General features: G+C 32.7%; 5 protein-coding genes across 5 annotated transcripts; 2 read left to right on the top strand and 3 right to left on the bottom strand.

The window, feature by feature from the left end:
• Positions 1-24856: 24856 nt before the first annotated feature.
• On the bottom strand, positions 24857-48364 carry LOC129221581 (minor histocompatibility antigen H13-like). The gene is made up of 11 exons (XM_054856088.1): positions 48191-48364; positions 45414-45512; positions 40635-40717; positions 38545-38630; positions 35591-35676; positions 33895-34020; positions 32385-32442; positions 30260-30380; positions 27243-27345; positions 26587-26672; positions 24857-25395 (listed from the first exon to the last, which is right to left on the bottom strand). Exons 1-11 carry the CDS (start codon positions 48359-48361, stop codon positions 25299-25301), a joined length of 1116 nt encoding a protein of 371 aa, XP_054712063.1. The 5' UTR covers positions 48362-48364; the 3' UTR covers positions 24857-25298.
• A 24306-nt stretch (positions 48365-72670) lies between these two features.
• LOC129220799 (DIS3-like exonuclease 2) lies at positions 72671-77508 on the bottom strand. The gene has a single exon (XM_054855230.1). The coding sequence runs from the start codon at positions 77506-77508 to the stop codon at positions 73582-73584; it is 3927 nt and encodes a 1308-aa protein (XP_054711205.1). The 3' UTR covers positions 72671-73581.
• A 2187-nt stretch (positions 77509-79695) lies between these two features.
• LOC129221353 (uncharacterized) lies at positions 79696-90669 on the top strand. The gene is made up of 3 exons (XM_054855824.1): positions 79696-79798; positions 84861-85074; positions 90386-90669. Exons 2-3 carry the CDS (start codon positions 84865-84867, stop codon positions 90521-90523), a joined length of 348 nt encoding a protein of 115 aa, XP_054711799.1. The 5' UTR covers positions 79696-79798; positions 84861-84864; the 3' UTR covers positions 90524-90669.
• A 2400-nt stretch (positions 90670-93069) lies between these two features.
• On the bottom strand, positions 93070-120363 carry LOC129220335 (neuroguidin-A-like). Its single transcript, XM_054854738.1, has 13 exons — positions 120256-120363; positions 120016-120150; positions 116353-116490; positions 115794-115878; positions 109439-109491; positions 106990-107068; positions 105876-106000; positions 103952-104007; positions 103823-103871; positions 103567-103647; positions 99049-99084; positions 94380-94410; positions 93070-93145 (listed from the first exon to the last, which is right to left on the bottom strand). Exons 1-13 carry the CDS (start codon positions 120262-120264, stop codon positions 93123-93125), a joined length of 900 nt encoding a protein of 299 aa, XP_054710713.1. The 5' UTR covers positions 120265-120363; the 3' UTR covers positions 93070-93122.
• Positions 120364-120753: 390 nt separating this feature from the next.
• Positions 120754-136737, top strand: LOC129220215 (ER membrane protein complex subunit 4-like). Its single transcript, XM_054854580.1, has 5 exons — positions 120754-120860; positions 120948-121059; positions 123061-123214; positions 131701-131858; positions 136553-136737. The coding sequence occupies exons 1-5, from the start codon at positions 120793-120795 to the stop codon at positions 136586-136588; spliced, it is 528 nt and encodes a 175-aa protein (XP_054710555.1). The 5' UTR covers positions 120754-120792; the 3' UTR covers positions 136589-136737.
• Positions 136738-144179: the final 7442 nt, after the last annotated feature.

The following is a 144179-nucleotide window of genomic DNA, read 5'->3' as shown; positions in this document are numbered from 1 at the left end:
TGAAACGAACGAAAGATCAATAAAAAGTATTACATTACATTGCACAAGTATTGCTTACAAATACAATAAACCTTTCCGTTCCTTTGCTTTTTCTGATTCTGATAACGAGGGAAAATGCATCTGTAATGAAACTGATTTCACGCAATTCATTGATACACATCATAAGCACATTATCACTGGCAATTTGAACATTATTAAAATTGAAAATGTAAGACATCTGATGTCCTGACTAAATTTTGACTCAACAAGCATAAGAAGTATAGGATGACTTTAGATACGTTTTCTCATGACTTAAATAACTTCATTTTAAACACTGCATACAGATAGAGCATTCCTGTTCAAGCAATTCCATGTTATAATGGGATTCCAAAAATTTTCTAGGGATTTTCTCAATGATAAGGCGTATGAATACTTCAATTTAAATAAAGATGATATCACTTACATAAAAAAAAATGCAACAGAGTTTTATCTTTGTGCCTGTTAATAAGGCGGCTAGTAATTACGCTATCATTTGTAAAAAGTTCTACATGAGTAAAATCTTTTCTGAACTAAGTGATTCAAAATATTATGAGAAACATAAGTTAAATAAACGAACTATTCACAAAAAGTTCAATGCTTTTGTCGAACAATGCAAAAACCTTTTTTCCAAACTTTTTCTATATCCCATAACAAAAAAATGCTTTTCCTTTTTTTAACGCTTAAATTTCATAAAAATCCCGTTAAATTCATATTTATTTGCTGCACTGTTGGCAGTATCAACAAATGTTTCAACGCTAAATTACAGGGATATTTGAAATCCATTTATAACTTTCTCAAATCAAAATACAAAAACACTAGCTATTTTTGGTCCATTGATAACACTTACGAAGTTAGTGACAAACTTAAATCTGATTCACATCTGTTTCTGTTCAGACGTTTGATTTTGAGAATCTCTTCAACAATATTCCTATTGACCTGCTATATAATAACATCAAAGATATTTTCAATTTATTTTCTTTCGAAGATGAACTTGACATTAACAGAGATCATTTTTCTTTTTAAATCTCTGGGGGGAATTTTTGTTTCGATAATAATTTTATTCATTTTCAGAACACAATTTACAGACAAACCCATGGCATTGGTATGGGTACAAACCAGTGGTTGGAAAAACTACATATTTTTTGTAGCGAACTACAACTACAACTACTTTGTTACAAATGTAGTTAACTACAACTACAACTACTTTTTTCAAAATGTAGCGACTACAAACTACTTTTGAAATGTAGTCGCTACTTCGCTACTTTTCAAAAAATAAGTAAATAAAGAGTATACACATTAGGGTGTCTCACAAAAAATGAAATTCAATTTTTCAAGTCGCATACCTACTTATATTTTAGCTCTTTTTTTCAAAACAACTCTAAAAAAATTTCATGTAATTTGAATAATGACGACCCGTGTCGACTTCCGTCAGAATGCAAGCACTTGCATTAGGGTGGTTCAAAAAAAACTTTTTTCAGCTAGAGTCCAGGACACCTCCTACTTTTCTTTAGACTTACTAATAGTATTATGCAGTAAAAGTTTTAGCTTCTTACTCAAATTTTAAGACGGTGCTCAATAACCCCTCAGTTTAATATTAGGCGTAGCATAGAAAATGTCACAAAGTTAGAAACATTTAATTTACCCAGCTGTTTTTTTTTTTCGTAAATAATTATTTTATTGCAATGTATATGCATATTACTCGTGTATATTATAATATGTAGCATTGTTTTTTCAGCTCAATGCATTTTTAATCCCCCCTCCCCATACTGATGAAGTTTGGGGGAGGGGGCTGAGCATCCTTTTTCAGTTGAATAATCAGTTCAGCTAAAATTCTTCCAACATATTGTTATCCACAAGTCTAAAAATATTGAGGGGTGTCCTGGCATCTAGGAGAAACTTTTTTATTTTACATGTATTTTTGAACCACTCACCTTATATGCTAGACCAAATCAAAAAAAAAAAAAAACTCGAAATTTCAATTGAAAAAACGTTGCCCCTATACCCCACATGTACCACAAAAAAATTTATTAAAATTAAAAAACATTGAGATATCACACACTTGGCCTAAAATTTATAATGTTCTTTAAAAAATTGATTTTTTTTCTATTTATCTTTTTAAAAAATACATATAAATTTAAATCAAATATCAAGTTCAGAAATTATTAACGAACACATTTTCAGATCAACATTTGCAAATGAATAATCGAAAAGTAATATGTTAAAATGAAAAATTTAACTTGACGTTGAAAAAATCCGTATCTTTCAGTAGCGGCAGGCTTACATATTGCAGGAGAGCAAACATTTTTATTTAACGCTAATTACCTACTCTACTGTTGATATTTTTCTGCTTGATAATTTTATAAAAGTTACCAGACAATTTTAAAAATATATGTATCGAAAAAAATGATTTTATAAATTTTATGTCTAGTGTGGGATACCTAAAACTTTTTTAATTTGAATTAATATTTTTGTTGTGCATGTGGGCAACATTTTATCAACAGAACTTTAGAGTTTCTAAAAAAAAAAAAAAGTTTTCTTTTTCTTTATTTATTTAGTTTAGCATTACAAAAGTTCTGGTTCACACTTTCAGACGGAAGTCGGCACTGGTTGCCGTTGTTCAAATTATGTGAAATTTTTTTTTATACAGTTGTTTTGGCGTAAAAGGAAAAATATAATAGGGTGTGCGACTTCGAAAATCAACTTTCGATTTTTTTTTTTTGGGGGGGGGGCACCCTAATAAAGACACACACCGTAAGAGGATTGAACGAAAAAAAGGTTTACATTAAAAAATTAACTCATCTGAACATGGAATATTGCTAAGATTTAAGAAGTAGCATTAAGATATTACTAATTTTCGATTTTTTTTCTTTCTTTTCCAAAATGGTCCGTTATCATATTCTTACTCGATTATAGCACTGCAATCTCGTATTTATTGTAAGCCGGCCAGGGCAATTCAATATCATCCCCTTCTATAACATTTAGAGTAGCTTCTTTATTTGGTAAATACTGTAAAAGCACTTAGTTTCGCGAGACTTTTAATTTTCGCATGCCCGTCGTTATCACAAAAATTAAAGCCCCGCGAAATATTTTTTGTTTTTTAAACTTTCGGTCTGTTCATACAAAATTCACGAAATTTTGAACTTGCGAAATCACCGATATCTTCATTTAGAATAAGGAATTCATCGAAAATAAGGAATTGCTAAATTGGTGGTTATCACTAATTTATATACTTTTCTTTTTAAGTCAAGCTCTACTCAATACAAATATTGGCGAAACATAAGAATTGCAATGGCAAACAAATTAATAACGTCAAACAGAACGTATGGCGTCAAAATTATATGCCTGAGTCAGCTCGTTTCTTTATGAGTCTTATTTCTCATTGCATCCGCTACCATTTACGCCCGTCAAGTTCGTTCGACCCTTGATTTTTTTTTCTTTAAAGTTTATTTAAAAGTAGTTTCCAGAAATCGCTACAAACTACTATTTTTTTGTATCGAACTACTCACTACACTACTTTTTTTTAAAAAGTAGTGCGCTACACTACAAACTACTAAAAAATGTAGCTACTACAGTAGCGTCGCTACTTGTAGCGCGCTACTTCCCACCACTGGTACAAACTATTCTAATACAGCTGCAAACCTTTTTCTTTTTCTTTTTTTTTTTTTTTTTAGGAATATAATTATGTTATCAGCTCTAATAAGAGTCTGAAAATTTGTCGATATATCGATGACATTTTAGTTCTGAATTCTGACTTTACTGAAGAACATAAAAAAGGTTTATCCGGTTTGTTTAAACCTAAATTATGCAAATGAAGATAACAGCAACACTAACGCATACTGAAGAATTATTAGTCTTAGCTCTTTTTGATGATGAGGTAGAAGAAGAAATAAAATCAAAAATGGTGACAAATTTACGTAGAGAAGGCCTCTCGACCCATTTGAAAAGATACATTCCATCGATGGTAAGTTTTACACATTGATTTCATCTGGTTGTTTAATTAATTATTCCTTTATATAGTGCATTTGTTACCGGTTATTTTATTATTTTGCAAAGAAAACAATTGATGATTTCATATCAGCCAAAAGCCAGTCATTGTTTACTAGACTTAAAATTGATGATAGTTTTTCTCAACGGAGTGTCTCTCTCTATGGGTCTCATAATATTTCATTCCTTGATGCGAAAAAGACAGTCTCAATACTTACTTAGAGCAGTAAACGATGTAGCTGAAAGAGCGGTAAAAATGATGCAGGATTTACATGGTTTGCTAACAGCTGATGAGGAAAAAGAACATTTTGTGTTACGTTGCGTTCAAGAGCACCGGAAGATCTATCCTAACTGCAAAACCAAACATTGAACGAAAATATGTGCAATAATGTTTCTCGTAGTGTAATATTATTGTAAATGTCTGCTTTAAATAAATCGCTTGTAGTAAGGAATTATACAGTTAGCAATCCTTCTACCGTAGTCGTTGTGCAGGATTTCATTTCCAACTTTGACCTCAAGTCGGCACGGGTTCCTGTTATTTTATTGCAATAAAAAAAAAAATTCTCGTGTTTCTGAGGTGAAATGAAAAAAATTTGGAGAGTATGCGTATTCGATTTCACAATTTTTTTTCGCCTTTAAAACTTGGGACACCCTAATATATATATATTGTTTATTTATATATATATCATAAGGCCGCATAAGGACATTTTTGGGAGGTCACTGTGACCTCCTATCGGGGTGCCCCTGATTTCACCTATAAGTTTTTTTACTTCTCTTTACAAAAAAGGAAGTATTGTATTCGTGAGAAAATTTTCACTCAAAAATCGACCTTAATTTCCATTTTATTCACCCCCAATGAATGTTGAGCTTTTTTTCGAATCGACTACACGTGCCTAAGAACGTATAGACACGCGAAATATCCATTTTGAGGATTCCGGAGTTAATTACGAGTTTTCTCTTGACGTCTGTATATACGTATGTATGTATGTGCGTATATATGTCGCGTAAATCAAGAACGGTATGTCCTAGAAAGTTGAAATTTGGTACGTAGACTCCTAGTGGAGTCTAGTTGTGCACCTCCCCTTTTGGTTGCATTCGGGTGTTTCTTAAGGGGTCTTTTGTCGTTTTTGGGGAGGGGAATCATTGTTAATTTCAATGTAAACTCAAGTGGTGTTATAAGTTGGCGGACACTTGACGATATATCGCCAGTATTTTGGTCGCCAAGTTTTATCGCCACTTGGCGACAAATTTAGCGTGTTTTTTTTTTTTTTTTTTTTTTTTTTTTTTTTTTTTTTTAAATCTGGTTTCAACTTGGCCACTGTTGGTGATATTTAGAGAGTAAACCATTGAATCACATTAAAAATGCCAATAATGGGAAATGACATTAAACTGGAGCAAATTGAAGTCATATGATGCACACATCAGCTCGTTTTCATTGAAAAAGGCCTGCCTTGTAACACTGAAACACATGTCTGCAATTCTTAATAAATAACTAGGAAAACCTTCTCAAATTGAACGAGCTCTCAAAAGTCGCTGTCAAAAACATAAGAACGATCTGAAGAGAAAAAGTTATTAAAGCTTGACCACGGAGAGCTGGCGGATGACCTTGAAGCGGAAACATAATTTGTAATTGGTTTTTGTTTTTATTTTGCAATAGATAGCATCAGCGAGAACGCGCCTCTTACTAATAGCGCTTTCTGGCTGATTCTACCTATAACAAGTCAAAGTGCCCGCTTCAGTTATATCCCCCATCTCTCCGTGGCCAAGTTTTTAACTTTGGATAATACTCATTGTTTGCTGGATTACCAATATGGTATTTAATGTTATTTCTAGCTCGCTGTGTAAACCAACTGGAATGTTTTCTGCAAACAGTGCTATCAGGAAATAGTAAACTACGCCAAACATTGAATATTTTCAAGAAATCAAGTTGATACGCATTTGATTCAAATTTAAAAGTAGGAAGTATTCTACTAAAAATAAAGGAGAATGGCATGATAGAATTAAATAGTTCGCAGATTCATTTTAATTCTTTTTTCAAAGAAGATTCTAAACAGTAACTAATTAAGTACTGTATTTATGCACATTAGATTAGCAAAAGCGTGGAGGCTCATATCAGTTGTCCTAAATTTATTCCATTTGTTGCCCTTGCAAAAATGTAAATAGACAGAACTCCAAGTTTCTTGGAAAAGTTAATTGTTTGGTCGATTATTTTATCATACTAAAAATCGAAAAAATTTTTACTTTTTAGTTAAAATTGCTATAACAGCCTGCTTTTAAAGTTTTTTTAAACTGTTATTATATTTCAATTATAACTCTAATGGGGCACTAAGACAACTGGTTTAAATATGTTGTGTTGAGTAAGAAATACCCACTATTTCCAAATCCAGACATGACAAACTCCCACGATTCTACAATGAGACAGGGGCAGAAACTGACGCCAGTCCATGAAAAAAAGTAACACCTTACAGAACTAAACGAGCCTACTTTGACGTTTACCAAATTCGATTTTCTTACATCAACTAAATATCTTCCTTTGTTGGATGACGCTGCATTCCCCCCTCCCCCCCCCCCCGGTATTTCATTCTGAGGAAAACTAGCTGGAAATAGATTGCACATCATTTACTAACACGTAGCTCTTTGCTTTCAAAATGAAATAAAATATAACGCTGGAATTTACTAAAGTTTAATTTGATAAATTATTTGGAGTTTAATAAGATATAACTGTGAATATTCCGAGATTTATATATATATATATATATATACTAACGTACTAACGTTTTTCTTTTACATAAAAGAGATAAGGTAACGGCCAGTGGCGGATCACCGAATAGGCGCATGAGGCGCTAGCTGGGGCCTCCAGCAAAGCAAGGGGCCTCGGAGCCGCGTCACTTCCTAAAAGATGGAAAGTCAAAATTTTGAGTGGAAAATGCTCAAAAGTCCTGTAAATTGACAGTTTGTCATGGATTTTAGGCGCGGGCTGGTTGTTCCCAATAGGGCCCCCTGCGTCTAAAGGGCCCCCAGACTTCAGTTGTCTTCGTTTGGATTTTTCTGGAAGAAAAAACTGGTTTTTTTTTTTTTTTTTTTTTTTTTTTTTTTGTGGATATGCCTTGGAAAATCATAATTTTGAGTAGAAAATGCTCAAAACTACTGGAAATTGACAATTAGTCATGGATTTTAGATGCTGGCTGATTGCTCCCAATAATTCCCCCTGCATCTAAAGGGGCCCCAGGCTTCTGGTGGCTTTGTTTAAATTTTTCCAGAAGATAAATTTTGGACATTTTTTTTTTTTCTTGTATGTGTATAAGGTTTAAAGTTTCAAAATATATATTTGTTTCTTTCGTCCGGAAAACTTCATCTAGCATATTTCGCACTGTACCGTAACTCAGCACTTTTTCTGAGGTAGGAGAATTCCAGCTTTTTTCTTCAAGGTCGTATTTTGTCCCTGAGAAAGTGGGGTGTTAGATAAGAAGTAACAAAGGGAAAGGCATTTTTATGGCACTAAGACAGGGGAGTTGGGTTGACCTTGGAAAATCGCCGCGAGAACTTTTCTGTCCGGTACATTTCAATCCAATTCAGTAGTTCAGTCAGTGAGTGTTGTCTTGTAAGTGTTCAGAATCTTGCTAGTTTAATGAAAGAAAAAAGCATTTACAAAAATAAAACAGCCCTGGGATTTAGGTGAGCAATCACACTTTTTTTTCTCCAATGCGTTTTCCTTTTTAGTCATAAGTTTAAAAACGAAATTGTTTCAAAAGAGTCGGGAAAAGTTCTTTTTGAGGCAATGCTCCTACGCAATATTCTTTTTACGATGCTGAATTTTTCCTGCTGCCGAGCAGGGCTGCGGAGTCGGAAGGAAAATGGTTGACTCCGACTCCAAGGTTTTGAAACATCCGACTCCGACTGCGGCTTTTTTATTTTTTTAAATTTTTTTTTTCAAATCCCCCTTATGGGAAGGGGGGGAAACTCCTAAATAGAGATTCAAATATTAATTCCTTTTTAATGAAATTTTCGCGTTGTATTTTATTGTAAACCTTAGATGCATACAACGTTAGAAATTCAATATGAAAATCAAATTATCCGATAGGTGCGATTTCTAAAGTAAGATTACTAAAAAGTCCCATTTTTTAAAAAAATGAAAAATATTAATTTGCTCCCCTTTAATGTTTAACAGATGCTGATCAAATCATGTGCTTTCAATTTTTGAAAGCACTGAGAAGAGTGAGAGAAAGAGTTTTGAAAGAAAAAAAAACTTTTTTGCTAAGTCAAAAACTTTTCTTGAGAGGTGGCGCCCCTCCCCCTCCCTCCCGGGTGGCCCTCATCTAGTGGGTGACACCTCAACTTAATTTCAGAGTTTATAAAAATTGAGATTCTTTAATTCTGAAAAAATTCCCCAATAATAAATCTTAAATTTCATCTTAAAAATTTCAACAAAAATATTGCACTATATTGCGGAGAGAGGTCGTGTACATGTACGTCTGGAGCATATTTTACACAAAATGCGGCGGTATACAGCTTTGTACGAATAGCTTTAACTAGATACCTACATTTCTTGGCTCAATTTTTAATTTTAATTTTTTAATTGACGGCTTCAGAATGAACCTTAATATGAAGATTTTAGGATTAATTATAATTATTGAGTGTTGTAAGCAATAAATCATATACTAATTTTATTTTGTACTTTTCAGTGTTAACCAAGCTTTCTTAGATAAAATTTTTAGAATTAAAAAAACATTTAGGGGGGGGGGAGTTTGTACCTTGGGGCACTGCTAATTTCTAAGAATCTATTTTTAGCAGCCATGTTTTTATAATCTCTAATAGTAACCTTTCACCCTAAATGGTGCCATAGTAAAAATCAGCATCAAATGAGTAAAATTGACGATTTTGTGAGAGAAAGCGAATTTCATGACTCAAAAGTAAATATTTTCTTCTTTTTCATTTCATTTTCCGTCTTTGTATGTATTTGTAAATTTAGTCAACTGAATTTTATTCTGTTATAAAAGAGAAGTACTTTCATTATTTTCTCATAAGCAAATTATTTATAGTGCTTCTAGATTGACCATCATTTTGGTTTTCATTAAATTGGTGATTGTACCTTAGGAAAGCCAAACATTTTGTACCTTAGGACACGTTCCAAGGTACAACATATGCATGATTCTTAATAATTAAGATATGTTTAGGAACACGGAACAATGTTCTAATCTTATATGTAGTCCTTTAAACAACTTTTTCTTTTCTGGTGCAAAATTGGTTCAAGTATAAAAAGGCTGTTTCCTGAATCATGAAGACTTTCCCATAGAACAACAGGATGTGTCCCAAGGTACAATAGGATGTTGAACCTTGGGGTAGCTTGGAAGTTATACTTTAAATGGCTGGCAACATTTTATTTTCAAATTGTCTGAATTAAAATATATATATTCTATAGAAGTATGTTGGGCTATTTTAATGCGACTTTTAGATTTTAAATTTGATTCAAATAATTGACGTTAAAAATTAAAATATGAAAAGTGTTCCAAGGTACAACATTATCCCCTATATTTTATCGGATCTTTTATATTTGTGTTTTCGTACCATGACTCTTTTGAATTTACCAAGCACCCTGAAAAGTTTCTCGACTTGCTCAAGCGATACATGCATTCCTTTTACTATTTTATAACAGAGATCGAGGTAAAAAATATATTATTTTTATTTCAAAGTAATTATTTAGAAAATGTTAGGCAACAAAATTGTTTGCTATCAGTTAAATTAAGTTAGAAAATAAGAAAACTAGGAGACGGCGTAGGTAGCTGTTACAGAAAATTCGATAAACAATCAAGCCAGCTGGTTGCCACAATGAGTTATTTTCTTATTAGTAGGTATTTATACATGTAATCAAATTAATTGGTAGTTAATTTTTCAAAAAATGCAAGGAGAGTCAGGAAAAATTAAAGAAAAAATGAAACCCGGAGTCGGAGTCGACATGTTTTCGAACGACGCCGACTCCTTTGCCCTAAAATGAGCCCGACTCCGACTCCACAGCCCTGCCGCCGAGTTATGATTATTCCACAGCTGTCTTTTTTTGTTTGCAAGTTTTCCGTAAAAAAAAATACTTTCTTGCGCACAAAAGTAAATTTTTATAGTTTGTTTTCAACTGTCGCGTAGGGTGTTTAAGTAGTTATATCATATTAAACCAAGATTTGTGTTCCTTGAATAGAAGACATGATTTTTCCTAACAGAAGTTTCTGATATTCGCTGATGTTTTTTTCCCACGTTTCTGAGTTAACGTAATGGTGTTGTTTCGGTCAAGTTGATACATTGCGTTTAGATCTAGTTGAAACCGAATTATACTTAGGCTCACAAATTTTAATGGTTATTTTCTTTTTCCAGAAAGGCTTAGAAATGACCCCCCCCCCCCCCCTATACACACACACACACACAAAAAAAGAGCATCCAGGATTCGCATTTGAATTTCGACTTCTTGAATTCAAATTACGCTTTTTACAATCATGAATTGCGATAAGTACCTACACGTTGGGTTTCTTGTTTCTACAAATGGAAGATAATGGAAATGGTCAAGAACGTTACACCAGTCATATTATGACTTTGGATTTTCTAGAAATGGTAATACGCATCAGCGGAGTACACGGGGCGGGGGGGGGGGAGAAAGGACACTTGTTGACCCGGGCCCGAGCCTGATGGGGGCCCAAATAGTAGGGGTAAATAATATGGAGGGGGCCCGTAAAAGTTTTATTTGTGATGGGTCCCAAAATTTCTGTACACCCTCCTGGTAATACAAGACATATCCACAAAAAAGAAATGGTGATTCGGATGCGGTAATACAGATGAAGAATTAATAGCCCATATCGACCAGTAGGTACACTTATAATCAAGATTATTTGCAGCGTATAACGTTATGTATTTTTATTTCTTGTCAATCTCAAAAGATGGGAATTAGTAATCTTTAAATTTTGTATTTAGATGAATTTTTGCTGTTTAATTTCATCTAGATAAGTTTTTTGTTCTGAAAAACTTAATTTTACGCAAAAAAAAGCCTTTTTTAAATGCCAAGTCTGCTTGAGCTAAGCCTCAGACAGGGGCGGTATTTTCAGCATTTCGTTTGGGGGGTCGATTTTCTTGAACAGGATTTTCCTCAGTATGGTATAAAATACATATTGGTTAACAGGAAGTGATAATAAAATGGTTTTAATGTTAAGAATAATAAGGCAATTTTGATGTTGAGAGCGAGACACAAAAGTCATCTTTCAAATGACTGACCTGATTGAAACAGTCAAAAAACAATGGAAGCAAGAAAGTTATGTTAAAAAACACATTTCCTTCAAATTCCTCTCTGTAAAATAACCAAGAAAACTTTTTAAATTGGGCTAGTATTTATTTTGCGTCATTAAAAAGTATAGTCGCACAATTCACAAAACAGTTCTTCTTCCCTCATGCTATAAATTTAACTTATAAGTGTAATATTTTCTTTTTTGTTTTCTGTAACCGATCTACGTAATATTGAACTTAAGACCAATGATAAATGTATCTAATCAAATCCTGTCTCAATTTCTTGAGAAACTGAATTGATCATTTTGTTCGAAAATTACTAAGTTTCAATTGGCAATCCATGAATTATGATTAACGGATTGAAAGTTTTGTGATAGAGTGTAGCATTGTTCAAAAAAACGCTCCACAATATAAGTACAGTAAACGAAAATTCAAACAAAGTCATACCTATCAAAATGACATAAGATTTCCTATCATTGAAAAAATCGCTTTCCAGTAATTCGTCCAGGGGACTTTTATAGATTTAACTCTTGAATACCATCGTGTGTCACTCAGAGATTGTCAAGTAAAGAGCATCAAGATATATTTGTAGACGTGAAAGTATTTTTTTATATAGGATGTTTTTCAAAAAGAGCATAGCTTTACAAAGAGTTTCTAAGAAAGCATATAATACATCGAGTTACTAAAATGTGTTTCTAGTACAAGGAGTCAATGAATACTTACTAGCTAAACATTAAAATAGAACATGAGCATTAAAATTTATGTAAAATGACATGGAATTTACGCGTAAAAAATGCGCAGTCTCAACACTGTACCGGCATCTCATACAAAATGCCCGATCATAACATAGACTACGCATTTTTGACATATTTAATCCATCTGAAGAGACCACTTCTTTAGTTAAGGAAAATAATTATTCTAAATCAGTTTTTTCTGTTCTGAAAATGCAGGCAAATGATTTTATAAGTTATCTTAAATGAATTGACCATTTTTTATTATTCTGAGTGAAAAATTTGGGAGTGCAACCGCCCCTCTCACCCCCCTCCCTATTTGAAGCCCCTGGCCTCAGACGATTTGTAACTATGACTACGAAAATTTTGCTCTCTAAATAAATAATAAAAACAGCCATCGCCATGGTAATCTGAAAAATCAGAGCAACATCAACTTTGGTCAAGTAAATAATCAATAAGCAATTCGTGATTGCCCAAAAAAAAAAAAAAAAAAATTGAATTTTTGGCATCTTGAATTCAAATTATGCTTTTCGCAATCACAAGCGTGTATGTTTGTGTAGGCGCATGTGTGTGGGTGCGTGTGTGTGTATGTATGCATGTGTGTGCGTGTTGTGTCTGCAGTGCTGTGTGTGTAGGCGTTCGTGTGTGTGTATGTAGACATATGTGTTTGTGTCTGTGTGCAGGCATGAGTGTGTGTATGTGTGTAGGAGTGTGTGTTTGTGTCTGTGCGCAGGCATGAGTGTGTAGGCGTGTGTGTGTGTGTAGGACATGGACGCAACCTGGAGACGGTTTTCGCAAGAGGAGCAGCATCGTGAGGCCGGCGGGAAAATAAAATCAGCGTAACGCCAAAAACAGTCAAATGAGAACAATAAGCAATCGTGATTGCTCAAAAAAAAAAAAACCCTCAAATGAATGAAATTACTCCAGAAATATTTAAAAGAGCGTAATTTGGAGAAGATAGCCATACTTTATTTACATTAACTAAATCAAATTTACTTTTAGCATCTCACTCGAACAAAATATTTTGTGAAAATCTTCTTTCAAAACAATTTCATCACATTTTAAATATCCCGTAAAGTTTGTCTACTGTTGTATTTTTGAAACTATACAGTTTCGAAAATTGGGAAGGGGGGGGAGGAGGAATTGATCTCTATCTATTGTTTTGAAAAAAAATCGATTAAAGGCAGTCCCTGAGCTCCATCCCTTACCCTAACGTCAATAAATATAACCTATAATCGTGTTTTTAGGACTTCAATTTCAACAACTTTCCGCTGAGACCCCTGCACCCAGGACCGGATCTATAAATTTCGGACCCCCTACAACAAAATTTGTAGGGCCTCGGAGGCCAGCAGTGTATATTTGTAATGTTAATCAGTCTTAGAGTGTTAGATTTTTTCAGTTTTTTCTTCAATTTCTTGGGCCGTAAAAAAACCAGGTGCACCCAGGGCCGTCGAGAAGGGCGGGCAAGCCTATGCATTGCATAGGGGCCCGTGAGAGATTTGGGGGCCCGCGGAGCGGGCCTTTGAAAAAGAAAAAATCCCTCCCACCACTTTTTCCTTTCTTTAAAAAAGAAAAAAAAAAGAAAAGAAAAAGCTTTTTAGTTTGAAGAAACTCTTTCTCCTAGAGATTACAAGTTTTCAAGCTTGCAAGTTCGAAGTGAGAATTTTTTTTTGTCCTTACCTTCAGAGCCCACTATCGACTCTATCAACCAAAAATAAATATGATTTTTTTTCTTTTGTGTAAATTACATGGCTAAAAAAAACAAAAAAAAACGCTTATTTCTGAAAGATTACCAGAATTGTAGGGAAATAGACAAGGGGTAAAAAATGAAAAAAAAAAGCGCTAGCATTTTTAGCGTTCGAGACTTAAAACATTGGCAAACAACTCAGTTTGATGAAATATTTTAAAATATGCATTGATTTGAGTTTTAAATTCAGTGATACAAAATGAAACTAATTCTAGCGTTGTTTCAAAAGTAAAAACGGTTGCCTAATTTGGGAAAACATTTTGGACGAAGCACTTCTCATCAAATGTCTAAAAAGGAAAGGGGCACTGTTATGTCACTCAAAGGGTGCCCACTTGGGGGGGGGGGAGCAGGGCCATTAAATTTCTTTTGGGGAGGGGGTGCGCTTTCTCTTGGGGGGGGGGGCTCCCCTGTGTCACTGTATTAATTAGAATCAGTGTTGAATTTACCAATAAGCTAAACAAGCTATAGCTTTAGGTGAACTTTCTGAATGGTAAGAGGGTGTTACTTTCTCATTAGTATCTATTTTTTAAATATTTCCACCATTTCTTTTAAAGAATTTTATGCATTGTTTAATCTAGATAATTTTTCAATTGATTCAGCGTTCTGTTTGTCGGTGGGTAAAAGGGATAATCAAAACTAACGGGGTCGAAAAACAAAATATGTAACCGAAAGTCGATGTGAGCAAGTGATAGACTTTGTGTCATATCGTTTCTTCTCTCTCGCTTTTCCTCTCTGTCAATAAATATCAACGATTTGTTGAACCAAGGGCAATTTTTCTTTTGTATTGCCTTAATTTTCAAAAGAGTGCATAAGTTTAAAACATTTCTGTATTTTGTTCTCCTATTTTTGCTGATGTTTTTGTTGTTCGAATTACCTCTTAAAAGACCTCAAAATGCGGAATTTTTTAATGCATTTTTCAAAAACATTTACGGGGGAGAAACGACCGGACCCCCTCAAATTTGAGGTATTCTACCTTCAACTCAAAGGAGGTCCCTGTATAACTGTCCTGAAAACCCTCCTCGTCCAAGGTAAAAAAATAAATAAATAAAAAGACAGTATAACAAAACATTTTTTAAAAACACATTCACGGCTATATCGCTATATGTGCCAGAGGAAAAGACACATAGTTGGGAAAAAAACTTAAAAAATAGCCTGTTTTGCTACTAATATAATGTTGTCCGAGCTACGAAAAAGGTCCCCCATACTTAAACTAGCCTAAGTCCCACTAAGTCAAAATCCAGCCCTGTATACAAGAATCTCTTTTTAATAACATTACAAAGTTTGATTAAGAAGAAGCACAGCAAAGCAATTTTAATTGAGAAAAAAAACTTTCAGTTAAACAAAAGAACAAAAAAACCTTTTTATTAGACCTAGACCCATTGACAATATTTAGGATATTTATGTAAAAGCAAAGCGAAGAAAGAGGAGATTCAAGTAAAAAGTTAGGGGCCCTGAAGAAAGTTGCATAGGGGCCCATAAATCCTGTCGACGGCCCTGGGTGCACCCCCGCACTACGGGGTCTGCGGGTGCGCAGATCCGGACCTGCCTGCAGCTGCACCTTTGTGCCCCCTAACATCATCAAAGAAAGTCTAAAACTGCGTTTTTAAAACTACGAGTTTAAAATTTTTCCCGGGGGAGAACTTTCCCCCAGACCCCCCTCTCTCCTTATTTTTCCTATCCAATTAAAGGTTCTCTTTCTCCTCTCTCTTTTTTTCTGGGCCAAATGAAAAAAACCTCCCGCCCCTAAGATTTTTTTTCTCTCTGGTTGCGCCACTGAATGATGCGCATTGAAAAACAGGGGAAAGCTGCGATTTTGCTAGATGGTCTGAAATTAAGGTTCGGATCTCACACCCTGCACTACCTAAATTACCAAAAAAACAAAGACAAAATTTTTCGCAATAAACTTTTTTTGTCAGAAATATCGTTGTTTTTCCTTTTTAAATAAGAATAATCCCCCCCCCCCCCCCAAAGCTTGTTGATTAAAAAAAATATGATTTTTTGCATTGTAAATATAGGAAACCATATCACTTTCGTTGTGTCAATTAAAGGGGGCCTCCGGATAGGTTGCGCCTGGGGCCCCAAAATCGCATGATCCGCCACTGGTAACGGCACCAGTAAGAGACAAGGGTCCAGTAACTACAGACAGTCATAAATTTGTATTTAACTAATAATAATTTTAAGCGGGTAAAACTGATGTTACTGTGACCCATGAATACGGTGTATCCATCCATGTAGTATTATCAGAGTGAATTTTGTGAGCCAGTTGGAATTTACAAGGCAATGGTGGAAGGTTATGTTGACTACTTCTTGAGATAAACACCACCATGAGGTCAGCTGGTGTTTCATGTTCATTTGAATTTAATAAGGCTTTACTTCTAAAAAAAAGAACTTTTGCATATTTTGAAGAGAAAAGGGGAATTTTGTCCATTACCCACCCATCCTTTACTCATCCTATCTGCTACTGGATGTCATCAGATTTTTCAAAAAGTTTTTTTCAGAAGTCTGTTACTATGGGGTCACACTTTTTTTTCGAAATGGAGCAAACAAAAATAGAATTAACTAACTTAGAGTATCCAGAAGCAGCCAAACGTTAGATGAAATGTAATTACATGAGAGAAAAATAGTTTAAAAAGTCATACATTAAAATGCTCAGAAAAGTGAGTTAACCTGAGAGCGATGTCTTAAGCATGTTTGTTACTGGTGCCGTTACCCTGTTGTGCTTTCAAAAAAAAAAGTTCAGTATTACGATAAGTATATCTACTTTTCTCAATCAAAGCAAACAGAAAAAACGGAGATAAATTTGTGTATTCTGGATTACTTAATAATACACTATTATTAAAACATTTTTAGCGAAAAAATAACTCAACTGCCTTTATTCGAATGTGCAAGCAGAAACATTTAAATTCGTTTTCCCATTTCTTGCAGTTGCACAGATTCAAAGCGAAAATGGGATGGAACTACTCATAATGGCATTTTAAAATATTCAATGGTGGAATCCTCCACAGTATAAAAATGAATTTTTATTCCATTTAAAAGGGAACATTAATGGCCAACAAAATTATCCTTTTCCATGCTATTAGGTGACTTAATGTTCGTTGTGGATTTCTCGCAGATATTCTCGACGAAGCAACACAGTTTAAATATTCATTAAAGCTGGAAAATGTGTTTGCACACAGCTCAGACAATATATTACTGCTTTTATTTCTATTTCTGAGGCCTTTTGTGGTTAAATTTTTTATAGCGTTTTAAATTTCTTTGTTATCATAAAACAATAACAAAGGTGACATAAATTAGATATTGAAATGTACTTTTTAAATCCTCCAAATACTAAGTTAAAATTTACCGTTTATTATTTACATAATTTCACAATTAAACAAACTTGTTCACTTGAAAGACCGAAAAGGAGATCTAAAAATAAATCACTTCTCTGGTCTATGAAGTAGGCTAAAAAGGAATTATAACTTCCATTCTACTTATTTTGAACTTTCAAACAAATTTCATCGTGTGCAAAAAAAAATTCGTTCTTTCGATTAGTAGCAATATTTTACACAAGCGAGTACTTTTCATCAAAAAAATTGCAGAAGAATACTAATTTGGTTTTTAATTGAAAAATATCTCCGTAAAGTCTTACAAAAATGAGAACGAGTTCAACGGGATCTTCGAAAAATTTTGGTAGTTTTCGGGGCAATTGCTCGTGAACTTAAATTTAATTCTCCCTTCGACTTAGTTATTTATTTCATTTAAGCCGATTATAATCCTTTTTGAAGCGATTGGTGAAAGCAACGAATCAGAGCCAGTTTTCGGGTAGGTTCACTTGTTTGCCATATTTTGTCTAATTCAAAAATTGCTGTAGCAGTCACAGATAACGAGAATGGACACTTGATTGCATCACTCTTTGAACCGATTGATGCGACATATGCATTTGAAATTTTTTTCTAGATCCTTGTATTACTTTTCAAGATATAGCATCCACAAGTAAGAAAAAGCGTTCGAAAGCCCCTTGCTTCCTAAGAGCTATAGTTCCACAATCAAATCAACAGCTTTACAGTCTGAGGTCTACCTAAGGACTACATTTTTGTTCGAGCCCCTGCAATACTTCTTGAAATAAAGCAGTCACACATACACCAGGTCAGTGGTCTAGGCCTGGGACCAGGGCCCGACTAACTAAAAGTGAGGCCCAAGGCCCACAATAACTTGGAGGCCCCCTGAAGGCTATTATTTAAAAAATGTGTGTATTTTTTGTATAGTTGTAATACTATGCATAATTCTTTAAGTAATTTGAGGCCCCTTAGGAAGAGGGGGCCCCAGGCCCAGGCCTAGTTGGCCTGTGCGGTAATCAGGCCCTGCCTGGGACTGGGGCCTCATCTTCCTAAGGGGCCCCAAATTACTAGAAAATCATGCATTGCATTACAACTATGCAAAAAATACGCGTATTTTTGAAATAATAATCAAATAATGACTTGTCAGTTGGAAATAAGCTTCCATAAAAGATTTTTTTTTTTCGTTTTGCCAGTAACAAAATGTACCATGTCATAATTATGAGGGGCCTTTAAAGGGGATTCATAATGTACGTGATAAATGATTTACATAGTTCTGGATAGACACAAATGACCCCAAAAATGTATTCCGACCGGCCATAAACCTGTAAATCAACCACTGTATCCCGCTATCGAGTCTTCAGGGGCCTCCAAATTATTGTGGGCCTAGGGATCCTTTGAGTTAGTCAGAGCCGAATTTATCTCCACACCGCCTCTAGGCAGATCTAAAATCTGCCGCCCAACCCCCTCAAAAAAAAAAAAAAAGAAAAGAAAAGAAAAAAAATTTCCTTGAGAAAAAAAAATACGCACGTGACCTCCCCAAAAATTACTTACTTGGAAAATTTAGAGACAAAATTGCAACATTGAGATTATTTTCTTTTTTTTTAATTTTTAAAACTGATTTTTTAATCATGCTTAACGTTCCATTCGATTAGGTGTTCTGAATGTATGATATTCCTGCATGCTCATATTTTATCATTCGGCAAATTGAGAATTGTTTTCATCTGTGAATCAACGATTTAAATAATTTCCTATGTGTTATTACGTTCACATCACTTAACGTTTCTAACCACTCCTCATTGCTCGATGGTATTTCACTTGTAAATTGCTACTGGATTACATTCCAAAAAGCTCAAAGATTCTGCTTTTGAAAACTGCCCTACCAAATATGTATCACTTTTTAAAAACATTTTAAAAACTCCTTTTTGTTCATCGGTTTTTAACTAAGAGCACGATTTCTTCATTTAAAATCATTCAGCCTTTTTCGCACATCACTCAAGTTCATTTGCCACCCTGACTTACTACTATTAAGCGAGAAGTTTCTTAATACTAATAATGTAGAAGAGAAAATACACGTCAATCACTGAAAAAACCATAATTGAATAAACTTTACTATAGCACTAAAAATCTTTGTCAAACTCCAATCTTGTTGGAGCTTCTGGTCAACGCAATGACACTTGCTTTTCTTCAATCAACACTGCTATTCGTCTTCACACTTATTGTTTTACACACATCTATTCCATGCTTGAAAAATATTGCATTTTCATAAGATGAGTGAAAGTAAACATTATTAAATTGCAAGAAAAGGATGTCACTATGGAAAAATTAAAGAATACTAGCTTCAAGAGTAATAATTTAAAAAAAAAAATGTGGTCAAAGCAAAATTTGCCGCCCTTGAAAATTTTGCCGCCCTAGGCAGCTGCCTATTGGGGAAATTGGGCCCTGGAGTTAGTCGGACCCTGCCCCCCTCCCGACGAATCGGAGCAAAAAACATATTTGCTCCAACTCACATGGCGGTACATATGTGTATCAAATTTCGCTTGATTTACTGCCGTTTTTGAGTTCAAGTAAAAGGAAAAATTGATCACGCACACCTATTCCACATAAAAGGTCCAAATGAATTCAGTGCATCTGTAACTGTGCACCAAGACGTATAAATCCGTCGAAACTCAAAAAGTTTCAAGAGAATCCATAACTTTTTTCTATATATCAGATATAAAAGAAAGTAAAAATGAAGGCGTTAGAAGCACAAAATAACAATACAAAGTTTGGATATATCGCTCACTCCTTTGAAAAATGTCATATCTCAAAAATTAGAGATTTTGAGTTATACTTTTTATGAACTGCTATGAATGAGTAGCATATATCTGCAAAACCTGCTTTTTTTACTTAATATTTCGACGCTAGACAGTAAAAGTGTTGTATTCGCATTTTCTGAACGTTCTTTTCAAAGATGTCACACCTTGGCTTGTGCTTGACCCGCATTACGCATGAAACATGTGTCGTTCAGTTAAAGAGATCTCTTATTCCGAAAACAGTATTGCATACAAAAAAAAAGTTTTCTTCTTTAGAACGCACAATTTGCATTCATGTCAGTATTGTAAGGAGAACAATTAATAACAATGATGACATATTTCGATATACTTCAAATAGTATCTTTGAAATTTAGTGCAAGAATGTCATAAATAAAACGCGACTTACTAAAATTTAAACTTTTTACAGTATTTCTTCAGGAAACATAGAAGGAACACCAGATTTTCTTGAAAATAGTTTTACACATATCTTGCTTTTAATTTTTAAAATCGCTCTCCCGAAAAATCTCGTTTTTGGAGACTTGACGTTGTTGAAAGGAATGAGCGATATGTTTCCAAGTTACAAGACCACTCTTTTCAATGCAAAAGGATGTGAGGTGTGGATGAAAAGACATTCTTTAGAACAAGAATAAAAATATCTTTCCATTGTGGATGTCTTTATCCAAAACATTACTTCTATTGCATGGAAAGGGGCCTAACATATAACTCCGAACCATGTGCATAAAATGTCCATTACTTACTTTGCATATTTTCTATACAGCTATCTTCTGAAAAATAAATTGCTGTCAAAATCATTAAAATACAGACTGTATAAAGCAATCATCCAACCGATTGTGACATATGGAAGTGAAACCTGGACTCTAAATAAAAACGATGAAGAAGACCTACTGATTTTTAAGCGAAAGGTCATACGTATAATCACTGGTTCGTTGAAGGTGGGTGATCAGTGGAGAGTAAGAACTAATATTGAAATTGAGAATATCCTTAAAGGAAAAAATATAGTTCGCTTTATAAAAGTCCACCGTCTTTCATGGCTTGGTCGCATTGAGCGAACAGACAATAATTTTAGACTGAAAAAGATCCTGAAATGGAAACCTTTGGGAACCAGGACCAGAAGACGACCTAGAAAGAGATGTTTGGATGATGTTCTTGCAAGCCTAGAAATAATGAAGATCCACAGATGAAGGTAGAAGGTCGGTCAGAGGGCGGTCTGGAGCAAAATTGTGGATCAGGCAAAGGCCCATAACAGGCTGTGGTGCCACTAGAAGAAGAAGACTTACTTTGTACTCCAAATGTTAATTTGTATTTTTTTAACTGATATCACACTGAGCTAAAGGTAGGCTTTTCGAAGGATATTAGAAAATGTCCTTACTTCTTGAACATATTTTGCCTTTTAGATCTACAACTCTAATTGTATCATTTAGTGTAACAAAAGATTTGATACTTAGTTTTTAATTTGTATTTGAACAATTGGAAAGTATCACACAATGCTTGAGTGTTCTTATCAATTTGCAATGATGTTTAAAAAGTTTTGTATCTTAAATTTATTTAGAAAAATTACTTATTTCTCTAACAGAATTCCACAGTTCAATTTGAAAAAATATTTTTGTTGCGCTTTATTTTCTCTTTTTTTAGTTTGATAATCTTAACTACAGAATAATTACACAATTACAGTAGAATCTTGTTAATTGAAAAATTTGTAGAGTTTTTAAGCTGTTTTATGTTTACAAATTATAATTTTAAATTATGGGGGGGGGGGGGGCCAAAGCGCTCCCACTGAGCCACTGGGCTTCCTTTACCTATCTTACTTCAAGTTTTGATATCTAGTTTTAATGGGGGGAAAACAGAAATAAGGTGAATTTGGTGCCACCTAGGGTAAGGGCCCCAGTTTACCCTCTCCTAGATCTGGACAGGACTACAGAATCAAAGGAAAAAATGAGCGACTCCTTGTCTGACTCCGGGAATTTAAGAAACTCTGGCTCCTTTACCCCAAAATCAGTCCAATTCTGACTCTGCAAGTAATTTTCTCCACTTTACCCCACCTTTAGCAGATAAGCCATAGGTTTTACCACACAAAGGTCCGCCTAGAGGGTCAACCGTATGGCTGAGGCTCTGTAAGTACAGGCAGATTTGTGGAGTTAGAGGGAAATTGATAGACTCCAACTCATGCATTTTAAACCTTTGACTTCAGACTGAATCCTCTACTCCAAAACAGCCTGACTCCGCAGCCCCGGATCTGGCGCTGATGCTTTCAAACATGGTTGTCATCTAAGAACACTTTTCTATACCCATTCAGAATGGTAAAAGTAGAAAATAGTAACAATCAAACTTAAAAGTCTGAAATCTGAAACTACAAGAACAAAAACTAAATGGAAAGCACAAAAGGAACAAAAAATACAATATGAAAGTAATTTGGGCAAGAAGAGCATTTTAAATAATTATTACTTTTGGATGGAAATGAAAATATAAACATAAATATAAGAAAGAGTCATTTTCGATCCTCAAAATTTGTCTTTTCCAACAAGGAAAACAATTTAATTCATTACATGAACATCAAATTTATGTTCAACTAGCCAACTGTGATAATCAGCCCCGGCTATTTTATGTTGTTAATTATACTTATTTAAATAATTTTAATGCCACGGTAAAAATTTTAAACGCGTTGCTTGTGACAACCAGCTTTTGTTTCAGCTAGCTTTAGTTTACACCATTTGCTTAAAGGGTTGTTTGTTTTGAATAAAACAATTGCAAGACAAGAGATAAAAATGTAATCTTTTATTAATTCTTTAGAAAATTTTCACAATTTTCTGCATTTTACGGACTATGGATGTATAAAATTTTAGAAATTTTTTATAGCTGATTAACTGTCTCAATTTTCAGCATATCACGATCAAAAATTTGAAAGAAACATTTCGAAAACAAATAAACAGTGAAATAAATCAAATTTTACCTCAAATAATCTTTAATACTATTTAAATTGTCATCGCAAATACATCAGCATTTGGTAAACACTAAACGCAGCACCATTTGCCACAAAACATTTGTAGAAAAAATATACATCAATGTACCAAAAACAATACTGTATAATATAAATTTAAAATATGTTATCACACTCTTAACACAAAGTTTTCTTATTAATAACTACCAGTCCAGCAAACTTTCATTCTTACAATTAAAGTTTTTCAACCAGAAATAGCATTAGATTTTAACTAATTTTCTGTAACACAGCTTAATATTTAAAATAAACCCTTTGTTTGGAAAAAATATATACTGTTGGCACTAATTACCAAAGAAAATATTTGCAATAATACTTTTGAAGATGAAAATAAGAAATTTAAACACATAAACAAAATATGCATTACAAATACTTAACTTTCTAAAAATAAACTAAGGAATGAAGATTTATTATCAGCCAATATTTAAAAAATGAATAAAACTACAAAATAGGTCAGATTCTCAACCATTGATCAGGCACCAATCATAAGGAAAATTTGACTGGTACTCAGGTCTCTTTATCAAATAGCATTTTAAAAAAAATCCTTATTTAAAAATATTATTTAAACTGAATTTTATTTAGTACTCCACATGAAATTTTCAGCATTTAATCTTAATTGTTAATAGTTTACATTTGTTACAAAACTATTACGAGTTACTGCATTCATTAACTCATATACCTCCAAAAAGACACCCTATTTATGGCACAAAATGTGCAGTCTCCTTAGTGTTCTTTAGAGATTCTCCTATGTATATCAAATAAAATATAAAAACTAGGGATGCACCGATTAATCTGCAGTGTAATTTAAATTCTACCATATTCGGCCACTATGACTATTATTTGTAATTAATCAATTTTCACCAATTAATTAGCCAAATGAGTTGTGGTAATTAAAATTACTTTAACAAGAAACTATGCAGAATGAAATCATTAACAAATGTAACTTTCTACAACAAAGGTAATACATCTAATTTTAAATCAATAATAACATATAAAATATTTTCAAATTTCTACCAACTGATGAATCAAGCAAAGTTGAGAAACTCTGCACTAGATAAAACTCTAATTACCACCAGGATGAATTTGGAATTGAGCCAGGTGGATGTGTGGAAATTTGGATGATGGGTTACTATCCAGAAATCAAGAGGTTTAGTACAGAAAAAACACCCTTCATTTTATAAAATTAAATGTGATGAACATAATTGTTTTTAAAAATATTTTTATGTTCTCTTAATAATTCGATTTGTATGATTGGAGTTGGGATAATTAGAATTTTACTTTATTTGTATCATGTTTTATATTTGAAAAAGCAATTCAATCATTTCAGTGATATCTCTAAGAGTCAATTCTCAATTGCATTGTAATGACAGATGCAGTTGCTGCTTTTATATCAGGAGACAATTTCATGCAGTCGAGAAATGTGCCAACAATATATGTAATTTATTATTAAAAAAATTTTAACAGTAAAAAAAAATTCAAGTCGGGAGACCTAAAAAATCATTTATTTTGATTCCCAACAGATAAGTAAATTAACAGAGAATAAATGCAAAGAGCCTCTTGCTCTCTTGAGAACTTCTGCTTTGTCCAAAAATATTGACACTGACAGGAAGATTTTAAAACTGCATAAAAATATGTGGAAGAATCAATGTGTGTAAGTACCATATTTTCTACATATTATATTTTCAGTTATATTCATTGTTTTCTGGACAAATGCAATACAAACATTTTACGCAATGAAAATACATTTTGAAACCTCCCCACTGTGGTATTATTATGCTTCATGAGATTATTATTTTGTTAACATTCCTTATTAATAACCTTTATAAAATTCTTTGAAATTTTCAAGTTGTTACTCCAAGAAATTGTATGCAAAATGATTTTTGAAAAAGAAATTAGAATAGAAACTATATATATGGGAAATATGGTACCTAAAAAGCATACAAAGTTCAACTTTTTATGAAACTTGTAACCAGATGCAAAAAACAGTACATGAATTTAAACTTTCTACAAATTTTTATTCTGAAACAAAGGAAAATACATAGAATGTTGATTATCAAATGGAGACTTCATTTTCAAAACATAAAGAACAAAATAGTAATTGCACATGTACAATCTGCAGCAATGTGAGGCAGTGTATATTGGATTGTTTAAGTATTGGAAATAAATAAAATTAAAAACTTTAAGCATTTTTAACTAAAAACTAAAATTGTTCAGATACCAAATTATGAAAGGATAAAAATTTAATAAGTCATTTTTTCAAACTTTTTTTTAAATTTTATTTAAAGATTTTGATTAAGTACAACTGCCAAAATGTAGAATTGATTAATAAAAGGAAGATCTTGATGTATGCAATACTTTGAATGGAAATGAATTTATATAAGTTTTTAATTTTATTGGGTAACGTTTTTGTGTCATAATATACTTTTCAAGTTCACATCATTTCACTTTCTTTTTTTCTTCACTCATTGTGCTTTCAACTTTCCTGTCAGGTGTACCTTCTTTTGATGCTTCCTCTTCAGGATGATCTTCATATCTAAAAGACAAGAGTTAAATTAGAGCCAAAACGTTCAACCAAACATTGACAGTTGCTACACAATATACATTCGAACCACGATTTAACGAATTCAATGTGACCAAAACTTTTATACTTTAAATTGGGGTTAATCGTAATATCCGGGTGGGAAAAAAAATTTAAAAACTGCACTTACCTCATCTAAAACCCCTAATAAGCAACTTTGCAAAAATATCCATACTTCGAAAGTGTACACTTTTTATTCTGCTTTCCACAACTTATTACACAATGTTATGTGAAATTTTAAACTATTGAGTGATAGATGTTTGAGAATTTTCTTGATACTTGACTCAAAATAGTTCTCTTTCGACTTTATGGAAATAAGAAAATACTGTGTCATTTTCAGCTTGCTGCATGAGATATGTTTTCAGTTTCCAGGTCATGAAAAGCATTTGAAAAAGTAAGCTTTAATGGGAGTGTCATTATTGCTTTCTGCATCAGAATCAATATTTGTTGGTTGCCCCATTGTCTGTCAAAAATTGCTAATTCAAAGAATAGTTTTTCTCTGCTTCGGACATCATGGATATAATATTTAGAAAATAATCCGAAATAGAAAACGATTTCCGAACTCAAATTTTAAAAAAAAAATTTGACTGTTAAAATAATTCATTAATTTGGGGTTTATTATTTGGTAAATAGGGAGTTTTGCCTTCATTTTAGTCAGGGAAAAAGAAAAATTCGCTAAATCGAGAAATTCGTTAAATAGAGGTTTGTTAAATCGGGATTCGACTGTATCTCTGTACCTGAGGACCAGACTGAGGTAAATCCAAAAATGACAACTTTCAGGTTAATGCTGCATTGCATGTTGAATCTTATTCTGCACTGAACCATAGAAAAAAAATCTTTATGATCATTTACCAGTGTTTTAAGAGCGTGAATCCCAAACCTCTGTATGCAGCAAACATTTATACACTCTCTTGCTAAGTAATGATAATTTGCTTCAGGGCCGTACTAAGAGATTGCCCCGCTGAGGGTAAATCTTTTTTGGTTTTAAAAGACAAGATTTTGTGAGAAATACAAAAAAAAAAACTTAGTTTATCTGGAAACTAGACTTTTGACATACTTTCAAATAATTTATTCTAATAGTCATACATTTAAATTTTAACCAAATTTTATAGTACTTTCAAGGCAAATAACATAAACTGTACATACGTAAGAAGTGCTTTAACATCTCCTTTGGCAATTGCTACAAGACCAGGTATTCCAATGCATGCTGGTACAAGATACAGTAATGCAGGCTAAAAAATGAATGGAATAAATGAACTATACACAGATGATGGGACTCAAAAGACAAAATTCACATATCAAAATTGATGAGATAAGAAATAACATTACATTAACCTAACAATTACTTAATTGCCAGGTATTCTACTAATTATTTGAAAAATAATAATGATACAAGAAGTTACTGACTGAAGCTATATTTATTCATTCATCAAAACTGCTTTGGACAACACTACAGTTTCCTGAGGTGTTGTCAAAGCTAAGTTGATGAAATTTTGGGTAATAACAGTAAACTTTCCAAATGATAATATAACACTATTCATTTTTATTTTGTTTTTCTCACCATTTTTTTTTTTTTTTTTTTTTTTTTTTACATGAATATAAATAATGGTGCAAGAATTTCAAAACAAAAATCCCAAGTTTCTCCAACTATGTTACACTGCCAACAATTTCAGAGGCAATTTCAAATAACTAAAATTGTTCCAATGTATAAAATCAATCTGATATTCTAAAAGAGTAAATTTTAGATCAAACGAAAATAAACTAATAATTGAACAGAACTGAAAACATTAAAATATCCATACCTGTGCGTGTTTGAAGTATGACATGATGAAAATGGTAAGTATTAAACCAAGGAAATATGCAATGAAGCTTGAATAGAAATACAGCTTTTGACCTCGTTTTAAACTGAAAAGAGACAATATATGAACACCTTCAACATTTATTATACTAAAAGGATTCATCGCAAGGCAACTAACCCTCTTACTTGGAGGCAGAGCATGTACTCCTCAATATTAAAAAACACAGCAGTATATCACAACTCATTTAGGCCTACTATTTGGTAATTAATCTCACAAAAAATTAATTAAAAATGAAAACAAAGTTTTGATTTTAAATGTTAAATTGTTATTTTTATTTATGTTTTTAGTTATTTATGTCCATCAGAGAGTTAGTAGTAATAATTCATAAAAATTTTTGGTAAAAAGCTATTTTGATGAAACTGTGTGGCAACATTAATCTTAATTGTGTGACATAGTGACTTTTGTGAGGCCATTTTCCCATAATCAGTCATGAACATGTCCAAACAGCTACAAGTGGCATCCAAATTGGAAATGTGTGCAGTAATTTGCTTTGTTAGGGGCAAAAATAGGTAACTGCACTTAATTCACTTCAAAATCAACTGATAGTCAACAGTCAAAGGCATTGTGCTCCCACTTGACAATGCAAGCCCAACTGAAAAAGTTTAGATGGGAAGTGAGGGATCACCCTTCTTATAGCCAAAATCTTTCTCTTCATGTCTTTTTTTTTTTTTTTTTGGTCCTATGAATGAACTTTTAAAGTTGCAATACCAAAATACCAATTAGATGATGACGTAAAAGCTGCAACACAAGAAGGCACTGCACATAATTTCTTCGCAGAAAGTATCGAAAAACTTGTACCTTTGCCTCAACAAATGCTTAAGTAACAGAGGTAATTATGTTAGAGGTAGATTTTGAATGTAACTTTGAAGCTATAAATAAAGTAATTGTAGGATTCCTTACCTGTTGTGTTTTTTTAAGCAATGCAACTAACTTTTTGACTGATCCTTGTATTTACAAAATGTTCAGCATCAAACAGTTAAACGCACTTTTTCAATATTTCAATTATTGTATCGATTCTCACCTGCTGACAAATAGTTGGTGTACTGCTGATAGAATTATCTTTGAGAACAACTTTTAAGTATCACAAGAACTATTGTTGGGATAATTTATTTTAACTGTCTCATTTAGTACTTTATATTTATTTATTCAATAACAAATCAAAAAAGTATTAAAGAATTCAAAATAAAAAAGTTTTCCACAAAAACATAAAGTAAATACACTGCATGCAACATCATTAAACAAATATCTAAGTCAACTTGAACAACTAAAATAGTTTACTCAAAATTAGTACTGTTTAGAATAGGATAAATTTCCACATTATGAACAACAATCACATTGCAAAAATATTTTTAAAAATTAATAATAAATGCATAAAATTAATGATGACATAGTTTAGTAATGTACGTAAAGAACTCACATTTCAATATTTCCAGCATCTCACTGCCAGTTACACAAAAACCTAATTTTTTACTTGATTAGTGCTTTGGTAACAGGTAGTGAAAATTATAGATCTGTAAAGAATGCTTACATTAACAATTCTAAAAAGTTTCTAAATAATGAGCATTTAAATTTTTTAAATGCTAGAAGTCTGAGATAATGAGTCAAATAAGATGAACTTGGTTGTAAGACTGTATCAATGGAAAAATGAAGAAGCAAAATATGTACAAGCAATGTAATAGTAACACTTTGTATTCTTTCTTTCTTTTAGTTCAACACATAACTATATAAGTGCTACTGCTTTAATTGAAAAAAAAAAGTTTTAGCTAAATGATTATATAAATCAGTTTTCTCACCACTAAACAAAGCAAGAATGCTTGTTAGACAGTATTTAAGAATCCAGTTATGCAGAAAGCGAAAATGACACACAAGGCTAAATTATCAACTTTACAGAGAAGAGGCAAGAAAACTTCTCGGTTGGGGGAAGTGCTCACATATAAAACATACATCTGTACGTAATTAACTGCACACTTTACTACATTCAGACTTAATATCCTAAAAATCTTTATACATGGGTTCTAAACTATCTAATTTTCCTTTGTTACGCCATTTTATATTGCTAATACAAATATATATATTGGACTTTCTCTCTGTCTCCCAAAACATTAAAGGTTTCTTTGAAAGAAACATTTTTTAAATTTCAAGCACAGAAGTAAAAATATTATATTGCAGAAGAAAAGTATCTTTCTTCATCAATTAACAAAACAGGGGAATTTTCTATTCATTAAATTTTCCGCATTTTAAGCAGCGAAAATTCATTTCCCCAAACATACATGCATGTATTTCTGTTGAACAGGGTTTGAGCAAAACCTGACATACTTTTTTTCATCGCTGTTAACAATAATATAAAAGTTTAGTTTTGTTTTACTATTGATATTGAGAAAGTCGTCTTAGTATAAGAAAAAAATAGTAAGTGCAGAAACCATTTGCTTGTAACTCAATACTTGTAATGACCTCAGTTATATCGCCTTTTTTTTTTTTTTTTGCTACACTGTTGATTTGAATGCCTCTCAACAAGTATGATTTTAGGAAGGACTATATAATTACAAATAACAGGGAAAAAAATGTACACTGATGATAGTATAAACTAAAGAATGTTGAACAATCTTTGAACTGAAAAATATTATTAACGCATAAAAAAAAATGCTATTTTAACTTTGTGTACCAAAGTGTAGACTGAAGGCAATATACCAATCCATCATTTGTCAAAGTGATACAAGTGGTGTGATAACTTAATCATGCACTGTAACCCATTATTTTCCCTCTGAACACACAAACGGGTACCAAAGAAAATAACTAGATGGCGCTATTTATCACAAACTGATGTTTAGGAGTTATCAAAAATGTTGCAACTTTTAAATGAAAAGGAAAAATAAGTACACATCAAGATAATGCATTAAAAGTATTTATATTAAATGGTAAAAACCTGTATGATAATTTTGCATTTGGAATTTTATACATACCTGAGATCAAAGCGTAAAAGTAATGCAATAAATATTCCAGGAATGACAATATCACCAAGGCCAAGCATTGCAAAATTGTTGCTGCTTAACCAATTTTCTAATATATCTTGAGGGAACACCACTGAAATAATAAAAAAAAAGTTCTAATTAATCTAGAGAAATATAATTAATGATTGTATGACATTTTTATTTATTCTAATGAGTTACTTAGCATATAAAAAATAAATTTTAACTTAAGTCTTATTAAAAGCAAAAGCTTAGAAATAAGCTAACACCGAAACAACTGCGATTAGCCGTATATACCTAGAAAGACATGCAGCTAGTGTGGCCCCTGTATGATTTTTGAGTGAATTCTTAATAAATTTCTTGGTGAGTCCACATGTTTAGCGGATTTCCTCTAATGACTAAATAAGAACTGAATCCCTAATAGTTTCTGTGATGTTATCTTTAAAATCCAAATTGTCAAGTGTTAGTTTCTCTTTCAAAGAGCGATTTTGACACTAGCTGGTGAGCAGTCGGAAGTATTTTGCTTTTGGAATTCCATCTGACTGCAATAATAGGAAGATAAAAGTGAAACTAGAGTGAATAGCACTTTTTCATGCTACAGTAAGTAAGAGAAAGGCAAATCTCTATTTTTGTTGTCAAATTCCTTGGAGGCCACTGAGGCCCTTCTCGTCTTCCTAGGTATAAGATTAAAAATTTACACTTCTATGAAGCTAATGACTAAATGATTAAATATGCACTCAAAAGGTTCATATAATGAAAAGTCAGAAAGTTCCATTGGTGCCAGTTAGTTATTTTTTGATTTATTAAACAACTATGCACACAGGCTCTTTCCATCTTTCTCTAATTAAACAACATTTTAATGCTAACAATATGCTAAACCTTTACATTTCAATACGTTTGAATCGGAGATTTGTATTTTTTTTTTTTTTTTTTTTTTTCTGTTTCTGATCTTTCATGCACACTTTCTATAAACACAATGCAAACATTCTATATAGTGCTTTATAGCTATCAAGAAAATGAGCAACTGCATGATCAACCGTTGTCTTATTCTCTTGATAGTCTTCAAAAACATTAGAACCATTAGCAGTAAAAGGCCCCATAACATTGGAGAGACTGAAATTTTGAAACACTTCCAGGGAGCGTGTGTGTCACGTCTCTCTTCCCCTTTCATCTAATATCATCGAAGAAAGTCTAAAAATGCATTTTTTTGAGCTTGAACTTTAAAACATTCCCAAGAGAGAGAGTTACGAACTCCATCCTTCTCTTAAACATCAGCTGGCCGACGATTGTGTACAAAGTAGGAAATTTCTAGCACAGAGCCTCTGAACCCGTTTTTGCCTGATATCATCAAAGATTATCAAAAATTCTGTTTTATCATACACTTTATTACTATTACTTACCTCTGGTAAGTTTTTCATACGTTTTGAAAACTTACCAGAGGAAAGTCTGAATTCTACCGCTTTTCCTAACAAAACAAAAGATGCTCAACAATAGCATCCTCATAATAACTTCAATTTTGAAAAATGTCCGTGGGTAGATGGCCCAGAAGTTTCTGGAAAGTCAATTTCAAAAACATTTTAGTGGAGAGTTCCAGATACAATCTCCTCTCCTAATGCCATCACCTACAATTGCATATTTAAGACCTTAATTTTGGAGAATTTGCAAGGGGGTAGTAGTTTTTGAACTTCAGTCTTTTGCTGGGAAGAGATCCAACGCCCTTTCTCAAAGATCATTCAAGATTGTGTAAATTCCGTCTTTTGAACTTCAGTATCAAAAAATTGCCAGAAAGAGTCCCTCAAGGGCGGAATCATCTCATCCCCGTTGCCTCTCCCTTGTATTTCTGCTTGCAGCTATTTTACTACCTACAGTAGTCATATAATACCTAGATTGGCCACAAGATTTTCGAAAGCCAACACCTGAATTCTTTTTTCCGCAACAAAAAATTGACAGCCAGATTCAACTTAATTTGAAAGTGTTTTTGATTATTTAAAATGTATTTTCAAACATGTTCAAGCTGTTTCGACAAACCATTACAAAACAAACTTCTAGGTAAGGTACAACAACATTAATCAGTCCATTTTCTTTAGAACAAACATATTAGTGCAATTTTGGAACTTACATTTTATAGGTGCTTCAAATGACTTAGCAACAGTAACCATAACATCTGTTGCAAAAACCTAAACGTAAGGAAAAAAATATTATACATCTCTTAAAGCAGATCAAAAGATAAATGTTGACACTTTTCTCTCTTTTTCGTAAAGAAAAATAATTATCAACAATACTAAACATTGAAATAACTTGCAGTTTACATTAAATCAATGGGAAGCTTGTTACAGATTTTAAGACAAGTTTGCAAATTGAAATTTAAAAAAAATAATAAATAAATGAATACCAAAAAAAAGGGGGGGGGGAGTTACATGTAGAATCAGGGTAGACAAAAATGTCAGAATCAAAGGCATGAATCGCAAAATAAATAAATATCTGATTTTATAAAAATTATGAAACATTGCATCACCTATCAAACAAATTATATTTTAATTTAATTTTTTCATTGGTGTTTATTTTTTTATACTCGGCTTTTTTTTTTAAATTCATTTTATTTCATTAAATTTTCTAAACTGATTTTTTTTTTTTTTTTTTTTTCTTTTTGTAAAACTGACAAGTTTTTAAATCTCTATGGCTACTTTTTGCTGTGCATATTCTATGTTAGAATATTGTGCTAACAGCCTGAAGAAACTGAAATACATTCAAGTATCAGCTTGAGGTCTTTCATTTGAATCTAGTTGGTCACTGCCTCTCTGGAGTAACTAAAATTTTCTGCTGCATGGAGGGGGGGGGGGGAGTCAAAATATTTCTTACATACATATCAATATTAAAAAAACTAAGATTGGTAATATGACTAAACCAAGGGCTTCGGTGGGGGGGGGGGGGGGGGACAAAATAATAACACAGCTCTGAGGTATTTAGCAGTAAGTTACTGCTCCTAAGCCAAAGCTGAGGCAGAACTGTGTGCAATACACCCGACATCCGAGTTCTGATATATACCCCAAACTTTGCTTTCAGTTTTCGAGTCCAACTGCACCATGCTGGGGACACTCGCTGGTGAGTTGAATTCACTTTATCTACCAGTTTATTGGCGCTCTCAGCTTCAATGAGTTGAAATTTGCCTCCAGCTCAGTTATTTCAATATTCCAGACTAATGAGTTCTAATAAGAACAAAACTGTAATCTCTGGATGTGATAACCAGGCTGTCTGGTATATTGGACAGCTCTGAGGCCTGTCAAGACTACACTATTTCTTATTAGCATCAAAATGCTGGAAAATTTATGAAAGAACTCTATATAGATTCCAAACTCAGAAATAGTACATAAAAGATTTCATAATAATACAGGGTTGCAATATCAAAGGAACAATAAAAAAAAAATTTTAAGCTCAAATAAAATATCGTACATAACAAAAATGTGTAGTTCTAAACTAACATAAAATATATATTTCTAAATGCTATAAATATAGGGATGTGCACATAACTGACAAATATATAAGGTACCTTCATGGGAAGCAATAATGAATGATATCAAAGATTAAAACTTGCATGAGGGGATTCAAAATAGTTTTTTCAGTTAACTTACCCAAAATATGTCATATATAAATAAGCCTCCAAGCAAAATACATCCAATTTTGATGTTATTCAAATGCAATAATTCAACACCATTCACAGCAAATGCTAAGCCAAAAATGTTATTAATGATCCAATGCTACAAAAAAGAAAATACAAAAATGATTTGATTACTCCTACTTAGACAAAATTTTAAGCAAGGAATATTTCATAGAAGTTTGTACCAAATTACTAAAAAGTATATATTGGAGAAGAATGCAATGTTTTAGTGCACTTACTAAATTTTGGGAGGCCTAGATCTAGGAGAGGACGTGGCACAGACTGCGCCCTTGAAATTTTTAAAGAGATGTTTTAAATGGTATTTTTCAATTTTTTAGGGGACTCTTGCTATAGGGGGGTCAACTTGCTCTTGGGGGAAAAGGCACTCTGCCTACATTAACTTCTAAACAGGAATTTTAGCATATTTGAATAGATTCTTTGAATATTTTAATTTCTATAAATTTAGTTTTCAAGGAAGATTATGGTAGAAAATTTTCAAAACCAGACATTCTAATTTTTATAACAGTTTGTTACTTTCAAAAAAAAATTAAAGAACTGAACGAAAAAAGCAAACAAATTAAAACAACAATTCACCCTCAAAATTATACAGCAATCCCAATTTATCCTCAAAAATAATAAAAGCAATAGTGGCACAAGCTCTGAAGAATCATGGAACTAATTTGGTCAATATATATAATATTTATAAATTTCCTCTGAATTGCCTTAACACTTTACATGTGGGAATCATGCTGTCACGTTCCTCATAGATTGTTATGTAAAAATATAAAAAATGCCAGCAGTGAAATACACCTGCATGCAATGTTCTAATTAAGACTGAAAGTGGGCCAGTGTGGTGACAATCTGGTTAAAAGGGAGGACTAGGGGGAAGGGAAAACAAGCAAAATTATGAGATGAAAAATATGTTCTGACACTTTTTGCACCAAAATTATCAAAACAGATTGAATTATGAGTAATGTTTCCTCAAAAAAAGAAAAAAAAACTTATGTGATACTTTTACAAGAAACTGTAAATAAATTGGTGATTTTGTTTCTGTTAAAGAGAGGTTATTTCACATAAAGAAAAAAAAATTCTTTTCAAAAAATATTGTTAGAGCTTCCTAAACTATTATGTCTGATATCACTAAATAGCATTGTCATGGATTTGCTTAAAATTTAATTTTTCCTCAGCTTCCTAAATCACAATAAAATAGTGCAGGTCATGGTTCTGTAATGCAAACTGATTCTTAAAGAGATCATGGAGTTCAAACACTGTTCAAACTGATTGCCTATAGATTACAAATTAAGAAATTATTTTTAGCCAGTGTAGCTTTAAACTAAAGAGAAAATATGGAGGCTACTATGATAGCTATAATTTTGATATTTTGTTGTTACATATCAGTATTAGCTTCCATATGAATTAAAAATTTAGAGATATCACCCCCACATTCTTATTAAATTCATTCATAATAGTTACAAAAAAAATCTCAAGAATCAATAACATAGATTACAGCAAACTTTAATTTTCAAATTGTCCCTACTCTTGATCACTTCTAATATACGCAACATTTAGCTTTATAAAAGCAGCAAAATTAAAATGGCCACTTTGAAATGTTTCATGTACTTGAAAATACTAAACAACACTATTTATATAGCGATAAAACAACAACTAACCTTATTCCACAGATAAACACTACCAACAATGCTGCATAAGCCCAGAGCGATGATATCGGAAGTAGCAAATGAAAAATCAAGCAATTCTACAAAAGAAAAAACATACATGTTTTGAACTATTAAAAAAAAATCTTTTTTTACTAAAGAAAAAAAAAGAGGAGTAAACAATTACATTTATTACTTAGCTCTTAGTTACTTAACAAAATCCAGTAAAATATCCAAATTGTTAATATGAGTATTGTTCCCAGAACTCAGAGAAAAAAAATTTGAAAATCAAAACATACCAACTATAACATAGTAGTGCCAAGGACAGTTGGTGGATGAACTGGAAGCAAAAACACAGAACACGTCATTATGTAGTATGTAGGATCAATGAGAATGAGGGAGCAGCAAAAAATTTACAGACCGGGCATTCTTGCTAATCCTATGTATTACAAAATGAAGAGTTCTGTTTCCGCCTCATCCTCCATCTCTTGGAAGCACAACAATAGCTCTTTATTAAAATTTATAGTTTAGAAATTGGGATAACAAAAAAGAAAAAAAGAGTTTGGTATGAACTTAAAGGGAAATCTTCAAACTTTACGAATTTTTATATTTTTTAACTTAAAAGTAGTCGATGTATGAAAATATAAAGGGTTGTCAAATGAAAAGGCGCCAAACGATATTGTGGGCCTAAATGAAGACTTTACTCAAAGTCTTCATTTAGACCCACTCTAACAGACTTATTCCCAGAATTTTTTGTGGCTGTGATGAGCCCCAGTCCTTCACAGTGTTCTTGAATTCGTCATCAGAGTTGAAGCGCTTCCCTTTTAAATGTTTTTTTCCAGGGCCGGATTTGGAAGTGTGGAGGCCGAGGGGCAACAAAGGAGTGAGGCCCCCTAATCAGGGTTTGAAATGATCATCATATTTTTGAAAATATCCGATGCTTTGATATATATCCGAATATATTGATATATATGTATATATCAATATTTTCGATCCGTGAAAGTTAGGATATGCTGTAAAAATTTTACTGTGGGGCCCCCTTTGTTGTGGAGGCCCCGGGGCAGTAGCCCCGCCTGCACTCCCCTAAATCCGCCACTGGTTTTTTCAAAGGATCAAACACATGGAAATCGCAAGGCGACTTGTCTGGGTTGTAGGGCAGATGGATGGTTCAGGTGCTCCCACTTAAAATCACTACTCATGCAGCCAGTGTCGCTTGGGTGACCCTGGAGACATGAGGATGCGCATTATCACAGAGCAGAACCACTCTTCGTAAGCATCCCTGGCTCTTTTGTTCTTGATGAACCTGCGTAGGCTTTGGAGTGTCTCACAGTACACATCAGAGTTAATGCTTCTCCAGTGCTCAAAACATTCAACAAGGCACAGGGTTCGCACTCAATTTCAGAAATAAAATGAAGGAGTTTTGAAGGAGTGAAATGTGATTTTGAAGGAGTACAAAAGGGCTGTCATTTAATGATGTTGCACTTTTTTTCAACATATTTGACCCCTTTCCCCTTTGTCAAAGTGTCACACTTCACCTAACTCCTCCTCTTGTCACATGTCATGTTTTTTAAAAATATTGTTACAATAACTGTGTGATGTCACTTTTTGTCACCCTCTCTTCCCCTTGTCACAATTTCATGAACCCCGTCTCCCCCTCAAAGTATGACATCACTTGTGGATGATCCTTTTACAATATCATAACTGCAATTTACTAAACGATTGTGTTTTTAACACAATTACTTAATATAGTACATCTGTTTATGTATTTTTAAACATTTAAATAATAATTAAACAACCTGACTTTTGCTGTTGAGAATGAGGTGGAGGGCATGTTTTACTTCAATTGTGAAATGTCTTTGTCCTCTAATAATATTTTCACCTTCAACTATTATGACTTCTATGATCAATTGGAAAATCACATCTTTATGAAAAAAATAATTATATGAATTTACATTAAAATCACACATATACAATCGCCCAAGACGAAGTTAAGTTGTCGATTGAAGTATTTTAAGTTACTGTCATAGAGGAAGATTATGTGGTCGAACTAAAAAAGAAGGAGTTAAAACCAAAATGAACGAGTTTGAAGGGCCCTTCAAAAAATTTTTCTAAATGAAGGAGTATTGGAGGAGTTTTGAAGAAGCATATGAACCCTGAAGGAAGCAGCTTGACCATCCACCCTACAACACAGAGAAGTCGCCCTATGATTTCCATGTGTTTGGTCTTTTGTAAAAACATTTTAAAGAGAAGCACATCAAGTTGGATGACGAACTCAATTACACTGTGAAAGACTGAGCCTCATCTCGGTCACAGAAATTCTCGAAATAAGAACTCCTTCGGTCTGCTAATCAGTGGGATGGTTGTGCTCAGTCCTATGGTGCATACTTTGAATAAAGTCTTCATTTAGACCCAGAGTATTGTTTGGTAACTTTTTGTTTAAACAAGTCTAATAAAAATCTCTACCTAATATTAACAATAAGTTCATAGCAAAAAAAAAAAAAAAAAATCAAATATCAATAACTATTACAATTAACTGCTAGCTATTAAAATAATAGATAACAGTTCTATCAATTTGGCAGTTGGCAACTACAAAGCTGTTACCTTGTAACTTTAGCTTAAAAGAACTATACTTAAGCCTTTAAGAAGAAAGCTTTAGATTTTACCGACCCTATAACGCTTCTGCTTATAAAACAAGCATTAAGACTTGAGTGGAAAGAACATGTCTCATTCTGTAATTGTAATACAATTTCTCAGTCAACATAAATCGGTACATTATTGCAAAAGAAAATTTTTCGGAAAAACTACTATGCACATTTTTCTTTTCACCAGTATATAAAACTAATTAATAAAGTCAAAAAGGTTTTCTATTCTTGTTATTTCATCAATGTTTTAACTTTGAGTTTTAAATAACAATTTTCTGTTTAATAGAATGCAAGAAGCATTAAGAAATAAAAAATTCTAAAACAAACCTTCTTTCTCTGTGCCTGCATCTCTCGTGTATACTAAATGATGATGTGATTGAAAACTTTTTGGTACAAGTTTGGATATAGCAGGGCTGCAAATGTGTGATAATAGCATTAACACAACAGAATACTTCCATACATTTACTAATAAAATAGCAACAGTACAAACTATGAGCATTTTTTAAAAGAACTGTCAAGCAAGGATTCAAAGTTATTTCAATGAAAAACTGAAATAATACCTCATTTTAAACAGCTACATTTGAAAAATATAATTAGTTGAAATTTAAAAAAATACATATACAGTCGGCCCCGATTTAACAAATTCATCGGGAACAAAACTTTAATACGTCAAATCGGGGTTATCCTTAATATTGAGGTGTTAAAAAAAATGTCAAACACTGCACTTACCTTATCTAAAACCCCTAACAAACAACTAGGCAAAAATATCCATAATTAGAAAGTGTACACTTTTTATTCAGCATTTTACAACTTATTACACATTAGTTAATTTGAAATTTAAAACTACTGAGTAATAGACGTTTGACAATATCCTTGATACTTGGCTTGAAATAGTTCTCTTTCTATTTTATAGAGGGAAGAAAATACTGTGTCATTTGCAGCCTGTTGCATGAGATAGGTTTTTACAATTTCAAGGCCATGTAAAGCATTTGAAAAAGTAAGTTTTAATCGGAGTTTCATTATTACTTTCTGCATCAAAATCAGTATTCGTGGGTTACCCCCCTCGCCCGTGAAAAATTGCTGATTCCAAGAAAACTTTCTTTTATTTCAGACAATATGAACAGAACATTTGGAAAAAAATCCAATATTTCCTAGCTCAAATTAACAAAAAAAAAAAGTTTTTTTTAGCTGTTAAAATAATTTGTTAATTTGGGGTTTATTATTCGGTTAATAGGAGGTTTTTCCTTCATTTTAGTCAAGGAGAAAAAAAATACGTTAAATCGCAAAATTTGTTTAATCGGGGTCCTACTGTATAATAATTTAATATATTTAAATATAATAACCACAAAACTGAATTCTTGAAATTCAACTACTCTGTTAGCTTAAGTAAAGGGAAAATGAAACAATAATTTGAAACCTCTTTTCTAAACAATGTGTTTATTTTATTTACCTTAAAAGAATTTTGCTTTCAATTCACAACTTACCAAAAATATATTACGTATCAATTAGTTTTGCATTTTATTCTATTAGCTTATACAGCCAACTGCAGCTTTCCATTCTGATATCACATGCCGGCTACAAAATGGATTGAGCAATTATAGTGTTTCCTTAGTGTTTCTTCCCAACTGTCAATAGATGGCATGACATATTATCTACCATTTCCAAAGTTGAGATATTTGGTTATGTAGTATAAGACATTCAATATCGCACAATGTTTTGCAAGTCATAAGCAATTGTTTTGAGCGATTTCACCAGCTGTGCAGTAGCTAGCAACGGCATACAGTAAAAGAGTGCCTCTCAGCAAAGGAAAGCGAAAATGTATTGAATAAAGTAAGTGATTTTTCTGAACAAAGTGATTCTGAGAGCAGATCTAAAATAATGACGTAAAATGAGGAAAAATGTTAGTAAGTTGATTAGTTAACTGCTTATACAGCCATTTAGTTGCTAATTTAAGACGAAATTATTAACTGATAATGAATACTTTTTACTTATAGTTTTTTGAAAGTAAAATTTCCTAGTATGTGGAATAAAATGTATGCAACAAGAATACAAAAATTAGCTTATTTACAAAATTCTGCAATGTTTTTATTTTCCTTAAAGGAAAATTTTTGAAAATCAAAGAATATTTTCGAAAAGGTTATCTGGCATCTATAATTGAACGATTTCCAATAAATAAATACATTTTTTAAGATAAGGGCTTACTTGAATGCTGTAAGATTTTCTTAAAAACCAATATTGAAAATCAGAGTTATAAAAAAATTATTCATGGTGAATTTAGGGCAAAGCTGAATTCATTCTGATAAAAATAGTGAATTGGTCTACAAAGCATTCCCTTTATTTCCTTCTTAAAAACACCTAAGTGACTTTTTTTAACTCTTCATTTTTATTTTTACAGAAATTTGCATAATATACAGTACCTTAAAATATGAGTCAAAGCTATCACTCCCAATCCAAAGAAGTACACAGTAACAAGTAAGTTTATGTATTCCTTCGAGAAAACCTATTAAAAACATAAATAACATAGAAATTAATCTTTACATAGAATAAAAATAGTTTGAAGAAAACTAATATAATTTACAGAAGTGCAATAAAATTTCTAAAGAGCATTATAAATTACTGCATAAAACATAAGAAAAAGTTATTAATAATTAAACATGTCAACATTTGAATTGAGAAATTAGCTTTATGGATGAAAAAACATTTGAAAAAAGATTTTGTTTGATGTCTTTTAATCCATAAGCACTTTTCTTTGCTCTGAAAAAGGAAGTGTCTTGAACTTCAGGAAAACCAAGGTTGGATTCAGCTTTTGAAACGCTGTGCTAAAGTAAAAAATTGTGCCTTTATTGAACTACAAAGTAAGGATACCCCTACACACACAAGAAAAAAAAAGAAATGGTCTTTATAAATTTTTTAACAAACATACAAGAAACCAAAAGCAGTAATTAATATAAATATTTATAATATTTTTTCACTTGGAAGTGTTTCATTTAAAAAAACAATTAACAGATTTATCCACATGATTTTACAAAAGTTTTAATAAATTTTTGATTCAGTCAGTATTTGAACTATTCAAAAACAGCTTAAGAGATACCGAGTTAATATTCAGTTCTTAAGAGAGCAAGTTCTGGCATGAGCACATAAATAAGGAAAACATACACCACTTAATCTAATCTTGCATTTTCCTCTCCAGCAAGACTATACATGTGATCAAATTGGCTTCTACTAGTTTTACTTAATATGCAGAAGGTTCATGAGAGCATCTATTTATGAATTTCACCTTCCCAGCTTTTTTTTGACAAGCAATTTAGGTGTTTCCATTAATCCCACAAATATTGTAACCTGATAAATGGAGACAAAGTTTTTCATTCTTCCTTTTCTTTTCTTTTTCTGAAAGATTAAACTTTTATGTTAATTAATTTTGTGTGTGAATTACTCAAATTCAATGCATTATTTAATTTGGAGTACCTCTTTTTTTTTGGTACAGATGTGATTTCCGTAAGAGCGGGACATATGTGCACGGCCTGATATGGGGGTAGAAGGAAAAGGGTACAGATGTGATATACCCCCCCCCCCATTTGGCGACATCCGATTTTTTGCACAAAATTGAAATATTTTTCTCGCCAATGAGGCAATAATTTTTTAAGCATGGCATCCTTGGTGAAACTAACCTGTGTTTGGCAACGCAAAGGCAATCTTGTTCGAACTTGTTTACTTGGGTTGTTTACTCGGTTTTACGCAGGAGAGATACGTGTTGTTTCGTGCAATATACCTTACAGGAAAGCTTATTTTGTGTTAGTTTAGATTCAGTAGTTGTGTTTTGAAGTAAAAACATTAGAAAATGCCAGTTTCTTCTGGCATTTTCTAATGTTTTATGTTGTTAATGTTGTTAATTAAAATGTTTACTCCAACGTGGTGTGTATCTGTATCGTGTCATTGTCACGTAATGTTTGGTTTTGGACTGAGTGTGAGGATTTATACCATAAAAAGGTAAGTTCTTTATTTAAGAATTCAAAAAAACTCTCACTTCCGAAATTCTTTGTTTTTTACAAATCCTTGAGGGGTTCTTGTAGTTTTTAACTTTATTTTTACTGTATGTAAATTAATTTTACAAAAATAGTACGGTTATTTTGTTCTAAAAGTTCATTCTTATCGATGCCACGAATTTAGACATATTCTATTAACGTGCCTCCTTTAGGTACTGAATTTCTGAAAAAAAAAATTGACTCCAGCATTTTATAAAAAATATAAAGGTGTTATTTTATGTAAAATATAATAGGTATTTTGAGAGTATGCCTATATAGCAGATAAATGTATGGTATTTTTGTATTGTTTATGTTTAGGATGTTTTGTTGAGACATTTCTACTTTTCATACATTTTAATTTGTTAAACTATTTGTTTTTTTGACTGAAATAGTTATGGATTTTAGGGATGTTTTCTGCTTTTAACATCGCGATTTGAATCGATGTGCTCTTTTTTAGCAGAGTATGAGAAAAGTTTTTGTTCGACGAAATGCATGTTGGAAAATAGCTTTTATTTCTATTGGTACATATTTCATTGGTGAACTGTTATAGTAATTTGTTAATTTAAGCATTTTAAATACTTTCTAGTAATTGTTCTTTGTGTACAAAACCTTTCTAGTTTCTGGTATTTTTGAAGCGTATATTCGTGATGTTTTTTATTGCGGTTTTATGTTGTTTTTATATATATTGTGTTCTGAAGTGTTGATCATGTTTTTTTATCTGATTTTTTCCTGTTGGCGCTAAAAAAAGCATCGCAAAAAACAATGTATGACATCTGTTGTTATACATCGTTTTCTTGGCGATGCTTTCTTGCCGCCAACAGGAAAAAGTCGCCACGGGTGGAGTATATCACATCAGTTCCAGGAAAAGAATCCAAAAAAAGGTAAGTGCACTTACTTTTAAGTATTGTGTTCTTAGATAGATAGTTTTTGATACCTTTGTTACATATATCGCGATGTTTATTGTTGTTTTGTGTTGTTTTAATGATTGTCTTCTTAAAGTATTTGTTGATCATTCTTGTTGGTGCCAAAAGAGCATCGCCAGGAACAATGTACAACATATCTTGTCATACATCGTTCTCTTGGCAACACTTTTTTGGTTTTCAACAGGAAAAAGTCGCCAAGGATGGGGTATATCACATCGGTACCATTTGTTTTGTATGAATAAATGTGGCGTTTCCATTTACCCTATAGTTTCTGGACTAAAAGAGAACAAGCTGAGATTTAAGGAAACGTGATTTCATTCACTAACGAACAGTCAAAAGTCAAATTTTTCATACCCGGTTACTTTCACTGAGTGTAGTCTTGGACTCAATGCACAAAATTTCTCTCAATTCAGCTCTCAATTCCAAAAGAAAGGGAAGGATCTAAAGTTGAAACATTGAAGTTACGTTTCCCTTTACACAAAATAACCCTATATTTATTTATTTTTAAGCTGTTGTTTTGACAAAAAAAAAAATTAAATACCTATATTCATTAAAACATGTCGGTGAAATATGGTATGAAACAATTTTTTTTTTTTCAACTCCCCCTAACTGGGGCTTGCAAAATTTTCTGCTATAATGCCTTGAATATTTTTTTCATTAAACAATGTTAGAAAGTATGTGTTGGCAACTGTTAGATTATCCTGATATTACTATTTTTCGAAAACAGTAAACTTTCGATGATTTGCGGAACAAGGCGGCACGAACCGCAAAGAAGCAAATTTGCGGATAATCTGAAAAATAGTTAAAAAACCATACAAGTAGAGACGTACCGAGTAGCACTTTGGCCGAGTAGCCGAGTACCAAGTACTCGGCCTTTCATTACTCGGCCGAGTACCGAGTTACCGAGTACTCGGCCTTTCACTACTCGGCCGAGTTACCAAGTACCAATTATGTTTTAAGAAGAACCACCGATACACATGTGATGAATTTTGAACTTATTGGAATAGTTGTATAGACCTCCATGTCCATATAATAGTTTTTAAAACTAAATTCCTGCAGAAATTTACTTATGCATTATTTAAAAAAAATTGTTTATATACATATATATATATTTGACAAAAATTTTACAAAAAAATTATTTTTTAAATTAAAAATTAAAAATAAATATAAAAGGTATGATTAATCAAGTTGGAATTAAAACAAATTGTACCAATCTATTATAGTTCTTGTCCGCCAAAAATAAATCATTTTTAAAAGCAAATAAAACAAATGTGCAGGAACGCTGCAGACACATGTTTCTGCGTTACAAGGAACGTCTTTTTCAGTGCATAAAATGTTAGCTAAAGACTGTAAAGACATTCGACAAAAGAATCCGATTTTTGTCGGATGCCTTTAAACGAGCTCACATTTTGTGCATTGAAAAAGGAATTACTTGTAATGCCAAAACACGTGTCTGCACTGTGCTTTTACCGTTGTTTTATTTCCTTTTATTTTTTAAGCAAAGGTATTTTTATATTTCTTATAACTAATTTTTGTTTGTAGCAAAAATACATTTTTAATATAAAAATTCCATATTTTCTATACTTACTTTTTTGCACAATTTTTAATAAATAAGTTTTATCAACTTTGGGGACATTAAAGATTTATTCCCTTGAAGCATTACAAACTTCATTACTCTCAAAATTTAAATTTAAATTGTAAATGATTGCAGAATATTATATGTGATTGCGTTTTTTATAAATTTTAATATCTGTCTTGGACAATATTCAATTTTTTGTAACTACTCGGTATTGGCCGAGTATCTGATCAAAATTTGGCCGAGTACCGAGTACTCGGCAAATTGGCCGAGTAGGCCGAGTACCGAGTAGTTACCGAGTACTCGGTACGTCTCTAGATACAAGTGTACACATTGACATAAAAATTCAATCACACTGACATGCTTTTAAACTATAGTATAAAATGATAACAGTGTGTGCAAAAATGTATGTAAAAGCTAAAAAAAATCGCTCATTATTGAAAATGAATTACTCACATACGCTAACAAGTCATGAAAACAGATCAGGCTAGGTTACACCAAAAATGTTTAGGGAAGGGGAAAATAAATAAAAAATACCTTGTTCATGGAAATAAAAAGTTATTAATAAGTTGTATACAGGCCTTACTGTAAATTTTTCGAGATCACGTAAAGTTATACTTTCTATCACACATAAGTTAAAATAATAATAATAATAATTAAAAGCAAAAGGCTTACTTTGAAAAATATGTATAGACCTAAAAGAGCACCACTAGCAATAAAAGGAAACATGGCTGCATCCTTCTTGGACATTGTTTCAGGTTTTTCACCAGAATCCTGTAATTGAAGAAAGAAATTTTAAAGCGATCTTTGATTCATGTGTTGCCTCTTGGAACTGCAAGAAAAGGGACATAAGAAAAAAACATGAAATAAGTAAAAATGAATTATAAATCCTACTGATCCATTGTACTACACTGAATCATTACATATGAGTTCCGACTTCATAAAAAGAAGAAGCATTCATATTGTGTAATTTTTTGCAGTCTCAGTTTGCAAATAATGTTATGTCCTCAATGTGTGCTCTGAAATCACATGTATTTTTTAATGCAAAACTAATTTATCTATTATTTTTATAAGGATTCAATTAAAAAACATGTATTGTGTGCCAATTTTAATTTCATCTTTTGAAACAACTAATGGGATAAGATTTTGATTATGCTTTATCTACTTATTCATTGCTACTTCATTTTCATTTAGTAATCATTTGATCCTAAGAATTTATTATTTTCACTTGAAATTGAAGAAAAAATAATTTAGTTACAATATTGAATTTGTAACATAAGTTCTTGGAATAATGTGGCTAAGATAGATGCCCAGGAGGGTGGACCAGCATACTTTAGACATGGTGTTACCGAACTTTGATCTGCTTTCAATCACTCTGTTTAAAAATAGATAGAAAAAAGTATCTGATTAGAGTATTTTTTCTTTTTTTTTTAATTTTAGATGATGAGAAATATGTAAAATGAAGAGGTTATGAGGGCAAAAATTACATTAAGTGGCTTTTATGCCCATCCTAGACAAAAATGTTAAAAATTATGTTTGTATTGTTACCATGTTTGCTCCTCTATTTCTAATTTTACATTTTAATGGAACTTTTAATATTTATTTATAACTCAATGTATTTATTTGACTAATTTTTTTACATGCTAATCAAGCATTTAAAGTTTTGAACGAATGTTTTTCAAAGCTTGTCAATTTTCAAGGCTTGTTTTGTTTAAAAGTCTATTAAAAAAGCAAAATAATGCATGTTATCACCAAATGAGTACATTCTATGAAACACAGACTAAAAACATGATGAAAATAAATGTTGTCAATATTAAAAATAGAAATTAACCACAAGGAGTCATTCCAGGTATCAATTTTCAAGCCCACATTTTGAGAAAAAAAAAAAGAAATTTTCGTGAACTTTTTCTTTTCTTTTTTTTTTTTTTTTTGAAAATAAAAACTATTTTTTGGACATTTTTCTTTCAAATATATGTGTTTTTACTTTCTTCTATATCTAATGTACAGAAAAAATTACTGGTGTTGTACAAATTTTCAAATTTCAAAGGATTTGAACGTTTTGCTTATAATCCAGTCTTGTTTAGCTATTGCAAATCTAATAAAAAATCCCTTGAACCTAGAGGAATTCATTGGAGATGACTGGAAACTGGAGGTTTTTTCAGATATTTTGCTTTCATATGAATTGATTGAGCTTAAAAATGATGAAAGAACTATTTTTACAAATGAAATTTTGTGAAAAGTCTAAATATAAGGTGCAAAAATTGGTGAAATTGCCACTTTTATGATATCGAATTTTGTGACAAGGGGTTGCTAAGTGAACCCAATTTGTGTCTGAATCGACCCTTAGTCATGATATACCTGTCACAAAAAAGTACCAATGAATATTATGATAAAAATCAAGACTAAATTTTTCATTTTTTGATGAAGTAAAAAATTAATACTAGAAAAGCAGACAAAAGTTCCTCAATTCCCCCTATCTTCATTAATTCTACGGAAACACTTCCTTTTAAACATTTGGGGGGGGGGATTTCAACGGATTTCTAATAACACTTTATTGGCTCCTCACTTATTTCAGGCCTCCTAGCTATATCACGTCGCACATCAATTTCAAATTTTGTCGAGCTTCGAATCGAAATGTATAACCTTCATTCTCATGTAGTATACAAACCCATGTGTGGGATATGCAACAGGAGGTCATGACGTAGACTGCGTCATAGAAATTTTGGAGATGGGGAGGTGTTTTAAAGGGTATTTTTCATTTTTTGGGAGGGGGAATCTGTAATATTTAAGGAGCGCACCCTTGCTCTTATAGGGGGGGTGCACCCCTGAGATTGATATAGACGATTGAAAGCAATAGGGTGTGAAAGCCACGAAATGCACACTTCAAATTAAAATGAATCATTCATAATCAGGTAGCAAAAGTATAAAAGGATTTTGGACAACAATTATAAGATATTGTCTAAGAAGATACATTTCACTAAGATGTTTTATAAGTATTTTTGGAACTATTAACATAATCTTGACTTGAGATAGTTCTTTAAAAAAATTTTGGTTTTGAGTCAAAAGCATCTATGCACCTTTGTCATATTGGAGGTTTTAAATCTAGTCGAAAATATTTTAACATATCTGGCGCCTTTAAGGAATCAAAGTAAGTATTACCACTTGAACTACAAAATTGCATTACTGATTTTCCATTAAATTTAGCTTTGATCAATGAAATACCAACAGTGAAACAATAGTATTTTTATAGAAAATAACATGGACATGATTTAAATGTCATAGAAATTTAATAAATCAACAAATCTTAAGTTCAAGATTCAACACAAGCATCAGTGAAAACAGATTATACCAATAAAATGTCTTATTAGAATTCCTCTAATGCTTAAATAACCCCAAGCAGAAGAGCCTCAGCTTGGAAAACATATGGAATAGTAGTGCGATTCACGACTTACTTTTTGCTGCTTTAAACACTTGACAGATCTAAATGCTCCAACGAAAATTGGTAGAACAGCCATAATTACAAGACTAGAGTAAGCAATCATCATTCCTTCCGCTGAAGCTTTTGGCTTCGAAGTTGCATTTTTAGCAACTTCTTGAAGAGTTTCATTCAGAACGTCAGCCATGTTTCAAACTGATGACTTGTCACGAAAAAAAGGTTACAGTTAAAAAGTGAATCTAAAACTGCTTATTCCTATTCCTATCCAGAGTCACAACTGACTACAACTGTTTTTATATCGAGGACTGCATACTAAGTGCCTTGCCTCCATTATTTTATTTACCGATAGATGACAGCACCATCACCGGGTCGAACAGTTTATGAGAATTTAGAACTAGTCCAGCTACCTGGTGCCAGCACCCCAGAGGTATCGTTTCACTTGGAGGACATTGAAACCACGAGCATATTTAACGTCGCCCAGTTCCCTTTAATGACGACGGTGGGTCTTCGACCATCGAGGTTCGAACCCAGGACTCTCCGGCCCCGAATCCGACTAGAGTCCCTAGGGACTCTAAATTCGACACTCTACCGATCGGGCTACCACGGCCGCATATTGACCGTTCCCAAGCGGTAATTCTGTAGACGTGCTAATTCTTGCGTGAACACTAGATGGCACCACTATTTTATTGTTTATTTCATGAAATAAAACTTATATTTTTGTTGAGAAATTCAGTTTAGCTTTGTTTTTAGTGTGTGAGAAGAAGATATTAAAAGTAATCAGTCAGTGCACCTATTGACGTGTAATTTACCAATTAATTAAGAAGTAAAATACCTTAAAACTTCATAGCTAATATAATTACTATCTTTTTTTTTAATTAAAAAATAAAAATCTTAATGTTGAAATTCAAGAGAAAATGATCTATGATACCTTATAATGTGTCGATAGGTTTCATGACGGTGTATAACATATATTTAATGCTCAAAAGTTTACTTTTCATGTTAAAAATTACATTGACTTTTTTTTTTTTTTTTAATGGGGCATTTAACATAAAATGAAAATGATTATTTTTTTTGAAAAAAAAATTCTATTCTGTTTCATTCAAATAATCATGCTTTTAATTCTCTCCATCCCCCCTATCAGTTCTTATATTATCAAAATTAAAAACCAAATTATGGTTCAATGTTTCTGATTATGAGCTTAAAAATAATTTAAAGAAAAGATCATCATTACCCTTATCAACTTAATATAAATAAATAAAAAGGCAAATTGAGAACCAGAAACTGGTATTGGATTGTAAAAACTACTAACTAGACTGGTCTTATTCATGCAATCTGCATGCACATCTGCCAGACAACCTGGTTATCCCACCCAGAGGCTGCTGTTTTGTCCTTGTTATGAACTCATCAATTTGGAACAGTCAATAACCATGCTGGAGGCAAATATCCTCTTATTGGTGCTCAGAGTACCAACAGACTGGCAGTTAAATTAAATTAAGAAAACCAGCGAGAAACACCAGCAATGGTGTTCTTGGGTAATTAAGGAGTAAGTTACTGCCTTAAGCCAGAGCTAAGGCAGAACTACAGTTAAACCTCTTGTTAAACCGCCCCTCGAAAAACCACCACAGTTGTAATTCACCAAGAAAGATTATTTAAAAAAAAGTTGTGTATAGAAATGTAATAAAAATTCTCTCATTAAATTGCCACCCCTCTGTCCAGTACTGGACAACACCGCAGTCTCTGGATGAGATAACTGGGCTGTTGGTATATCGCATGTAGCACTCTTTCGAGATTTTTTTTAATGAAAGCTGCTGAAGGATTTCATAAACATATTATACATTTAATTGAAAGTAACTTGCCTTTGTATTGTAATTGTCAATTTAGCAGTGCATACAGAGCCTGATCATTCAGACATTGGACATGGGGCACAATTCTATTTCAGGGCCCCCTTAGAGCCCGACAAAGGTTTTTGAGAACACTGGGCATGAAATTCATTTTGTGCCCCACCCCTCCTATTCCTGCTTATTCTATGTAATGAAGCTATAAAATATTTCGATACTTGCGTATTAGCACAGCCATGCTAAATTTGGTGGTACCTCATATCAAAATATATTACTATATATTTAAAAAGTAGAAGTGATATAGTATACAATAATTATTAAAGATGTAGTTGCACTTTGCCCGTTGCAGTAAACCGTAAATATTAAAGTTATCTATGATATAACTTTTAATAGTAAATACAGACTAAACTTGGAGTGGTTTTAGGATTTGCACAGAGATTAAGTTTTTAAGGGGAATTTTTATCAACAAATAAGAGATTTTTTCCCTTGCTTAGCATTTGCAAAAATATCATGACATTATTATACTGTAGATTCTGAGGAAAATTATTATTTATTTTGAATTAACATGATAAATAAAGGAGATTTTGGGCCCCCCTGAAATCTAAGAGGAGGGGCCTGTGCCCCGCATGCCCCTGCGGTAATCACGCTCTGATCCTGTATGCTTTGAAGGACCATCCCCAGGAACTCTTCTGTCTGTCTTGCACACAGCGATAGCTGATTTTGTATTTATTAAATATACCTTATTTCGAATATGTTGTTGCAACACGCCAAGTACGTTTTGTATCTTCACTGTGATGCTGTAACCAGTTCTGTGTATAAAATTAACAAGCATATTTAAATTAAATCTGTATAAGCTATTCAAAATAGAAATTAATTCAATTACTATTAAAACACAAATACAATCTAAAAAATCTTTAACCTAAAAAGGCCCAACATAGCAATTAAGTAAAGAACATGTAAGTACTGGTGAAAAAAACAACAAAACTTAAAGAACAAACTAAACAGAAAATTAATTTTAAAAAATGCTGCAAAACATGGGTAAATAAAACTAAGGGTGAATATGTTCCCCTCTCCCCCCAAAAGGAAGCGATCACACCCCCATCACCAAAAAAAAAAATCATTGGCATACATACATATATATATATATATATATATATATATATATATATATATATATATATATATATATATATATATATATATATATATATATATATATATATATATATATATATATATATATATATATATATACACCTATAGGCACATGGATTGTCACATTTTTTTTTAAATTCCAATAATTTAAATCCGCTTTAATTGCAGAATTTTCATCTGTGATTTCTTTTACTCTGAAAGTTAAATTTTGATTTTGATCGTTTGTAATATTAATATTTGAATAAGTAAAGCCGGATAATAAGCTATCCATGGTTAAAACTTCAAAAGACATAAGACATTTTTAAAAAGAGCGCAAAAAATGATGAAAAAGTAGTGGCGCCATCTATCCAGCACTGAAAAAACCAAGCCGTCTTACGAAACATAGCGTGGCTTACAGAATTACCGCTTGGGAACGGTCGATATGCACCACGGCCCAACTGAAACTAGTAGACTTGTAAACATGATTCTAACTGGAGAGGCCACGAATTTGTAGACGTGCTACAGTGGCTGCAGAACAACAAATAAAATTAAGAATATATAATCATAAAGAAAATGCGTATTTCGTATTAAATGGCTCGTTCATCATTGTTTACATATCTACATTTCGACGTATAAATTTTAAAGTAGTGTTGCCTTCAGATGCAGTTACTGAGTCACTCTGGGATAGAGTCCCTAGGGACTCTACTCTGGGGAAGACCACCGAGTAGCATGACCACGCTTTCAAAACGTCAATGAAAAATATTCTGGAACATGGGCGGATTCAGGGGAGGGTCAAAGGGTCAACTGACCCCCTGTGAGAAAGATTTTTTTATGATTGTTATTAAACTTTAATTTTTCAGATCCGAAAAAGTAGTACATGGAATCAATGTTAACCTTTTTTTTTTCTTTTGGTTCTGTAAGGTATTTCTTCTTAAAGCGTCATAATTTAAAGGATTGACTGGGTTCTTCTGATCTCTTCTGTTAAGGTTTTTTTGAGCATTCACATTGCTTATTGTTCTCATTTGACTGTTTTGAATTCCTATGATTTTATTTTCCCCCCCGCCTCCCTCTACAGCATCACCGTCGACCGGCCTCCCGATATGCTGCTCCTCTAGCGAAAACCATCTCCCAGGTTGCGTTCATATCCCACACACACACACACACGCACGCATACGCAAACACACGCGCACACACACACACACACACAAACGCGCGCAAACACACACACACACAAACGCGCGCACACATACACACACACTCACGCCAGCACACAGACACAAACACACACGCTTACACACACACTCGTGAATGCGAAAAACATAATTTAAATACAAGATGTCAAAATTCAATTTCTTTTTTTTTTTTTTTTTTTTTTTGAGCAATCACGATTGCTTATTGTTCTCATTTGACCCTCCTTGATGTTGTGGTTCCTTTTTCAGCTTGGACCAGGGGCTTCTGCAACACCACCGCCCACCGGCGCGGCTCCTCTGGTAATGAGCACTGTCCCCGGAATCCACTTCTGCTGGACGATGGCGTCCATGTCCTACACACGCATTCTCATACATATTCACATTCACACACACGCGCGCCTTAAAACACACATACACACGCACACACACACATACACACGCGCACACACACATACACACGCACACACACACATACACACACACACTTAAGCCTACACACACACACTCAACTTTACACACCAGTAGCGTAACTTCAAATTTTCGGCACCACCGCAATTTTGAGCCCCCTGCTAAAAATTGTATTAATGTATATTTGTAGTACAATTTTTCGGTTTTTTCAGCCCTACAATTTTTTTAATACACACACACACACACACACCTAAATATATCTATCTATCTATCTTTATATATATATATATACAATATATATATATATATATATATATATATATATATATATATATATATATATATATATATATATATATATATATATATATATATATATATATATATATATATATATAAAGAGAGAGAGAGAGGAGGGGGGTTGAGCTTCTAGTTTAGAAAGGGTTAATTAGCTACAGAAATCCGGAGAATTCGTCACAGCGAGGAGAAAAAGAATTAGCAATATGAATTAAATCATAAATATAATATTTTACAGAAATAGAAGTTCGGGTAGAGTTTCTAATTTTTTTCTGAAATTCTAGTTTAAAAAACAGAATTTCAGACTTTATGTGGAAGAAGGAAGGTTCAGGGTCTTTCGTAGTAAAATTTTCGAAACTGAAGTTTTAAAAACGCGATTGCAAGGTTTTGTTTTTTGTTTTGTTTTTTTTTTTTTTTGTAACGTAATGGAAACAGTCAGTGACTCTCTTCCACAAATATTTTGGCATTGGAAGTGCGAAAACCAAATTTTAAAAGACCTTCGATGATATTAAAACAACGGACTTCGGGGGTTATCCCCAGAAATTTCTCGAGATTTTACTTCTAAAAATGCAGTACAGCTTTGATGACGTTTGGTGAAAGAATGAGGTTCAGAACTCTCCTCCGAAGTTTTTAGAATTTCCAAAATAGTGATTTTAAACGTTTGCAGTGATGTTAGGAGGATGGAAGATTCAGAGGACTTACCCATAAATTTTTCGAAAGTTTTTAGACGTGATTGTAAGTCACCTTTGGGGAAGGAGTCAGGGGCTCTTGCGAAAATCACCCGATATTAAAGTTTTAAAAACGTAATTTTAGACAATCTTCGTTGATGTTGATGAAGGGGGGGAAGGCGGGGTTCGGGGACTTTGCCCCGGAAATTTTTTGAAATGAAATTCCTAAAAATGCAATTGTAGGCCAACTTTGATGACGTTACATTAAGGGATTGAACTGGGGAGTCTGCCTCAGAATTTTCAAAATTGAAGCTCCAAAAACGCCTTTTTAGGCGAATTTTGGTGATATTTAAGAAGAAAGCAAGTTTTGAAGACCTTCTTGGTAAATTTTTTGAAGTTGAAGTTTTAAAACTGCAATTGTGAGCCATCCTTGAAGTGCCTTTTTGGAATTTCGATTTCGAAAAATTAAGGGGAAAGTTTCAAACCCCTCATTCCTTCCCCTAACTTTATCAAAAGTCGTCCACAAATGCGTTTTTAGGATATATGTTAGGTGAAGCTGTTCTAAGATTAGACTTCCGGAAAAAAATTTTGTATTGAAGTTCCGAAAACGCAGATTTAGGTGATATTCGCTAATTTTAAAAAGAACGAGGGTCCGGAGGCTCTTCCCCGGAAACTTTTCAAAATTGAACTCCTGAAACGTTAGTTCACCTTTGATGACCTGACGAGAAGGGGTGGAGTTCCGATGCTTTCCCAACATGTTCACAAATTTGAGAAGGCATGAGGTCAGGAGCTTTGTCTCGGAATTTTTCGAAATCGAAGTCTAAAACACGTTTTTCGTACACTCTTGCAGAATGTTTCCGAAATTGAAGTTTAAAAACACAATAGGCTGTGTTTGAAGAAATAAAAAGAAATTATTTAGTCTTAGGATCCCTTCTTTCCCACCTTCTTGGCTAAGCCCCTATCTTTTATTTATTTCAAAAAAAAAAAAAAAGAAAAAGAAAACTTAGTAGGTGATACATTAGCAACTGCCCCCCAAAACAGTCAACCTTAAAAAAAGTAACTATTGCATTTCTTTTCTTTAACTTTGGAGATCAGGAGTTGGAGGCTATTCCCCCACCTAATGTCGGGCCTGTTTACTTAATAGACCAACTAGACTGAGGCCTAGAGCTCCTGCTATTTGGGAACCCCCAAATGGCGAAAACTGTTTAAGCAAATGGCAAAAATAGTAATGTTTGGCTACAAAAGGACCTCGAAAAAGGGTTTGGCATACAACCTCTGATATTTTTATTGGGGGTCCAAGACCAATGCCAGTATAAACATTTAAAACCAAGTTTGATTTACGGAAAAATTTGATAAAATTAAATGAAAACAAAGCTAAAAATATTTCAGGCCCTTTCCGATTTCGCCACCTTCCTCCCCCCTAATCCAGATCCTACCCAAAAATTTCTATTGGCTGTCTTTTTCCGGGCTCCGGTAGGGTCAGGATTTTTTCTCCTTGTTATTTTCTTTCAGGAATTTTCCCTTCTGTTCATGGCAAAATTGTAATGTTTGGCTGTATGAGCGCCCCGAAAAAATGTTTAGCCTAGGACCCCCGCTATCTTGATCGGGGGCCTTAGGTCGGTAGGTTCTGGGGTACTATGGGTTCCACAGGCACGTAGCTAGAACTTTGTTAAGGGGGGGGTCCAAGGTTGCACGAACTTCAAAGGAGGAGCCATGCTAAAGCAGAATTAGTAGCTGATAATTACACAAGACTAAGATAAATCCAATTAAAACTGATCATTAAAATATGATAATTAACTAAAATTAATTAAATAATTGAAATAGAGTCATTAGTTAAAATTAGTTAACAAAAAGTTTATGTTAAGTGGTAAATTAATTATTGTCAGTTTGTAAATTAACATTAAACTGTAAGTTATCACATACTACAAAGTTTCCAAATATGGGTGAATCTCCGTCCTCCTGAAAATAAGTGATATATTTTCTATTAATCAAAAGGGCACAATAAAAGAAAAACGGAAAACGAAAACTGTTCTAGAAATTACTTGGAAAATGCATGCGATAATTTAATAAAATATTAAAGCTTTGCAATATATTTCAACAAAATATGTACATTTGTACTTATGCCATTTTATTTGAAAACTAGAAAGTCACCCGTCAAGGCATGACAGGTGAAAATTGCTTCAACTCTTCTTCATTTGAACGAAGCAATTGCCTGTTTGGTGATATTTTGATAGTTGAAATTTTAACTCTAACACCAGTGGATTAACCCTAAACTCCAGTAGATAGCGTTCATTGTTTTCGTTTCTTCATTCCTCTGATATGACATAGTCTTACCAGTAAAACTGTTCAAGTTACCGGATCGAGTTCAGCCTTGTCACAATAAAGCCTTTCCTTGCATGTTAAACATTACCAAAACATATTATCGAATTACATATCATGTCGTGGTGCGAATTCATTATTGAAACACGCAGGTTACTCGATCATCGGCATTATTTATTATGAGGATAAATAAATCTATATCTATGGAGTCGAATGTATAACTATATGAATGTTATATAAGGTAACCCTGTCCGATTTGAACAATATTTCAGGCAAAATCCCACAACTCTATCAACGAAAATATTAACAAGGTTTCATTTAAAAAGCTTGAATTAGTTTTTATTTATTTACATTTATAATATTCTTTTGATAATACGAAATAGAATGATGTTTCCAATCTTATCCGTTTTCTAATTATCATTCCTAATCATCAATTAAAAGCTTGAACAAACTATTAACTCTTTGAGGGACGGAGGCTTCCTTTGTTGCAACCATTTTATATATATATATTTTTTCTTTCTTCAGCCAACTGACACAGTGATTTCAGTTAGCTGAAAAAAAAGAGAAGCAAGAAATAAATGGTGTTCTCAAGTGAAGTCGCTATTCCTCAAAGGGTGAAAGCTGTTCGAAAAAATTTTAAATATCGGAAAAGGCGTATTGCCTTTTTTTATCATTATTTTTTTCTTTCTAACGGGGCTGTGTTAGAGGCTTTAGCCTTTTGCGGAACAAGTGCGAACCAACGATATGGCATCCAGTCATTCATATGCCACCATTAAGAAGCGGATGTGAATGTCACAGGAAAATTTGATGCCCAGTTTCCACCAGATGGAGACACCTGAGCTCTCTTCGATGCGAAACTGCAAAAGGAATTTAATTTTGTCAAGAGTATTCACAGTCAAACGACCTAAGGGATCTTTTACATGCCGATTAATGGAATGTATACCTAATGAATTAAATTAAGCAACTGTGTAATTTTATTTTAACAACATGTTGTTAATTTTAACAACAATACATATCATATTTTACGACGCAGGTAATGATTTTTTTTTTCTTCAATACGATGTTAGCAAAATACTCTATTGCAAGAAATAGTAAATATCTTTAGCTTGAAGAAAATAAGTGTTTAAAAAAAAAGGCAATATATAAAAGAAAAGCTCAAAAACATTTACCTCGTATTCACCTTTTTTGTTTCTTTGCTTGTAACGCAGTAAATAGCGGTAATTTTCACATAGTAATTTATAGTTAAATGCACATGCCTGTTTTTTGTTACGTTTAATGCTACCTTCACAATTTACTAAAGATGGATGCATAGATGCTAATCTAATAACTCCTTAGTACAAAGCCAGTGAATAACAATCAGAAAATGTATTCCAATGATGCAAATAAAATATGTTTTATGGAACAACATCGAATAAGATTTTTTTTCGTCAATTAAAAACTAACTTTTTCTTTTGGGATCATAGAATCACAATTCAGTAAGATTTAAAAGTAATAATTTCTAATAAATTACTTATTACATGCGTTAATATGGCCGAACTTGTAATTTCATAAACTGATCACAGTAAAATATTCAAGTAATTTTCAATTTAATTTTTCTATAAAATTTTGATACCGTAAAAACATCAGTAAAAAATCTACGTAATTTGTTACTCAGAAAGGAGAGAGATGTTAAAAGTAATCTAAAAGTTCAAATAAAATTTTTTCAAAATATAAAATGAATCTGAAATGAACCATGCCAAAAATATAGAGTTAAAATGAAAAGAAAATCAATAATTATTTTTCTCATCCTCAAACACACGAAATGTGTTGAATTTCTTTTTTCGCTGCTGGCTTAGAATCTAAAATTAGTTTTTAAATGGAAAAACACATTAACACTTAAAATTGCTGGTATTATCAAGAAAACTTTAAAAGGGAGCACTGCGACTTACCTAGTTTGGGTAAACTTAATTTTCTTTTGCATACAATTTTGTTCAAGATATGTTTCCTATAAGTATGACGTAGATAAAAACTGCGTGTTAAAACAGAAAAGAATCGGAATTCAATTACTGATTCACCAGGAACGCACCTCACTCTGGCTGTCTTTCGTACAACATGCGTCTACGAAATCCACGAAAATCCAAAAAGAAAAGAGAAAGAAATAAAGAAAACCATGCCAATGAGGCTGTGGGATACGGCGGAAGTGGCAATAAATGCTTGTTTTTACTTTGCCAATGGCAATTTGTTGGACCAAGGAGAGGGGGCTGAATTTCAAGGTCACAGGACCCAGCTGGTTTGAAAGTCGAAAGGGACATTTCCCCGTTTCAGACGGAGTAGGTGACACAGCAAAAAACAGACGAAAATTGGGAACCTGCAGTTGTTGCACGAGGTTCTCGTGTTCTGAATTGACTCAAGCGCTGAGAAAATTGCCGATTACTGGGAATATTTAAATATTTAAGGGGAGAGAACGCTGCTTTTTATAAAATCATTATCTTTCGGAAAATTTTTGTTGATGAGAGATGCAACAACTGAGAAAAAAGGAGAGGGATCTTTCGGGAAGGGGGGGGTCCGGACCCCATGGACCCACCCCTTGGCTACGTCCTTGGGTTCCAGCACCCATAAGAGACTTTTTGAAATAAGTTTGAATTTTCGGAAAAATGAAAAAAAAAATTAATGAAAACAAAGCTCAAAAATTTTCGGGCCCCTTCAGACTGCGGGCCCCATAGCGTTGCGGGGTCTTGCGGTACGTAGTTACGCCACTGTTACACTCATAACCAACAAGGAGGAGGAGTATGCTTGGGAGGGGGGCTGTTTCTAGAAAAAAAAAACTCCAATGAGTAGGGTCTTGTCGCAACTCGTGATTGCGAAAAACATAATTTGAATTCAAAGTTTCAGAATTCAAATTCGAGTTGATTGGGGGAAGTGAGGGTCACATATACGTATTTTATAACTGTAACCTCATATATTCAAAATTTACGGTAACGTGACCAGCTTGTCTGCCTAAAGAAATATGACTTTTGAAGAAAATTTGAAGGACTTTGATCCATGGAGCAGAGTGGCATGGAAAATTTTAGGGGAAGGGTAATTTGAATGGGTTTTAATCTCATTTGCGGAGGGGGGGGGGGCTTCGTAGCATTTGAGGAGATATGCCGCCCCCCTTGGGGGGATAGGCAGCTCTTCCAAACTGATCCTTTTTAGCGTTGGTGCAAAGGATGTTGGAATTATTATTGAGAACGAAGTCACAAGTATGATGATAATTCTTCCTTAGCACACTTTAAACAGACGCAGTCATTTCGTGTTTCCAATTTCCTTTCAGCTTATAGTTCTTGTTAATTTAGTGAAATTTCCCTTAATCAACAGTATTACATTTATTCAACACACCTTAAAATGTTAAAAGTAAAACAAGTACCTATAGGCTTTCCACAAATTTCACAGATGTAATTGTTTTGCTTTTTGTTTAGTAAATATCTCGTAAATAGATAAGTTTTGAACAAAATAATTCATACTAACAATTTACATACTTCATCAAGTAAAACTTCCTTACGGGTCATTTCACGTAAAATCGCCTAATGCTATGTGCCGTCCATTTCTCAGATTTTGTCCATTATTTTTTTACGAATAGATATTAATGAGAAAAGCCCAAATTATTTTTTTTTTAGATTTTTTGAATGAAAATTGCGCTTTGGAGTTTTTTCAAAAATTCGATTTTTGATCATTTTTCGGCGTCACAATTTTGGCGTGAATTTAGAAAATCTCTCTATAATTTCTTTATTTTTCAAGCTGAATTTGGTATAAATTTCAAGCCAATACTTCTCTGTTTCAGTGTGAACGGCAGAAAGTATTCTGTGAATAGTTGGGTGTTGCCACTATTCACAGTTTAATCTAAAATTATTCATCTAAAGTCAGTTTTTATGTGTTTTCAATTGGGAGAAATACATGAAATACACCGCCAGCTCAGTCATTTCCAGTCGAGGACTGCAATTTCGTGCTTATTAGCACTCATCAGTCCGGTATAGGAAAGTGACTGAGCTGGAGATGGAAAAATTCATAAGGAAGCCAAGAGTGCCAAAGGTTTTCCATCTCCAGCTCCTTCACTTTCCTATGCCGGGTTGATGAGTGCTAATAAGTACGAAACTGCAGTTCTCGGCTGGAAATGACTGAGCTGGCGGTGTATTTCATGTAAGTTGTCTAATACTTTCAATCCCTTTTAAGCTTAAAAAAGGTCAAAAACTTTTCAGAGCAATTAATACTGGACTGTCGAAGGATTTGTATCAATAGTTATTTGTTAAAAAGTTGTTTACTTTGGATGAAACTTGTGCAAAATCTTTCGTTTCAAACTACGCAAAAAAAAAAAAAAAAAAAAAAAAAAAAAAAAAAAAAAAACATTTTTGATTGAAAGTGTACTAAATATTAAGAACAATAATTTGAAGAATAGTGTAAAGAAATATTTCTAATGACATTATTTAGCTTTTTTTTTTTTTTTTTTTGACTAAAAGATGGGGGGAAAAATTGCTAAGGAAAAGTTTTCATAGCCTAAACTGGTTTGGATTACGTAACACCTGACAATGATCTTCCGCTCTTACAATACTCATGCAATACGCATCATTCTTCTTTTGCTTTGAAAGTTAATCGACACATAGCTTTCGTCGATTATAAAATGTGAAATGAAAGGCATGCTTGTACGGACGGCATTTTTTTTTTTTTTTTTGAAGTTTACTATTTTCTTTGTATCAGAGAGAAGATGAGAAAATCAGAATTTCTATCAATCAGTTTCAAAGAGATTTTAAAATATACTTCAATCAGCAAAAATAATCTTCTTCGGAGAAATCTAGAGTTGTGGAGTACTTATTGTAAGTGTGGAAGTTCATTGTCAGGTGTAACGTAATCCAAACAAGTTTATGCTAAGAAAAGTTTTCAACCGTAATTTTTTTTCTTCTCCATCCTTAAATGTCAGAAAAACAAAAAATAATGCCATTAGAAACATTTTTTATACTATTGTTCAAATAATTATTCTTAATGTTTAGTACACTTTCAACCAAAAGGGTTTTTCTTTATTATTATTTATTTATTTTTGCAAAGTCTGAAACGGAGGTTTTTGCACAATTCTTTTCCAAAGTAAACAACTTTTTAGCGATTAACTATTGATACAAATCCTTTGAGAGTTCGGTATTAATTGTTCTGATTTTTTTTTTTTTTTAAAGCTTAAAAAGGATTTAAAGTAATACAAAACTTGTGTTTTCTATAAAACAAATTTTATTTTTTTATTTCAAAATAACAAAAAACATCCTTCTACTTTTTTCTACATAGCAAGAGAATTTAAATACGCTATAAAAAAATTAAAAAAAATTGATGCAGATCGTAGTAGGTACTCCGCAGATATAACTTATTTAATCTCCCAATTGAAAAAACATAAAAACTGACTTGAGATAAAGAGTGGCAACACCCAACTGTTCATAGAATACTTTCTATCGTTCACACTGAAAGAGAAAAATATTAGCTTGAAATTGACACCAAATTCAGCTTAATTGGCTGAAAAATAAAGAAATTAGACAGATTTTCTAAATTCATGCCAAAACGGTGACTCCAAAAAATGACCAAAATCGAATTTTTGAAAAAATTCTCCAAAGTGTAATTTTTATTCAAAAAATCTAAAAAAAACAAAAACTTTTCTCATAGATATATATTTGTAAAAAATAAGGGACAAAATCCGAGACATGACGGCAATTTAGGCGATTCGACGTGGAATGATCCTTACCCCTTTTTTAGATATGCTTGATTAAAATTGCAAAAAGGGGTGGGGCGCGACCCACTTCCCCCTTATTATGGGGTAAGTGGGACACCCATCAGATTTTTTAAAAAATATAATCGTAAAGAATATTTAAATAATTATTTTAGAAAATAATGATGAACTTTTGTTCACATTAATAATGTTCAAGACAAAATAAGACAGTAAGTTTATTTATTTTTTGTTTCAAAACTTTTGAATAATGTTAGGAAAACGAACTGTTCTCCAAAGGTGGTCCCACTTACCCCAACCAACCCTATATCTTATTTTGCTTTCTACTTATTCTCAAATATAGCTTGACCACGAAAAGAAGGCGGATGACCTAGAAGCTAAAACATCATTTGCATCATTTCCAATAGGTTTTCTTGGTATTATTTTGGAATAGATAGGATTAGCGAGATCGTACCTCTTACTATTCGGTACTTTCTGGCAGATTCTAACTATTACGAATGACACAAATGATGTTTTCCGTCAAAGTCATCCGCCATCTATCCGTGGTCAAACTTTAACTAAATTCTGTACAAGTAGTTTCTTTACTATAGCAGTGTCAATGCAGTGAAAACCACTTGTGCTCCACAATACGCACATTCCACATACAGCGTTGAATAATCGAAGTAAAATTGCAGAACGATTTTAATGTCAATTTTAGAGGTGTTGAACAAACATAATAAATCGTGAATATTTTAGTCGTAGCATACCGTAAAACGGTACAACATTGTGCCAAGGGGGCAACAATGGGACATGGCGATGATTTTGTTCTCTAGGGTCCTCTTTTTCGAACTTACGAGCTCCAAAAAAAAAAAAAAAAAAAAAAAAAATCACCAGGTAATGTAACTATTTAGGTAGGCAAAGACACTTTATCAGAGATTGCAATTTTTTTTGTATGCAGTAGATAACTTAGTCGTTCTTAGTGCGTGATTCGACTCACTCGTGGAAAAGCCAAAAGTCTCCTTTGAGCAGACCACTTATACTGTTTTTCAAGGTCTGGTAAGTTCAGATTTGCTTTACTAATTTGTCAGTTATGAATTAAGCCGCCTGTTGACATAAAATGTTTCATAATTTTCACAAACTCTCAATATTTATCGAAAATAGGAATGTTAGGATACAACAATGGGTCACCCATTTTTCACGGTTTTTATTGGCTTGGAGCTTCATTTTATTCTCTGTAGGGATGCTTTCGTCATATTTTGTGTTATTTATTGTAAATAATGGCAAGAAAAGACAGAAGAAAGCTTGGGGGTCGCCCTATCACCCGTACTCATAGGAGTTTTTGAAGAAAGTGCTGACTAAAATCCGGATCAAATACAAACTGAGATAATTTTTAAAAATTACTTATTTTGATGAGATGTGGAATAAGAAATGTGATTTCGCATTTCAGTTTTCAAAATTGTTTTTTGATCTCGTTTAAAATTTGTCTGACCTAAGTATAGGTACCAATAGCCTTTAGTTGGTGAGATTTTTCCAGTTTTGAAATGTTTCTATATGTCAAAACTTAGGCAGATAATGAAGAACATTACCTACGTTTACCATGTTGAACTTGATTAATCACTCGAGACAAGTGATGATTAAGTCTTAAAAAAAATCAAATAAAAAGGTAAGTGATGGACTAAAAAAATTCTTTTTACAGTTTCAAGCATAGGACAACTTGTAGTCTCAGACAACAATATGCCAGATCAAGTTTTCAAGGTTAAAATGAGGTGGCCCATAGTTGTACCCCGTAGGGGGTACAACTATGTACTACATGGTTGTACCCCGTAGGGGTACAACTATAGGCCACAGGGAAAAATTCCCCTTTCTCTTCTTTCCAGATTTTTTTTTAAACATTTCATTTGAAAGACGAGATGTATAGCTACCATTGCTTATGTCCTAAAATTTCTAAATCAAAAGTGTACACGGAATTTTCATTGGAAACATCGAAAAGTGGCCCATAGTTGGACCATTTTACAGTGTTTCAAATATTTAATTAATTGACAAAAGCATTGATGTTTTGCATTCTTTCACGGTTTAGTAAATGTAAAGAAAATAAAACAAACACATAACAAATAATTTTCAAGAAACGGTTTTAAGAATTCTTTATTTTCTAATACATAAGAAGACAAGGCCAGTTATTGAATCTTACAAGTCAGACTAGAGACGCATAAGCTTCTATGCAGTAACTTCATTAAAAAAAATTGACACTGTAGAAATAGCTCTAATAGCTGCACATGTCAGAGAAGTGCTCTCTCATTAAACTCTGTACGATTGTCGACAAGACTACCTAATTGCAGACTTGTAATTATTTACATTATTTTACACGAAATAAGATATCTTTTTCGGGCAAAAAATCCATACCAAGACTTTAAATACTAAATGAAAATTTGGGGCAAAAGTGAGGAGAAAAAGTAGAAACTAGTTGCCTAGTGTGATACACTCTTCCTATTGACGATACAAGAGCATTTTGAACAATAATTAAAAATTTCTTATTGTGATCAATAAATATTTTCTATTCTAGGATAGATGAAGTGTCATTCAATAAATAGTTTTACTAATACATCTAGAATTTAAGAAAATAGTATTTTATTTATGGAAATGTGGCATGAATTTACGAGAACAGATTAATTTTCAGAACTTACAAATTAGAAGCTAACATAGCGATAAATAAATAAAGAAATATGTAAGAAAAAACGAATAGCGAGAGAGAAAATATGTATATCAATACATATTAAGAGGAGCAGTTTAGCCTTTTAAGGCTCTTGCACCATTAAAATCAACAGAAAACATACCATTTCCAGAAAAAATCTAATCAAAAATGTATTAAGAGACAGGATAAGAACTTTCATCAAAATACAATAAAATTCTTTCGCGGGGAAAAAATGATTAATCTTATCGTGGAGTTTTAATACTGCAATCATATATTTTATTCTTACATTTCTGAAATTTCTTTCGTCTATATGGAATCTTTTTTTTCCCCTTCAACTATTTGAGAATGAGAATAACTAATATAATTTAACAATAAATAAATATAAATAATAATCCAATACATGAAAGGAATGGAAATTTTAATATCGAAAATCTAAAAAACTTGCTTATTGTATTGAATTGTACTTTCAAGCACCAAAGGATGCATTTTTCATCCCTCCAGGATTACTTAACTGACCTGTTGAGGTTTGAACATCAAATTTCATCACAGTTAACATCTCTTGATGCAAAAATTAGAGGTTTTTACTGTATTTAAAATGTGAGAACATTTTAGAGCTTTTGTACACACTTTTGGAATTTTTAGGCCATCCAGTAAACTTCTGATTATCCGCAAAATTTGGTGGCACAATCACCGCATGTAATAAAAACTGTGGATAAACCGCAAAAGGGCTAAAATGAGGGACAAATAAGGTCAAAATTGTATTTCCTTAAAAACGTAGCTGTATTGATGCATGGTACTTTCTTCAAATAATGATAACATATACAGTACAGTAAAGGTGTTCAGTATTTTTCACAAAGAACAAGTGTATGTATGATGAAGAAAACACAATAAATAAAATAAAACAAAAGGATAAAAAAAATACCTGTGACCCACTTCCCCCAATCAACTGTAATTTGGATTCTGAAACTTTGAATTCAAATTATGTTCTTCGCAATCACGAGTTGCGACAAGACCCTACTCATTGGAGTTATTGTTTCTAGAAATGCCCCCCCCCCCTTCCCCCAAGCATGTCCCTCCTCCTGGGTGGTTACTTGTGTATAGTTGAGTGTGTGTGTAGGCTTACGTGTGTGCACGTAGGCGTGTGTATGTGTGTAAAGGTACGCGTGTGTGAGTGTGTATGCGTGTGTAGGACATGGGCGCCACCAACCAGCAGAAGTGGATTCCGGGGGACAGTGCTCAGGACCAGAGAAGCTGTGCCGGTGGGCCTGCAGAGGTCCCTGGTCCAAGCTGAAAAAGGAACCACAACATCAAGGACGGTCAAGTGAGAACAATAAGCAATTGTGATTGCTCAAAAACAACCATTAGTTTCAGTAAGTTACCATTAGTGTTTGCTTTTTACTGCGAAAATACATGTTCCAGATTGTTGATTGACTCGCGGATAATCCCGGTTTACTGTACTTCTCACAGAAGACACTATTTGATTCGGAAAAGATTTCATATCTGTAATGTTCATCGGTATTGGTCACTTTTGGCACGTATTACATTTCGTTTCGGGAAGAAATTGCAAAACGAGGCACTCTAGTTGTTAAATGTCCACCTTGTCTTTTCTGACCAGACTGGGGGAGGGGGGGGGGGTAAGGAGTTGCAGCGTACTGCTTCAGTATAAATTTTGGGGGTTTGGAAGATCAACCTGCAGTGAAATGTAATCAAATTACATTTATAATCCATAAATGAAAGGAACAAACATTTTTATACTGAAAATCTAAAAAACTCCGCTTGTTGTAATGAATTTCCGCCCCATTTCAAGCATTAAAGGAGGCCATTTTGCTCTTCAAAATTATTTGAGGTTTGAACATCAAGTTTCTTTCCAGTTAACATCTTTCAAAGGAAATATATGACCTTTTTAATTTGGAGAGCTTTTTAGTGCGTCAATGGGGGAATTGCCACATTTGGCAGGTATTATATATTACTCCTGGAAAACAAGTGTAAAGCGAGGCACCCTGCTGGTAACTCATTGCTGAGTTAATTCGCAACATAGCTTTTTTATTCCATGGTCATTTAAGTAAAGTTATGTGGTAATTAAAATAATTAGAAGAGGTTGGACCTTCTAACTAACATAACAAAATTAGGAGAGAAAGAAATTAGAGATACGTTTTTCTGTTAAATTCAGGGGTAGGAGTGGCGATTTCAAAAATTTTAGGACACCATTTTGGTAAAATTTTAGGATGTTTTTAGGACAACAAATATCAAGCTTATAAATTGCATTTAAGTTTTGATAACTTAAATGTAATTTATAAGCTTGATTTTTGTAGTGGATGATCAAACATTTCAAATTCAATTTTGAAAGCTGCAATCTTTTATTCTTCAAAACAATGGCACATTACCAAGTAGAAATATTTCATCTCACGATTTGAATCTGGGTTAATCGAAACAGGCAAATTTAGAGGAAAATCTTCTAATGAATTTGACATTATAATAAGTACACAACTAAACATTTTAATACATAAATATACCTTTTTTGTCTCCCACTACTTTAGATTTCATGAACTTTAAAAATATACTTCTAATAAGTTCTTCAATTTTAGGCACAAAAAATGAACAACTGGGCTTTCTTTATGTAAAAGTAGAACATATATATTGAGCAGGTCAGGGAGAAATGAGCCAAAATGTAATTGTACAAGTGTAAATCTATTTTTCAATGAACTTGCAGTTCTTTTATATCTATCTGAATTGCCACCTTCATACTAAACAGATATGGATTTTAAGAAATAATTTTCAATCACTAAAAACTGCTCAATCAATCAACCACATACAGGCCAAAGAGTTAACCACCTTGTTTTAACGTTTAAAAACACGTGATCAGCCAAAGCTTTATCAAGCAACTCAACTTGAAAGGAATGAAAATCTTCCCTCATGTTTGGCGGTACTTTAGACCATTGATGAATGTCTAGTGCAAAATTATCTATGTGGAGCAAAAGTTTTTCAACTCCATTGAGCATAGCATTATGCACAATAAGTTCCTATGCCAGCAATAAATTCCCACGTTAACCAGATTAGGGAGCAACATCTCAGCTAACATGGTTTAGATATTTTTCATTTCTTTTCAAGGAGAGAAATCGAAAATATCAGATCCTAATCCCCTCAACTAATATTTTTTCTGTGACGTCTCCTTCTCATCTGTTTTTATTTTCTTTACTATTTTATTCTGATATATTTTTTGCAGGAAAGGAATGACTGCAAGAGTTAAAAAGTATAGATGAAACAAACAGCTTTATATTGAGCATGTTATGGTCAAAAAAAAAAAAAAAAAATGCATCTTCTTCTCTCCCATCTTCTCGAGAAAAAAGGCAGCAACAGCAGTAGTTTTTATTTTTTTTTTCTTTTTCAGAGAAAATTTCTTTGGGTCTAGCAAGTTCATTTTATCCTAAAATATAGGCATATCATCATGAAAAGTTTCATTTTTAGGTTGAATTTTCTTTTTCTGCTCAAGTATGGAATAAAATAACGAAAATTTTAGGAATTTTAAGACGAAATTTTATGATTTTTAGGACTACTCCTACCCCTGGTAAGTTCCAACAGTAGCATGTAAAAAGATCAATAATCTAGGATAACACTCAAGGTTTAATGATGAATAACACTTGAACTTGAGCAACAATGAAAACTTGATTATTTTTCATTGATAATCTAAAGAACAAATACAACTTGATTCTTTTGTTATTATTAATTATTCTGCTTCCCCCCAATCAATGATTAAACATTCAAATCCATTCATAAGTAACCATTAGATTTTAGATACAAGAGCATAAACTACAATATGTCTCACAGATGAAAAAATTCATTGATAATTTCCATCAATATTTAATTCAGTATAAAAACTTCACCTTAAATAAGATTTGATAAATAAAATTAAGCATGTTTGTATATAAGTATTGCATAAACATATATTTAGTGAAATTCCTCCTAAAAAACACTTCATTTTATGGACCAATGTGTTGGGAGAAATGTATTTAAAATAACTTAACTCTAATGTCTGTATATACAGAAAACATCTTTAAAGTACAGTCGGACCTCCATATATCGAAGTACAAATTGCTGGAAAAAAATTCGATATATAGAAATTTCAATATATAGAAACAATCTTATTTTATTGTACAAATCTCCTTAAACACAAAAATTAAAGCTCATTTTCGTGTTACGAAACCCAATTTTCTAATTTATACGAGCATCGGATTAAATGAAAGTTGATAATTAAAAAATTAACAAAAATTACATTTTTGTGCCGCCATACATCTTCAGTCTTCGGCAATTAACTTGATTCGCAACATTAGGGTTGTTTCGTTTTGACAGTGTAATCAAGAGAAAAGTAAAAAATCAATCTACTTAACTTGAATGATTTTTACTGAAGCTAAAAAGACTAGGAATGATAATCAACAGACAAAAGGGTTAACTTGAAACTGATTTTACAGTGTTACTGGTTACAACTTGGATTTCAAAAAAACTTGAGGAAATTTAAGAACTCCAGAACCAAACAATGACCTATTTACACAGCCCTCAACCCCAGATTCCTTATGAGTTTCGCAGCACCCTTTAGTGAACATAATTTTCTTCACTAATTTTCATGAGACAAACAGCCTGAAATTGAATCAAAATCTACGAAGTCTCTGAAAGTTTTTCGATATATAGAGATTTTTTCAATATATAGAAACAATTTTTCTACGTAATGAATATAGAAATCTGCTGGGATTTCAATATGGAGAAAATTTCGATATGTGGAAGTTCGATATACGGAGGTTCCACTGTACATTATATTTTTGCATATTTTAGTTTAGGGCAATATGTGATGCACTGAAATGATTTGAAAACCAGAAAAGTCAGTTTATTTCTCACAAGTAAGCCATGAATTGTGTTGTTCATTGTAAAAGTGGTGTATCTTGTAAATGACTTTATTATGCCTTATTATATAAGCTCCTTGCAAATTTTTCCTTACGAAGAAAAAAATAATAGTGTTCACCTAGTATTAGTTACTAGATATTAATCTTTTGAAAAATGCTAAGCTTTGCTTTTATATTAAAAGATACAACTAAATATGACATTATTTAGCAAAGAAATCCATATTTCAAAAATATGGATAAAGGCCACTTTTGCCATGAACGACGCAATTATTACTGACAGTTATTTTTTTACCTTAAGGAAGCTTTACAATGATCAACACCAAAAAACAAAAGGCAATTGATTTAAAAAAATTGAAATGCATGCAAATTAACTGTATACCACCATGCATATGAACCTATAATTAGAACATAATTATGGAACTCCAACTTCAGCATTTAGCAAGAATTATAACTCCTTTTTCTCTATAACAAATGCTGTTCCCTTAATGATGTATAAATATGCTTTAAAATATACAATACCTTCATAATAACTTTAGGGCAAGTATAGCCTATTAAGACTCTTGCGCCAAAAAACTCATTAGAACACCAACCAATTTAGAAATTCAGCTTTGAAAACCTTAACAAAGTAAATTAATTTTTCAAAAAGAAAAAAAAAAGGATTTGTTTCAGTAAAAATTGCAGATGAAAGGATTCTGAAACAAGAAATCACAGAATATTCGAATGCTATATCACAATATTCAAACACGGAACACATAATCAGTAGCATAACTAGGGGTTGGTAGGAGTCGCTCTCGCCAGGGGGCGTCATTCCAACTGATTAAAAAAAAAATTTAAGAGTTTTTTTTTTTTATCATAAAATTTGAAAAATGCTTTAAAAAATGAAAAAAAAAAAAAAAAAAAAAAAAAAAACCCGCAAGAAAAAGAGCTAGAGACACATACATAACATTGACTGGGAAGGAACATTGGGCATTATTGAAAACAATTGTAAAAAAGAAAATAAGAAAAAAAATTACAATGCTGCCTCCTATTTGTCAAATCAACTAATCAAAATATTCCAAAAAAAAATTTTTTCTTTGAGGTCACCACGCCAGAGGTCACAATGACCTCTGGCGATTTCCCGTGCGGGAAATCGGGGGGGGGGGGGGGGGGGGTGCAATTTCTTCAGTTCGCCAGGGGTGCTACTGCACATAACAAAAATGCTGTTTTGAAAATAACATTCTATTGTAAATATTTTTTAAATAAGTACCCCTATAGTAGGAATTTCATTATATATAAGCAGAAAAATTGCATGGTTTTTTTGGGAGGACCATACCTTCTCTATACAGAAAGCTCATTAAACAAGTGCAGTACAGCAGGGTCTGATTATCAAACACGAGGACAAAGTTCATGAAAAATAAAAAAATCTGCAAAAATAACAGGTAATATAAAAAAACAAGAAATATTCTTGGGCGTCTGAATATGGATGCAGGGTTGCAACTGAGTCTTATTCAACATAGATTCATTTTTCAAAAAAATGTCCCAAAAATAGGGATAAAAAGGAAAACAAGTTTTGAATGTTATTAAAATTCATCTCACATAAATAAATAACATTCTTCTTCAAGTCATTTAAATCAGAGTTTTAAATTCTCAAATGATTAAATTTAATTAATATTCTACTGTACTTGTTACTAACCCTTTTGCTGCTACGGCCACTCATAGACAGTGAGTGGTTTCCTTGCGGTGAGTGGTGTGTCTTGCTACGGATGCTCTGAGATGATAAAAGTGCAATTTATTCTTTGAATTTGGTACAGGTTATGGGATTCTGGTTCTCTTATGATGTCTCATAATCATATTTTGAATATATTTAATTTGATAGTCAAAAACTTAGCTTCAGTTATAAAAGCATATATCATCTTAGTTTTACAACAGTTCTCACAAAATAAATCTTTAGTTTCACATTTAAGTCATTCAAATTTGTTCAACCAGGTTTCTTTAAACTAATTGTTTTTAAAGGGACATATCAGGATTAAAAAATGAAATTTCAGAAATAATCAATATACCCTTGATAGTATAGCAATAACTAATCGCCCGTCACCATTTCAAGTGATCAAACTGTGTTGTTTACTGGAAGAATTTGGGGTTAAGGTGATTGCGCCAATGAATATATTAACTGCTCTTCGGGAGACAGGTTCAATTTAGAAAAAATTAGGTGTTTCTTTGAATGCTGGATTTTTTTTTTTTTTTTTTTGCAACCAAACATTTAATTTTTAGGTAATTGATGCACCAAGGTGCATTTTTTTGAAAAACAAACAGCCAGTCTTCACCCTCTAAGATAGTTCTTTATTCTAAGTATCTTCAGCTTAGAGCCTCATCTCCATGTAATATCTAACCTACAGAGGCTGAAAAAGTATTCTGCATTAGCCAGACCTTCTGAATCTGAAATTGAAAACCACACTAGCAGACTTAGAACTCAGTGGCAAAACAAGACTTTTCTCTTGAGTTGGGGATATGTATAAGTACTTACATGTACTCATATAAACATATTAAGATTGGTAATATAGCTTAAAACCAAGGGTTCAGGGAGAAGGTCAACCCAACAACCTGGTTGTGCTCATCAAAACTTGGATATTCCTTTGTTGTTCTTGTACTGGGTCATTTATGAATTCACTCAATATAAAGACACTACAATGGAATTACAATTTTATGTATCCTGTCGGACTAGTGATAAAACACACTGTAATAAAAACTTAAAATCGGGGAGGGGTGTAAATCTAAGCATATTGTTTAAAAATTGATACTTTGTTTGTGGAAGAAATCTGTAGCTGTTGCTTGATTTTTTACTTTTCTGCGAGATTTTATTTATAGCACGATAGCAATATTTTGCATATTTGTTTCTTGGTTTACATTTGCCTATAAAAATAGTTTTAGTGTTTTTATGTTTTACAACAAAGACAGTAAAACTAAAGACAACAGAAGAACAAATAAGAACAGAAAACATCAAAAACAGAAATAAAGCTAGAATTGCTCCGAACAGTTAAGAAACAAATTTAGAAAAAAACCAAGAAAGAAAGTTCATGAGTCTTATAAAAGAAATATGATTTTGATCTACTGTAAGAAAAATGTGTTAAGCAGATTTACCTAAACTTTGATAAGTTTTTGTAAAGCCAATTCGATTGGCAAGGAATCTTTAGCAACAGTTAAAAATACATCCACTAAAGTAAGCCTTACATGAAAAAAGGCAACGTAAAATCTGGAATATTTTAGCTTTACTGGAGCATGGCAATTTCCACGGACCAGCAGAAAATGAAGTTGGAAGCGGGATACAGTTTGAAATGGAAAATGTAAAATCGAGGTTCCACTATTTAGATATAGTTAATTCATGATCAACTATTTTCTTTTTTTTTTTTTTTTCAATGTACAAGCTATTACACCAATAAAAAAATAAGACATACAAAATGTTAAACACAACTGTTTCTCTGAAACTAAATAGGAGCACTTTTTAAATAATCTTTTACAATAGATAATCAAGTATGTAGCATTTGTGAATAATAATGGACAAAACAAATAAAATAAAATAAAATAAAATAAATAAATAAATAAATAAAATAAAATAGTAATGATAGCATGAGTAAAGTTCCATTTTGTCATAACAAATATTTCAATTAGTTGAATGAAATCAAACAAATTGGTTACTTCAATATTATATATATTTTTTCACAGCTCAGCTTTATTTTCAAGCTCAAAAAATAACAACCCATAACAAGTTCAAGCAAAGCATTGCCGCAAATATAAAACAACAATATTCAAAACATCTCAAAAAGGTTACATTTTTGTGTATTTGTGTGTGAATACAAAGATGTAAAGTTGAGCTTCCTTAACTTGAACAAACCAAAACTGAAATATTGAGCATAAAATTTTGCCTATCCTTTTATTTAAAATTGTACTACTTAAATCTGCACAAACAACAAAGTCCCAATTGTAAAAAAAATCTTGTTGCAAGAATACTGGTAGTTTCAATTTAATGAGATTCAACTGTGACTAGCTGTGCGCATACTGAGTGACGATATTTTCTGATTTACATTTAAGGAAAAAATTAAGTTATTTGGTATTGCCTAAAGAGGAATGATTAAATTATATATGCTTTATACAAAAACCTTATTTAGATAAATAATAGGTACATTTAATAAAATTCATAAGTTTTAGAATATAAAAATCAACATATAATAGAGTAAAAAATATAACACCATTATACCTTAAAATGCCACACAAACATTTTAAAAATCATTCACAGAGCTATTTACCTAAACTTTGATAGGTTTTTGTAAAGTCACTTTGATTTGTAAGGAATCTTTAGCAACAGTTAAAATTACATCCACTAGAGTAAGCATTACAATAGTTTGTCTCACGCTCTCTTTAGAATCATCTTTCCAGTATAAGTTTAATGTGGACACTCCTTGAGCTCGTTTGAAATCTTTCCTCACTAAAGGTAATTTATCACAGTAAACTCTTTTGATAAGACCCATCTCTAGAATAAGACAATCAAAAGAATGATCCATTACACCCATGACCATACCTTTGGCCTCCACTGAGCCTATATCGCGGATAAAAGCAGCTAAAAAGAGTTCCCCACTAGCCTCACTGACCTTTTTGGCATTGAGCTTTTTGTCATTGCAATGTGAAGCCCATTTCTGAACTTCTTGAGGACAGAGGTTAGGATGTGCGTCAAACTTAAGAGCGGCAGCCAGAAGACGATGTACAATCACGTCAGGATATCGCCTGATTGGTGAAGTGAAATGAGTATATAATGGAACGTTGAGAGCATAGTGATGAAATAACCGAGGCTCTTCCAGAACTCCAGTACAGAAGTACAGTGCACAGTTCATTGGTTTGGCAATTAAATTAGTCAGAGTCAGGAACCTTGCTTGTGCAGCAAAGTCATTCCCGGTATACCGATGAATAGAGTTTTGCAGGGAACCGCTGGTGCTAGAATCTATTACAATGCCTAAACTTTCACACATGGCAACAATATCTTGCATTGGCTTTATTTCAGGTGGAGGATGGCGACGAAGTAAAGCAACTGCTGGAAAAGACTTATAAATTTGTGCTGCTATTGACATATTAGCTAAAAGCATGAACTCTTCAATCAACTTGTTACTGTCCTTCTGAATGTACACATTGAATCCAGAAGGCAAGCCTGTTTCAGAATTCAATGTGAAACTCAGCTGTGGTTTATCTAGTCGTAATGCGCCATTAAGAAATCTATCTTCACGCAGTTTACTCGCTAAAAGATGAAGCTCGTTTACCCGCGTCATAACATCCTGTATGGTGAATTCTCCAAAAAGCTCGGGATGTTCCGAAGAATTCCAAACTCTGTTCGGGTTCTCAATCATATCTTGAGCATGCTCATAACTTAGCTTTATGCATGAATTAATAACGGTTCTTCCAATCCACTGGTTGATTACTTCGCCACTTGTATTCATCTCCCAAATGACAGAAAAAGTTAATCGATCTTTTCCAGGACTTAAGCTGCACAAATCATCACAAAGTACTCTTGGTAACATAGGGACTACTTTCTGCACTAAGTAGACACTAGTGGAACGTTTGCGTGCAACTTGATCTAGTTCACTGTCTTCCTTCACAAAAAATGAGACATCAGCAATATGTACACCAACTTCATAATTACCATTATCTAACTTGTTACATGAAACAGCATCATCCATATCACGTGCACTGGCAGGATCAATGGTAAATATACACTGATTTCTTAAATCTCTTCTTTTTTGGAATTCTGATGACGGAATTTCCCAAGTAGGCCCAGGAAGGCAATTCATCACAGAAATGGGAAAATCATCGATGTCCACACCATTTTCTATTAATACTCCAGTAGTCTCTGCTTCTATGTCTCCAGAATTACCAAGACTCTTTATCAGACGACCTGAAGCAAAGGTTGATGTTTCATTCCACTCTGTGATTTCTGATAAAAACAGAACGTCTGCATAGTCAAAAGGCCTATGGTAAAAATTCTGAGGACAGTCTGACATTGGCACCATTATCCTAGGAACCCGACTATCATTTGGAGAGAAAAGGGCCCATTTTGGATTCTTGTCAGGACAAAGTTTTAAATGCCCAGCAGCTTTACGGCTGTGGGTAGGATGTAATATATGAACAACTTTGCCAGTTTTTTGCACAAATTTTGGCCATTCAGGGTGTTTCATTACATCTTCAACAGTTATGTGTTCAATATCATAGATAATATTTTCAGATTCAGTGGCACCATTTGTTGCTGGAAGAACTGCTTCACCTGGCTTTGATTTTCTCTTCCTCTTTCGATGCCTTTTACCCTTGCTGGTTAGCTTGTGTTTTTTGGTTTCGTCTGTTATAATGCTTGAACTTACATGGTCATTTAAAGGCACAGGGTTTGAAACAAGGTTTTCATCAGAGCTACTCTTATGATCCTTACCAAAAGAAATTTCTGAAACAGCAGAGCAAACAACTGATTCATTGTTGATATCAACTGAAGATAATGATGGAACAATTATGTTTTGCTGCAGCCTGCATTCAGTTGGAAATTCTTTTGAAATAAGGGCATTGCTAACAGAAACTATTTCAGACAAAGAGTTGAACTGATTTAAATTCTGCTCAACAGTAACATCCATATTATTATTCTCAGCATCCTGTTGGCAAGCCAAAAATGCTGCATCTTCCAGCTTTTGAGCTAAATTTAAACTTTCTGAGCTATCAATACTAGCTGAATCTGTAAATTCGTCGCCAGATAGATCTTCTGGGGCCACAGCTATGCCTTCAATGTCACTGCAACTATCATCATTCATGATATAGTCAGTTGCTGGTTCTTCAGTACATAAAATAGAGTCCCCCTCAATATTCAGGAGCTCTTCAGGAGACACTATTATATTAACAGATGTCTCATTGCTGTTCCATGAATCACGAACCTGTAGGTCTGAATTTTCTTCAAGATGAAATGTACCTATTTCGCTCATATCACAAGGCGGATAAACATGTGATATTTGATTTGTTGAATTTTCCCTGGTGGCTTGACTATCATTTTTAATAGGAACTGCTTGAACACTATTTTGTTGCTCAAAACTGCTGGCAGGAGATGTTTTATCTAAATAATCATCAGATGATTCCTGAGAAAATGAAGTTGTACTACTTTTCTGATTTTCTGTTTTCTTTACATTTTTGCCCTGTTTATTCTTCTGCTTATTTTTATGCTTCGGAGGACTCTTTTCTTTTATAGAAATACCTCTGAACTCATTAGCCAAACGATCAATCCCTAGAATTTCCACAGTGTCAGACATTCGTTCATGGCAATTACTATCCCATGAGTTTGATGATACAGGACGGGATCGGAAGAATTTTTCAGGAGTATGAACTTGACATGGTGTTGATGGAGTAAGAGGCTTATAAATAGTTTCTGAAAAAGATTCTCCCGATTTTTCTTGATAGTCTTTAATGGCATCACACAGAACTCTCCATTCTTGCTTTGGATTTATTTGAACAACAACGACATCACCATTTAGTGCTCTATTTCTATTCTGCATTCCTCCAATGTAAATATCCATTTTACCATCTGGAGCAGAAACATAAGCATCTTCATAATTTCTTGGATTAATTCTTAAAGCTCCTTCAATGAATTCTCCTCTCTTCAGTCCTTGTTGTACTTGAAAAAGTGGTATATAAGGTTCAAACTTTATGCCTTTCCTTTGGGAAATATTTCGCTTCGTAGATGTAGTGCTAGGTGTTTTACAGTCGGGAGTTTTCGATCTATATTTGGAGGGATTCTTTTTTCCACTCTGCTGGAATCCTGGAGAAGGAGAGTAGCTATTTTTTGAAGTAGAAGCACTGTTTCTTACATCTAATGGTTCACTTGGCACTGAAGCACGTCGGTTTTGTTTGCATGGTTTTCGCATGTTATCAGATGAATTCAGTTTAGAAAGTAAATCTCTACCAATTTCAGATTCACACACAGTATCTTTCTTTAAATGATCCCATGCCCTGGGACTTCCTGGTGGATGTTGCTCTGAAGTTTCAATCAGTTTTAGGTCCTTCTTTGATTTCATTTTTCTACCCTTAGGTTTAACACTAGAAGATTCAGTTGAACTCTGCTTTGGAATTCGACATTTGACACCAGTCAGCTTTTGAGACCTACTTGAATTGTCTGCAGATGCTTGGACATCATTTTCAAGAGATATATTTTGAGAATTCATTATCTTGATTTATGTACAAAAAAAGTTTTTTTTCACTGAAAAGGAAAACACTTGATATCATAAAAGTTTACAACAAAGATTTTAAAATAAAAGCATGAAATTACATTGCATAACAAATAGTAAACTGAACTTTAGATGAAACAGTTCAACTGAATTTAAAATAAGTTGTAAAATACTAAAAATAGTAAGCAATTATACATAAGCGAGCCGGATTACTAAATAGGCAATGTAGGCACCCGCCTAGGGGCTCAAAAGTTTTTAGGGCCCCCAAGAAATATTGAAGTTCAAAAGCGAAAAAATGAAAAATGGTTTTCTTTTCCAACCAAAAATTTTTTGGCATTCAAGGTGAAAAAGTTAAAACTTCCTCATCACCACCCCTATTTTCTTCTTCTTTCTTTCCACTATCTCTTCTTCCCAATACTATAGGGTCCTTATCTTTTTCTTCCTTTTTTACTGCAGTCAAACATGCTTTCAACCCCTTTCAACCTGCTTTGAACCTAAAGTCCCCCCACGGTCGGATCGCAAAATGTTTTACAACCTATGAGACTCTGACCCTGGTTAATGTTATAAATGGGTGACCACTTGGCAATATGTCTCCAAGCTTTAGATCAAACAGTTTTTTCTTATCTAAGGCTATATAACATCAAGTTGGTGAAAAAATTGAGATGCCAAATTCAGTGTCAATTTGGTAATGTGCAAAGAGATTCCAATAGAATCAACGCTAAAATTGTGTGGAGCCAATTTTACTATATAATTTTTCAAAGTCATTGCAACAGATATAGGCCACAACAAAATTGCTTGTTTATTCAAAGATTTTTTTTAAATTTCAGCTCAAATTTACTTTTATATATTACAGGATTTTACAGCATTACATTTCATTTTTTCAAAATATCATTTTTTAAGAAAAGAAGCTCGTCTATACGTTTCATAAGAAAATGATCTATTTCAGTTCCGGTACCAAATCACAAAATGACCTAGTGCAATTTTGTTAAAAGTTAAAATGTTTATCACATATTAGATATACTGCTGTTACAAATTTTTTAAACCTAGCTTTTGATTAATGGGTTGCTAGGTTTTTGGCATCAAAGTTAAAATGGCCAATAATTGTATGGGGACCAATAACTTGACCATTTACTGATATGATGATGGTAACCAGGGCAGTCGAACGGAAAGGGGGGGGGGGAGGGGGGGCAATTGCCTGTGGCACCACGAAATGACAGGCAGTCGCAAGGTGCCCTCTCATTTCGTGTATCATAGATGCACAGTCATAAACACACAAAACAAAGAATCATTGCAATAATTCTCTATTTTTCCTAGTACACGAAAATCTTCCTCTCTTTGTTTCAAAAACATTCGTTTCTTTGTATCGCTGAAGCAGACACAAATTGTGAGATTATAAATGTTTAGAATCAAACAAAAGGCCACCTTCATCTTTGTCTAGTTCCTACCGCATTTCTTGGAATTCTGCCCCGATTGCAATGACGTAACCAGAAAAAAAGCTTTAGGGGGGCACATTGAAAAATTTTTTTCTTAATGATGTGAGGGGGGGGGGGTGTCCGGTCAAAACTTTGAGCTAGAACTTGATAGGCATTTAGTATTTAAAGGCTTTGGCTAAATGTGGGTAGGAAGAAGAAAAAAATTGAATTTTGAATATAAAATTACACAAAGATTTAAACTGGGTCAATTCTCCAGTTACCGAACATCGGAATTTCTTCAAATAATTTTAAATGTGAATGAAAACGCTTACTTTGTTTTATGTGAATTCAAATATAATTTTGGAGCACAGATTGGAGAATAATGATTAAGGTTTAGGTAAAATATAAGGCAGAGATAAGCCAAAAAGTTCAATAAAATATCAACACTTTTACACAAAAGGAAAGCTGAATATTTACACAACTTTACAAATTATATAATTTTAAAGTTCTCTCAAAGCCTCAGAAAAGCTCCATAAACAACTACATCAGCACTTCTGCCAGCCAGCCAGCAGACAAAATGAAAACATACAAGAAAAATATTCATTGCCAGCAAAGGAAATAAAGATTATTTAACTTAATTTTCTATAATTTGGTCAAACGATATCGCCTCATTTAACTTAAGTATAAAGAAAAAGAAATTGAAAGCATAGCTTTATTTTGGAAATTTAAAAGAGCTATGAAAATATTATTAACTGTCTGAGAATTAACTGTTATATGAGTTGGAAAAACCGTGACATCTTCAGTGTTTATTTACATTCATTTTCATCGAAATTGTTATTTCTGTTTCCGTGATAAACAAACGAAGCAAGAAAAAGGTAAAACTAGCAATTAATAAACCTATGTTTTTTTGCTTTGTGTAATAATATAGTTGTAGCATCTGGTGCAAAATAACTTGTTACCCTTCAAATAAAATCAACTTCTTTTACCATGGTTTCAAGCAATAAATAAATTTATTGTCCATTCAATCTATGAAAAACTTTTCCTGATGTATGATACTTATTATGTGAGTTTTAAGAGGGTCATTATTCATTGGGGACAAATAAATTGACTAGGACCGCCTTGTGCCCAGAGCCGGTGGATGATCGTCACATTCGTATTTGAAAAACCCACATTGGTTGTGTCTGCTGATTTTCTTTTGCGGGGATATTTCGATAATTGGGAATCTGGCGCGGTCGTCTCATTTTTGGCGTAAATAATTTTATTATGGTAACCCTGCTGATTTATAGTAACCCTATTTGAATAGATGATTCCAGTCTCTTTGTTTAGATTTGCAGAGAAAAATACCTCTCGTGCAGGTGCTGGAGCCAAAAACTGACGTCAATGAAGAAAGATCGCCAGATTCCCCATTATCGAAATATCCCCCCTTTTGCTTATACCTTCAATAGTTTTTTTTTTTTTTTTTTTTGACTGATCTTTCGTTTTCCATTTTTGTTTATTTTTTCTTAATAAACTCTGCATATTGTAATATTGATAGTCTGAAAACTCAAACCGCAAATCGTAACACTAACACACTTGGAGAATTTAAATGCCGCATTATTTTGCACATAAATGTAAGAAGTATTGGATCTAAGGTTGATGAATTAAACAGATTAATTAATGTTCTGGGTTTCAACTGCCATTATATTAACAGAATGAATAAAATTGGTGAAGGAGTAGCTCTTTTTGTAAAACAAGACTTTGATAATGTTTTTACATGTGTTAAATTTACTTTTATAACTGAATTTTGAGAAAATTGTCACTGTTGAATCTGATAAAGTTGTGTTTTCAACTATTTATAAACCTCCAAAAAGTGACTTTACTGCCTTTTTTCTGTTATTCATTCTCTGTGTGATTATGCTAAAAAAGTCAGAAAACAAATATGAATTTTTGGAGACTTTAAAAGTCACTCACTGCCAAAAGTTAAGCACAGAGAAGAAAATGTAAATTTTCGGAAGCCAGTCCAAATTGGAGAGACTGCAACTCGCTGCAGAGGTAGATAGAAGTATGCAAATAAGTTAAAGAACAGTCAAAAAAAAAAAGATAGTTGTTCCAGAAGGCAGCATTATGAAGGGTCACAAGAGCTGCTTGTAAGTACCAATAAAAGAGGGTTAGAACTTTTACGCGATTTGTTTTCAGTACAGAGGTGATTATTTGGCTTGGGTCATTCCATATCAAATCAACCAAAAAAAATTATTTTCAAATTTACCATCTCAGATTTTCATGAAAATTTCAGGGATTATACTGTTTGACATTCTAAATTCAGATCTACTTTTAAAAAAAATTAACCTCTTTTGGTTAATGAGTTATTAATCTTTTAAATCTGTAAAAAAAACACATTTTTTTACTCATCTGTTGCGCTTAAAAATGCTACAATTTTAGTTGTATGGGGTCAATACAGTTGGTCAATAGCTTATTTTAAAAAGAATTGCATGAGCTTTAATTTGACATGCAACTTGTATATTTCTCTTGCATTTTTAATTTTTTTTTAAATTTTTTAAATTTAATTTTTTTTAAGTTAGTGTTCTTTAAAAATTTTGAAAAAAATATATGTTTTAGTTGATTTATCCTAAAAATTTCAGAGTGGGGACATGATGGGATCAGCAGTTATAGCAAACAATGCAATGGTGCTACTTAGCATTTTTGTTTAAAAATTTAAAAAACAATAAATAAATAAAGAATACTTTTTTAAATGCACAAAACTATTTTTAACAATTTAAATTTATTTCAAAATATACATGTTTGAGTTTTTTTATTAATATTATAAACATTTTGTAGTAAAACTATGAATAGTTCAATTAATTAAAAAACCTTTAAATTTCAAAAAAATCTTAAATTTTGGTTATCTTTTATTCCTTTGAAGTTCTGTAAAGAGAACTAGCAAAGAAACTTCGAGGATGTAATTTTGAAATGTATAAACACATAGTAGAATTCGATACATAAAAATACCTTGTGGCAGATAAGTCTTTCATCTCCTCAGTTTGGAAAGTAGCTTTTTACTCGCCTTTGAATTTTCAGATTCTGAGAGATTATAAACCTTTCCAGTTTGTGTTGTAGGGTCAACTTTGGTTAGTATTTCCGTTTTATTTACAACCAATACATCAGGAATATGAGGGTACTTAAAGGATGGAGAAGGTCTATGAGGTTGTAAAAAACTTACTTTAACCTCCTCATTTTCAATTCCTAAAACACAACCTAGCCACCATTCATTATTATATACACATGTTACAATACCAACTATATCATTCAAGTCCAAATCATCAGCATCATCATGTTTGCTTACTATCTCTTTTATGTGGTGTGAAAAGGAGTAATATTTAACGAAAACTGTGCTTTTGTTTTTTGGTCTGTAATTGTGGAACTGTTGAGTTCCTTTCACTGTTATGGCTTCTTCAAAACTTGTTTTCAGAAATGCTAATTCTTTTTCTGTTGAATATATGAAATCGATATTTTTAATATTGTTTTTAGACCATTCATATAATTGACGGGGGGAAGAAAATTTAAAATAAAAGTAATTTTAAAAAGTAAGAGATTAATTTAAAAAAATATGATTTTAAAAAAGTAAAAGAAAATAATCTAAAAAAATTCTAATAAAAAACATATATATATATATATATATATATATATATTTTACAAAAAAAAGTGTCATTGCATTATTTGCTATAACTGCTGATCCCATCATGTCCCCACTCTGAAATTTTTAGGATGTATTTATTAAAACACATTAAAAAACATAAATTTTTTTCAAAATTTTTAAAGGACACAAACTTTAAAAAATTTTAAATTGTAAAATTTAAAAATTTTTTTAAAAATTTAAGAGAAATATGCAAGTTGCATGTCAAATTAAAGCTCATGCAATTCTCTTTAAAATGAGCTGTTAACCAACCATATTGACCCCATAGAACTAAAATTGTAGCATTTTTAAGTACAACAGATGAGTAAAAAAACATGAGTTTTTACACATTTAAAAAATTAATAACTCATTAACCAAAAAAGATAGATTTTTTTTAAAAGTAGATCTCAATTTAGAATGTCAAACAGTATAATCCCTGAAAGTTTCATGAAAATCTGATATGGTCATTTTGAGTGATTGGTTGATTTGACATGGAATGACCCGCTTTCAGAAGCCAAATGGAAGACTGATGGCATGCTCTTGGATACATTGAAGCAGGGCAATTCCATGATAAGGTCAACCAGATGATCAAATTTTCAAAATTAAAATTTCTAAACAAATGAGGTGTCATTTTAAAGGTAAAGAGTTGTATATTTTGAAATGCCTGTCTAAAATTTGATAACTTCAGTTATAAATAAGTTACAGTAGGTTAAACTAAGTTCAACATCTTGAGTATTTTCAAACCATATTTGGTGACTCTCGAAGAAATTCTGTTTTTTCCAAAAAATACAAACTAATATTATGAATTGAGATGAATAACCATTTAAAGATACAATGTGTTGCTGGTGATGTTGCAAAAATGTGTCAAAATAAAATTCATTTTGATTTGTGAAAGAATTCCTCTGGGGTACATTAAGTGTTTTACGTCCGACACCAAAATGTGCAGTTAATTATGCTGAGCCAATAATTTTAAAGCTACATGCATGTATTTTTGGGTACGAAGTAAGAATTTCAATCTCTTTGATGTAACCTATTTTCATTTTATAACAAGTGAATATTTTTTACTAAAATCTAGGTGTCGAACGTAAAATTTTTTTTACGTCCAACACATTTTCAACATTTTACATAGAAGGAATTCTGATTGCTAAATTTTTTGTTATCATTTTGATAATTTTAATAGAAAGCAGCTACTAAATTCAAGAAAATTCGTAAGAATAAAGCTAAAAACTTGATTGGTTGGGAAAGATGAAACTTATGTCGCCAGGGAAGAGTAAACAAGAAAAAAATATTTCACTCACAACTGACATTTTTTCCATATTGCTTTCTGTTTTGTATGATATTCATTTGATTATTTTGTGTTATAGATATTGACGCATGATTTACATAATTCCCATGTACACTTTCATATTTATGCAGAAAGTATTTCATACAGTCGGACCCTATTTACCTTATTTAAAACCCCTAATAAGCAACTGCGCAAAAATATCCATAATTAGAAAGTGAAACTGAATTAGGAACTTTTTATTCAGCATTTCACAACGTATTACACACTAGTTAATTTGAAATTTTAAACTACTAACACTAAGTAATGATGTTTGATGATTGACAATTTCCTTGATACTTGACTCGAAATAGTTCTCTTTTGACTTTATGGAGAAAAGAAAATACTGTGTCATTTGCAGCCTGCTGCATGAGATATGTTTTTACAGTTTTTAGGCCATATAATGCATAAAGCACTTGAAAAAGTAACAGTTTTAATCGGAGTTTCACTATCGCTTTTCTGCATCAACATCAATGTTCGTTGGTTGCCCCCTCGCCCATCAAAAATTACTGATTGATTCCAAGGAAAGTCTTTTTCTATTTCGGACAATATGGATATATAACGTTAGGAAAGCAATCCAATGTTTTCTAACGCAAATTAACAAAAAAAAAAATTTTGGCTGTAAAACAATTTGTTAATTCGGCGTTTATTGTTCATGAAATAGGGGTTTTGGCCTTCATTTTAGTTGGGGAAAAGAAAAATTTGTTAAGTTGTGAAATTCGTTAAATAGAGGTTCCATAAATCAGGGTTCAACTGTATAATGATGTAGGATGCACACCAGTGTTTTGCAATGCATCGCTCAGCCCTAATGTGGAGACTAGTTTAAAGATAGTTCTTAATATTAGTTTGACTCAAACCAATTTAGCTGGGCCCAGAGCCTCATGTTTGTTGCCACTTTTGTATTTATATTTGCTTTACTTATTCTATGTCTAATAAATATAAACCTTAATTTTTATTTTTTTGTCAGCAAAATGACTGGAGTGCACCCCTTTTATTCCGTTACTCGTTCACCATTCATGGATATAAATGGTCAATTTGGAAACGTTCAACACATTCCTAGGTGTCGAGATATGGAACTAAATGTTATGGATTGCCAGGACGTATACGGCAAAAAAGGACTGATAAAACAATGCAGAGACGTCTATGAAGATTATTATGAATGTGTCTGGAATGAAAAATCGGCAAGTATTTATTTAGTTATAAATGTAAAGCTCAATTAAAATGTGCCTTTTTTATATCAATTATTTTGTCTTTTTTGCCTAGTGTTTTAAACAACAGCTGCTTGGTCATCATAATATAGTTTTGTTTTAAATTTCATTCCTTTAATGGAGTCATGCGATTAAATCCACCTCTTGTTGTTTGGGTCAATGGTAAATTTGACATTCACAGTTGATTATTGCAACCCACAGTGAAGCATCGTTTATATGTTTGTCTTTTACACGTTTTTATCAATTATACGTTTTTTAAAGTTAGTCCCTTCAGAGACTAATACACATTAACCTGTATCTATTATACGTTTTTTTCATTTATACGCTCTTTTCATACAGTCCCTTCAAAAACGTATAAACGATGCTTCACTGTATATATTGTATGTTCTATTGCATTAGTTTTATCAAATAATTGACTAATAAATTTAAAAGTGCATTCTTTTCACAAAAATGCAAACACCTCTTATTATTGCAGAAGTTACATCTGCAAAACATTGTAAAGTTCAAGTGTTTCATTGATGGTAACAGATTGAACAGTTTTAATGAGGCAACACACTTCTTCATTCTTGGGATTCATTGAAATTGTAACTATAGTTGGGGCAAACCGAATCTGGCAGCAATGTAATGCTGTAATTAGGATCTGTTTAGCCTTAAGAATGCTGCCAGGTTAGGATTGCCCCAACTACCGGCATTAACTGCAGGGCAGTTCTCGAAAGATGCAAACAGAAATGTTAACTTAAGCATTTTATTGTTTTTTTTTTTCCAAATTAGCTCACAATTTAGTTTTCTTTCATGTTATATATCCAAAATTATAATGTATAAACAACATTAAAAAGACCAAGTGGTTTTAAAAAAATAACTAAACAGTGAATTTAATCATTATTCTGTTGGTTAGTTTTTTGACAGAGCTGGCAAGTATGTCTCATATTTGGAGCGCACTGAGTAGGTCCATAATTTTCAATATTGTTAACACTTGGAAGGCCGATATACCTAGAATGGGCGGAAATGATCAAAATGACCATTCTTTAAAAGAAACTGTAAATACAAAAAACTCCAGATTATCAGTGGCACGGAAACCACAGATAATCCGCAAACTAGGTAAAAACAAATGCAAGCATACGTGTAGCTTATGCAGTATTAATAACACTAGCATATATTTGAACAAAGGAAAAAAATAACAGTGTGCATAAAAAATGCATGCAAATAGCTAAAAAAAGGATTACTTGTTATTGGAAACGTATTACAGAAACACACAAGCAAAGAAACTCAGTTGGACCAAAAAAAAGGCACTGGGGATAGGTTGAGAAATTTTTAAAAACTGCTCCAGTCATTTTCTTATGCACATAAGTAGTGTAGGTTCAAAATTAAGTAAGTGGGGTTGATCTAAAAATAAGTAAAGTAGCATAATTTCAAAATCAGGTTTCAACCAGTCAAATTTCTGTGTCATTGGAAGAGAGGGGAAGAAAAAGGTAGAAATGTCTAAAAATAGATTTTCAGCGTGTTACGTTAAAATGTGTGCATTTATTTACACGCAGTTAATCATCGAATAAAAAGAAAGTTTTTCTGAAAGTGTGAAAGGACTCGGGTAATTGAGAGTTTACTGTATAGTACAACAATGTATATAACCAACAGGGTTCGTACGCTCCGGGAAAACCGGGAATTGTCAGGGAAAATGACACTGTCAAAAATGTCAGGGAAAAGTCGGAGTTTTCAAATTTTGTCCTCCAAAAATTTTTTTTTCCATTTTTTTCCCAAGGAATTAAGTACCATGAGATCTAGTCTTCGTTTTTATTGTGATTTCACGAAGAATATTATAAATTTTTATCTAAACCGACGCTGGCACTTCAATCGAAACTACAATCGAAAAATGAACGTTTTTTTTTCACAACGAACAATGCGCCAAAAGAGCGAAGTTTTTCTTACATGGAGTCAGTGAGGGAAACGCATTTCTTTATACTGCCTAAAGTTTTAGATGGGTTGCCACAACATTCTGTTCGTTTCAGGGTTCGTACGCTCCGGGAAAACCTGGAATTATCAGGGAAAATGACATAGTCAAAAATGTCAGGGAATTTTCCAAATGTGTCCCCAAAATTTTTCTTTTCCCAATTTTTTCCCAGGGCATATTGTTTTATGAGATCTAATCTTCATTTTTATCGATGTATTTAGAAAAAAATTGTAACAATTTTGAAGCAATGAAAAAAGTGGCGACCCAAAAAATCTTCAGCAGCCGCTATTTTTGGCTCTCAGTAGTTCCCAAGGAAAAAAAATCAGGTGAACAGGAATTATGCACAAACTCAACAGTTGAGAAAACAATTTACTGCTTCGGAAGCACAACCTGTAGATGGGAGGGTCGATCGGGGAAAATCGTTTTTTTTTCTTTTTTGATCGGAAAATCATTTCAGCTATGTGTGAAAAGTAGTCGCCATCTCTGGTCATTCACAAGATGGAAGTAGATACGATCCTAAAATGCATAAGTTTCTAAAAACAAAGCAGAATTGGATGTTTTCTTTCATTGAAAACTGATGAAAATAACAAAAAATGGTCTGCAAATTGTTTTTGTATTATTATTATTATTTAAAATAATTTTCTTGAGAAATGAAAAATTTTGTTCTTAAAACTTAATCTTATCCTCACTGCCTCGGACGCAAATATGATAAAAACTTTTCAATGAATTGTAGTTTCGTGAAGAATTATTTTTTAATTGTCTTCATGCGACAAATTAAAAAAGTTATTTCTTATTTTTGGTCATAGCCGCCATATTTGGCCATTCCTAAGATGGAAGTACACAAGACTTTTTAAGTGCCTAACTTCCCGAAAACGGCATTGGATGTTAATTGCAATGCAAACTATTGAAAACAACACAAATTGTGCCTTTTTTTCCGGATTATTTGTAATTATTTTCTGGAAAAGTGCAAAATTTAATCTTCATAACATTTTTTTGTTTTAAAGGATTTAGACTCTTATGTGCTAAATACTGACTATTTTGCTTTTACTGTAGTTTTTTAAGGATTATTAATCATTTATTACTACTTTATACTACAAATCCAAAAATCTACTTATTATTTTAAATTCTTCACTTTGTCGCCATTTTTGATCGTTTGCACAATGGAAATAGACTTAAACTTCCAGAAACAGAATTGGATGTTTATATCAATGTGTACTGTTGAAAATAACATTAAATGTGCAAAACGTTATGAATTTTTGAAAATTAACTATTACTTTCTGGAAAAGAAAATTTGAAATTTTAATGTAAGCGTCCTTTAATATGTGAAAAAAAAAAAAGATTATTGGCATTGGCCTAAAGATCGACGGATGTTGATTTTTGTTACTATGCATTACATGGTATGACGATTGATGCAACAAGTTAATCATATTTATACAGTAGAACCTCTATTAAGGGACACCTCCGAATAAGGGACACCTCTATTTAAGGGACATTTTTTCTGGTCCCAGTCCCTTTGAATAGGGTCTTCCATGTATTTACCTCTAATTAAGGGACACTCTGTTTAAGGGACAGTCACAAAGCCAAAAAATTCAAAAAAATAATTTATTAGCGCATAAGAAATAGTGAATTTACTGGAATTCAAGATTCACTTTTCCTCTAAAAATTAATTGAGGTAAGTTTGACATAAACATATGAGAAGGAAACAAGTTATGTGTTGTAAAAAAAACTTGCTGGAATTAGCCTGCATGATTTGCCCTCTTAACCATTTATTCAAGTCGGTTGAAGGTGGACGGAGAATGCACAGCAACTAATTAGCTTTGTATATAAAACTTAAAATTTTAACATTCATTGTAATTCACTTAGTATTACATAGTAAATTGCATAACATAAAGCAAATATATTTAATGAATTGCTTCAAAATTATTTCTGTGTGCAACAAAACTTTGCCTTTACAGAATTTTTGATTAAATTTTAATTAATAAAATAATATAAACTTAGAAACCTGAGTAATTGAATTTTATTTAGCATGTATGAAACATTTTCAGCATTTAATCATAAGTGTTAATAGTAAATGTTTATTGTGATATTATACTACTAAGTACACGGCATGCATCAATTCATCCACCTCCGAATAAAGGACACCTCTACTTAAGGGACAAAATGTCTGGTCCCCTTAGTGTCCCTTATTGAGAGGTTCTACTGTACTGAAATTTAGCTTTGCATTTTGCTCAATATGTTTTGTGTAACCTACTAATAAGAAAATAGTAAGAAGTATTGTAAACTAAAAGCGGATGCTAAAAGGTTGCTGCAGGACTACAGCAAAATGCTATAATATTACGCGAGACATCAAAGAAACGCTAAAATAAGTTGAAAGTACTCTGTTTTCAACAAATAGTAAACAAATTAAAACAATTTTGAACAAAATGTTTAAAAAAAACTTAAAATTTTGACAGACAAAACAAAGGGGGAAAAAAAATCCAAGGTTTTTTTTTTTTTTTAATCTAAGGGGAGAAGTTTCAGTTCTTCTGCATTGCTACTTTAAACAATTTTAATTATTTTGAAAATATTACTATTTAAACTTAAATTTTGAATGAAGCGAGTAACCTGGAATTTTCTAAAAAACAACCTGGAAAAGTCAGGGAACTTTTTTTAACCAAAAGTGTATGAACCCTGACCAAGAACATCGTTTAGGTTAGCTCTGATATAACTTATACTGTTTAACTTAGAACATACAGCTAAAACAAATTGAGAATATTTTTGAAACATCTTTCATGTGCGCTCAGTTCAAATCCAGTAAAGAAATGACATGCCATGGGAAAGAAAAGAAAAAGAATTCTGCAAGTGAATATTTAAAAAGGTGTGACTAATCACACACTTAAAATCGTATTTCTTCCTGTCTTTCGCATGGAAATAATCCAATAAAAATTTAAACAAAAGTGAAAGACAGTCATTTTGACCACCGTTGGACATTCTACATATAATTGAAATTTGTATAGAAACAAAATAAGATAAATGGATGAATTTTTTTGTAGAAGATGTACATCAATATTTTGGCAAAGCCTAAAAATATCAAACGGTTTAGTCAAAACCAAAAAAATTAAGCACCTTTTAAATTATTTCTGCTTAAAATGACTGATCTGGCCATTCTAGTATTATTTTTTTTAAATTTGCAATTTGTTAATGAAGATTATTGGGAAAGTATTTGTTCTTAGAATATTGATTAAATTTTGGAAGTTTTTAGATTGTATAAAATGGATTTTCAAATATTTTTTTTTTTAATATGTTGTTTAATGAATTTTTAAATGATCAATAGTTGATGTGCTTTTTTTTTTTTTACAGAAAGCTAGAATTCTTGCTATGGAAAAAGAGCGCACTCGTCAATATTTAGCTGGTGAAAGAGATAAGAAGAATAGGTATGCAGAAACACCCAAGTTGGACAGCTTTCATAAAACCTACGTGCAAGGAGAGATGGATTAGAGATTTGTATCAAATTTACCAAGTTTAAATTTTGTAATGTGAACTAAAACATCATAAATAGCTTTCAAACAATGTTTTATGTGTTCTTATGTTTGTTCAAGTAAAAACGAGTTTGGAATTTAGGTGATTAAATGTTAAAACTTTGACTTTGACTGTCATTTAAAAAATGAAACACACTTTTTAAAGCAAAAAAAAAAAAAAAACTAAAATATATGTAAAAGTATTTTATTTACATTAATACGTATACAAGTACATAATATTAACCTACAGTTACATCTCTAAAAAGACAATTTAGCATGCATAGTAATTACTCTTTAGTGGGATATACAGCATGTCCCCATCTAACCTGCAAAAAAACCCCTCTATTTTTGTAACCGTTAGTCCTAGATGAAAACTTCCAGTTGTAAAAATGGTCAAAATGAGATACAGAGTTAAGAGTTATAAATGAAAACTTTTGAAATCTATTTTTTTAAATGGTCCCCTATATTTCAAAAAACAACTTGAACACACAAAAAAGAAAGGAAAAAAAAGACAGCAGAGCCAATATTCACCGAGATATGAAATGCCTCGCAGTCAATTACACTTTAGGGGAGGGGGGATATAGTGGCTAGCTATTGTTTGACATTATATGCGTGTTACTTATCCTACTTGGCAACGTCTTGACTAAGTCCATGAACCCCTGCATTTTTAGTCGCTCCAAAACAGCAGAAGGGTTGGAGTACAGCTGCCTCTTATTACAGCGGATGCAGGAAAAAATATGGGCCGGAGTGGCTTGATTCATATTTCATTTTAGACTCAATTTTGGAACTGTCGTCTTGATTTCAAAAAGAATTTTTAACTGAAATTTTCAATTTTTATTTTAGAAAGTTTTTTTCAACAGGAAATGATGTATAATGTGGATTTACTTGAGTGTCTTGGGGACTTATTAGGTTTGATAGTTTTGATTATAAAATTAATAAAATGAAAATGTTCCCCTTTTAGTGGAAAGCATCTACAGATTTTCAAAAATGTAAAAAAAAAAAATTACATGGAAATACTTGAGGCTGTCAGATATTGATAGTTTAGATGCCCCAATGTATTTCTGATACCAAAGGTATGCTCATCAGCCGACTTACATGGCGGGGAAGCGATCGGGCAGGGAAGAAAATAGATTTTTTTTTCGAGCATGTCAGACATTTAGTGATGATATGGGATATTGATCAGGATTTTAAAGATATCTCTAAAATACCACCTTTCAAAAGACTGACATTTTGAAGTGATGTAAGCTTGTAGCAAATTTTTGAAATTGAGAAAAAAAAAGTCATATTAAAACACTTGAGTGTGTCAGATTTTATACAGAAGGTTCAGCTTGATGTTGCAGTCATGGCAGCCTGAAATGTGACAAATTATTTAGAGAGTTGTTACTAATCCAACAGCTAGAAAAAAAATCCCCAATCAAACCAACTCAAAATGAAGTATTTCGTTTCCACTCCACAGTTCAAAGGAACTGGGCAATGGAGGACCAATGTAAACATTTTTATTGAGTACTTTCAATTAATACAATGAGAGAAAAACCATCGAACTAGAAGAAGGTTCAACGGTAATAACGTAAACACTGCACCTCAGGACCCAGGGGTGCCCACTCCCTAAAATGAGAAAAATACCCCTTAAAAAACCCTCCCCCCCCCTCGCTAGGCGAGCAATGCCGAAAACAACCCAAGAGACACAGAGCTATCTTCTAATTCTTTTATTCGTTTTTATTTGTGTATATAATCTTGTTTATTTGTTTATTTTACGGAAAAAAGTGCTAAACTTCTGCAACGATGACATTGTATTATAATTTACAATAATGTAACGTGTAACCCTGAATACCACTCACCTGCAACCAAATTCTTAAGTCTCAATATTGGAAAAAAGACTTTAATTACAGGGTAATTTTAAGGATCCCAAAGCTATCTTTTTAATTAATTTCATTGACGGGAATAAACTTCTTATGGGACCAATGGGAAAAGTTCCTGAATTTTGAACCTGTGAAATTAACAAGTGACTGAAAAAGGACACCTCAAAACCTCTAATTCTGGAGCTCCTTAGCACTATGATCAGGACATGCCTCATCCCTCTCCTAGCAATGAAGAGAAATTTGTCATGCTACACACTTAAAATCAATTTTTAGGTCTTCAATTTCGAAAATTTTCAGAGCAATAGGGCTCCTATTTCTTTCCAAATGTCCCAACATTATAGCCTAAACTTTTCTTCAAAACTCCAGTGTCAAAAATTTCCTGGGGGATAGCAGCCAAACCCTGACCTTTCTCCAAATGCAATTGGAAATAACCTAAAATGAGTTTTCAAGGTATCAATTTTGAAAAATTTCAAGGGGAGAGTCCCGAATTCTTGCAGCCTAGTTTTAAAGAATTACATGTTTTTCATATTTCTTGTAAATGAATTTTCATTTGACATTTTTTTAATATTTTAAAAACTATTAATTGATTTGACTTTGTCTGAAAAACATAAGCTATCATTTAGGCAGGAACATTTTATTTAAATAATGGTAAAAAAGTCTAAAACAATGTAGTTAAACAAGTTTATTTTTCAATTTAGGTACAAATAAAACAAAAACAATTTAATGCTTTTTTCGCTTGAAACCTAAAATAGAAAGAAAAAAAGTTACAAGTTGAAGCAATACCTTAAAATGTGTGTATATTTAAAACAAACAAAACAAAAAAAAAAAAATCTTGATAGGCAGTTAAAATATTCTTAGAACACAATGTTTTACATAAAAACATTAAATCTCTAAATCACTTTCTTTTGTGTGTCAGAAGTTGCAGTTTATAAATTTTAAGGGGAACTTCATACTTCAAAATAACTCAGAGAAAAGAACTTGAAACACAGGAGATAATATCCCTTATGTGTATGAGGATGAGACTTTAATTAATTATTAAGCACGAACTGTCTTAACACAGTTAATACAATTAAATCTGTGAAAAGTTCTTCCAATTTTTTCAGTTAAGTTCTTACAACCATCCTTATAGATAGATATCAAACAATATATTATACATATCATTTGGACTAGTTGGCTAGTTTATGACAAACTGAAAGAAAAGTCAAGTTCATACCTGCCATCATTCCAAGAAAAAAATCCAGTAGATTTTTTCAATGTAGCACAATATCGCTTTTTTCCATGTTATTGAGGGGAAAATAGGGTTTTTTTTATTATATCTTAAAGTACAATCATATGCAAGTTCCTTGAGTCCTATACATAGAGTTTAATTAATGAAAATATTAAAATGAAGAATAAAAGTTAAAGTAATACTTTTTCAATGAAAAGTTATGTAGGGAAAAAAAGAATTTCAATTATCTGTAAAAATTCAATCATAGACAAGTTTTTTTCAGGTCTTCAACAAGATTTCATCTACTTTTTTCAGCCGCAAAGTGCCCGATAGTAGCGGTCGTTTTGTGTACAGGAAGAAATGTTGTGCAACATAGCCTTAGCCATGAGTGCGCGAAAGAGATCGCAAACGTAAACAAGAACTGATGTTGCAAGATTCCAATGTGCTAAAGTTTGAAATTGAGTAGGAAACTTTCAAACAATGGAGTAAAAGCGCTAAAACGATGTAAAAATTTATTTTAAAGGGGTTTATTTTTTTCATTTTCAAGAAAATCCCTAGATGGAAGGATTTTTTTTAGAGATTAATAAAAACCGGGAGATTTTCAATTGAAATCGGGAGACCGGGAGAAATGTCAAAAATCCGGGAGTCTCCCGGAAAATCTAGTAGAGTTGGCAGGTATGCAAGTTTTATTAATGATGCATGAAGAAACATAATAAAAGAAACAATAAGAAAAACTAAAATTCAATGGAATATCATTTGAACAATCTCACCTTTTTTCTTCTTGTTTTTCGAAAATTTTCCCTGGAAGTACATAAAATATTTACACAGACATTTTAAGCATAAGAAGAAAAACATTAAAATTATCATTCATTCAAACATATAAATTTATTGAATAATAATTTTTAAATACAGTAGACGCTTGTTCATTCGAAATTCCGGCTATTCTAAACTGATTTAATTTACGGAAATTATAATTGAAAAGATTACCTGAAAAAATTATTTATAATAAAAAATAATAATAGGCTTTTCCAATTTGCATATTATTGCAGATTTAAAGAAATTAATGTAGTAATTTAAAGATCATATTTACATTTAATAAAAACATTTTCATTACAAATTTTTTCAGCGATCTTTTAGGGGTGAGTAATATTTTTAGATTTCTCTGCTAAAGTTATATTTTTGATTAGGAAGCAAGTATAATGCCAGTGGCTGTTGATGGCATTTTTTTGCCTTGTTCGATATGTCACAGAGGAGCAACATTTGTAACTACATAAAGAGAAACAAGAACATTCTCTGTCTCATCAGTTTCTTTTTTGCCTGAGGGAGCTGTCTATAAACTATGTCATTTTTATTTTTGAAAATATTTGACCCCCTCTCCCTATGTCACACTTTGCCTTACCCCTCCCCTTTTCTCACATGTCACATTGTTTTCATAAGCATATTGTCATTAAAAAATGCGTGATGTCGGTATTTTTGTAACTCCCTTTCTTCCCCTTGTCAAAAACTTTCACATTTTTATGAACTTCCTCCCCCCCCCCCCCCCACAAAGAGTGACATCATTTGTGGACACAGAGGTGTCAACGCCCTAAGAGCAAGGACCCTCCCCCCAAAAGAGGAAACTATGCCTTAAATCACCCGCTCCCCCTCCCCCGCACTAAAAACTTCAATAGCGCAGTCTGTGCCATGACCCCTGGCCTGGTGAACGGCTTCTAAAGAGACCACTCATTGATCTATACACAGGGATGAAAACAGCCCAAAGTCAAAAAAGAGGGAAAATTGCGAGATTTAAAATTTTAATATACATATTTTTTTTTTTTACATTACGCAAAATTATATTGATACTAGACTGTCTTTGAAACATTAATAGATAATTTTTTTTACTAGTAGAAATGCTATCAAATGAATAAATAAAATAAGCTTGCATTTATTTAAGATTTTAACAGTTAATATTAATTCCATTTACCACTTTCAATTTCTCATAGCCCACAAATTAGGTGAAATCAAAACTTGATAATGTGACATCTAATGCTATAAAACTTCCATGTAATTAAACACTTAATACAAGCTGAATCATTGGACATCATAACTACAAAATGACATTATCAGCAAGGGCGGATCTAGAAATGTTTCAAGGAGGGAGCGGTTGAATTTTTAACTTGTGCTTTGAAGGGGGGGGGGGGGGGAGGCTGCCACAGCATTTTTACCAGAAGCAACTAAAATATCGAAATTTAGCCGAGGAGGTCCCTGAACATATTTCTTTAATTTTCCACTGAAAGAGATATTCTAAAATTGCGTTTTAGGACTTCAATTTCATAATATTTCCGTTGGAATACTTCAAAATCCTTCTCTCAAACATCATGACAGATAGTCTAAAATTGCCTTTTTGTAATTTCAATGTCGAAAAGTTTCCCAGAGGGAAATTTGAACCCCAATCCTTTCCCTATCATCTTCAATAAAGGTCTACATTTGCGTTTTAGGATTTTAATTCGGAAAAATTGCCAGTGCCAGGTCCATCAAGGGAGGGGCCGTTGCACCCATCGCCCCTCCCTCATATCTGTCCTTGATTATCAGCGTAACTAACCTTGGAGAAACAATTTGAGGAGCATTTTGAAATTTTGTGGAGCAGCCGGGAATATTCTATAAAAATCATTAAAAAACCAAACCCACTCTAAAACGTTTTGAGCTTTGATGGTCATTTTAAGCACTAGCATAAAAATGATTATTTTTAAATTGATAAAAAAGTTTTAAACACTATGTCATGAGTTAAGAAAATAAGCATCTTTAATTTCCTATATTTACATGTCTGTCATAATAAAATAGCACAGTATGATTAAAATAAATTTGAAGAATAAACATTTTTGAATGGGTGTGGCAGTCTTCATAAAAAAAAAAGTATAAGAAGGGTTGAAAATATTAAGTCTACAATAAGGTATTAATGTCTAAGCAGTAGAATGGCATAGTAGACGAAAATGAGCGAGTGTTATGGAAGCAGATGCAATCGGATTTCAAAATGCATAAACGCCGACGCTTTCTACGTCATTCTCAAGCCTTTTCCCCTCCCCACCCAGGAAATGAAGTTTCTTTCTTCTTTCTACCTTAGAAAGAACATGTGAGTCAGCAAAAATCCTGACGTCGTCGGAAGAACGTGATCGCGATCCATCGGGGAAGAAAGTGATCGCAATCCATTGTTTAAAAATACTCTGCGGCCGGGAAATGAAAGAAATACAAAAAGCCGATCTGGGGAAGATTTTCATCCCTGTACACAGAGGGTCCCAAAAAAATGTACCCCCTCTTTGATTAGCTATACACAATTATTATGATAGAGAAAAGTTTCAAATAAAAAAAACTAAGTGAACCAATATAGAAACCAACCTTTTAACGGATTTTTTTTAATTACTCGCCAATGTGGTTTAGGCACAGCTGATAATGCTGAGTAATGAAATTCAAAATGTTACTTTGATTGGTATTTGAGCACTTACCCTCTCAATGGCTGCTCATTAACCGTAGCAAGTTTTGTACTGTAAGCATTGTACTTGACATGTCCCACACACAAAATATTATGGAGGTCAAATCGAGGGACCATAGAAGGGACCAATGGGAGTTGATTATCTTATGCAAATTTTGCATGGTACTGCTGACGAAATTTAATTCTCTGGCCATGATCATCTTCATTAAGACTATGTACAAATCTAGAATTAAAACTTTTCCATTGGGGAGGGTTCATGCAGTACTCTCAATTGCCTCAGAAGCCATTTGCCAAACAGATTTTCTACGAGATGGAAGGAGCATTTCAGTGATTTTTCTTGTTCAATGAGGCCGTGGATGATGATCGTAATCATTCTAAATGGTTCTCATTGACATTCTTCAGTTTCTTCTTCCTTAAATGAATTCACCAAATGAATAACTGTGAGTTTCATTGCTACATCTCTTTGAAACTCCTTTCTAAACTGTTTTTGCAGTTCCATCATGTTCTCAGTTTTCCAGTAGTACTTAAGGGTGAATTTTCTTTACTCAAAGTTACACCTGACATCAGCTATTATAAGCCAGCACACTTGTCAAAAGGACAAAAATTGCAGCAGTAATAAACATTCAAAAAGGGTATAAAATGTATACCCTTTTTATAGTGTAACCAAAGTGTGTCTTTGTAATGTCTTTGTTTATTTTGTAATGTAAAAATGTATACTATAGATTTTTCTACTGTACCAAAGTGTGTCTTTGTAATGTCTTTGTTTATTTTGTAATGTAAAAATGTATACTATAGATTTTTCTACTGTATTTAAACTATTGAAAAGCTTCTCATAAATATGTTAAACTAATATAAAATGTACTATATACTTTGTAATAAATAAATACAAAGATTTTTTTTTTCAAAAATAGAGTATTATTGGTTAGCATTCTAATAAAAATGGAAATCTAAGTACATTATTTAGCCTGAATATTTCACCAAAAATAGGATTCATGATGTTAACTCATAGCAGGGATTGAAATTTAAGGCAGGTTGTTTGCTAAAATTTCTCTGATTTTTATTTGTTTAAGACCAATACTGATATTGCATTGTTTATTGCTTTAATTGAGCAATCACAATTGCTTATCATTTTCACTTGATCATAGTTGATGTCCTTCGATTTTATTTTCTATGATTATAATTCAAACTCCTCTGGTCCATGGTCTTCCGTGAGCATGTCCCCATCTCCTCGGTGGTGGCATCCATGACCTCTGGTTCACAGGCCTCTGTGAGCATGCCCCTTCCCCTTGACAGTGGCATCCATGTGCCTCAGAATCAAGTTATTTATAAACCACATTCCCGACTTTACACAATCCTTTTAATGCAAAAACAATATCCAGCACACAACATCCAACCTCTGGCGTTCATTTAAATTTTTACATATTGAATTCAAATTATGGTTGCAATAAAAGCCATTAGTAGAAACAAGAAATCTAACAAGTAGGGTTCCTATCACAATTGTAATTACAAAAAATGTAATCTGAAATCAAGATCTCAAAATTCAAACTAATGGAGTTTTTTTTATTTCTTTTTTTGAGTTAACAATAGTATTTCCATGCTCTGGTGAACTTGGTGTACATCTATGACACAACCTACTAGTGTTTACATGCTTCATCTCATAATTATAATAATTAAGCTGTCACTCTGACTACTGCACCTATTACAACTAATATGAAATGCACACATAATAAATTCATTGCTTTTAAAAAATATGGACCCACACACACATAGCTATGCAGTAAAATCCCACCACAACAAGAGACAACAAATTTTGACTATTCTTGAATTTTGTTTTAATGGAATTCAAGCCATGAAATGGCAACGAAAACAGGACTGAACATTTATTTCTCTGAAAGGGATATTTCGTTGCACTGGTAATAACTGTAATGAGATTTTACTGTATGTATAAATAAATATTTATTGGTTACACCTACTTTAGGACCACTGCTTCTCCTTTTCATAGACACATCCTAAAGCAGAGAAGAACAAAATAATAAGTAAAATAAAATATTTCACTGAATTTTGCAAACGCTTCAACAATATTTTTTTTATATGATCTGTACTGTGAACCAAGGAAAAAAACACTTTAACAGTATTTTAACTGTAAAAAAGTTGGATCCCACTTTCAAAATATAGCTCAGATAAAATCATTCTAAAACAACTGTCATACAAACTTAAACAACAAAAGAAAAGTTACTAGAATGTAAAAAATTTAGTTATCTAATTTGTTTTGTCTTTTCCACTACATTGATTGTTTTTTTTTAAGTTTCTCCAAATCTTGAACAGTTTGCTGAGTAGAAAATAACAAGGCTTGGTACAAGAAATGTATTTGGAGTAGCTGTCACAACTCTGCGTAATCTGCTCATTTTTTTTTTTTTTTTAATGGAATCATACATAAAATTATTAATGTGCTGAAACACAAAACAGGGAAACAAACCAGAGTTTTGAGCAGGATAAAATAGGAAGGGATAAATTAATTGAAAAAAGTAGGAAAAGTAGGCACTCTGTGTGATATATAGCTAAAAATGGAATTTATCATGCAATGTAGGGTTCATAGACTTGTGGTTAAAAAATATTCCCCCGATTTTTTCAAGTTTTCCAAATTTTTTTTTTTTTTTTTTTTGGGGGGGGGGGGGGGAATTCCAGGTTACTTGCTTCATTTAAAATTAAGTTTAAATAGCAATATTTTCAAAATAATTAAGATTGTTTAAAGTAGCAATGCGGAAAAACTGGAACTTTTCCTTTTAGATTAAAAAAAAAAATTCTTGGAGTTTTTTTTTCTTCTCTCACTCAAAATTTTAAGTTTTTTTTAAAATATTTTCTTCAAAATTTCATTTACTACTTGAAGAAAATACTTTCAACTTATTTTAGTCTTTCTTCGATGTCATGTGTTATGCATAATATTAGCCTTTTGCTGTAATTGAGAAACTTTTAGCATCTGCTTTTGGTTTACATTACTTATTTTTATTTTCTTAACATTGAGCAAAATACAAAACAATTTTGCAGAATTAATATGATTAACTTGTTGCATTGATCAGCATACCATATAATGCAAAAACAAAAATCAACATTCACCGATCATAGATCAATACCAACTCAGCAGTTTTTTTTTTCTTTCTTTCACATCTTAACGGATGCTTACAGTAAAATTGTAACTTTTCTTTTCTAAAAACTTTTCTTTTCTTATTAATTTTTAAAAATTCATAATTTATAGCTTATTTTATGCTACTTTCAATGGTTTACATTGAGAAAAACATCCAATTCTGTTTTTGGAAATTTAAGTCTACTTCCATCTTGCAAACGACCAAATATGGCGACTAAGTAAAAAATTTAAGATAAGTAGATTTTTAAATTTGTAGCAAAATGTAGTTACAAGTGTATAAATAATCCTTATAAAACTACAATTAAGACAAAATAGTATATTTTTAGCACATAAGTGTCTAATTCAATTAGAATTTTTAAAAAATGTTCTAAACCTAAAATTTCGCATTTTTGCAGAAAATTACGAGTTATCTGAAAAAAGGGCACATTTTGTGTTGTTTACACTAGTTAGCATTGCAATAAACATCCAATTCGGAAACTTAGGCAAGTCTTGCATACTTCCATCTTGGGAATAACCAACAATGGTGGCTAAGCCAAAAAATAAATATTTTTTTGAATTTGAAGCGTAGCATGAAAACAATTTAAAATAATAAATCTTCATGAAACTAAAATTCTGTTGAAAAGTTTTTAGCACATTTGCATCCAAGGCAATGAGGATAAGATTAAGTTTTAAGAACAAAATTTTTCATTTCTCAAGAAAATTGTTTAAAATAACCAAAGAAAAAAAAACAATTTGCAGCACATTTTGTGTTAATTTCATTAGTTTTCAGTTAAGGAAAACATCCAATTCTGCTTTGTTTTTGGAAACTTAGGCATTTAAGGATTGTGTCTACTTCCATCTTGTAAATGACCAAAAACGGCGACTACGTTTCACACATAGCTGAAAAGATTTTCTGATCAAAAAACGATTTTCCCCAACTAACCCTCCCATTTTCAGGATTGTGCTTCCGAAGCAGTAAATTATCTTCTTCCCTGTTGAGTTTCGGCATCATTCCTGTTCACCTGAGGAATTTTTTTCGTGGGAACTATTTAGGGTCAAAAATGATGACTGCGGAAGTTTTTTTGGGGAAGTTTTTTTAATGCCAGTGTCATTCTGCCTCAAAATTTTTTACAATTTTTTTCAGGAAACATTGATAAAAATGAAGATAGATCTCATAAAACAAAATTCCTTGGGAAAAAGTTTTAAATAATTTTTGTTGGGGGAGCAAATTTAAAAAATTTCTTGACTTGTCCCTGAGATTTTTAACAATCATTTTCCCAGACAATTCCAGGTTTTCCCAGAGCATACAAACCCTGCAATAATACTAAAGCCATACTCAAGTGAAACAATTTTTTTACAGTTAAATGTCTCCGATCCTAGAAAATAAAATATTATACACATACAAAATAAGTGATGCTTTTTAAATTCAACTTTAAAGCACATAAGCAATAGGAAATTTGACTGTGTGGGCAACTCCAACTTCCTCGGAAGAGGGGGGGAGGAGATTGTAAATGTGCAGTTTATGTTAGTTGAATAATTGTCAAAAAAGTGTTGGGGTGTGAAAAGTGTAATTAGGGAAATTATTGCTAATGGTCATTTTGTTTGATCGGAAAAGAGTAAAGAACATAAACGCTGTGACTCAGCGTTTAAAATAGTTCAAACAGTCACTAAGTTTTTGAATTATTTTAATTTAATTCATTATAATACAACCATTTATTTTCATTTTAATACAACCAAATGCAAATAACATTGTATTTTTCAAAAGAAAAAAAAAAGATTTCATATAAAATTTTTTATTCATTTTCCTCTGTAAAGTTCAGCTTTTTTTTTTTTTTTTTTTTAAATTTAGGAAAATGTAGGTGGGCAATTTTATTAGACTGTGGGGTCAATTTTATTTGACTGTGTGGGAAATTGCCCCCCCCCCCCCAAAAAAAAAACCCCCATTAAAATATGCCCTGATAAGCAATATTCAGTAAATTACCACCCTATAGCCAGGGCTAAGGCAGAAATACATGAAATGTATTTCTGCCTTAGCCCTGGCTATAGGGCGGTAATTTACTGAATATACCTGCCTTGCCTTCAATATTTTAGTTGTACCAAACCATTGCTTTAATCACTCGCCTGGTCAGTGCTAATTCTGTATTAGCTACCAGTTTGTGTGGCACTCTTGACTTCCTTAAGAGGTTTTCCACCTCCAGCTAAGTCACTCCTATGCTGGGCTGATGAGTGCTAATAAGCATGAAACTGCAGTCCTCGGCTGAAATTTTCATGCACCTAAGCAATATTTCTCCTTTTTTATCATATTATTTCTACTTAATTTGCTAAAATCATATTTCAAAAATTCAGCATAGAAGAGAAAAGAGAGCTTTACTTTGAATGCTTAGCATTACATTATAGTAATGCAAAGCATTCAAAGTAAAAATTACAATGCTTCTTGTAAGGAGTCTAAAAAAAGTTATTAATAATAAAATGGTGCAGCATCATATGATTCACACGCATTTAATTAAAGGATAATTCTATGGGTAACTGACAAACCATAAGTATTTTGTCACATTAAATGCAAAATATGTATCAATTAAAAAATCTTACTCCCTGTAATTTAAATATCAGTCAGTTATGTTTTTAACTATATTTGAAAAACCAACCAAAAACTTCTTTTACATTTAATTACACCGTTAAATTGAGCTTAAAAGAACAATAAACCGGTTGCGGGGGGGGGGGGGGGAATAGATTTTTAAAAGAATGTATCTTTTGCATGGAGTGTAACATCCTACTAATCATTTTGCTTTGGCTATGTCAGTCAGTTACTTGAAAAATTTTCAAAAGTGCTATTTAGTTGAATAGAAGTTAATAATAAAATATAAGATGTTGTAAATGAATGTGCACTTTCTTACATGAGGATATATGGTATTTATTTCACAAAGAAAAGAAATTAATGAAGATTGTTACTATCAATTCAAAATTAAGGATTTGACACACATTATCACATGGTTTATTCCAAGGACAGTGTGAGCAAGCAAGGGCGCCCATACGGAAGGGGGGGGGGGGGGCTCAAGCCCCCCCCCCCTGGAAATTAGAACTTCCTTGCTTTTAGTACTTTTTTCTTTGCAAAGATGTAAAAATATTTCTTCTCCAGCCGTTAATGAATAAGTTATTTAAAACATCAAATTTTAATAACTTTTAATCTGCACTAAAATCAGTTTGCATGGGGAAAATATCTGAACCCCCTCTCCCTTTACAATTTTGCATACGGGCGCCCTTGTGAGCAAGGAGAGATTTATCTTTTCTTTTTATGAACCCTCCATTTTTGAAATCCTGAACATAGATCAACAAGAACGTAGATCAACATCAAGATTTTCATAATACTTACATTCAAATTCATTTCTAACGCAGAGATATCCTCAAATTTTGTGCTAAAATTTGTTACTGTTGTTAACTGACGAGCTTCATGCTATAAGAAAGATAAGACATTATACAAAAGAAATAATCTAATAATTAAAAGAAGTTAAGTCAAGTTTTAGAACCACAAACAAAGAGTTCACTAAATATGCAGTAAAAATATTTTTAATGCAACATTTAACAGTTAGAATCATAAGTCTTTAAAAACCATGTCTCAAAAAACTTACCCTTTGTCGTTTTGTCATTGGAAGACGTAACATGTATTCTTCTTCATACCTAAAATTCAAAATATAATTATAAGCACAAAGTTAACAATTGATGCAAAATTATATAAATAAACAATCAATACTTCAAACCTTTCTCTTTCTTTCATTTCTTGAGTGAGTTTCAACTTATAAGGATCAACAGTTTCCTATAATAACATAAAAAAGTAATGATTATTTTTTTTAAAGAAAAACAATATCCCAAACTTAAACACAGTGGAGCACCGTTTATGCATTTCTCTTTTATATGTTTTTATCAATTATACGTTTTTTTAAATTGGTCCCTACAGAGTCTAATCTACATTAACCTATACCTATTATACGTTTCCTCATTTGTACGCTTTTTCATACAGTCCCTTCAAAAACGTATAAACGGTGCTTCACTGTACTTTGAACTTTTTTTGAAGTCCAAAGCATTTATGTACATTGAAATGGATTTCTACACATTGAAAATAATAAAAACTGAGCACTAGATATGAGTCTCCTTCTACAAATTTCAAAACGCAAAAAAATTGGTAAATCCATATTGTCACCTCAGAACAACAGTTGGATATCTTATTGTTATTTCTGAACATAGATATCTTTCTGTTGCTTTGAGACGACGATATGTATAGGGCAGCAATTTCTTCATCTATCAACTTAGTACTACTAAAAACTAATTTATTCTGAGAGAACATTTAGCCTTTTATGCAAACACGAAGTTCACACAATTTTCAGAAACAAGTCATTTTTATTCATTTGTTGCTGTGAGCGTTTAAATAAGCTAACATATAAACAAAGAGAAGCATAAATTATGAAGGCATTTCCTGTAAAATTTGTCTTAGGCATAAGTGTAACTGAACTTCCCCCACAATATTGTGTGCTACTTAAAATTTAAACATAATTTAAGATATATTTGAAGAAGAGTTTAGAACAAAGCATTTAAAGTTTTCAAACTTTCCAACCTGTTTTGAGTGCCCCCCCCCCCCCTTCCCTCACGAGCGCGTTCCCGGACCGCTTCTTGTAGTGACATTACTGCAAGTGGTGCTGCATAAGAGAAAGTTCAAACTTTTCTTTTATACAATCAGAAATTGTTGATCAGCATCTATACCCTTACAAATCTAGTTTGCTATTATGTCATGTTGTAACAGCAAAAACTAGCCTTTGTTGAAAATTGTATAGATTCCAAATATACAGTGAAGCACCTTTTATACATTTCTCTTTTATATGCTTTTATCAATCATACGTTTTTAAAATTTGGTCCTTGCAGAGTTTAATACATATTAACATATACCTATTATACGTTTTTTTCATACAGTCTCTTCAGAAACGTATAAACGGTGCTTCACTGTATTTACATATTAATATTTGTTTTGCTTTTCCTTTGTCTTGATTTCTTTAATCTTATAATTTAGTACTGATCTAACTAATAAAATTTCTTTATAATAAACCAGACAGTCGCATTTACATTATAAGTTAACAATTATTTTCTTGTCTCAAATAAGACAAATAGTATATTTCGTTGTATGTTTAAAAAAATTATAAATTTAAAAAATTCCAAATGATTACCTCTTAAAACAAATGTATTGCATTTATTTTAAACTGAAAAACAGATAAAACCAAAATTTCAACTTTATCAAAGCATTTAAGAATTTTTATTAAGTTTCAGAGGGAAAAAAATTGCAAGAAACTTTGTCTGTAATTTGTTAATACAAATTCTGTTTTTGCCACTTTGGTCAAAAACTGGCAAAAACTTATTTTTGCCAGGCAGCAAAAACTAATCCTTTTGCCCTATGGCAAAAACTTGCCAACCCTGTTCTACATACATAGTAAAATGATTTCATTAAAACCCATTGTGCTGAGATATCCTTCACTTTTATCAGCATGACCCTCTTTTACAGAAAGGTTGTAATCCTTGGCTTGACTAGTACAGTGGTTAATATGTACTTTGAAATAAGAAATAGGCTGTTATTGTTTTTTACATGTATTTATCTTGATGTAATCCAGAGATTAAAAATTAGAAGATCGAACAAAATACCCTTATCTCTTCAGGACCAGTGTCATACTCTTTTCGCAACTCCTGCAGCATTGTACTACTCAAGGCCTTTCTCTGTGCTCGCTCTAGAATTCTTTTTTTGCGGTCTGTGAGGCTTTCATCTTCATCTGCAAAAAGAGTACATGCACTGTATAACACATGAGTTTGGAGTTTGATAAACTAAAATTGAACCAACTTTATAAGTATAAACAATTAAATATACATGACTTTTCTGACACCGACTGTAACTTTGAAGACTTAGAATTCAGGAAGAAAAAAAAAATAATTTAGGAATGCAAAACCTGCAGCCTACCATGTAGCGATTTGCGATCCGTGAGTGCATTTAGTTTTTTTTTTTTCGTCCAAAAAAAATTCTTTTTGAAGTTTTTTTTTTCAAAATTTTTTATTTTTTTTTTCCTTAAATGTTTAGAGAGGGAATAAAAAATAAATAAAAGAAACTTCCCCAGATACAATCTTAAATTTAAACACACTAAATAAAAATGCTCCAAAATTCGTTTGAAAAAAGATTAGACCTGAAAATCTCCAGTTACTAGCTAGTGAATTGTAGACCCTTATAGCTACTGGTCACTTTTTCAGCAAATGTAATACCTGTTCTACTAGCAGCCAGGCCATTTAATAAAAGATTCAATATTTAAATAATATATATCTTTTTTCTTTGTTAATAGATATTAGCTAAGTACTTTTCTCCACATCACCCCATCTTTTCGCGATGCGCCTTAGGTTTATCAGCAAAGTACTGGTGCGTGCAGCAGGTTCATACTTTCAAATTTTTCTAGGGGGTAAAAAGTATGTATGCAATGGAAAAAAAAACCACACCCACTTTTGAATAAAATACATTAGCTTCTCAAAACCGGGGGAGGGGCATTGCTCCTTCTGACCCCTTCAAATGATGGGCATGAATGCGGCCCTCCACTAGTGCTCCTGTAACGTGAGTAGCTCTTAATTGAAAAAGGTTGTGCATTCCTTTACTTAAATAAGTTATTAAATTCAGTAAATTACATGAAAAAGTAAATAAATTAATTTCATAATAAATACATACATTTCATAACTTTTTTCAGGGGGAAAAAATGATAAAAGAATATTTCACAAAACTTACCATAATAGGCAGCAGATATTTTCGGCGGTACATAGATTTTACTTTCCCTTGGCTCATCAGCTGTATCTTCCTCTTCATCCTAAAAGAAAAGGTTAAAATTGAATAAAAAAAGTTGTTGAAATGTTAATCAGTGGATTATGATTGTTATGCTTAATCTTCCTATCATCTCTACATAGTATAAAATGAAATTTCCAAAAAGCATGTTTGTTTCAATGCGCAAAACTCGAGAACTACCTGTCCAATTTTGCTGAAATTTTCATAGTATCTCTCTTTAGCACCGGAAAGGTTTGCAGACCGGTTCGAAAAAAAATTCAATGAGTAGTTTTTTTAAATTCCAATTTAGGTCCAATTTTTACATAAATTCCCAAATATGGGGGGGGGGGTAAAAAATTACTTGCATATGTTAATATTACATATTGTTGGAAAGGGTAGAATTTTCCGCGTTCTACACAATTTGTTTCAATACCCTAACTTAATTATAGTGGGAGTTATTTGCGTTTTTAGCTCGAATTTTTTTAAGCATAGCTGAAATGTAGACACTACTTTCTTCATTAAATCTATCCCACAGTTTTCTTTTTGACACCATTGGAAAAAAACGATATTTTTTAATGCAGATCCATTTTAGTTCCTTAAACTTATTTTATTTTGTATTTCCATGGTTTCGCTTTTTAAATCCATCTTTCTCAATGTAATTTCTGAATCTTGATATCCATCGTCATTGTTTGGGAGGGAAATTTTGCATGATGTTTTTTTTTTTTTATCTATTTAAGCCTTATTGTTGAATATACGTCACTTGACACTTTTTATTTTCAAGTTAGACCAGGCAAAGCCGGGCAACACAGCTAGTAGTCAAATAAAATAGACCCACATGCGCACTCCACATTTACTAAATATATGTGCATTACCAGATAATGGTTAAGGAATATCAGCATTAAACTTTGATTATCTATATAAATTGATGAAAAATGTTGACCTCTGGCTTTTAAGAATACATGATTGAAAGCAGAAAAAGCATTATCTTCCTAAGAATTTTATCTGTCCACTTTATATTGTTTCTCATACCCGCAGATAGTTTTGAGTTGTGTGAACAGATACTTAATATTTAATTGCATTATGATTTCAACTACAGAATAAAATTATTAAAATGTAGTACATTTTTATGCAAACCAAAGTATATATTGTATTAAAAGCGTCTTTGATAGGAATTTACAGTAAACACCCGATTATGGGCGGGGTTTATTATTGTGCCCTTCCCACTTTAAAAAATGTTTAACTGAAAGTTGATAAGTGAACACATTTTAACTTAATAAGTGCAAAATCTATTTTAAGACATTCTCTATTTATTTCTTCCTCATCCCTTCAAGTGACATCAAACCTTCAAACATCACAGAAATCCGACATATTGAAACCTGATTTTTAGATCTACTGTACTTACTGAAATCTACACTACTTAGACGTGTAAATGAGTGACAAGACTAGTCTTAAAAATTCTCCTCCTTTCCCTGTCTTCTTGTTGTAACCTAGTTTGATCTATTGCAGTTAATCTGTTTTCCTCATGTAAGTGTGAAATCCATTTGCAATAATGAGTGATACTTTTTTAGTTTTGACGTGCATTTTTTGCATATACTCTTATCGCTTTAGATATAGTTTAAACGTATGTGAGTGTTATTGATCTTTTAAAGCCATTGCATTCACTAGCAATATTTTTTTTACTACACCTATTTTCACTGCATCATGTTTTATGAACAATACAATCATTGTTAAGCAGAAGACAATCTTTATCTTCTTTGCCCCTCACTTTAAACCTTTTTTCGGGTTATCTGCGGCACCTGGGTCACCCAATTCCGTCAATGTTTTGGAGTGTACTGTAGTTACTAACATAAGGTTTTTTGTTCAGCTTTAGTTTGCTCAGCTACAAATTTTAAAAGGTTTCTTTTTTTTACACAATACTTATTATCATTATCTTCAAAGTCAAAAATGAAATCAGTAAGGTGCTTGTTGAGTTTAGTTTGGAAAAATGAAAGGGGTTTTGAATATTAATAGTTATTTAATGTCATCTGTAAGCCAGTTATCCTCCAATTTGGAAATATATTTCCTTCTCTTTCATGGATGATGCTATCCATGGACTCAACAACAATAATTTATCACATAAAGATAAACATTTTAACTATATATCTGGCAAGTTTGTCACTAAAACTTTATAAGCTAATAAACATTCTTTCAAAATCCAAATTACCAATTAAATTTTTTATTCGCAGCTAAATAATTAGAATGACAGATAAATAGCTTAGATGGTGTACTAGACATAACTGAAATTAATTATATATTTCTCCAAAGAAGCGATGGAATATTGTAAAAATTGAGCTGTTTATGAACACATTATATTTATACCAGATTAAAAACCTACAAAATTGGTACAATTCATTAGAAAGCTCATGAGGGAACTTACAGGAACAGCAAGGTTATCTGGATTGGCTCGAAACCGTAACGGATCATTGGCATCTGCAAAAGTTTTAGAAATAAGAATTCTAAAATTGAATTTTAGCATTTTAAACAATTTGCAGTTTAAACAAAAACTAGACAGTCACGATTGTCTTTATAAATAAATTATTTAATAAAAATAAATCATATTAAGTTCAAAATATACTTATGCTTCAGTTCCTTGTTGAACAAGGTGAAGATGAATCAAAAGGAGTTTTATTGAATTCATCAGCAACAGACTACAAAATAATTTTCTTTCTGGGTATGCTTAATTGTAGAAAATACTAAGTACCCAATTTAACTCTAAGGCATCAGTTATGAAAAACCTTTCAATAAAGGACAAAAAAATAGAAATTTATAATTGGATTTTAAAGTAAGTATTCTAAATTGATTAAAGAATAACTTTTGAGAGATGAATGATATATATAAGTAAGAATTTTTACTGATTATTTGGCACAAAGGAGTGCATATTTCAAATAATTTTTACCTTGCAAATTACTAAGAAACCCTTTTTTACTGTATCTCCAACACATTTTATCACAAACATACATAAATGTGTACACAATAGTAAATATATGCACTGCACACAGGAAAAGATTATCTAATCTCTTTACACATAAAGTGGGAAATTATACTTAGCAAATTTTGAAAGTTCTAAGATTCACTTCTCACTCTGCTCATGCAGAAAGTCAAGGCAACTGAGGTTGAAGTGTATATTAGCATGTAGCAAAAAAATAAAAATAAATAAATTTTTTTTTTTTTTTTTGGAAATTCAAAATTTTAAGTTGTCTTCAGCAGACCTACATATAACACTGCACTGTTCATACTTACAAGGATATTCCTGCTACAGTCGACGCTCGATATAACGACCATCTCCGTCCCAGAGAAAAAGGTCTTTATAAGGAGTGGGCGTTATAAGAGGTTAAATTAAAAATATATACAGTCATCATGCATGCCTTGTTGTTCCATAAAAAAAATGGTACTTTTTTAAACATTCCGGTTAATCGCCCAAATTACTTTTATCATAGGAATTTTTAGAAAAACCGTGTGCAAAATACTATGACAGAACATTAATCAAATTTTCAAGTAGAAAATATAGGGAGGAAAATGTTACACACTTACAAATCTGCTACTACTACTGCTACCACTACATTTTCTGAAGATAAAACCAGAAACAGATGTTTGCCTTTTTAGCAGACGTGATTTTTGCAAAACATTATTTTCTGTTTCAGATATAGGTGATAAACCCCAAATCCCTAAAACCACTAGTTTCAAACACTAAACTAACAACACATCTGTCAACTCCCTTTTCTTAGGAATCTGGAAATTTCTCGATTTTTCCTCCCATCATTTTTTCTGTGCCAGCTATGGTGAATGGTAATTCCCCCCCCCCCCCCTAACTCCCTCTCAAAGTTGGATTTGACATTGAAAACTTTAGGCAGATGTCCGTAAACAATAATCAAGGTCATTTCAAGCTACAAATTTGTTTCATTGGAAAGAACAGCAGAAATAGCTTCCGCTGAATTCGGTCGTTGTATTGGATTAGACGATACAGAACGGTCGTTATAACAAAGGCAAGATAACATAGAGTTCATAGGAACAAAGTTCGGACTTTTACCACTGGTCGTTATAATGGGACGGTCTTTATAATGTGTGGTCGTTATAATGAGCGTCCACTGTATTATAAACATAAAGTAGATGATTTATTCAGCAGCGGGTCAAGCTAAGTGCCCCCCCTCCCCAAACTTTAATAATAAAAAATAGTAGCTCCAATGAAATATAAAGTAGAAACAAAAAATAAAAGCAATATCGTTACAAAATATTTTTCATTTAAGAACCTAAAATGAATTTTCTTCATGTTTTATTGGTAGCAAAACCATATATATATATTTTTAATGTCGATGCCATATAACATCTCCTGCTCTATGTATGAAATAGCTAAGTTATTCAGTCCATCATCTCCCATTTTATATCGTAAATAATTTTTCACTCTTTTTAAAACTGAAAAGGATCATTCGCCAGATGCATTCGTCAATGGAATTGTCAAAAAAAATTTCAACAGTGTTTCCATGTTCGGAAATGCACAAGACATTCCTTTTTAGCTGTTTGATAAATGTGATAACAAGAGAGAACTAATGTGCCTGTATTTTCTGGCATTGTTTTAAAGATATTCTGGTTTTCCATGAGAGGCATAACAAAATGATCAAAATTATCTTGCTATCATTAAAGCAAACATCAACTTCAGTTCTGTACATATCATTCAAAAACTTGATTGATGCTTGTCTTCCTTCTGCTGTCATGTTTCAATCAAAGAAGATTCGAAATGCTTAAAGCAAAACTTCATATTTTTGAGCTCTTAGAGATAACTTTAGCCTTTGAGATATCATGTATCACTAGAAAATTATTCACTTTGAAATCGTTCCTGGTTGAAAACTGGTGTCCTGATTTTTCGATGATTGAAAAAAAGTTTCTCTTTCTATATCTGCATGTTTGCACATTAGGGTGGGCCGAAATAAGACGAAAATTTTTTTTTCAAAATCAATTTTTGGATAGCGCGCAAAAGTTGTGTGATGAGCTAGTTAGCACTCCCAAAAAATTTCTTGGATATTAAAAAATATTTAGCCGGCGCTATTTGACACTAAAAAACTGAAAAAAATGAGAAAAATAAATTTTTGTCGAAATTTTTTTTAGAAAACTAAATTCCAAATATTTTGCTGGAATGCACCGAAAATGTTATATAATGAGCCAATTCGAGCCCATAAAATGTTTCATTGATTTTAATGAGCATTTAACCACTCCTTTCGGACATCAAAAAATTGGAGAAAAATGAAAAAATATTGAATTTTTTTAAAACCATTGTGAAAATTATTTTTCAAAATTATTATCACGCAATAATATCATACATTTTCTAGAATTACATATAAAGATAATAAAATTTTGAAAAAGAAATCTTCAAATTTGATTTATAATACCTCATGCAAATGAATATTATTTTTTGGAATAATATTGTCCCTTGTTATCAAATGATGGAAGTTCTTTCCTAGCTTGAAGTTTGGCACGAATGTATCCATCTTGTGCAGTTTCACCACGAACTTATATTGCAGCTTCGGTTATTAGTTTCACACAACGTTTCACAGCTTCCGTGTGATATTGAAATTTCTCGAAACAGCTGTAGGCTGTTCTTTGCACATTTCTTTCAATTGTTGGTCTTTTAGATGTATTGTAAGAGGTGGCTCTGTTGCAACACAGTTTGCCCAATGAACTAAATCAACATAATCAAAGGCTTCAAAATTGAGTTTAGGACGCTTAAAAAATCGTAACCATACGAGCTCTTCGTCTTCTTATTTCTAGAGTCCAGAATGCGCCTAACAGCTAATTCCCGAATGTATTTTCTTGAGCCAAACAACATTGTCAACTGTAGGTGTTCAGGATGAGCGAAATATGCATTATTTTTTACCTTATCCACTTTTCCAATAGCCATTTTTCTTACTGTCCTTTGATCAATTAGAAATTGTTTTTCTCTATCAGGGACTTTTGCTTTTTTTCTGCAATTACACGAATATAAATCTGCGCATTTGAAGGCACAAACGTCAAACAAAGTCGTAGCCTCTGCTTTAAATTTGCCTAGCTTTGATTGTAAAAGTTGCGTCTTTATATTTTTAGTATTTTTTGTTGCGCTATTATATTTAGAACAATAAGATAAAATCACAGTAATCACTCTTCTTATCGAAACAAGGGGAAGGGAAGCACGCCCCCAAATATTAAAAACCTTTTTTGTAACTACAGCGGCCACACTTGCTTACTTCCTTCTCCCTTTATTTGCATCTTAGTGATTTGATAACATCTGATAATGTCTTCATATGTTGGAAGAAATAAAGCATCGGGAGGAGACAAATCTCTTCCAGGTTCAAATAGAAGACTACTTGTGCTTGCTCGCGTTACTTTCTTTTTCGCGCGTTTCTACATAACAGTCGTGTTGTATACCAAAACAAAGATAATAATGCAATGACATTCGAAATGTCCGGCTCCCGTTTAAAAGACTTCAGAGGATTCACATTTTTTTAATACTCAAGGGCTCTATTTGTCAAACATATATAAAATAGTTATAACATAATCTTAGGAAAAATAGAAGCAGTTGAGCGCCGTTTATTATCCAGGAAAAACAATTGGAACCGAAGATTAAAAAATTAGCATCTTATGTAACTATTTTTTATTTGAGTGTGTGCATTTTTTTAAATTGGTGTACAAATGTCGCATAAAATTGATTGAATTTTCACTGTTTTTTTCTAAGTAACGTATTGCGTAACCTTTCAGTATTTACTTATTTTGAAACTACTTTTAAATTTTTTTTTTTTTTTTTTTTTTTCATTTTTCCCATGTGTCAGTCTTAAAGGAGCGTAAGCTAAATATTCTACGAAATGTATAAAAGTCTTTTAGGATTTCAACTAATTCACTGACAGATACTTCTAATGTTTGCTGAAACTAGCTTCAAACTTTTATTTTTAACCCCCCTCCCCATTTTCTTTTTTTTTTTTGAAAAAAGTGCATTTTTGCCCCTTTTTTCAGTTTTTCAAGGTCAAATAGCGCCGGCTAAATATTAAACAAATTTAGCAAAACTTTTTATGGGTAATAACGGGCCCATATAGCAACTTTTCCGCACTATCCAAAAACAGATTTCCAAAAAAGGTTTTTTCGGCCCGCCCTATTGCACATCTTCCTCACTAAATGATAACCCTGAAATATCAGTTTTCTTTTCCTACTTTTTCGTATTCTTTTTGAAATTTAATAACAAAATTTTCTGACGATCTCATTAAGGTAGACCCTTTCAAGGGTTTGCACTGTATTGATTGTAGTGATTTGCTAACAGCATTTACTCTTTGTAAAAATAGCACTCCACAGTCAAAAGGGTGGATTCATATTTTTCCATCTTCTCCAAAAGTGCTGTCGCCTCTAGTATTGTCACTTTTTATGTCACTCACATTCAAAATCAAGTCTGTGTCAGGAAATAAAAATTAGAAAACTGCTATGACATTTGGGTTAGAGCACCCAAATTAAAAACATAGATATCTTTTGGATAATACCTCGGTTTGAGAAAAAGGCTCAAAAGCAAGTATACCCATTGCATTAAAAGTTCATTGATGACGTGTCATTCTACCATGAGGAAAGTAAAGGACTGTATCTGCAGAAATTAGTTTTTGCGATATTTGAAAGAAACGCGTTTTGGATTCCATACTAACAATAGTGAAATTGTGGAATTTGAAGTTTTTTCGCTCTTTATTTTCAGAGGACACCAAATAAGCAGGCTTGCGCAATAAAGAAACTTAAGTACAATAGATGACTCTGCCATTAGGGGGCCCCACGTGGCCACGTAGTCCACTTACCGTTAGACCCCCCACTGGGTTTATTAAGCATTCATGCTTTATCAAGGGTAAAATTGTGATCGACATAGGATGTCTACTTAAGTGTAAAGATGTATTATCATTATTTTCTCATATTATGTAACCTTTAGATTTTGCTTGTACTATGTTATTGTTTCTTAATGAACGCTGGATTTGGTTATGTAAGTATTCTGGGAATAGTAAACAGCAATTGAGGTGTCCGTTGCCCATGATGTCACAACTCTGGAAAACACCTGACGTCCATCTTTCTAGAACAAATGACATCACTTGCACACACTTCGGGCTTGACCATTTAGGTTCACCGATCAGGTAGTGTTGGTATGCTTATGTGATATAAGTGTGATTGTTATCAGTTGAAAGCTCACTTCTTGCAGTCTTGAAGCGTTGTCTTAAGTTCAGGTAAGCCAACTTGCTGTTTATTCAGCGAGCTTTGGCTTTTTGCCTTTTTGGATTTTTAAGAAGGATGTTAGTTATCCATTGAAGACTTTGTTCCTTCATGAACAAAACTTGGGTCAGTAGGGATTTAAACTTAGCTATCTAGGTCGATGGGAAAGTTGCAATATTGTTATATTTTCTTATTTACTTTTGTTAAAGCCATTTATATTTTATCTCTTAATAAAATAATTGTTGTTAATTACACTTATTGAGGTATGTCATATTGAGTCACAAACTCAAATTTACAGTCTGCTAAATATGTTGTTTTAGATAAGATTTAATTTTAACCATACCTTCCTCCAAGAAATGGCTCTATTAGCAAAATAAAAGATTTCAGATCACTATTGAGCAAATAACAAGAGTTTAAACAAGGGACCGTCTAAATCTGAACTTTCCAGAATCCGAACAGGGAGCAGCTTCAATTAGTTTGGATTTTTGAGGTTCCACTGTACTCCCATTGCTAAGCAAATTTCAATTTAGTCTACTTACCAACAGTTCCTGAAGATGCTGTAGAGACTAATTTATTAATTTGGTACTTCAATTTTTCATCAATTGGCCTAATTTTTTCTAATGTCTGAAAGACAAAAACATATAATTAATTAAAATCTTCATTTAAAAGTACATCCATAATATATAGAAGGAATGATCATTGAATTCTTCATCATGCTTGCTTTACTCACAAAAACTTGTTCAAAAAACAAATTTTTGCGAAAAAAAAAAAAAAAAACACACACACACACACACAAAAGCAAAAAAATAACTATGGGTGAGAAATTATTAGTGACCGATGCCAATGTTTTGAGACATTGATGTAGCATCTCGATACTTGACAATGTCATTGAATAATTATAACTCAGAAAAAAATATGCTTTACTTTAGGATTTAAACATAACTTTAGGATCTAATTTTTAAAATTATTTGTGAAACACAGTTCCATTGTACTAAAGTTAATTTTTTTCTGTTTCATAAATGAAAGCAATAGCCTAAAACTGAAAAATGGTTATAAAAATCATTATTCCAAAATATAAAAAAAAACATAGATACTTACAGTTCTTAGTTCCACTAATCGTTCTATAGCTGGTTCACCTTCAATTTTTTGACCACTTATTTTCTTTAATATGATATAGGTTAGATTAGTGACATAACTTAACATCATTTGATTTTTCATATCCAAAAAACTTAAGCCCTGTAAAAAACAAAACAAAATTTTCTTCAATGGTTGAACTGCAAGATTTTTTTTTTTTATAGTGAACATGTTATTAGTCTTGCAAGGGATAGGCACTACAGAAAACTCCTGATTATCTAAAAGTCATTTAACACTCAGGCACATATATTTATGCAGTACTAGCGGTACCCGCACGGCTTTGCCCGTTGTAGAAAATTAAAAGGTCATTTGGTTCGACAGTATATTTACAAATAATGGATGATGAATTTCTCGCCAGTTTGCAACGTTCATTTGCTCGCCCATGGTCGCATATGGTAGTTTGTTCTTCCACATTATGTTAATTTGCTAGTCCACGTTATGATAATTTACTCGCCCATGTTATGATAATTTGCTCGGGAAAATGTTCTTAAAATTGGAATAGTAAAAGAACAAAATCGAATTTTCGGTTCATCGCTTCGAGGTGCACATCCCCATGTTACAAACTAAGACTGGTAAATTTCATGAAAATCGGCCGAACGGTCTAGGCGCTATGCGCATCACAGACATCGAGACATCCAGACTTTCAGCTTTATTATTAGTAAAGAAAAAGCAAATACCAATAGCTGTTTTTTTTTTTGTAGAGAAATTGAAAATAAATCCAGTTGTTTCGTTTAATTATTGAGCTTTCTATTATATACACACTTGTTCTTTATTGTTAAGTTCTGTTGTGCAAATACGCAAAACATTTTTACTGTACTGTATTTTTAGTTAAAGTATTATGCATCAGTACAGTTAAGTTTTTGAGGAAGGACAATTTTTACCTCATTTGTCCCTCATTTTTGTGGTTTATCCGCAATTTTTATTATCAATGGCGCTTGTGCCCCACCCAACTTTGCGGATAATCGGGAATTTACTGCATATGCATTGACATGCAGGCATATACCCAGTTGAGATTCAAATATCTGATGTTCCATTAAGTAGATTCTTTCCAATTTGATTTATCCAAATTCCTAAATACCGGTTGTGAACAAGTTCACAGGGGTCTGTCCAGGATTTTTCACAAGGTCCGTTTTTTGTGAAAAATCAATTATTTTTGTGAAAAATTAATTAATTTTGTAAAAAATCAAATTTTGCAAAAAAAAAAAAATAATAATAATAAAAATAAAAAATTAATTTGAATTTTGACATCTTGAAGTCAAATTATGTTTTTCGCAATCACGAGTATGTGTATGCAGGCGTATGTGTTTGTGTGTAGGGATATGTGTATGTGTGTGTAGGCATGTGTGTTTGTGCGCTGACATAAGTGTGTGGGTAGTTGTGTGTATGAATGTGTGTGCGTGGGGGCGGGGTATTTGTATGTGTGTAGGCATATGTGTTTGTGTCTGTGTGCAGGCATGAATGTGTGGGTAGTTGTGTGTATGTTTTTGTGTGTGTGTATGTGTAGGTATCTGTTTGTATGCATGTGTGTATGTGTTTGTGTGTGTGTGAGTATGTGTATGTAGTTGTGTATGTATGCGCGTGTGTGTGTAGGACATGGATGCAACCTGGAGACGGCTTTCGCTATAGGAGAAGCATCGTGAGGACCCGATCGACGGTGATGCTGCGAAGGGTAGTGGTGGGAAAATAAAATGATAGCACGCCAAAAACAGTCAAATGAAAGCGATAAGCATTCGTGATTGCTCAAAAAAAATTTTTTTTTTTTGTAAAAAAGAAATTTTTTAATTTAGAGATGGCGCAAACTGCATCATTGATACTTAATGTTGAGTGTTTTCCCTCTTTTCTATTGAGAATATCATTCTTGAGTGTTTTTCGAGTATTGGGGTACGGGAGGGCGGCATTGCTGTCTGGGAGATGGGCACCCCTCAAGTATCAATATTTATTTACCATTCTACATTATGTTAAATTATACTAGAAATGTGTTTGTATAGTATTTAAAATAATTGTAATAAAGAAATTCAGGCAGGGGTTCAGCATTTAATTTTTTAAGCCAAGACATTGTTAAAAAGCACAGAATTTCGTTTAAAACTCATAAACTCCATGATTTTTACAAAAATAAATTTTTTAAAATTGTTTACCTCTTAACAAAGCGTACAAAACATCAAAAATTCAAAAAATCAGATTCGCATAGCGGATGCAAAGAGATCGCAATCCTCAAGCTGAAGACATCAAAAGTATAAAATCGGCTGGTAAAATAAATATTTCTGATAAAATTATTTTAGAATTGCACTTTAGAGTCCTATGATAAACATATCATTAATGTTTGGACACAGTTGAATAAAAAAAAATAAAAAATAAAAAATGAACCATCGATTCAGCATTTAAATTTTTGACTCCTAAAAGAAAATTGAATTCCGCTTTAAAAACTTAAAATAAGCGTTGTTACAAAAATAAAGAGACTTTCCATTTATTTACATCCTAATAAAGCGAAGTTAGCTTAAAAAAATAATAAAGTATGATTCTCATATCGAATGTAAAAAGATAGCGCTTTTCAAAATGTAGGCATCTAAAGAAAAAAACCATAAATAAAAGAGTTTATTTAAAATTAATTATCCTTTTTAGCATCGAAAAATCAAACCCATATAACTTTCTTCCAAAATAACAATTAAACATCGCCCGCCAGACGCTAAGTGGCAATAAAGAGTTTAAACATTGCACCTGCCAGACGCTAAGTGGCGATAAGTGTAAAAATGGTAACCCTATCTGAAGCGATCACATTCCTCCCTCCCCCCTCCCATTCCTACTATCCTTGGCAGTTCTAAGTTCATTTTGCTGTATATTATTGTTTATTAAATCTTGAGTCCGGAGGAGAAAAGTGCTTACGACTGACTTTTCAGAGAAGTCTGCAACAACACTGCTGCATAAAACAAGCAAAATTATAAACCAAACTGACTGTCAGCTGTTAATTTCTTTCATAGAAACCAACAACAAGCATTATATTTATTTGGCCTTAGTAGTTTTTTATCGCTTGCAGGAGCCAGGAGCACTGCAAGAGCGCCTTTTTTTTTCTTTTGCAAAATTAGCAGATTTTGTATAAGTTGATACCTCTAATTTAACTTTAAAAAAGGTTCCAAACATTATCGTTGGAAATATGCTGCGTTATTTTGATTTGAGATTTGCTCTTCCAATAAACAATTTGTGAAAGATCCGTTTTTGTTTATCAGGATTTTGTGAAGGGTCCGTTTTGGTTGGTCGGGATTTTGTGAAAGGTCCGTTTTGGTTGATCGGATTTTTGTGAAGGGTCCGTTAACGGACCCAAATTTCCTCTGGCCAGACCCCTGGTTCAGTATAAAAGTAATAATTAAACAGGGCTAAAAGTAGTGATCATAATACTGGGGTGTTTAGAGTACAGCCTGTGTTAAACCAATGGAGTTTTGCCGGGACTATCAAAATGTGTTCAGATTATTGGGGTTTCACATAGGGAGTGTTCGGATAAGAGTCCACTGCATGTTTAAAATTGGAGAGTTTCAGCACCCCCATAAATTCAAATCACAAGCCATCACTGTTAGCAAGCATATAAAACACAAAAAGGAGAACTATTTGGCGAAAAGGAAAAAATTGTATGCACACCTTTCCCTGAAATTCGTCTTTTTTAACTTGTTTTATAACATTCTGAATTGTTTCTAAGACAGTTGAGGCAACTTCAGGAACACTATTCAAAAGTTGCATGGTTTCATCCAAGTCATCAGCTGTGATTTCACTTTCCTGTGTAATAAATAATTTGTAAAATATCAACACATTAAGCAGGACGGGTTTTTTAGCCCCAGAAATATAAACAAATGAAACAACAAAAACCAAGCAATTACTTACTGAAAGCATGATTTTTCGTATATTTTTCAGAGTAACAAGTTTCTTAAGAAAACGATGAAATTATAAAGACGTACACATGTTTGGAATCAGAGAGTAAGCATGGGTTTCAAACCTGTCAAAGAAGTAGTAGTAGTTAATATACGGGTTTTTTTTTTCCCTTTGGTTGCGTTCGGAATAGTCTACCGGTTACACCGTGGCTCCGATAATAATGTTTTTTGAAGAATCATGGTTACAGCACAGCCGGAAAAAAAAAACAAATGTGATCTCGCGGCAAGCATTTGAACCTAAAGCTGCTCTATACGAACCCCACACGTGACGTAAAAAATTTGAGTCACCGAACTCTTGAGGTGCCACCGGTCCTTTTTTCCGAGCGTACTCTTTTCTCTTTTTTTTTTTTTTTTCAGAATGATAACAAAGGTCTGTTAACTAGTTACTCTATTCGTACATATCTATTTCGATAATCAACATTATCGATGAAGGTTTATACGCACTGAATGGCATCACTCTTCAGTCAATAAAGCCGAAGTGGCCGAAGCAATGGCTTCCCTGTCATCAAATCGTTTAATTACGAAGAGACACAAGTGGTGTTTTTCATTTGCTATTAGGTGATATTGCGTCTTAGTTTTCAGACCTTTAATTCAATTTTATGTTAACATCATTACGGGTATTTTTAAAGTTGAAATTATTTTTAGGACAAAATCTGAAAGGCAAGCAGAACTACCCTCTCCCCCTGGATACAGTTCTTCTTTAGGTCAAGTCCATGCGGAAGCAAGTAAAGAAACGGATGCAAATTTGATTGTAAAGGTACAGTTTTCCTGTGTGTGTGTGCATGTTTTAATTTTTGCATCTTCTTAAATATTTCTTTTTTCCAATGTTGTCTACATCTGCTGTATTGGAAACAATCATTCCATGACATGATATCATCTTAAAATTACACATAGGATGATTATGAGGTCCATGCGCGGTTATGATATGTCGATTATGAGGAGGAAAAAAGCTACTGTTTTATACCAGCGTGCAAAGCCATGCCCCCCCCCCCCTTTAGTAAAATAATTAGACTTAAACTGCTGAAATGCTTACTTACCGAGATGGCCGACTGATTGACAGATACAAATATGCTGATAGTTATTCAATGGATGTTTCCCAAGGGTGATGGCGCAAAGACCCCCCCCCCCCCTCCCTCGTCTCTTGCTTTTACTCGCCATCCCCTCAGTAGTGCTTTTTCCCGATAATGAGACTCAAATCATTTTGAAGCATCTTCTTTAAAAAATATTGGGTGGAGTGCTTAATAGTTTGTGTAATGCGACTCCAGGGAAAAAACTTAACTAGTACTTCTCTTGATATACTGTCTGCTTTCTTTTGGTACTTTAAGCATTGATTTATCCGAAAACCATGCCTAAAGTACCTTAGTTCATGTAATTTGTTGCGAAATATTTTCCTTAAGAAAGTTTCAGCCACATTTATAAACAGTTCTGAATCTTTAGTCAGTATGCAATAAATTAAATTTTAGGATACAGGCTGAACAACTTGAATTTAACTGAATAATTATAGAAAATTTAATATTTCTCGCGTTGCTCTAATTACTTACAAATAGTTTATGCACAATTTTTGCTGAAGCAAGTCTCTTTGCCATAGCCAATGTTATTTTAGTCCTCTTTACGAGGGCAACCAGCTTCGAGTTCAATAAAAATGAGCTTTCTATGAACAGAAGAATCACATACATTCACTCCATATGCTTATAGAGAAATTTTCAGTTCATGATAAGTTGTTTTTCTGTCAGATATGGCAATATGAATTAATTTCCTTTCTGTTTTTGCAATAATATTACTTACCTAGTGTGTTTCTCTATTCTGGAATTGATATATTTACATTTGAAATTCAAAGATCTTTTTATTTAACGCACAGATAACAAAGTTTTTAGTTATTTCTTGGATGAAACTTTATAGCAGCTACAGTTTTCTAAGAAAAATATAACTTGTTTCACTCAGGATCACACAATAGTTCTCAAAAAAGAGAAAAAAAACTGCCGATTATAAACCAATTAAAACTGCGTAAAGAATTGCTTTAAAAATAAAATAATACTGGTAGCATCCCAAGGAAATAATATAAAATATTAGCAGAGCAAGTTTTTAAATTTTGTTTTAAATTCGATTGATAGGTAATCAAACATATTCATTATATGCAATGCAAACAATGTCCCCATCAAAGGTTTTTCTATTTTACAAATGCCAACATTTAACAAAGTAATGTCCTGAAAACTGAACTTAAGGAGTGAAAAAATGATTGGAATAACAAAACAAATAATCCTTTATGAATTATTACAAGTATATACCTAATTATTCAAGAAAAACTGAAAAAAATCGCAAGTATTCTAATAATTTTCATACTTTTGAATGTTTGGTTAAACTATTTATGTATTCATTTTTCTTGTTATATCTTATAAAAGGGAGACTAATCAATAAAAGTAACTTCTAACTATTTTGAATTTGTGGATTTCCCAACTATGATACTGTCTTTTTACTTACATTTACTTTTTACACATATGCTCTCAAACTTTTTATTGTTTTTGTGCCATGCATTTGGTAAGCTTAATCAATTTTGTAAACTAGAACTTTGAAAAGTCTAATTGAACACATTTAACTTTTCCGTTTTTTTCCCCCTTGGTTTTTCTTATGGTTTTTAAATGTGTCGAACACACTTCAAATTCTTGTTTTGAAAATATGTCTTAGCAAAATTAAATGAGCTTTATTTGTTAATGTTTTAATGATGCAACTGATGTATTTCTTCTTTTATTTTGTGCCTTAGAAATCATGGGACATAGCATTGGCTCCCCTGAAGCAAGTTCCAATGAACCTTTTTATAATGTATATGGCTGGAAACTCCATATCTATTTTTCCCATTATGATGATTGGAATGCTGTTCTTGAGATTAGTAAAGGCTCTTTTGACAATACAATCCAGTAAGTTGTTTCAAACTTTCAAAACTCTTTTTCACTTTTTCAAAGCAATTTGTTGTGTTATGGTTAACAAGATATCCTTTTAAAACTTGGAAAGCAATTTAACTTGTATGTTTGATTTTTTTCTTTTTAATGTGCAGAAAGAATCCCATGTTGGAGAAAGCCACTTATGAAAATCAGAGATTAAAATAGATATAGTATAACCTCGATTTAACAATTGTCAAGGGACTGGAAAAAGTTATTGTTGAATCGAGGAGCATAGACATTCAATGCAGTCAAATCCAGACCTGTGAAATGTATCATTAAATTGAGGAAATTGTTAAATTAGGTATTGTTAAATCAAAGTTATACTATACCAGGGCTTTTTTGCTGTAATTTATAGCAAAGAGTATGAACAATTATTAGTTTTGTTCAGTGGTGTTCCCACAAGGTATTTCATATCCGCTTTATACTCTCAAACATTTTTTAGACATATAGTGTATACCCTCAAGCTTCAAATGTTCATATTATGACACATTATATATATGATTGCATACACATATTGTGCATAACTGATTACTGGGAGTATACCTTCAGAAAAATTGATGGGAGCATCACTGGTTTTGTGCTAGTATTCATTTGGTTTTGAGATACATAGCGTTCCCGTTATGCGTTTTTCAAAGGGCGCGGCGCCCTGCCCCTTTTTATTAAAGAGCTGATGCGCCCTGCCCTCTTTAGACCCGAAGAAACGCGCCCTGCCCCTGCAGTAGAATTTTAATGATGCGCCCTGCCCTTTTACTGGTGTACAAACAATTTATATTTACGATATCCGAAGGGGAGAAAGGAAGAAACGATGTCCGAAAGGAAGATTCAAAATCATGACGTCAGCGCTTTCGCTCCCCATCGAACGTCGATGGAAGGAGGGAGGGAGGAGGGGCGGGAACTGTCCGACCCAGCTCCTCACACCGCTTTTTTTTTTTTTTCTTCTTATTCCATGCGGTGAACTGGACAAAGCACGTGCAAATTTCCGGTCCGAACGTTTTTCTGAGATCGCTATTCTGATTTTTTTTTTTTTCCCGTCATGCCTTCTATGAATCGCAAACGGAAATACAGGGAAGATGCAAGAACAAAAGAAGGAGCATACTGTAAGAAAATAGTAGATATGTTCAAAGAGTAAGTGCAAGAATTTTATTTTTACATTAATTTTTTTTTTAATACTATCTTAGGATCGGCATCGCTTCAATTAGTGTCGAAAATCGGAGCAGCCACGTGCTGTTTTAAAGTAGAAATTGAACTACAATATTTCCTCCTTAACGTACCTGAAATTATCATTCTACAAAATAAAATAATGAAAGGGGAAAAAAAAGTTTCACAAATGAACTTACAATTTAAAAATAAAATAGAAAAAGGAACTAGTTTGCGCAAGAAGAGCGAACCTTGGTGATGCGAAAGTATTTTATTGCAATTTTTTGTGATCATCTTATTATCATTTTTTAAAATTTTAATTGTGTCCCAAACGAAACACATATGAGTAATTTCTTTCTTTTTTTTTCTTTTTATTATAATCGTGAATGAAAGCTGTTTTTTGCTTTCTTCGTTTGTTGAGCACACTTGCTGCAACAATCTTTCAACACCTGCTTTTGGACAATTTTCCATATTCCAAATTAGTGAACAAAATTAAAGGTATTTATCCAGAATTCAGAGTTAAATTCAATTTTTAAAGGATGAGTTTCATTTACAAGATATACTGCACTTAGTGCGCAGTAATCTATGAACACGTGCTTTTGATTTATCATTTTCTTTGTCAAGTTAAACAAAATCTTAACACTAAGTTTATTCATTTCATTTGAAACATTGAATTATTTTAGCGATTTTTTAATCCCTCCTTCGATTGCATGTGGTAAAAACGCGTGCGGTATTTTAGCACTATGTATTCAGTTGCTTTTCCGTAGGCATTGACTAATGGCGTAGCCATGGTTTAATTTAGGAGGAGCTACAAGCGGTTCGCATAGCGGGACAACTCAATCTCACTTCCCAAAACTCCTTGTCCCTCCACTTTTTTAATTTCAAAACTACAGATCGATCGAAAAATAATACCGTTGATGAATTCATATGTTTAACGAAAGTAAAATTGACTTAATAAGTGAATTTTATATTTCTCATTAAAATGGTACATCGCGCGATTTTTTTTTCATTTATTGTTTTATAATATTGCGCTGTTTCTTTCCCCACAATCGTTTTCAGGAAAATATTTATCAAATGAAATATTTGCAACCATTCGCATTTATATCGTAATATCATTCATGTCGTGAATAAAGGGCGTGAATCAGTGATGGCAGATCACCAAGACCCAAGACCTCCCCAAAAAGGTTTTTATTCATCAAACCTGAATCGTAACATTATAATTTTTCTTTTCCTTTTTTTTTTTTTTTTTGAATGATTTTCTTCTAATTAAATATAATGTAAGTATGGTATAAGTGCATGCATCGTTCAAGAAATTTCATTCGGTTAAATTAGATTCCCCTCCCTCTCCTGAAAATGTAAGTTTCAGCCCCCCTTCTATAACCATTTGATTTATTTACGCTGCTTTATTTCACTTTCATTTTAAATAACACATGCATAATTCTAGCACAGCGCTGTAAGCCAAGGCGAAGCTCATTATACTATCGCTATTTTTAAAAATTAGTCTCTTTATATCGCTATTTGAAAATTTCGTGTATTTTCGATCTTTTCCCTATTTCTTAATCACATGTGACTATTTTTCTCTCTCTCTTTTTTTCTGCAATCTTTACGCGCACGCCGAAGTGTCTAAAGCGTAATTCAAACAGCGTCCGCCACGTAAAGCGGACAGAGTAACGTTTTCCGAAAAGGGAGAAGCATTCATACTTTACGGACGCGAAAAAGGCACATGTCAGTCTCTCACCCAATAGAGAGAGCGCGCTCATCTCGTGGAGACCAATGAAATGCGACGCCCAACTGTACGGACGTCAGAGCCGTCAGATATCTGGTTTCTCGTCCCGTCGACGGGTCCCGTACAATACGGCTTGCTGTCATGGCAACGCCGGCCGAAAACTGGTTTTAGGGAGAAAAGCATACGTCGGTGACGGATGTGCGGACGCAGTGTGAATGTTGCATAAGTTCATCGGCAACGGAGTGTACGCATGACGTCATCTTCGTGGAATCTGGTGATGAGGTTCTAATAAAACGCTAGTTTTGGGCTACGGAGGCAGTCTCCCGAATAATAATCGAAATGCTAATTGCGAAGATCTTTGATGAGCGTAGGGAAAGGTGTTAAGTTCAACCGTTCCAGTTTTTTATTTTTTTTTTTATTTTTTATTTTTATAAAGCTGAACACAGCCTTTTTTTTTTTTTTCTGATACAATTATGCGAGGTAGTTTTCCTGAAAGGCTATTATTGGCCCAAAGTGGAGGATTGTTAGTATCGAAAATGGGGCGGGGGGGGGGGGATTTTTGGAATACAAATATGCAGGTAGGAGTGGAGGCGATTTTGTGATACAATTATGAGAATTACTTTTTCCAGATGGTATTGGCCCAAAGAGAAAGAATTTGGAAGTTGCCAGTCTCAAAAGTGATCCAGAGGGGAGTGAGGGAAATTTTTGTACTACAATAAGGGGGAGAGGGACGTAGGGCCGATTTTTGTTATACAATTATGGGAGTTAGTTTTTCTGAAAGGTATTGGCCCAAGGAGAAAGAATTTGGATGTTACCAGTCTTAAAAATGGTGCAGGAGGGTGTGGGGGGATTTTTGTGATACAATTATGCAGGGAGGAGTGGAGGCGATTTTTGTGATGAAATTATGGGAGTTAGTTTTTCTGAAAGTCATTGACCCAAAGAGAAAAAATTTGGATGTCGCCAGTCTCAAAAATGGTGGTGAGGAAGGGTGGGGGGTTGCAATACAACAATACAGAGGCGGAAGGCAATTTTCGTGATACATTTATGGAAGCTAGTTTTTCTGAAAGGTATTGATCCAAGATTGTTGAACTACGCACAAATTTTGCAAACAGATTATGTAATTGTCGATAAAAGTTTGTCGCAAACAACTACAAAACTTTGTGCCACTGGGCTGTTGGAGATACCCCAAAATGTTTTTGAAACAGCTGTCTTAAAAAATTTAAGGCTCACTTAAAACATCTCTTAGCAAAAGCATTCACTGTGAACCAAATTTATATTTCAGTTTGCAATGATATCATGATGTAAACCAAAGCATGGAGACCTCAATTATTTTATTCATTTATTTCTTCAAAACCGTTAACATTCAGCAATAACTTTCTGAAAACACGGTAATAGTGCATAATTCCTCAATGCTGCATGTGTCGCATGTCATGCTTAATATTACCATGTTAGTGTAATCGTATAGCCATCTTTTAATCTCCGTTTTGGGCTTACGAACCTTTTTATTTTCTCACTAGTGTACAATACTATGCATATTGAACTAAAATACAAAAATATTTTTCGCATAATTATTTTTGTTTCTTTTATTGATTGGCTATTTGTATAAGGCACAGTAATCAAAGGTGAAGGGGACCAGGGTGCCCCCCTGAGGGGGGGGGGTTCATAGCGCAGATTCAGCCACGCCATTGAAATTTTTAGGTGGGGTTGTTTGAGGGCATTTTTCGTTTTTTTTTGGGGGGGGGGGCTGTTGTTTATTTTGAGTGGGAGGTCTTTGCGATAATTAGGGAGGGGTGAGCCCTTGCTCGGGGAGGGGGACACAATTTGAAAAACGTCACAAATATTTCATGATACTAAATTTTTTCGCAATTTCTTGAGTTGGGATACAAGAAAAATCAAAACAGGAAAATATCAATTATTAGAATTAAAATATGAAACCTTTGCATAGGTATTCAAACTTAAAATATTTTAAACCCTCAGTTTTATACTAATAAATAGATAAATTTTATCATTGAATAATTTATCTACAATATTTTACAACTACAGAAATGCAAATGCACAACACATTAATGGAACATAAGTTTTTCACTGCGTACTACATGCAAAAACAAAATTGAGTTTTAATTCAAAAATGTCCTTTTCAAAAAAAAATGTAAGTAAATACAACAAGTTTATTTAACGATTAAGCAAGCTAGCCCTTATTTAACAATCAATCCAAAGTAATAATTTTTTCCTGTCAATTTCGTGATTTTTGATTACATAAATATCAGTTTAAATATTTAAATAAGGAAAATAATTTATGCCTCACACCAGGCTGATAATACAAGGAGAATAATACTCTATATTTTAAATGCATCAGAAATACAGAATGCTGAAATAAGTCATCTCAAGATAAGCCAAATGGCTCTAAAAGAAAGCAGTTTATTGACTAAAACAGTTTCAGCATTAGTAGATGCTTAATATTTTTGTTTGATGCAAAAAATTTCAGCTCACTCTAGTGTGATGACACTTTTTTTTTTTTTTTTGAATCAATAAGCATAATATTCTTTGTTCATGAATAACACAAAAGTTTTTTTTTTTTACTGACTAAGCAAAATATTAAATATATTACATCAAAATTTTTTGTTCTATAGTTTGTGAATTAGTTCCCTTTGGTCCAACAGTTAATTTATGATTCCACCAAATAATTCCTGGTATGTAGAATCAATTTTGGCAAATTTGCCAAAACTATAAGTAGAAAAAAAAAAGAAAACACTAAATGACTGCGTCTATGTAAAGTTGGCTAAAGAAGAACCATTATCAACATTCAACCCATATAAATCTTGAAGGTTTTCCTTCAGGTAAGTTTCACAAATAACTAATCACCAGCTTTTGTTGCTGAACTCTCAATTCCTACTACCTAGTCATCATAGTTGTCTTGTATTTCACTAATACAAATCATCAACATATCATAGTTGCTTTTGATTTTCAAATCCTCACTGTTATGGGGGAACCACTTACCCCATAGAGTGGAGACCTCTTATAGCAAAATTTTAAGTGGTAAGTGAGGCCCCTCCTCTTAAACAGTTTTTAATAATATTTCACTCAAATTCTAATTTTACAGTATGCACTTTAAGTTAAACTGTACATGAATGTTTACTGATCATAAAAAAATAAATGCTAACCAGGAAACACTTTGAAAAATGCTGCTTAAACTCGCCAAAAAAAATTTTCAGATTTTTTTTTTACTTAGTTCTCTGACCTAGAAAAAAAATTCCACGTAACCCAAATACAGTAGAAGACCATTATTATGCACACCTTGGGATCAGAGCTTTTGCGTTATATAGATGATTTCACAAATTTTTAAGCTAATATTCAGCATTTATCTATATTTTCGCACTTCAGAATGAGTTTTGTCTGCAATGTGTATTAAAGCACTATAATATTACAATTAGCCATTCACAAATAAATATGTTTCACAATCAAAAGAAAGTGAATTATCCTGCACTTCTGCAAGCTTCATGGTTTGCATAACAACTGCATTTGTAAGAGCCATTTGGTATATTCTGTTTACTTTGAGTACTAATTTTCATTTAAAAGCTTTGAATTCAGATGGAAAGATGAAAAACTGTCACAGAATTCAATTTGCCTAACAATTTTTATGTTTGCAAAGAAAAACAGAGGGATTTTTTAAACTACAAAACCTTTTGTTCACTTCTGAAAAGTTGTGTGGTTTTAAGAGAATTGCGTTATATAGGTCAGCATTATAAAGGTATTCTACTGTATATGCAAAACTAATCACTGTGATGAACCATGATATGGATATTTCAGTTTTCGGGGGTGACCCACTTATCTTAGTGTCCCACTTCCCCCAATCAACCTTACTTTTGAATTTACTTGGTAAATTTTGTTTCAGTATATGTAACCTATAATTTACATATTTATAACTGTAATCATTGTTATGTATTTACATTTAAGAGCAATAGTTTGCATCCAATATGAACAATTTACGTCCGACACCAAGCTAAAAATACATTTTAAATAATTTTATTCCTTATAATATCATTTGAAAACTGAAATATGCTTAAATCATTAGTATACTTTAGAATTATGCTGTTTTTAAAATTAAAATGTAAGCCAATTCACAGACTTTTAATAATGCTTAAGTTAACCATCAATTTTACTATTTGTGTGTTTACGTCAGACACCAACTCTTTAAATTTTTTTAAATTATACTTTAGGGATCTATTTTGATGAACTAACATGATTTTTTATTCAGTGGGATGTAGTATCTTTTGATAAATTTGTTTATGTTGGAAAAGTTTATATTTGGTAAATAGAATTAAAACTGAGAAATTTTTCTTCATTTTTTACCTCCGACACCATAGAATTGCCCAGAACGTCCTTTTAAAGAAAATGTAACTATCTCTGCCGACATCTTGAGAGTTACTTAGTGTCATAAAAATTAATTATTGATGGTTGTACCACATCTATAAAACAACTTTCATAAAACTTAAGTGATGTTCCTATATTGATGTGATGCATAAGGGAATCAGCTATCAATAATTTTCAAGACAATTTGATTAGACCAGATCACTAGATATATAATTTGAATCTAAATTTGAAAATTATGAGTATATTCCTGTGAGTTTCTTCCTTTTAATTTAATGACTACAATACATATAGTAGTACATGGTTTAAAATATGATATGTCATAAAAGTGTCTTCAGGTTCACTCCAAACCCGATTGTTTAGGAAGAAGAAATTCGCAATTTTTTCAACTTAAATTTGACCCAATTATAAAATACGACCATGCACTCACACCTAGATCTAATAGGGGGTCATTAAGTGTTATTTAAAAAGAAAAAAAAAGTATGTTGCATTATTGTCAACAAATTTGCTGAAGCGGGAATTTTTAGAAGCTCCTGTTCTTCTTTTTTGGGCGGGGGCGGGGGTCTTCATGATTTTGGAGGGGACGCATCGTTGCTCTTTGGGGGGGGGGGCACCCCTTGTGTTGACCTCCTACTGGGTTACCCCCCCCCCCCCCCAAGTGCCTTTTTAGTTCCCGAAAAGTGCCTCTTTTTCCATGGAAAATGCCCTCTCTGAGAAATTTACCCTGCCCCTTTTCGAAAAAAATGTGAACACTAGAGATACAGAAATTTTTCCTGCTTTTTCCATTTTGCAAGTTTGGCAGAGAAAGCCTTATGCTCGGTAATCTTGACCAGAAGGGTGTCGTATCAGTAACCTTCACAGCAATGCTCATTTGGGGTTCTTGAAGACAACAATCAATGAGGGGTGGACATTTTATGTGAATGAAAGTGGGTATTTTTTTCTGGTGACCAAAAAAAAAAAACTATGCAATTGTTAAAAATTGCGGCAATATTTTATGAAAAGAGCATGAAATGTGGCCTTTTTTTCGCTAGGCAGCTCACTTTTGCTCAAAAAATAAAAAGATTCATTTTAAACCTCTTCATAAATTTTAATGTTCTAGTATCTTGCAAAAATTGCACTACATTACTAATACTAATAATTTACTTTTTTTTGGTTTAGATATGAGCATTTTTTGTGATGTAAAATGCTAAATGTTTAGATGATTTTAAATATTTTAACTTTTCTTCATTAGCTTTCAAACTTATTGAAGGGAGTCAAGCAGTTCTTCAAAAATTGGTGTACTTGTTTGGGAATTTAGTTTGCTTAGCACTGGCATTATACAAGTGCTCTTCCATGGGTCTTCTTCCTACCTATGCATCTGATTGGCTAGATTTTGTTCAACCACAGCAGGTAAATTGTAGTCTTTTCTTTAAATTGTTTTTAGTTGTGATTTTTTTTATCTGTGAAGAGTTGCTGCTAATTTTTTTTTCTCTGTAGATTGTTACTTCTAGACGTTTCTAGTGCTAGCTCTAAAATAAAAAGGCCGTTCGTTGGGTTGCATTCAAAAAAAGGGGGGGCTTTTTTTGAGGTGTACTTAAAAGTTGTATTTTTTAAGTTGGTTTAAGATTTCTGATTAGCAGCAGTATAAAATACAAATTGGTTTTGTTCCATCCTAATATTAAAAAAATAATCTTTAGCAGGACAGTTATTTGGGAAAACAAAGCCCGCCCACACCCCATTTTGAAAACATAACATAATTATGCACTTCTGCATTGACTTTTGTTTTTCCTATAATACACAAATGGGGGTTATTCTCCCAAAAGCAACGGCATGAACCGCAAAAATAAGACCCCCATTTAAAAAAGTCAGTTTTCCATGGTACTTTTTTCTGCACCTTGATAGTAGTGCACCTTGATAACCCAGAAATGTATTAACAAGGTTGCCACTGGATACTCAAGTGAGACTTGTTGCTACTTTTTTGCCACTGGGTGACTTAGGAGACAAGAAAAAACAGGTTTGAAAGCAACCTATTTTCACTAGGGCTACTTTTCTGGAGCCTTTTTTTTTTTCGAAAGCTTGTTTTTATTCACAAATACATGAGGTTTTCCACCCTATTTGCTCTTTTAAAGCCCATATAATAATAATAATAATAATAATAATAATAATAATAATTTGTTTTACATTCTATTCATTTAAAAGAAAAAATCTTAAATGATTGAGTAATCTATTTTCTACTTTTGTTTTTCTATGAAAAGTTGCTTAATAGCCATGATTGCCTAGTTCTCAGTTTTGCCCACAGTTTCTTCTATTTTATTTGCATGACCAAAAATCCATTTTTGTTTTTTAAGGGTTTGATTTTTGCATAAGCCCCCAGTTGAAATATGCAAAATGTGAAGCAGTAGCGTAACTTCAAAATTGGGCCCTCTCTGAAATCTGATTTTGGCCCCCTACAAGAAATCGTATAAATGTATATTTGTTGTACAATTTTTCGATTTTGTCTGCCCTTTTTTTTCCAAACATCCACCCGTACCCACAATAAAGAAAGGAGGAAGGGTTGAACTTTTAGTTTAGAAAGGTATCACAAGCTACAGAAATCCGAGAATTCGTCACAATGAGGAGAAAAGAATTAGCAATATGAATTTAACTATAAAGATAATATTTGTACAAAAATAGGGGTTCGGAGTGAGTTTCTAGAATTCATTTGAAATTCTAGTTTAAAAATGGAATTTCAGACTATATGTGGAAGAAAAAACATTCAATTCGTCGTAAATTTTTCAAAATTGAAATTTTAAAAACGCGATTGCAAGACATTTTTTGTAATGTAAGGGGCCAGTGACTCTTCCACAAATGTTTTTTCATTGCAAGTGCGAAAAACAAAATTTTAGAAGATCCTCGATGATGTTAAAACAACAAAGTTCAGTTTCGGGGTTTTTCCCTGAAAATTTTTTGAAATTGAAGATCTAAAAATGCAATAGGCCACCTTTGATGACGTTAGGTGAAAGGATGAGGTTCAGAACTTTCCAGCGGAGTTTTTCGAATTTCCAAAAAAAATGATTTTAAACGTTCATCAGTGCTGTAAGAGGATTGGATTTGAGGTTCTGGGTCCTTACCCGTAAATTTTTCGGAAGTTTTTACACACGTGATTGTGCCTTTGAGGGTTAGGAGTCAGGGTCTCGTCAGAAAATCTCTCGATATTCAAGTTTCAAAAACGTCACTGTAGACAATCTTCGTTATGTTAATAAAAAGAGGGGGGTCTGGGGGCTCTCCCCCGGAAATTGTTTGAAATGGAACTCTTAAAAAAGCAATTGTAGGCCACCTTTGATGACGTTACAATGATGGATTAAATTCTGGACAGAATTCTCGAAATTAAAATTCCAAAAGCACAATTTTAGGTGATATTAAGAGGGCAAGCTTTGGGGAACTTCTTTGGAAATTTTTCGAAATTGAAGTTTTTAAAATGTGATTGTGAGCATCCTTAAATTGTCTTTGGAACTTCAATTTTGAAAAATTAAGGTGCAAAGTTTCAAATCCTCTCATCCCTTCCCCTAACTTCTTCAAAAAGGATCCACAAATGCGTTTTTGGGATGTTATGTAAGAGAAAGCTGTTCAAAGATGAGACTTCCGGAAAAAAATTTCATATTGAAGTTTCCACAATGCAATATTAGATGTTCTTGGGTAATTTTAAAAGGAATGAGGGTTTGAAGGAGAATGGATGGGGTTCCGGGGTTCTCCCGGCATTTTTCAAAATCAAAGTTTTAATACCGCAAATTTGGGAAGCAATAAGGTTCAGAACTTTGCCCCGGAATTTTTAGAAATCAAAGTTCTAAAAAAGCAATACAATCAAACCTTGTTGTGACGACACTTTTGGGACCGTTTGTTACACTTGACTTCAGTAATTAAGCAGTCTCAAAGTTCATGATTTTTTTAAAATACTCAAGTTTACAGGTCAATAACTTTAATAGCGACGGGTCTACAGCTTTGGGACACAGCTTATAGTCCGAATGATGTAGTTTAAGGTTCAGGTTAAAAACCCAAAGCAACTAATCAACGTCTTGAATTACGCAGTCTCAAAGTTGATAATTTGAAACAAAAAGAATCCCAGTTTAGGTCAATTACTCAAACGCCTAAGTCAATGACTTTGAGCAAGAGCTGTAATTATATTCTTTGTGATGTAGTTTTAGACTCATGTCGGAAAACCATGTGATCTAATCATCTTAATTAAACGGTCTCAAAAATGATGATTTCAGTATAAAAGAGCATTTTTTCACTAGTTTATATGCGTGCTACTCAAAATCTTATGAACTCAAACTCACATAAATACTAGAACAAATCAATAGCCAAATTTACTTTAAGCTCCCAAAATTTCATGCTTCCAGTGTTATAAAATTTTCTGTAACCTTGACCACAACACATGGTTCTCACGAAGCTGATCCGCCATTTTGGAGCACTATACAGTCGAACCTGTCTATCTCGAATTTTATGGCAGAGAAGAAAAAATCAAGATATGGAGGTTTCGTGATAGAGAGGTTTTGAAAAAAGTTCTAAAAATAAGTAATTGGAGCAAGGACTCGAAAATAAAACTTTGGAAGCAATTTTACTAATCAACAATGTCTCCTTCCTTTCAGTTTCCGAATGGATATAATTGCTGGAAAACTTGCTTCTTGTACATAAAGTTTTAATTCTGGAGGATTATGTGACTGCTAATATTAAGAAAAATGCTTTTTGTCTCCAAATTCCAGTTACTAAAGACCGTTGGGGATCGAATTCAAAAAAGACCCTTTAGTCGAAATTCGAGATATGCAGGTTTTCAGAAAATTTCATTCAAGACAAACATGGGGAAAACATTGAATTAATGCTTTATGTGCAGGGAAAATGAAAAACTTCGACATAGAGAGGTTTTCGATATAGGCAAGTTCGAGATAAACAGGTTCAACTGTATTTTGGAGATCCTAGATACTCAGAATTAGAATCTTGGAAGTTGAAAATTTGCATAGGTTAGTTTCAAAGACATCTCTACGCCTCTATAAAATTTCATCCCATTCGAGGATGATCAAGCAAGGACAGTTTGAGAAATTTAGGTCAGTTGACCCCTACTCAAGGACAAACAAATCAGTTTTGTAGAAAACGAAACTTTTTCTTTTCATAGTACCACTAACTCATCCTGAAATTTTTACGAAAATTGAAGACATCAACTATCAAAAGTGTCCAACTTAAAAAAAAATGACTGTTAAGAGGAGAAGAAAAACTAGAAGGGGAGTTCCTCCACCAGAATGTAGCATTCAATGAATGGGAAGATTTTCTTTGCACCCATTGGTTAAGTGCGGTTTTCTTTTCTTTTTTCCAAATTCTGTAGCTCATTTGGTATAGCATTGCTTGAATTGGTCATGGGGAACACGCTATTTGGCCAGGTCGAAGTTTCGGCAAAGTAGTCGAAACTTCTATTTCTTACCCTGTCTCAAGTAGCTCGTGGCTAGACCAAGGCCTCTGAAAGTCTACAACAAGAAGAGATCATTTAAAAAAGAGTCTTCCTCATCCAAGGATAGCTAAGCTAGAAGCTGACTGGGTGAATCTTACTTGATGTTCCATTCAGGTGGAGTATATCTTGTGACCCAGTTATCATTTTTGGGCAGTTTCGTAAGTCATAGAATAGAATATTTTCGTTTTAATCCCAAATAAAGCTTTAAAAAATTGGTGATTATCATAAAAAATTTAATTGTGCAGATAATAAAATGGCATTCTGAACAGTAATTTTTTTTTACCTGTTTGTGATTTTATATATATATTACAATTTTAACTTTCAAAAGCTTTAACACATTTGTGCATTTTGGAGAAAGAGTAGTTGAGTTGTAACGTTTCTTCTATAATTCTTACTCTAATTAGAAACTCACATAACTTCATTGAGAAAAATGAAGCTAGGAAATTTTCTTATTAGGGTAATGGTTTGTTCTTTGCTTTACCAAAAATTATCTCCTTTTCATTTAAGCTTCCTTGATTCCCCCCTCCAGTCTGTATAAATCCTGTGGAGGTAACTAGTTAATTTTGAATAGTTAGTACAGAAAAACAAAAAGAAAAATGCAAAATTTTTAATTATCTTTTTGTTTCAGAGAATGGAATTTGGTGGTGGCGGAATGCTCTTGTGATAGATGCAGATTTTATTTTTCTGAAATATGTACTGGTGTTGTGATCATATCTTACAGAAAAAAAAACTGAAAAGAGTTCAGTCTTTTTATTGTTCTTTTTACTGATCCTTGTAAATATATTGGAAATAAATTATTTAAGTTGTGTTAAAGCATTTGTTGAAGGAAAAATTAATTTTGGTTAAGAAAAGATGTGTGGATAAAAATAAAAGACTGTGTTCTAATTTCAAAACCTTCACTAGCACACATGGAAGATAGTGTACAACGAGTCCCAATTTAACCTACAAGACCACTTTTTTCGCAACCCAAATTCAAAATAATAGAATACTCACTTTTTGGGAAAAAGTTTATTCTAATCAAATATAAGTGCAAAGTAGGTATTTAAATGAACGTGCCACCTTTCTTAGACCTTAAAGTGTGCATTTCATTTCAAATATACTCAATTAAAAATAATCTTTGACAAAACAATCCAAAAGTTTATAGTGATGAAGGTTTACATTGAGTCAAAAAAATAGAATATTCAAATTAAAGGGGGGGGGAGAACAAATTCAAAAAAAAAAAACTATAACAATACTAGAATGCGCCATTTTTTACTGGAATCAATGTTTTATAATCCTTTCACATACGAATTCTACCACTTGTTTACATTAATCGTTTGAGTTCCCATACTCTCTTCAATGTGGCGACGAGCTCAATTTTGTTGGCAAGCACCAGGTCTTGAACCGCTTTCCTTAGATTTGACGGTACCACAAATTCTTGATTGGTAGAGTTGCTTGACCAGTTTAATACCAAAATTCCTCTTTCTGTTTAAAATCTACGAGTCGATTAGAGACATGACACAGAGTAGCATCTTGCTGAAAGATAAAACGTGTCACTAAATGTGTAACTTCTTTGCCTCAGATGAAGTGTCATGCAGTAATATTGATAAATAGCGGAAGTCGCACATTGTTTCATTTTAAAATATATATAATTTCCCAATTCTAGCAGCCCTCATGCACCCCCACAATCCAAAAAGGATGTGTCAAATTGGAGAGAATGTCTTACACACGATTTCGCATATGCTTTTCTTTTTAAATTCAAACCCAAACACCTTTTTTTTTTGTTCATACATATTTCAAAAAAAGGATTCATTACTCAATATAATGCTTTTCCAATCTTGTTACCCCCATATATGAGCTTCTCTTTGCTCCAGGAGAGTTGTGCACGTTTTTGCTTCATATTTATCTTAGGTCTTACTTCGTAGATCCGCAGTTAATGCAACCGTCCAAGTTGCATGGATAAGATTACTAAACATTCTTTCCAACAATTATGGACGTAAGAAGCATTTTTCAATGATTATTTTGGACGATTTACTTCAATTTTGGTTCATCTCTGCCAGGTGTTACAATTTTTCTACCTCGTATTCTTCGGCTACTTTTTAGTTGGTCAGTCCCAGAGGCATAGCTAGACCCGACTTTCGGGGGGGGGGTTACTTATATATATATATACAGTGGCGGATACAAAGGGAGGGTCATAGGGGTCATGACCCCCCCCCCCCCTCCAACTGTCAACAATATTATCCATCCACATTGTGATCAAACAGTTTTTGAATAAAATGCAAACGATTTCAGTAGTCTTTTCAATTCATTAAGTATTTTTTAAAAGTAAATATTTGAAATATTGATTCCTTTCATTGCTTATGAAATTAATTAGTAGCTTTATGCTTTACTAACTGCTTTATTGGCTGATTTGGTGCTTTTTTTTTTGCCTCCCAAGCAATTTCGGAAATTTTCGTACCCAAAATCACAGGTTAACTCATGGGGGGGGGGGGGAGTAGTCATTCTTCCACATGTGACCCCCCCCCTAAAATGATACTCTGTATCCGCCCCTGTATATATATATGTATATATATTCCCCCTCCCCCCCCCCCCCCCCTTGATAAAGTGTTGGTCCTGGGTTCACCTTTTTCATTTTCTATTTTGATGTTCTTGGTTTTTTCATTTGTATTTTGTCTGTTTGTGTGAATAATAATATAATTATATATATATATATATGATTGAATATGTGTGAATTATATATATATAATATATATATATATATATATATATATATATATATATATATATGTGTGTGTGTGTGTGTGTATAAACTTTTTTAGTATTAACAAAATAAGAGGGAGGTGAATCTTACATACTTTGGAATGGAGTGCCTCAAGTCCGAAACTTGTGTCAAACAAAACAAAAGCAAAGAAATTTTTAAAGAGATTTTTTAGAAGAAGAGTAAAGGGGTGAAATTCATAGGTTTGACATTTAAGATGAACATTTCAAGTTCATGGTTAATGATCATTCAAGTTAAAAGCCATTTCACTCTGTTATCTGGATTAGTACTGTTCTTTGGTTGCTCTCTTCCTTAAAATTGTGATTCCTTAGAAAACCGAAATGATACGAGTAAAAAGTATAAGATTTTTTCAACTAACTAAACTAATACAGAGGGGTTTTAATCAACAACCCACATTGTCTTTAGTATCGATTTCAAATTTTCACCATCATATTCCAAATTTCTATAACGTTTCTTAAAGCCCCCGTATCTCAAAACCTCTTTATCTCGATTTTTTTCTTTCCTGTGAAATTCAAAATATACAGATTCGACTGTGTGTAATATTCCCACTGCGCCACTCATAAAATTAAACATATTTAACAATTTGCGGAATGAATGACGAAGAAAGGCTACATATACGTGGATTTAACAAATCAATCTCATTTCTAAAGCGAAGTGTCAAATTTCAGTCAATTATCAAAAATTGTCGCAGCAGAGGGAGGCATCTTTATGCTTGAGGGTCACTCATGTAGCAGATTATCAATGTCATTGGGAGGGGAGGACGAAGTGAATTTTTGACCTTTGTTACTCAAAAAATGTCGTTTTGAATTTTTTCTTTTTTTTTCTTTCTCTTCTCTTTCTCTTTTTTTTGAGACAAACATTTCAGGGGGGGTTTTGTCCCCAAACCCCCCCCCCCCCTTAGCTAAGCCCCTGGTCAGTCCTTCTATATTCCTCTAAAATATTACATACCATAGATTGTAAAACGTTCATTTGAATTGAATTGGATAGGTTTAAGGAATGATACAATATGTGACTTTTTATATTTTTTATCACCTTGAAGACTCATTTTGAGCAATAATAGGCTTTTAAAAGAGTAAAATTATCCAGGCGCCCTAATGTCCATACTTGGGACAAACTATCGGTTAACAGGTATACAAATATTTTTGCTACTTTTTAAAATTCACATTGAATGATTAGATTATTCTAATTTTTTGACCCATATAAAAATCTATTTTTCCAATGCGTAAATTATCCATAAGTTGTTCAAATAATATCTGAAAAGTTGTTTAAATTGATTTACCCATTTATGAATAACGAATTTTACTCTTTTTAATTTGCATGTGTTCATTTTTACCGACTCGGGAACCAGTTTTGTTCAAACAGTTCTGATATTCTATTGTTTTGAATTTGGGTTGTAGATACTTTCGTTGCAAAAATGGTTTGAAAATGGGATGCAGAATTAAAAGTAAGTGAAAAACAGATTTCATGAAAAAATATAATCTACTTTTTATATCGGCCCTATGTTCTCTCATATTTAGGGAAATCATATGCATAAAAAACAATTTGAGAGCACAAAATTCCAAATTAATCTGCCCAATATTCAGAAATATCGAAATGCAGCATTTTGTAATTTATATTGGTAATTTATATATACACTCAAGGTTTTTAGGGAGCATAATAGTAGTAGCTTAATAAAACAGGGGGGGGGGGGGTCTCAAGCTTTTGGAGCTATTGTAGTGTGTATTCATGGTTTTTCCTTTTTTTTAAGCAGTGAAAGGAACAAGTATAGTGAATCTTCGATAACTCGACACCCCAATGGGACATGAAAAAATGTCAACTTACCGAGGTTCCACAATTTTAATTCTTAAAAAATGTCTATATCACTATGCTTAACGTCCACTTTATAAAAATTAATTCCAGTAAATGAATTTTGGTTTTTTTTGTTTTGTTTTGTGAAAAGTAGGGGAGACTGGGGATACTTGATCGCAGGGAATACATGGTTCCACAGCCAAAAATGTAACCAAAATCATTAAGTAGAGATTTGACACCTGACAATGTTAAAAGTAAACTTGTACATAAACACTGGCAATACTTTTTCAGCCATTCTGTTTTTATCTTGAGAAATGATTGAATGTGTCAAGGGAAACTTTTTTCAAGGAAAGCATTCTAAGGTTAACATTATCCGTTACATACAACTTAAAAAATGTTGTTTACTTAGTTGACTTTAATTTTAAACATTCAAAACCATGTTAACATAATGAAATTTATTGCAGTATGAGTGATACATTTAAACAATCATATGCAGTAAATATGTTAAATAATTAAAATATCAGTCTGCACTTGTGTCCCACATCACACCTCAAACATCTGAGCATGAACTTATTCTACTTATGAATTATGTTCTGTTCAACCAAATGAGCTTGAACAAGTTGAAATAGATGTCAAATCCTTGTTTGAATGAAAAAAAAAAAAACTTGTTTTATTAACTACTAGCTGCGTTGCCCGGCTTTGCTCGGTCTGCCTTGAAAACAACCATTGCGTCAAGTGAAGTATCTTCAATAACCAGGATTAAAGGAAAGAAAAAAACCATCATGCAAAATTTTCTCGCCAAACAATGACTACAGATACTAAAATACTTTCAAGAAATTAAAATAAAGTAGGAAATATGGATTAAAAATGCGTAACCATGGAAACAAAATAAAATAAGTTTAAGAATTGAAAATGAGATAAATGGAAATAAACACAAAAGTGTTACCGTGGAAATGCAAAATAAAATGGTTAAAAAGTGAGAACAGAGGAGATTTTTGAATTTCATTTAATTCGCTTGTAACTTTTTTTCTAATGGAGATAGAGCGTTAAACTTTCGACCTTAGGTCGAGTTAGATCTGGAGTAAAAAAAACAGCTCTTTGCAATGGAGTTCAAACGAAAACTGTGGGACAGTTCCTTCACTTTTTACTGATGGATTTAATGAAGAAAGTAGTGCCTAAATTTCAACTAAGCCTAAAAAAATTCGAGCTAAAAACGCAAATAACTCCCGCCGTAATTAAGTTAGAGTGTTGAAACAAATTAAGTAGAACGCGGAAAATTGTACTCTTTCCAACGATATATAATATTACTGTTTGTGAGTAATTTTTCATCCCCATATTCGGAAATTTGAAAATTGGGCCTAAGTTGGAAAAAAAAAAGAACTATTCATCGCATTGTTTTTGAACTGGTTTGCAAACCTTCTCAGGACTTAAAGAAACAAGCTGTGAAAATTTCAGCAAAATCGGCTGGGTAGTTTTCAAGTTTTGCGAGTTCAAAAAAACAGTAGCTTTTTAGAGACTTCATTTTATACTATGTAGAGATTTTTTTCCCGTACTTGATGGTTTGTTCCTTCGGCCATACTCGAAGGATAAAAAGCGTCCTCATATATTTAGTGCAAAAAACTAACTACACATGTAGAACAAACGGGAAATCCCACTGCAACATCCCCCATAAGAAAAAGAAAGACTATCGTTTAAAAAAATGATAAAGGTAAAAACTTCTCTGAATAAGCGAAAATCACTCATCCCTAAAGATGTAAAATAAACACTTTCTTCAACTAAAATGACTAAAAACTCTTTTAAAAAGAAAAACAATTCTTTGCAATTTGAAATATTTCCCCAAATAAACAAAAAATACAATAAATTACATTAACAGTAGCTCTAAAATGTGAACATATGATCACGCAACTCTATTGTTTATAGCCAAAGTCGCCAAGCTACCACGTTACTGTAATCCAGCCGATCAGTAAGCGAAGTTAACTCTGACCGATTAGCGGTCCGATCTTTTGAACAAAAACTTTTCAAACTTCATATATTGCTTAGTTTGTTCTTTCCACCAAAGATGAAGATCTTCTACTGCACTGACCTTTTGTGTACCAGAACTACCCTGTTGTAATTTATATGGATGAAAACAAAATTTGTTTCGTCTTTAAATTCCATCATCTTTTCCTTTAATAATGTACTGATTAGTTTGATAATCCTTAAAGTACTCTTGACATTGGTGCCAAAACTCAGATGGATTTGAGCCGAGAAACAAATGTTGCTAGATACAGTACTTTCACGGGACCTAAAATCATTGTTTTCGAGAGAGAGAGAGAAAAATGAAGGCTTCACTCTCTCGCTCTACGTTTTATCTATTCTCAATTGACATATCACAGTAGGAAATTTCATTAGAAAAAGCAGAGCTGACTTAGTTATTGTCCTTCGGCAACTTGTTAAATATTTATTTCAGTTCTCACTCAACGGTAGGTTAAAATAAATATTAATCATTTGAGAGATATAACCATCCAATGTTTAAATTAATTAACAAAAACGTTTCCGATTCGATCAATCGCGCTTCGAAACCATGCTTGCCAAAACTTAATTACACACAAAAAATTTGAACAAAATCGGTCCAGCCGTTTAAAAGTCTTATGGTGACAAACGTCCGCACAGAAGATTTTTATATTGGGGGAGTTTGTGAAAGAAAGTCATACAGTGACTAGGCAAGCAAAACTCTTTATTCAATCAATGATTTGATATATTCTCCATCGTTGTCTATAATCTTCTTCCAACGTTCTGGCAGCATACGGATGCCCCGATCATAAAAACTGTGTGGTTTAGATTCGAAGAACGAAGACACGACGTTTTGTAAGGTATTCAAAGAGTCAAGTTTTTTTTCCATTTAAATGATTTTGCAATGACCGGAATAAGTGATAATCCGATGGTGCGATATCAGGAGAATACGGTGGATGAGTAGGACATTCCATTTCAGGCTGTTCAGTTTGCGTAGCGTCTGTCTTGAAACGTGTGGTCTAGCGTTATCTTGATGAAAGACTACGCCTTTGCGATCTGACAATTTCGGACGTTTCTGTTTGATTTCTCGGTTCAGATTAGTTAATTGACGACAGTACTTGTCCGAATCAATCGTTTGGCGGGCGGGGAGAAACTCAAATTATACCCTTGCAATCCCACCAAACACAGAGCATCACCTTCATCGGGTGCAAACTGGCCTTTGCCATTGCGTCACCATGTTCACCTGCCTATTTCCATGTGCGTTTGCGCTGAGCGTTGTTGTACAGGACCCATTTTTCATCGATCCAAAAACGGCTCGTTTTTGAGCCGCCCGAGTAAAGATACGGCAGCAGAAATTCGCTGGATTTTGTTGCTCTTGGTCAACAAATGGGGCACCCATATATCGAGCTTTAAATCAAATCCAATTTTTTTTAAACGCCGAAAAGCGGTTGATCGGTCAACGTTAAGTGCTGTAGCAACTTCCTCTGTTGAAATTCGCGGAGTATTCTGAACTAAAGAACGCAAAAGGTCGTCATCAATGTCGGTAGGTCGACCTGAGCGTGGCTCGTCTTCCAGCTTAAAATCTCCGCAACGAAATTTTGCGAACCATTTTTCCACAGTTCGTTTAGCTGGTGCTTGATCTTGATAAACGTCTTGAATGTTTTTTACGGCTGCTGCAACGTTTATTCCCTTCCGAAACTCATAAAGCATAACATGC

The sequence above is a fragment of the Uloborus diversus genome, chromosome 4 (genome assembly GCF_026930045.1).
Source record: "Uloborus diversus isolate 005 chromosome 4, Udiv.v.3.1, whole genome shotgun sequence".
NCBI lineage: Eukaryota > Metazoa > Arthropoda > Arachnida > Araneae > Uloboridae > Uloborus > Uloborus diversus.
This window is presented reverse-complemented; position numbering and strand designations above follow the sequence as displayed.

Coding starts and splice junctions, on each gene's coding strand:
- LOC129221581 (XM_054856088.1), bottom strand. CDS start 48,361: ATGGCTGACGTTCTGAATGAAACTCTTCAAGAAGTTGCTAAAAATGCA. Junction 30,381..32,384: donor ATTTGAAGCACCTATAAAAT/GTAAGTTCCAAA, acceptor TTATTATTTCAG/TGGTGTTCCCTCAAGATATA. Junction 27,346..30,259: donor CTTTTACGCTTTGATCTCAG/GTATGTATAAAA, acceptor GTCTCTTTTCAG/TTTAAAACGAGGTCAAAAGC.
- LOC129220799 (XM_054855230.1), bottom strand. CDS start 77,508: ATGAATTCTCAAAATATATCTCTTGAAAATGATGTCCAAGCATCTGCA.
- LOC129221353 (XM_054855824.1), top strand. CDS start 84,865: ATGACTGGAGTGCACCCCTTTTATTCCGTTACTCGTTCACCATTCATG. Junction 85,075..90,385: donor GTGTCTGGAATGAAAAATCG/GCAAGTATTTAT, acceptor TTTTTTTTACAG/AAAGCTAGAATTCTTGCTAT.
- LOC129220335 (XM_054854738.1), bottom strand. Junction 104,008..105,875: donor CTGGTCCTGAAGAGATAAGG/GTATTTTGTTCG, acceptor ATGTTATTATAG/GAAACTGTTGATCCTTATAA. Junction 93,146..94,379: donor GAAAAACAAGAAGAAAAAAG/GTGAGATTGTTC, acceptor TTTCTATTTTAG/GTTTCAAGCGAAAAAAGCAT.
- LOC129220215 (XM_054854580.1), top strand. CDS start 120,793: ATGGCTTCCCTGTCATCAAATCGTTTAATTACGAAGAGACACAAGTGG. Junction 121,060..123,060: donor ATGCAAATTTGATTGTAAAG/GTACAGTTTTCC, acceptor TTTGTGCCTTAG/AAATCATGGGACATAGCATT. Junction 123,215..131,700: donor TCTTTTGACAATACAATCCA/GTAAGTTGTTTC, acceptor TTTCTTCATTAG/CTTTCAAACTTATTGAAGGG.